General features: G+C 47.9%; 1 protein-coding gene across 2 annotated transcripts; it reads left to right on the top strand.

Moving 5' to 3' along the window:
- Positions 1-47,227: 47,227 nt before the first annotated feature.
- Positions 47,228-141,302, top strand: pgm1 (phosphoglucomutase 1). Of its 2 annotated transcripts, none has more exons than XM_038794494.1 (11): positions 47,228-47,649; positions 84,497-84,659; positions 89,444-89,590; positions 92,197-92,322; positions 109,899-110,089; positions 110,294-110,448; positions 114,335-114,450; positions 121,852-121,987; positions 132,295-132,481; positions 135,371-135,505; positions 140,186-141,302. In XM_038794494.1, exons 1-11 carry the CDS (start codon positions 47,401-47,403, stop codon positions 140,273-140,275), a joined length of 1,695 nt encoding a protein of 564 aa, XP_038650422.1. In that variant the 5' UTR covers positions 47,228-47,400; the 3' UTR covers positions 140,276-141,302. The 2 variants fall into 2 exon arrangements, with proteins under 2 accessions (XP_038650422.1, XP_038650421.1); XM_038794493.1 differs by lacking the exon at positions 47,228-47,649 and adding an exon at positions 74,663-75,356.
- Positions 141,303-144,179: the final 2,877 nt, after the last annotated feature.

The raw sequence follows: 144,179 nt of genomic DNA, 5'->3' as shown, positions 1-144,179 counted from the left end.
CGACCACACAGAACTTTTGATCCGGGACGCATTTGTTGCAGGTATGCTGTCCTCCCAAATCCGCCAACGATTGCTAGATAAAGAGACACTAGGCCTCAAGGAGGCACGGGCCCTTGCTAGCTCCCTAGATGTGGCCTCCCAAAACGCCCGCGCTTACGGCCCCGATCGCGCGGCAGCCCGTTGGGCAGCGTGGAATCCCCCCGCAGCCGACTCCGAGGCATCCCCCATCCCCCCACAAGCTTGTGCTGCGAGACTGCCAGGCAACCCCGGGGGGCCCCGCTGCTACTTTTGCGGGCAAGCAAAGCACCCCCGACAGCGCTGCCCGGCCCACTCATCCATCTGCAAAGGGTGCGGCAAAAAGGGCCATTTTGTGGCAGTATGCCAGGCCCGGGCGGTCGCTGCGGTCTCCAGGGTCGAATCGGGACCGCCATCACAACCCTCTCCACGAGCCACGTGCGGCCAGCGGGCGCCGCCATCTTCTTTTCCCTGAGCCACGTGCGGCCTCTGGGCGCCGCCATCTTGCCCCTCGGACACCACGTGCGATGGATGGGCGCCGCCCTCTTGGCAGGAGTCTCAGGACCCCGACTCGGATGACAGCACACACCCGAGGAAAATCTCCAACTTCTGCCACGACTCGCCTCGGTGACCCTGGACCAGTCTCGGCCCCGAACGCTCTCGACTGCAACGATGACCGTGCTCATCAACGGGCATGAAACATCCTGTCTGATCGTCTCCAGCAGCACAGAGAGCTTCATACACCCCAACACGGGAAGGCGGTGTTCTTTTCCCATCCACCCAGTTAACCAAAAAATCTCCCTGGCCTCCGGGTCTCATTCAGTGGAGATCAAAGGGTTCTGCATAGCGGACCTCATGGTCCAGGGAAGGGAGTTTAAAAATTACCGACTCTATGTCCTTCCCCACCTCTGCGAGGCATCTGGATAGAAATTGTCCCATTGGGCAGACGCAGCACGGGTTCATAAAGGGCAGGTCGTGCCTAACTAATTTAGTGGAATTTTTTGAGGACATTACCAGTGCAGTAGATAACGGGGAGCCAATTGATGTGGTATATCTGGATTTCCAGAAAGCCTTTGACAAGGTGCCACATAAAAGGTTGCTGCATACGATAAAGATGCATGACATTAAGGGTAAATTAGTAGCATGGATAGAGGATTGGTTAATTAATAGAAAGCAAAGAGTGGGGATTAATGGGTGTTTCTCTGGTTGGCAATCAGTAGCTAGTGGTATCCCTCAGGGATCAGTGTTGCGCCCACAATTGTTCACAATTTACACAGATGATTTTGAGTTGGGGACCAAGGGCAATGTGTCCAAGTTTGCAGATGACACTAAGATGAGTGGTAAAGCAAAAAATGCAGAGGATACTGGAAGTTTGCAGATGGATTTGGATAGGTTAAGTGAATGGGCTAGGGTCTGGCAGATGGAATACAATGTTGACAAATGTGAGGTTATCCATTTTGGTAGGAATAACAGCAAACGGGATTATTATTTAAATGACAAAATATTAAAACATGCTGCTGTGCAGAGAGCCCTGGGTGTGCTAGTGCATGAGTCGCAAAACGTTGGTTTACAGGTGCAACAGGTGATTAAGAAGGCAAATGGAATTTTGTCCTTCATTGCTAGAGGGATGGAGTTTAAGGCTAGGGAGGTTATGCTGCAATTGTATAAGGTGTTAGTGAGGCCACACCTGGAGTATTGTGTTCAGTTTTGGTCTCCTAACTTGAGAAAGGACGTACTGGCACTGGAGGGTGTGCAGAGGAGATTCACTAGGTTAATCCCAGAGCTGAAGGGTTTGGATTACGAGGAGAGGTTGAGTAGACTGGGACTGTACTCCTTGGAATTTAGAAGGATGAGAGAGGATCTTATAGAAACATATAAAATTATGAAGGGAATAGATAGGATAGATGTGGGCAGGTTGTTTCCACTGGCGGGTGAAAGCAGAACTAGGGGGCATAGCCTCAAAATAAGGGGCAGTAGATTTAGGACTGAGTTTAGGAGGAACTTCTTCACCCAAAGGGTTGTTAACCTATGGAATTCCTTGCCCAGTGAAGCAGTTGAGGCTCCTTCATTAAACGTTTTTAAGATAAAGATAGATAGTTTTTTGAAGAATAAAGGGATTAAGGGTTATGGTGTTCAGGCCGCAAAGTGGAGCTGAGTCCACAAAAGATCAGCCATGATCTCATTGAATGACGGAGCAGGCTCGAGGGGCCAGATGGCCTACTCCTGCTCCTAGTTCTTATGTTCTGCGCTGCCACGCTCCTCGGGTTAGATTTTCAATATAACCTCCAAAGCTTAACTTTTAAATTCGGTGGCCCTATACCCCCCCTCACTGTCTGCAGCCTCGCGACCCTCAAAGTCGATCCGCCCTTCCCGGTTTGCGAACCTCACCCCAGATTGCAAACCCGTCGCCACCAGGAGCAGACGGTACAGTGTCCAGGACCGGATCTTTATTAGGTGGGAGGTCCAGCGATTACTGAGGGAAGGAGTTATCGAAGCTAGCAACAGCCCCTGGAGAGCTCAAGTAGTGGTTGTAAAGACCGGGGAGAAGCATAGGATGGTCATTGGTTATAGTCAGACCATCAACAGGTATACGCAGCTCGACGTGCACCCTCTCCCCGCATATCTGATTTGGTCAACACGATCGCACAATACAAGGTCTTTTCCACGGTGGATCTCAAGTCCGCCTACCATCAGCGCCCCATCTGCCCTAGCGACCGCAAAAACACTGCATTCGAAGCAGATGGGCAGCTCTACCACTTCCTAAGGGTTCCCTTTGGTGTCACGAATGGAGTCTCGGTCTTCAAACGAGAGATGGACCGAATGGTTGACCGGTACGGTTTGCGGGCCACGTTTCCGTACCTCGATAACGTCACCATCTGCGGCCACGACCAGCAGGACCACAACACCAACCTCAGAAAATTCCTCCATACCGCACAAATCCTTAACCTCACATATAACAAGGGTAAAAGCGTGTTCAGCACCGACCGTCTAGCCATCCTCGGCTACGTAGTGCATGATGGAATCATAGGCCCAGACCCTGAACGCATGCGCCCCATCATGGTGTTTCCCCTCCCTCACTGCTCCAAGGCCCTGAAACGCTGCCTGGGATTTTTTTTCGTATTATACCCAGTGGGTCCCCAAATATGCGGACAAGGCCTGCCCACTAATCCAATCCACGGATTTTCCCCTGTCGATAGAGGCCCGCCAGGCCTTCAGCCACATCAAAGCGGACATCGCAAAGGCCACGATCCACGCCATCGACGAATGCCTCCCTTTCCAAGTCGAGAGCGACGCGTCCGACGTAGCTCTGGCAGCGACCCTTTGAACGCCTCAGTATAGACTTCAAAGGGCCCCTCCCCTCCATCGACTGCAATACGTATTTCCTGAATGTGATTGACGAGTACTCCCGGTTCCCATTTGCCATCCCCTGCCCCGACATGACCGTGGCCACCGTCATAATAGTCCCGCAGGGGAGGTGCCTCCCCTGGTGACTCCCGCAGGGGAGGTGCCGGTACATCGCAGCACCTCTGAATCTCTTCTACCTGCCCCGGCGCATCCGATGGGCAGCAGGTGTGGCTCCCTGGCATCCAGAGACTGCAGGACACAGTCGCTCCAGCGGACGGCCGCCAAAGGGGACCCAGGTAGCAGGGCGGGATACACTGCAGGCCGCCTCCACTTCTGATATACCGCCTGGTGGACCTTCTAAAAGGAGCTTTAGGGCACATAAGGTTAGAAAGTTAGAACCAGTTAAGTTGTCATCGGTCATGCACATAGGGTAGCGTTAGGGGCTAGGGCACAATACTTGTATATATCACAATAACCACTGTTCACCGACGTTCTCAACTGCCTCGGTCCTCTGTCTGTAGGGTGTGAGTGATTAGCTGGGCTGGGTGCAGAGGGTGTGCCGGGTTGTGGGGGGGGGGGGGGGGGGGGGGAAGCAAGGGGATGGGATGGAAGGCTGGTGGTGTGGGGAGCGATTGTTGGAGGTGGATATGGGCCAGGAGCCCCTGAGCAGTCGAAAGATACCCCTCTGGTGCCCTCGGAGGCAGCATGGGATGGGGCCAGATATGTGGGGCGGCATGTGATAGGGCCTAGCTGATGAATGATCCACCACCGCACACCGCCCCGGAACCCAGGATGTTCAAGCTGCCGGTGGCCAGGCCTCCTACTCAGCAAACCTGGAGGCGATCAAATTGTCCCCTTTGCAGCGACCCTGGTGCATGCGTTGTGTGGCCTTCTGAGACTGCCTGGGCCCCATGTCCTGCCAATCCTGGCCACATCCTCTTCGTTGGACAAGGCCTGGCGTTCTCTTTTCTCCTCATGAGAGGCATTCTCCTTTCTCCCCTCTACTGCGCGATGTTGTGGAGGATGCAACAGGCTACCACTATGTGAGAGACCCTCCTCGGGATATACTGGAGGGCCCCTCCGGAGCAGTCCAGGTTCCTGAACCGTATCTTCAGAATGCCATTACACCCATCGATCACACTCTTGGTCGCGGCATGGGCATCGTTGTAGTGGGTCTCTGCGTTGGTCTGTTACCTCCAGATAGGCATCATCAGCCACGACCACAGCACATAACCCCTGTTGCCCAGGAGCTAACCCCTCGCCCGGGGTAGTGCCTCCAATATATCGGGCACCGTCGAGTGTGCTAGGATGAAGGCGCTGTGCATGCTGCCCGGGTATCAGGGGCAAATGTGTATCATGCTCAGCCACTGGTCACACAACAACTGCACGTTCAGTGAGTGGAATCCCTTTTGGTTCATGAAAATGGCATCCCCTCATGTGCCGGTGCTCATAGTGGGACATGAGCCTTGCAATCACTCCCTGGACCTGGGGCATCCCAGCGATGGCGGTGAATCCGCTGCCCGAGCTATCTGTTGGGCTCAACCCATATCCAGGTGGAAGTATTGCGCCGCCCAGGCATACTGGGCCTCCATAATGGCTAGGATGCCCCTGTGCACGGATGTCTGGAATATCCTAGACAAGTCCCCACTCGGCAGCTGGAAGGACTCCATTGCAAAGAAGTTCAGGGCGACCCTCACCTTGATGGCCACCAGGAGCGGGTGTCCTCCCCCATATTGCCACATTTCCAGGTGCACCATGATACTGCACAGCTAACTCATAGTCTCCCTACTCAGCCACAGTCGTCAGCAGCAAGCTCAGTCCGGCTAATCCCTCATATGACGGATGCTGTCAATATGCACGAGTCCTGATGCGACGCCTCTGTCCCACCTCCTCCTCGGCCTGTTGGGCGGCCAGCTCCCCATCCTCAGTGGCTGGCTCCTCTTTCTCTGGGGCAGGCTCCCGTTCTGCAAGGCCCTCTCCAAGCATCTCTTGTTCATGCAGCCTCATTGTATCTGCTGGAACTGGGCGGCTAGCCAGATGCCCATGTCGGCGCATGGCTGATGTCGTTATCGAGACATCAGAGTATGGCATTCCATTGGGCGCCTGGAGCTAATCTCAATGGTCAGCTGACACACGATTCTCCTTCCGATTGCAATTTGGGTGTCGCTGGACGGAGAATCCCGCTAAAATAGTTTTAACTCCTTGAGTGCCCTGACTCTCAAAAACGGACAGGTTTTCTTGCAAGTTTTAAAAAGAAATAAATGATTATTTCTCAACACCTGAATTTAATCACAAAAGCAGCCACTCAAGCACACACACACACACACACACATACACATATACACAGGAAAACGTGATTACGACAGTGGTATCAGGCACCAAGGTTTTAGATTCCCTTTCAGTTTACGGAATAATATGAAAGTTGCAAGTTTCTGCCGAAGAGTTCACAGTGGCTTCCTCCTGGCAATAGTTGGTCTCTGGTTTTACTCCAGTCAGAGTTGTAGTCGAGTTCCCTTGGTGAAGTTCTGGCTTGCATCTGCAAATCTGTAGATAAAAGGCGAGCCCCATTTCTTTGCCTAGTGGATTCCAAGCACGATTCTTCCTTTGTCTTTGTCTCTCAGACTGGCTGACATCAAGCTTCTTCCAAGAATATGTTTCTGTCACACCATTTGGATAATAGTAGCTGTTAAATCAATAGGAGGGATCGGTTGCATTTTTGATCTCTGGGAGGAATGTTCCAAAGTGTTATTTGCGTTTTAATGTCCTGCCCAGACAGGTAGGCTCCTTCGGCAGTTTCCTGTATGCTGGCAGACAAAGAGGGAAGTCACCTGACCCCCTTGTCTCCTCTTTGTTCCAACTTGTTCATTTTCCATGTTTTTAGAAAACTAAGAGCTCATTTTGCATACATCTGCAGGTACCACTCTGGTGTGACAAAATGCATTGGGTGGAATTCTCCATTCCTGAGACTAAGGGCTGGATTCTCCGATTTCCAGGCTATGTCCAGGCTATGGCGTTCTACATGGGAAACATTGGTGCTGCCCCAGCATCGATCCTCCGACCGGTAAGGGGCTAGCAGCCGTGCCACATAAAACGCATGTCCTTCCTCATATAAACGCCTGGAGAATTGCCGGATCTGTGGTCGCCCATGCACACGGCAAAGTCCTGCAGCGGCCGCGCTGTACAACATGGCTCCGGCTGTGCGTGGACCCAACCTTCCAGATAGTGCCCTAATGGACACCCCCTCGCCACGCCCGGCCCACTCCCCACCAGTCCCTCCAGCCCTCGCCGAAATCCCCGCGGCCAGCACCATGCTCCCGCCCGACTATTGGCAATGCTGGACACAGTCCGCAGACACCACACCAGGTTCCCGACTGCTGAGACCACCCATCACCCCCCTCCCCCAAACCTCCCGGAGGCCCCTGCTTACCTGCCCTGAACTTCTCCACCCTTCAAACCCCCCGCTCCACTCTCATTTCGTGGGCATGCCTCCCCTCACCCTCTGACTCTTGGCAGTGCCACCCTGGCATTCGGGCATCCTTGCACTGCCATCCTGGCACTCAGGCAGTGCTGCTACTGGCTTGGCAGTGCCAAGCTGCCCACGTTCAAGGGGAAGGGCCAGGGAGCCATCCTGCACTTGCCCTGACCACCCAGGAGTCTTTGATAGCCCGGGAAATCCCCAGGTGATATTCCGCCTTGACGAGAACTGATCGGCGCCCGGCTGCACCCTTCCTGGGCAGGCGGATAATTGAGGGAGGCCGGTGGATCCCGCACAGGTAGGTCACAAGTAGGTTTGAGACCTACGTCCGCGACCATCATTTGATCCTGCCTATTTGGGGCGGGGTTCCGACATGTATCGCGGGACTCCAGAGAATCTCACAAGGCGCGGAGTCTGTCGGGAATATTGCCGGAGGGCTTTTCCAAGATTCTCTGGCCGCGTTCCACTCTCCCTTGAGAGCAACGGGGCTGGAGAATCCAGCCCTAAGTGTTGACGCTGGGGTAGGATTCGCAGACTTCCACGACAGCAAAACTGGCACCGCACCTGGACCGATTCAGTGACTGTTAAGGGGCTAGCACCAGCAACACGTGGAACACAATCGATTCCAATGAGAAATGGTGCGGGATTTGCCGGATTGGCGATTGACACTTGGCAGGCTTACAAGCTGCAGCTGCATATACACACTTCACTCCCCACACGCACTCACCCAGCCAACAAGATGGCACTGGTTGTGCTGGAACGTGTCCATCCTGCTGATAGGTCAGCTGGGGCCATAGGGCAGCTAGGGGGGGTGGACTGAGGGAACTCCCGTACATCCTGTGGCCCTCAGTTCACAGTAGGCAGTCAGCGGCATGTACAGCTGCATGGCTGCATGTAGGCCGCTGCAATGGTGTTCCATGTCCATCCACCCCGGCCCCACAGCCCTGGGATCTCTGCTACTCATCCCACCCCTGGCAGAAACCCCCCCAGCCAGCGGCACAACTGTCAGGAAACTATGGCGATGTTGGACACTTCCCGTGCCCCCTCTGTCTCCCTCAGCAGCCACGCCAGTTTCACGATTTTTCAAAACACAAGTGAACCTTGCTGTCGGGAATTCGCCCCGGTGGAGGCGGAGAATAGCGGAGGCCCCGGAGAATATCGGGAAAGGCCCGCTAATGATATTTCCCTCCGGTGTTTACTGTACGTGCAGAGCGAAATGCATTGACGCCACTGTCGAGGCACTGGAGAATTGCAATTTGGCATGAAACTGCCGCCCACCACGATTTTGGCGTCAAAAACGATTCTCCGCCCAATTCTGGCGTCAGCTGACTGAGAATTCCACCCACTGGGCAGGATTCTCCGCCCCGCTGCGCCATATTTCTGTTACACCCCACGCCAGCATGATAACGATAAAAGGAAAAGTGGGGTAAAACGGTGACCAATTCCCCGTTTTGCCGGGGGTCTAGAAGGGAGACAGAGTAGAGCTCGCAGCTCTAGCTGCCGATACGGCTCTGAGCACTTCCTGTTCCGATACCGCGCATGCGCACAGCGGTGGCCTGCAGCGGCCGCCCCGTGCTCCATGGCGGACTCAGCCCCCCTTCGGCCATTCACGCGCCACGGACCACTCGCCCACAGTATCCCCAGCCCCGAATGAAGCCCCCCCTGCCCGCGGATCAGCCCTCCCACAACTGTGGTGGCCCCGGACTGAATCCGCAGCTGCCATTACAAGGTTCCCTTGTACACATGAGCACACATAACCCACGCCGTCGGGAACTCGGCCGGTCGGGGACGGAGCATCGCGGTGCGGGCCTCAGGCAATGGCCTCAGGCCGCGGAGAATACAAAAACCACGTCGCTCCCGATATTGGCGACAAATTTCGCCGTTGGGGAGCCGAGAATCCAGCTCCAGTGAAGTCTGGTTCAGAGACACAGAGCGGGATTCTCCGTTTGAGAAACTAAGGACTGGATTCTCCGATTTTGAGGCTATGCCTGGAGTACGTGTCTAGTTTTACAACCATAAAGTCGGCGGCGCCCCCGTACTGATGTTCTGTCCGGGGGGGGGGGGGGGGGGGGGGGGGGTGGCTAGCAGCCGCGTCATGTAAAACCCCTGGCTTTCCCTGTGAATATGGATGAGAATTGACGGTTCCGTGGCCGTGCATGTGCATGGCAGCAACATGCAGTGGTCGCGCCGTACAACATGGCGCCGGTCGTGCGCTGATCCGGCCTGCCAGATAGTGCCTCCCTGTAACCCCCCTTACCACCCCCCACCAATCCCCTTAGCCCACGCCGAAGCATCCCCAACCAGCGGAATAGCTCCTCCACCGACTATGGTGGTGCTGGACACAGAATGATGTGGCACAGCTCCAGAGGGGGGTGGCCAGTCCCTGTGATCAATAGCCGCAAGCATGAAGACCAGGGTCAAAACAAGAACAGGTCTCCAGGACTGGCAGCGCCAGGAGGAGGGGGAGCCCCAGGAGTTTGTTTCAGTCGCGGCCCTGTGTCCCACGGAGTATCCCGGGAACCATCGGGCACCTTAGGGACGAGGAGCTGCTGGAACACCAGAGCGCCTCGGACCCTTCCCCTCCCCACCTGTTCCTGGCGTATCTGATGGGCAGCAGGCAGAACAGGGTGCCGATGTACCGCACAGGCACTCCCCAGTCGCTGCATGGAGGTCGTTGCAGCGGGTCTGCCAATCAGTCTGTGGCCTCATCAGCCACGACCGCAGTGGATAACCCCTGTCGCTCAGGAGGCAAATGCCGGGCACAGATGTTCGTGACATGCAGCTCATAGTCACACACCAGCTGCACGTTCATCGTGTGGAACCCATTTTGGTTTGTGAAGACTGGACTGTCATGGGCCAGATGCATTCATCACCCCCTGGACCTGGGGCAACAACCCCACTGCCTGGACATCCTGGTGGGCTTGGTCCACATTGCATTTGATATATTGTGCTGACCAGGCCTACAGGGCCTCCGTGATGGCATGGATGCACCTGACACCGAGATCTGTGAGATCCCAGACAGATTCCCACTTGGCGCCTGGATGGACCCCGTGGAGTAAAGATTCAGGGCGACCTTCATCTTGATGGCTACTGGGAGTGGGTGTCCCCCTCCATAGCCCCATGGTTCCAGCCACGCCATGATCCAGTAGATGTGTTGCACTGTCACCCCTGCTCAGCCGGAGTCTTCGGCGGCCCGTCCGGTCCGGCAGGTCTTCGAATGACAGGTGCTGCCGGTACACAGAGAGCCGGATGCGGCGCCTCCTTCTCACCTCTTCCTAGGCCTGTTGGCTGCCAGTCCTCTAACTTAACCGGCTGCCTCCAGTTCTTCTGGGGCAGGCTCCACCACTATAGGTTCCTCCCCGAGCAGCTCCTGTTTGTACAGCATCAGTGCACCCACAGGACTGCAGCGGCTAGGATGAAGGCCACCATTCCCTGATTGGATTCCGAAGTCCATTGTCTGCAACGCCAACATGTACGCACATTGCTGGCGTACCTCCAGGTCCAACGTGCTACACGGTGGCCCCGGCCTGCACTGCAACCCCTGCCCCCGCACCATGCAACATTTTTTTTGTTTTATAAATTTAGAGTGCCCAATTAATTTTTTCCAATTAAGGGGCAATTTAGCGTGGCCAATCCACCTACCCTGCACATCTTTGGGTTTTGGGGGCGAAACCCACACAAACACGGGGAGAATATGCAAACTCCACATGGACAGTGACCCAGTGCTGGGATCGAACCTGGGACCTCGGCGTCGTGAGGCAGCAGGGCTAACCCACTGAGCCACTGTGCTGCCCAATGCATCGTGCAACATGGTGCCTGCCGCGTGCGGACCCAGCCTGCCAGAAACTGCCCCGCTGTAATCAGCCTCGCCACTCCCCCCCCCACCAGTGCACCCAGCCCCCGCCAAAGCCCCCCTGCCCGTGGAATGGCTCCACCGCTTCCCACCCCCCCCCCCACGACTGTGGTGGCGCTGGACTCAGTCTGCAGCCTTCACGCCGGGTTCACGAAAATAAAAAGAGCAAGTGTTCCACACCGTTGGGAACTCTGTACGCTGTTTTCGAGGGGGTGGAGCTGTGGTGAATGTAATATATAGATGTATATATGTTAATTCACACTGTCTTTGTAAGCGCAGTAGCGCTATCCTACCACTAGGGGGAGTAGCTCTGGGAGTACTCAGGAACTTGTACTGGGCTCCACCCTTGGCTCCGCCCATGACTCCTCCCCCTAGTGCTGCTGTATAAATACCCTTGTCCAGAGTCAGCCTGAGTTCACTACGAGTTCATCAACGGGTAACAGGCTGGCTCTGAAGTAAGTCGATTAAAGCCTAGATTCATATCGGAAACACGTGTCTGGTGTATTGATGGTTATCAATTTAATCGGCTTAAGAACAGTAAATGATCGATCATGGAATCGGCCCTCAAGCCTGGACGCCTGGAACTCGACCCGCAGGATGCAGAGGCTAAAGAAATCTTCTCCCACTGGCTGCGGTGCTTCAAGGCCTACCTGGCAGAAGCGTGCACAGCCGAAACGACAGAGGATCAGAAGTTAAGTCTACTGCACGCGAGGGTGAGACACAGAATCTCTACGCAACTAAACTCGGCCGGTTCATATACTGCAGCGCTAGCAGTTCTCGATAAAATTTATGTAAGGCCTATTAATGAAGTTTACGCTCGCCATGTGTTCACAACTCGCCGCCAGCGGCCTACAGAATCACTCACCGAATTCCTAAGGGAACTCAATAATTTGTCCAATGACTGTAATTACCAAGCGGTTACCGCGGCTGAACACAGGGAATTGGCAGGACGCGATGTTTTTGTAGCGGGCCTAAGGTCTAACTATGTGCGCCAACGACTGCTGGAAAAGGGGGCCCAGGACTTAGAAACAACTGTGGAAGCTGCTACCACGATGGAGGTCTCCTTCCGCAGCCTTAACTCGTTCCCCGCAGACCCCGCGACCCAATCATGGGCCCCCGTCCAGCGACTCCCCCAGGCCTGTGCTACGCGGCCGCCCAGCCACCATGCTGCCCCAGCCAGCCACTATGCTGCTCCAGCCAGCCACTATGCTGCTCCAGCCTGCCATTTCTGCGGCCAGAACCAGCACCCGCGGCAGCACTGCCCGGCCCGCAACGCGACCTGCAGCACCTGCGGGCAAAAAGGCCATTACGCAAGAGTGTGCCTCGCTAAAAGGGCCCCAGCTTCCAACTCCCCAGCGACTCGAAGTAATCGCTCCCCTCACTCGCAGGCCCACGGGGCCCGAAACGCTGCGGCCTATGCCCCAACTGTGCCCCCTCCAGCCACGAGCGATCCATGGGGGCCGCCATCTTGGAAAACCTCCACCAGGCGGCCGGCCACGTGCGACTCATGGGGGCCGCCATTTTGGACGCCATCTTCCTCGCCGCCCACCACGTGCGATCCAAGGGCCCAATCGGCATCTCCGGCCTCGGACAACTCTGCGGAAGAATTCGAATTCGACTATGAACTCAGAGGGCAGTCATCACGGGGCCTCTCCAGCACAGCTGATCGAGCCGCCGACTACCCGCAACTCAGCGCAGAACTCAGAGGGCAGTGATCACGGGGCCTCTCCAGCACAGCTGATCGAGCCGCCGACTACCCGCAACTCAGCGCAGAACTCAGAGGGCAGTCATCACGGGGCCATTCCAGCACAGCTGATCGAGCCGCCGACTACCCGCAACTCAGCGCGGTCACCCTGGACCGATCACGACCAAAGAATCTATGAAACTCGATGGCAGAGGTCCATATCAACGGGTACAAAACGCCATGCCACTTCGACTCCGGGAGCACAGAGAGCTTCATACATCCAGTCCTGGTAAGACGCTGTTCGCTCCCCGTTTTCCCCGTGCAGCAAACTATCTCGCTCGCTTCAGGCTCCCATTCGGTCCAGATCCAGAGGCGCACCGCCGCGACACTCACAGTCCGAGGCGCTAGCTACTCGAAATTCAAACTCTACGTTTTGCCCGAACTCTGCGCGCCACTCTTATTAGGCCTAGACTTCCAATGCAACCTCAAGAGCCTCACCCTCAGCTTCGGAGTGCCCCTGCCCCCACTCACGATCTGCAGCCTCGCTACGCTGCGAATTCCCCCCCTCCTCTCTTCGCCAATCTCACAAAGGACTGTAAACCCATAGCCACTCGTAGCAGGCGGTATAGCCTGCAGGATATGGTATTTGTCAGAGCAGAGGTCCGAAGGCTATTCAGTGAGGGGGTTATAGAGGCCAGCAATAGTCCCTGGAGAGCTCAGGTGGTGGTCGTTATGACCAGGGGAAAATTCCGTATGGTGGTCGACTACAGTCAGACCATAAATAGATTTACGCTCCTCGACGCGTATCCCCTCCCCAGGATTGCAGACATGGTAGACCAGATCGCCCAGTACCGGCACTTTTCCACAGTGGATCTGAAGTCTGCATACCACCAGCTCCCAATCCGCCCAGAGGACTGCCACTACACGGCATTCGAGGCCGATGGCCGCCTCTTCCATTTCCTTCGGGTCCCTTTCGGCGTCACTAATGGGGTCTCGGTGTTCCAACGAGCAATAGACCGAATGGTGGACCAGTACGGGCTGCGGGCCACGTTTCCGTACTTGGACAATGTCACCATCTGCGGCTATGACCAGCAGGACCACGACGCCAACCTCCACCGTTTTCTCCAGACGGCACAGAAACTGAATCTCACGTACAACAAGGAGAAATGCATTTTCCGCACAACCAGACTAGCCATCCTCGGCTATGTCGTGGAAAACGGAGTCCTGGGCCCAGACCCGGACCGTATGCACCCCCTCTTAGAACTCCCCCTCCCCTATTGCCCCAAGGCCCTCAAATGGTGCTTGGGCTTCTTTTCCTACTACGCCCAGTGGGTCCCTCAATATGCGGACAAAGCCCGCCCACTCTTTAGGGCCACACGATTTCCCCTGTCAACCGAGGCACGCCAGGCCTTCGACGGCATCAAGGAGGACATCGCCAAAGCGGCCATGCGGGCGGTGGATGAATTCACCCCATTTCAGGTAGAGAGCGACGCCTCAGAGGTAGCTCTTGCAGCCACGTTAAATTAGGCAGGGAAACCAGTTGCATTTTTCTCCCGTACCCTCTCCGCTTCAGAACTCCGACACTTTTCAGTTGAGAAAGAAGCACAAGCCATTGTGGAGGCTATCCGTCACTGGAGGCAGTACCTCGCAGGTAGGAGGTTCACTCTCATCACCGACCAAAGATCGGTTGCCTTCATGTTCGACAACTCGCAAAGGGGCAAAATTAAAAACGAAAGAATTCTGAGGTGGAGGATCGAACTCTCCACCTCCAATTACGATATCAAATATCGACCCGGGAAGCTCAACGAGCCTCTGGATGCCCTATCCCGCGGGACATGCGCCAGCACGCAGATCGACCGATTAAAAGTCATCCACAATGACCTCTGCCACCCGGGGGTCACCCGGCTCGCCCACTACATCAGGACCTGAAACCTGCCTTTCTCCAACGAGGAGGTAAAAGCGGTCACCAAGGACTGCCCGATCTGTGCGGAATGCAAACCGCACTTCTACAGACCAGACAGGGCCACATGGTCAAGGCTTCTAGGCCCTTTGAACACCTCGCGATTGACTTCAAAGGGCCACTCCCCTCAACTAACAAGAACGTTTACTTTTTAAACGTCGTAGACGAGTTCTCCCGTTTCCCATTCGCTATCCCGTGCCCCGACATGACCTCCCACACAGTCATTAGGGCCCTGCATAGCATCTTCACCCTGTTTGGTTTCCCCAGCTATGTACACAGCGACCGGGGTCCGTCCTTCATTTTTTTTTTTTTTTTTTTAAATTTAGAGTACCCAATAATTTTTTCCAATTAAGGGACAATTTAGCGTGGCCAATCTACCTACCCTGCACATCTTTGGGTTGTGGGGGTGAAACCCACGCAGACACGGGGAGAATGTGCAAACTCCACACAGACAGTGACCCAGGGCCGGGATTCGAACCCGGGTCCTCAGCGCTGTAGGCAGCAATGCTAACCACTGTGCCACCGTGCTGCCCCGGGTTCGTCCTTCATGAGCGAAGAGCTGCGTCAGTACCTGCTCGACAAGGGCATTGCCTCGAGCAGGACTACCAGCTACAACCCCAGAGGGAACGGGCAGGTGAAAGGGAGAACGCGATGGTCTGGAAGACCGTCCTACTGACCATCCGGTCTAGAAAACTCCAAGCCTCCCAATGGCAAGAAGTCCTCCCAGACCTGTTCCACGCTATTAGGTCCCTTTTGTGCACGGCGACCAACCAGACCCCTCACGAGAGCATTTCATTTTTTCCAGGGAAACTACCACGGGGGTCTCACTTCCGGCATGGCTGAGGACACCAGGCCCCGTACTCCTGAGGAAACACGTCAGGGCACACAAAACCGACCCCCTTGTTGAAAAGGTGCACCTGCTCCACTCCAACCCCCAGTACGCATTCGTCGAGTTCCCTGACGGTCGTCAGGACACAGTATCTCTCCGGGATCTGGCACCCGCCGGATCCAGCGCCCCCTCTACCCCCACAGAAGGACCTCTCACCCTACACCCCATGCTGCCGCCCCCTTGTGCTCCCGAGCCCACGAGCTCGCTCCACCAGTTCCACGCCTCCGCCCCGGCCAGCCCCCAACGCCCCCGGTCCCTGGTCGAACCAGGAGAGTATGAAGCTCGGATACAACCCTCCCTGGAGTCCGCCATCGTACCCCAGCACACAACACCCATCCAGCCACCGCAAGAGGCTGCAACCCCGGTGCTCCGCAGGTCACAACGGACAATTCGACCACCGGACAGACTGACGTTGTAGGCCACCACCCCCGCCGGACTTGATTGTTTTTTGCAGGGGGTGAAGGTGGTGAATGTAATATATATATGTATATATGATAATTCACACTGTCTTTGTAAGCGCAGTAGCGCTACCCTACCACTAGGGGGAGTAACTCTGGGAGTACTCAGGAACTTGTACTGGGCTTAACGCTTGGCTCCGCCCATGACTCCTCCCCCTAGTGCAGCTGTATAAATACCCTTGTCCAGAGTCAGCCTGAGTTCACTAAGAGTTCATCAACGGGTAACAGGCTGGCTCTGAAGTAAGTCGATTAAAGCCTAGATTCATATCGGAAATATGTGTCTGGTGAATTGATGGTTCCATCAGGAGCATTGCAAAAGCGGCACCACCCCCGATTTCAGCGCAAATGGGGATTCTCCAGCCGATCGCCGAACGTGATTTCGGCGTCGGAGACTGGAGATTCCCACCCCAGATCTCACTGTTGCATCTTATAACAACAACATAATGTTTGCATATGAAACTCCATTGTTGTTGTTTGTACTTATGTCGACCTGCACACGGGAGTTAGTTTGGTTTTATGATTTCACGCAAATAGTGGGGATGAGGGTTCAAGCCTAGGCTCCATCGTGACTTTGGCCATACCAATACATGTCAGTGAGTTGCATTTTTGACAGCCCATGGACTCTCGATTTAGATGGAAGAAGGAAATTCTAACTCTTTCATAAAATGATCGCAAATATCTTTACAAAGCTTTTACTGACATGCCAGGTATACTTCAAAATATATTCTCTCTGGACTCTCTTACTCTTAAGTCCCACTTTCAGTGAATAAAATGTTGCTTCACTGTTTCAAAGTTTCTGAGAGTGTTAGCAGTCTCAGAGTACTTTAATAATGCTAAATCAAAGTGGTGGAAAGCATCGGCAAAGCTGGAATCAATTAATTCTGAGGGAAGTTCTCCTGGTTTTACTTCAGCGACGTACTGCCAGTCACCAACATGAGTATCAACAAGAAGCAGTCCTATGTTTCCATGTGTTTCATCGTCACTCTATCCATTAGAAAGATCTGGGTCAGGCACTGAAGGTGGTGGTAAGGGGCAAGATCATCTCGTATAAGGAGCAGGTGGATAGGGAGGCAAGAGAGGATGATCAGTGGCTGGTAGATGACATCTTGGAGGTTGATGGGAAGCATGCAGAGGATCCCGCTCTGATGCTTTTGGCCAGTAGAAAGGAACTGCAGATGCAGTTTAATTTTTTCTCTACAGGGAAAGCGGTACGTCAGTTGAGGCAGGCGAAGGGTGTGGTATACGGGTACGGGCAGAAGGCCAGTCGCTTGCTGTGGCCTCCCGGGAGATTGTTCAGGTTTGGGATGGGGCAAGGAGAATGGTGGCGGTGCTGGAACAAGTGAACAGGACATTGAGGAGTTTTATAAAAGCTTGTACAGGTCAGACCCCCCCGTGGATGAATCAGAGATTAGAGACTTCTTAGGGGGTTGGAGTGTCCTAAAGTAGTAGAGGAGGAGAAGGCAGGGTTAGAGGAGCCAGTGGGGATCGAGGAAGTTCAGATGGCGATAGGGAAGATGCAAATGGTGATAGTACCGGGGCTGGATGGGTTCCTGGTGGAATTCTATAAGAGGTTTTTCGATAGGTTGGCGCCAGTGTTGGAGATGTTTGAGGACCCGATGGCTAAGGATGCGCTTCCAGAGACAATGGGACAAGCATCTATTTTGCTGTTGTTAAAAAAGGATAAGGACCCAGTGGAGTGTGGGTCATATCAGCCAATATCCCTGTTAAATGTTGATGCCAAGATTCTTGCAAAGTGTTGGCGAAGTGCCTTCTGCAGGTGATTATGGAGAATCAGTGAGGGTTTGTAAAGTGTATGGCACTTGTTAAACGTGATGCTCTTCCCATCAGAAGTGGGGGAGTTAGAGGTGGTGGTGATTGTTATATTACCTTGTGTAATATAGTATATTACTCTGTTGAACTAGCCGAGTTGATGAAATGAACAATAGTCTTCTATTAAATAGTAAAGATGATTTACTATTTATTGAATAATATAAATAATATTTGTGAGTCCTTTTTATTTAATACTCAACTAGTAAAAGAAATAAAATACAGTAAAGATAACTAACTATACAATGTAGTAATGAAATAACTTATGACCTCTCTCTCTCTCTAGCTACTCTATGTCTTGTCTGTTCACTCTCCTGAAGCACACTCTCTCAGAAAGAGTGGTAAAGTCCTTTTTATATCACCTGATAGTGAGACATCTAGGGCAGGATTCTCCCGAATCCCCACGATAGCCCGACGCTGGCGTAAAAAACAGCGCAAACCACTCCGGCGTCAGGCCGACCGGAAGTTGCGGAATCCTCCGCACTCTGGGGGCTAGGTTGGCACCAGAGGGGTTGGCGTGCCAGCCGGTGCCGAAGGGCCGCTCAAGTTAATGCATACGCAGACCGGCCGGCGTAATTAGCGCATGCGCAGGGGGGTGTCTTCTCCGTGCCGGCCATGGCGGAGCCCTACAGCGGCTGGCGCGGAAGGAAGAAGTGCCCCCCAGCACAGGCCCGCCCGCAGATCGGTGGGCCCCGATCGTGGGCCAGGCCACTGTGCCCCCCCACCCCCCGGCTGGACCCCCCCCCCACCCCCCCGCGCCTGCTCAGGGACCGCACCAGCCGGACTACCAGCCAGGTCCCGCCATGTGGGACCATGTCCAATTCACGGCGGCAGGACTGGCCAGAAACCGACGGCCGCTCGGCCCATCGGGGCCTGGAGAATTGCTGGGGGGGCCGCTGCCAATGGCCCCCCACCAACGTGATCTCCGCCCTCGCACGAAAACCGGGGCCAGAGAATACAGCAGCTGGCGTCAGAGCGGCGGGGCAGGATTCACGCCGCCCCCCCCCGGGATTCTCCGACCCCGCGGGAGGGTCGGAGAATCCCGCTCCTAGTGTTGGATTGACTGAACTAGTTTTACATACATTGATCATGTATATTGATATAGGGGCAGCATGGTGGCCTAGTGGTTAGCACAACCGCCTCACGGCGCTGAGGTCCCAGGTTCGATCCCGGCTCTGGGTCACTGTCCGTGTGGAGTTTGCACATTCTCCCCGTGTCTGCGTGGGTTTCGCCCCCACAACCCAAAAATGTGCAGAGTAGGTGGATTGGCCACGCTAAATTGCCCCTTAATTGGAAAAAATAATTGGGTAATCTAAATTTATATTTAAAAATTTTTTTTAAATGTATATTGATATATAGAGATCACTACAGTGATGCCAGATCAAGTAGAGTGGAGTTATTTGTTTGCGGTGCTGTAGCGGTTTGGTATTGAACCTAAGTTTGTGGCATGAATCAAATTGCTAAATAAGGAACCGAAGACAAGTGTTGTACAAACTCGGGATATTTTCAACTGCATAGGGGAATGAGACAGAGGAGTCCCAAATCCCCCCTTTTGTTCATGCTGGCAACACAGCCCATGGCCATTGCTCTGAGGAGCTTGGATAAGTGAATAGGGATAGTGAGGTGGGGGGGGGGGGGGGGGGGGGAGCATAAGGTGTCTCTGTATGCTAACAGCCTTTTATTGAATATTTCTAACCTGGGTCCCACTGTGGGGGATATAATGGGGCTGCTTAGGCGATTTGGGGGTTTTCGAGATATAAACTGAATGTGGAGAAGAGTGAGTGCTTTTTGGTTTCCTCTCCGGGGCAGGAGCCGGCTTGGCGGTGTGGTGATTTCTTTATGTGCAAGTACATAAAGGGTTAATGTGTAATCAGTAGCACCAGATGATCACTAGAGGGCCAGACCAACAGGAGTATAAAAACAACCACATTGTGTGTGTGTCTCTCTCTCTCTTTTGGATGTACTGTGACCAGGACAGGACTATAAGATTAGCTCAGATGATTAGTGTAGTTACACATAGTTACTGTAGTTAGATCTTGTTAACCTTATCACTGGTATCAATGTTAAAGTAAAGAACTTACGCAATTATTGTTACAGTTACTCAATAAACCTTTTGTTATTACTGGGCAAGTTTGAGTCTTCTTCATTCAGATTCAGAAGACCTCATCAGTAACCAAGGTTTAAATAACACATCTTACATTCCGTAATATATCAAAACACACAAGAAGTGTCACAAAAGATGATACAGAAATGTAATAAAAGAGGCGGGATTACCGTTTCGTGTGGCGATGACTCACTTCAGATACCTGGGGGTGCAGGTGGCTCTGGACTGGGCCCAGCTCCATATATTGGATTTTACGAGCCTGGTGGGTTTGTTGAGATGGAACAGCCTTCCCCCATCATTGATAGGCCGGGTGCAGGCGGTAAACATGAATATCTTGCCGCGGTTTTGATTCTTACTCCAGTGTTTTAAATAGCGTTGGAACGATTGATTTTGTCGTTTGTATGGATGGGTAAGGTGGCACGGATTCATAAGATGGTCAGGGGGTTTGGTTCTTCCAAATCTCATGTATTACTATTGGGTGGCGAAAACCGAGAAGGTGCTGGGTTAGGTTAGGGAGCCAGTCAGAGTGTGGGTGAGGGTAGAGGCAGGCTCTTATAGGGGGTTGGGGTTGTGGGTGCTGGCAATGGCGGTGACACTCCCATTTGCCACAGGGAAATACTCAGGTAGTTGGGTGGTGGTAGCCACGCTGAAGATATGGAGTCAATTTTGGCAGCATTGTAAGTTAGGGACGGGGCAAAGTTGATGCCGGTTCGGGAGAATCATGTTTTTGAACTGGATGCTCGGTTTTGTGGGTGGGAGGAGCAGAGAGTGATGGAAATGAAGGACATATTTTTGGAAGGGCAATATCTGTCAGAGAGGTAGTTCACATTGCAGGAGACTTGCATATATCAACTATGGCATTAAACTTTTTTAATGTGGAGATGCCGGCGTTGGACTAGGGTAAGCACAGTAAGAAGTCTTACAACACCAGCTTAAAGTCCAATTCACCTGAGGAAGGAGCAGTGCTCCGAAAGCTCGTGTTTGAAACAAACCTGTTGGACTTTAACCTGGTGTTGTAAGACTTCTTACTAGACTTTTTTAAAGCATTTGAAGTAATCACTGAGGCATGTAAGGATGAACATTACATCAGGAAGACTCTTAAACAACACAGTTTACAATACATTGCAAAATCCAAGTGTACTTTAGCTCTGAATCAGCGGGGATGTCAGGTGTGCTCGCATCAGTGACCTTGAAGGAGTCAATAGCACCAATATTGAGGCCTTGATTATCTGAAACCAGCTCCGCAGAGCCGCCCATATTCTTAGGATGTCAACGTCCTGATTGCCAAAGCAAATCTCCTTCACCCAGCTCAAGGAAGGATCCTGAGGAGAACAAAGCAAGCTATTCAACGATACCTTGAAGGCTTACCTCAAGAAATGCGACATAGTCGTCAATGCCTGGGAAGAACCTCTTGACTGAAAGGTCACAATTCTTCAAGTACATCCGATGGCTAGAGGAGCCTAGAAAATAAGCCTGAGAAAGGAATACCCATGACCTAACATCCAAGGCCCGACCCAACCTTTCAGGAAACTCCTGCCAAATGAATGATTGAAGTTGTGGCTCTAGGATCAGCCATGCAAGGACCCACACAACCCATGACCAGTAACACAAGAGTATCTTTAGTGGACAATCATACTCGTTAGCGAGTGATCACCTCAGTCTATCCGTTATAGTTCATTTAATAGAACTAACAGTCTCATGACAAACCAAAGTTTTTAAAAAATAAAAAAAATCTTTCTTTCACTTTGTTTGCATTTTAAACATATTTATAAACGCTAAACGCCAATAATATATAACACTAACTTACCAAAACAAAGTCTCCTGATGTCTCCTGCCTCTGCTAGACTGAAAAATAAAAGTGCAAATAAAGAAGTATAAAAACTAACCTAACATCGGGATAAGTGGTCCAAGTTAGTGCTGTATCTGCCTTTTTCATTCAGCAGCTCCAGCGCAGCTCAGGGCTTCAAGTAGGAAACAAATATGGCTGGGAGTGAATGTCCATAAGCCTGCACTTCTGGATCATCACGCTGCGCATGTGCAGCGTACCAGCGACTTAAGTCGCTAACCGGAGAGAAAGTTATGGGCTATTATTGGAAGGAAAGATCAACAGAAAATGTAGTAGAGGGTGATGTGTTAGGCAGGTTGATTCGATGTGGACTGCACTTGATGCAGGGAAGCTAGAAACAGACCTCTAACACTGGAGAAGATCCAACACGGTTTTATTCAACTATAGAACTGCTATACATATTCAGCTGTGGGTCGACACTATACTGAACTGACTGGAGACCTTGTACTAGCCTGACCAGACTTACTAGCTACCGCATGGTGTTTGCACTGGCTAGCTCGTGGACTCTGACTGTCTCAGTGGCTGGGTCCAGAGAGAGCGGGAAACCTGGTGCCCTCTGGCTTTATAGTGGTAGTGTCCTGTCTGGTGTCGATCACTACCTGTCTGCACAATTCACAAGAATATTGTTAAAGTATCCAGGTCACTTTATTGTTTAATGAGATATTGGGATGTAAATCTACTCACCAAATCAAAAAAAAACTTGTAGTCCAATTACAACGAACAAAGAACAAAGAAAAGTCCAGCACAGAAACAGCCCTTCGGTCCTCCAAGCCTGCGCCGACCATGTTGCCCGTCTAATCTAAAATCTTCTACACTTCCGGGGTCCGTATCCCTCTATTCCCATCCTATTCATGTATTTGGCTAGATGTCCCTTAAACATAACTATCGTCCTTGCTTCCACCACCTCCTCCGGCAGCGAGTTCCAGGCACTCACTACCCTCTGTGTAAAAAAACTTACCTCGTACATCTCCTCTAAACCTTGCCCCTCACACCTTAAACCTATGCCTCCTAGTAATTAACCCTTCTACCCTGGGAAAAAGTCTCTGACTATCCACTTTGTCCATGCTCCTCATAATTTTGTGGACCTCTACCAGGTCACCCCTCAACCTCCTTCGTTCCAGTGAGAATAAACCAAGTTTATTCAACCTCTCGGATTGGATTGGATTGGATTTGTTTATTGTCACGTGTACCGAGGTAAAGTGAAAAGTATTTTTCTGCGAGCAGCTCAACAGATCATTAAGTACATGGGAAGAAAAGGGAATTAAAGAAAATACATAATAGGGCAACACAAGGTATACAATGTAACTACATAAGCACTGGCATCGGGTGAAGCAAACAGGGTGTAGTGTTAATGAGGTCAGTCCGTAAGAGGGTCATTTAGGAGGCTGGTAACAGCGGGGAAGAAGCTGTTTTTGAGTCTGTTCGTGCGTGTTCTCAGACTTCTGTATCTCCTGCCCAATGGAAGAAGTCCCCTCATAGCTAATGCCCTCCATACCAGGCAACATCCTGGTAAATCTCTTCTGCACCCTCTCTAAATCCTCCATATCCTTCTGGTAGTGTGGCGACCAGAATTGAACACTATACTCCATGTGTGGCCTAACTAAGGTTTTATACTGCTGCAACATGACTTGCCAATTTTTATACTCAATGCCTCAGCCAATGAAGGCAAACATGCCGTATGCCTTCTTGACTACCTTCTCCTCTTGTGTTGCCCCTTTCAGTGACCTGGGTCCTGTACACCAAGATCTCTCTGACTGTCAACACACTTGAGGGTTCTACCATTCACTGTATATTCCCTACCTGTATTAGACCTTCCAAAAATGCATTACCTCACATTTGTCCGGATTAAGCTCCATCTGCCATCTCTCCGCCCAAGTCTCCAAATGATCTAAATCCTGCTGTATTCTCTGACAGTCCTCATCGCTATCCACCAATTCCACCAACCTTTGTGTCATCTGCAAACTTACTAATCAGACCAGTTACATTTTCCTCCAAATCATTTATATATACTACAAACAGCAAAGGTCCCAGCACTGATCCCTGCGGAACTAGTCACAGCCCTCCAATCAGAAAAGCACCCTTCCATTGCTACTCTCTGCCTTCTATGACCTAGCCAGTTCTGTATCCATCTTGCCAGCTCATCTCTGATCCCGTGTGACTTCACCTTTTGTACCAGTCTGCCATGAGGGACCTTGTCAAAGGCCTTACTGAAGTCCATATAGACAACATCCACTGCCCTACCTGCATCAATCATCTTTATGACTTCCTCGAAAACTCTATCAAGTTAGTGAGTCACGACCTCCCCTTCACAAAACCAAGCTGCCTCTCGCTAATGTGACCACTTGCTTCCAAATGGGAATAGATCCGATCCTGTCTTGAAAAATTCTCTCCAGTAATTTCCCTACCACTGATGTAAGGCTCACCTGCCTGTAGTTCCCTGGATTATCCTTGCTACCCTTCTTAAACAAAGGAACTACATTGGCTATTCTCCAGTCCTCCGGGACGTCACCTGCAGACAGTGAGGATCCAAAGATTTCTGTCAAGGCCTCAGCAATTTCCTCTCCTGCCCCCTTCAGTATTCTTGGGTAGATCCCATCAGGCCCTGGGGGCTTATCTACCTTAATATTTTTCAAGACGCCCAATACCTCGTCTTTTTGGATTTCAATGTGACCCAGGCTATCTCCACACCCTTCTCCAGACTCAACAGCTACCAATTCCTTCTCTTTGGTGAATACTGATGCAAAGTATTCATTTAGTACCTCACCCATTTCCTCTGGCTACACACATAGATTCCCTCCCCTGTCCTTCAGTGGGCCAACCCTTTCCCTGGCTACCTTCTTGCTTTTTATGTACGTATAAAAAGCCTTGGGATTTTCCTTAACCCTATTTGGCAATGACTTTTCGTGACCCCTTTTAGCTCTCCTGACTCCTTGCTTAAGTTCCTTCCTACAATTATGGAAGTAACCAGTGAGGCTGACCAAGGTTTGTAACAATGATGTTTTCCTTAGTTTTATCATACAGTGTTTATTTCTGAAGTTTTGTTTGGTGTAAAATTAAAGGATATTACAATGTAGATAAAGTATTGGAGTAATTATGGAGTAATTTGCCTTGCAGTCAACACTCAGTTAAGTAGGTACGGTTATGGGATCTTGGCTAGGGTTTAGGTTAGGTCATAGCCAGTGATCAGATCTGGTATCATGACTGGAGTGGGAAAGATTGGGGGTTAAGGTCGCAGTGCAAGATCAGACGCAGCCACAGAAAATGAAGCTGGCTGGAATTGGAAGCAAAGGCATAGAAAAAAGGTTAGTTGTGCATTAAATGAGGGAACAATGGTGAGAGAAGAGGCTGAGAAAGTTTGTGGGAAGAATAAGCTGAAAGAAAATTAAGCAATAAGTCTGTACAAATAGCAATGGGCACACGAGAAGAGACAGGCACCAGCAGGTGAAGAAGAAAATGTGAGGCATAAAGACAAGAGCGTAATAGCTGTACGAGGCAAAATGCAAGACATAAATAGACGTAATAAGATCCATTCACAGAAACGTAGAAGAAAACAAAGTGATGGGGCGAGAAGAAATGTGCCAAACCAGTGTGCAACACAACAGAGAAAAGAGAAGGACGAGAGGGAGCAGAGATGAAGAAAGGGACCTGCAGCAATATTCCAAAGAAGTAAAGGCTGGAGACATGTGTAAAATATTGCAACTCTGATTATCGTATCCATTCTCCTCTTGTGTACGGCTGATTGCTAGAAGCCATTAAGCATGGATTCGCCCCTATTGTTAATCAGTATTCATACCACGGTTCTTGACAAGTCGTTATTTAATAATAACAGAAAATGTTGGAAACACTTAGCAGGTCAGACAGCATCTACAGAAAAGAGCGTTTTGGATTTGGGACTGTTGACAACTTGCCAAGATTCTTGCCAAGAATTCCAAGGTAGGAATGCTGTCTAACAATCGCGGCAAATCCATGTTCCAGAAAATTTTAGAAGCACTCAACAATCCTATATCCAAAATGTGGGAGGCAATTGTCCTAATTTAAATAATTCCAGCAGCAAACCTTTTTTTGAATTTAAAAATAATGACGTTATTTGTTATCACACATTTGTCCCAGAGGTTTAGAAAGCTGCTGCCTCACTCACTTGACTCTCCCACATTATCAACTACGGTGGCACAGATTGGGGGGAAAAAACAACGTAATTCCCGTTTATGATTGTCCCAGTCTTTTATGTGGCAGGCTTGTTGAAATGAAGTTCTTGTAAAGCAGAGGATTTTTCAATAAACTCTGAAATCTCTTGTAGTTGAATATCCAGGAGGTTGGTTCTCAGGTGAACTGGAAGTTGAAACAGGTTAGGGAGAGTCCTTCTCCCATTTTCAAGGTATTGCTGTTTATTATCTTGGCTGCTGGATTGTCTTACAGCTAGTCGAAGGCTTCAGGTGGAATCTGTGTTTCTGTTTTAAAAGCAGGTAACAAACATGGCTGTCTCACCATGTGACCTGTTACAAGCCCAACATTCTTTTCCAAATGAGATAGGTGGCCAGTTCCATTATAGATCATGTGTGTTGACTGATGCGACCATCAATTCATTCAGAGACACGAGTTGAAGTAAACTGTAGCTTTAATCGGCTTACAACAGAGCCTGCCTGTGACTAAACTGAACTGAGGGCGGATTAGTAGGACCACAGCATTTATACTTCCTGCAGGGGGCGGAGCCAAGGGTGGAGCCCTGTACATGCTCCTCATCTCCCCCTGTGGGCAGAGCCGCGCAACGGCACACAGACGAAGCCCACAGCGACACAGTAATGTACAGTGTGAATTTATAGTGGTTACACATTCACCACATTCACCCCCTATTAAAAAATCAAGTCCGGAGGGGGTGACGGGTCTATAAGTTCAGTCGGTCCTGCGCTTGAATCGTGCGTTGAGACCGACGGAGCACTGGAGTTGCAGCTGCTTTGGATGGCTGTGGACAGATGTTCGATGCAAATCCGAGGGTGGACTCCGGGGTTGGTTCTTCCAGAGCTTCGCTCCTGCGGACCGGTGTGACGGGTGGAAGAGGGTGCGGGAAGCAAGTAGGTACAGGGGCGCAGGGTGTGGGAGGTCGGGTGGGGTGTAGTATGGGGGGTACCTCGGCGGTACTGGTAGTGGTAGTAGTAGATCCTGCAGGTGCCAGGTCCCGGAGGGAAACGGTGTCCTGTCGGCCATCGGGGTGTTCGACAAACACGTAGTGGGGGTTTGAGTGCAGGAGCAGGACCCTCTCTACCAGGGGGTCTGTTTTATGTGTCCGGACGTGCTTCCAAAGGAGGACAGGGCCCGGTGTCCTCAACCAGGATGGAAGCGAGGCCCCCGTGGTTGTGCCCCGAGAGAAGACGAATAATCGATCGTGAGGAGTCTGATTTGTGGCCGTAGAAAGGAGGGACCTAATTGCATGGAGCGCGTCGGGGAGGACCTCCTGCCAGTGGGAGGTCAGGAGATTCCTGGACCGTAGGGTCAGTAGGACGGTCTTCCAGACCATCGCGTTCTCCCTCTCCACCTGCCCGATCCCCCTGGGGTTATAGCTGGTAGTCCTGCTCGAGGCGATGCCCTTGCCGAGCAGGCACTGATGCAGCTCGTCGCTCATGAAGGACGAACCCTGTCGCTGTGGACGTAGCTGGGGAAGCTGGACAGGGTGAAGACACTGTGCAGGGCTCTGATGACTGTATGGGAGGTCATATCGGGGCATAGGATGGCAAACGGGAAACGGGAGAATTCATCTATAGTATTGAGAAAGTAGATGTTACGGTTGGCCGAGAGGGTTTGAAATCAATACTCAGGTGTTCAAAGGGCCGTGATGCCTTTACCAGGTGGGCCTTGTCTGGTCTATAGAAGTGCGGTTTACACTCCGCGCAGATCGGGCAATTCCTGGTGACAGCTTTAACCTCCTCGGTGGAGAAAGGCAGATTGCGGGCCTTGATGTAGTGGGCGAGCTGGGTGACCCCGGGTGGCAGAGGTCATTGTGGATAGCCTGTAGTCGGTCGTCTTGTGTGCTAGCACATGTGCCGAGGGACAGGACATCTGGGGGCTCATTGAGCTTCCCAGGATGGTATACGATATCATAATTATAGGTGGAGTTCGATCCTCCACCGCAAGATTTTGTCATTCTTGATTTTGCCCGCTGCGAGTTATCAAACATAAAGGCAACCGATCTCTGGTCGGTGATGAGGGTAAACCTCCTACCTGCGAGGTAGTGCCTCCAGTGCCGTACAGCTTCCACAATGGCTTGAGCTTCCTTTTCGACTGAGGAGTGTCGAAGTTCCGAAGCGGAGAGGGTTCGGGAAAAGGAGGCTACTGGCCTACCTGCCTGGTTCAGAGTGGCAGTGAGAGCGACCTCTGAGGCGTTGCTCTCCACCTGGAATGGGACGGATTCATCTACCCCCCGCATGGCGGCTTTGGCGATGTCCACCTTGATGCAGTTGAAGGCCTGGCGAGCCTCGGCCGACAGTGGGAAGAGTGTAGCCTTAAATAGTGGGCGGGCTTTGTCCGCATACTGGGGGACCCACTGGGCGTAGTATGAGAAAAATCCGAGGCACCTCTTGAGGGCTCTGGAACAGTGAGGGAGAGGGAGTTGTAAGAGCATACTGTCAGGGTCGGGTCCTAGGAACCGTTTTCCACGATGTAGCCGAGGATGGCGAGTCTGGTTGTGCGGAAAACGCATTTCTCCTTATTATAGGTGAGGTTGAGTTTTTGGGTGGTCTGGAGAAATCTGTGGAGGCTGGCGTCGTGGTCCTGCTGGTCATGGCTACAGATGGTGACGTTATCCAAGTACGGAAACGTGGCCCGCAGCCCGCACTGGTCCACCATTCAGTCCATTGCTCGATGGAACACTGAAACCCTGTTCGTGACGCCAAATGGAAGAGGCAGCCGTCTGCCTCGAACGCCGTGTAGTGGCGGTCCTCCGGGCGGATTGGGAGCTGGTGGTATACAGACTTCAGATCCACTGTGGAGAATATGCGGTACTGTGCGATCTGATTTACCATGTCTGTAATCCGGGGGAGGGGGTACGCATCAAGGTGCGTGAACCAGTTAATGGTTTGGCTGTAATCAACCACCATCCGGAACTTTACCCCGGTCTTGACGACCAGCACCTGAGCTCTACAGGGGCTATTACTGGCCTCTATGACTCCTTCACGCAAAAGACGCTGGACTTCGGATCTGATAAACATCCTGTCCTGCAGACTATACCTCCTGCTGCAAGTGGCCCCTGGTTTGCAGTTGGCGGTGAGATTAGCGAAGAGTGGAGGGGGGGCGATTTTCAGAGTTGCTAGACTGCATATAGTGAGTGGGGGAAGGGGTCCGCCGAAGCTGAGTGTTAGGCTCCTGAGGTTGCACTGGAAATCCAGTCCTAGGAGGAGGGGGGCGCAGAGGTCTGGGAGTACATACAGTTGGAAGTTGCTGTAGTTGGCGCCCTGTATTGTTAACGTAACAATAGTGTGCCCTTGTATCTGAACGGAGTGCGACCCCGAGGCGAGGGAGATTGTTTGCTGTGTCGGAAATATCGGGAGCGAGCAGCGCCTTACCAGATCTGGGTGAACTAAGCTCTCGGTGCTCCCGGAGTCGAAGAGGCACGGTGTCTCGTATCCGTTGATTTGGATGGACATCGTGGAGCTCTTGAGGTGCTTTGGCCGCAACTGGTCCAAAGTGACTGCACTGAGCTGCGGGTAGTCGGTGGCGTGGTCGGCGGTGCTGGAGCGGCCCCCGTGATGACTGTCCACGGAGGTCGTAGTCATCGAGTGGCATATCGGTGTGATGGCTAAGATGGCGGCCCCCGTTGATCGCATGTGGCGGGCGGCAAGGAAGATGGCACCCTAGATGGCGGCCCCCATGAATCGCACTTGGCCGGCCGCGTGGGGGAGGTTGCCAAGATTGCGGCCCCCATGACTCGCACATGTTGTGTGGAGGCGGAGTCGGTATACACGCTGCCACATTGCGGGGTCTGCGGGTCTGTGAGTTGGAGGAGCGAGTGTTCGGGTTAGGGTTCGAGTTAGTGTTTTTAGCTTTGGCCACGCAGACCTTAGCAAAGTGCCCTTTCCGCTCGCAGCTGTTGCAGGTCGCGTTGCGGACCGGACAGTGCTGCCGGGAGTGTTGGGGCTAGCTGCAAAAGTGGCACGATAGCCCTCCGTGGTGGGCGGGTGGCCGCTCAGCGCAGGCCTGGGGCAGTCTCTGATCGGGGGGGGGGGTCACGTGATCGGCCGGGAATGCATTTAAACTTTGGAAAGTGACCTCTAACGAGGTCGCTAGTTTTACTGTGTCCTCCAGGTCCTGGGCCCCTTTCTCGAGAAGACGCTGCCGCACATAATTGGATCGGACCCCTGCAACATACACGTCTCGGACGGCGTGTTCCGTGTGCTGGGAGGCTGTCACGACCTGGAAGTTACATTCTCGTGCTACAGCTTTAAGGTCGCGCAGGTAGTCTTCTAGCGACTCTGCAGGGTGCTGGCGGCTAGTTGTAAAGATGTGCCGCGCGTAGACTTCATTTACGGGCCGCACGTACAGGCGGTCAAGTATCGCGAGGGCCTCAGTATAAGAGTCAGTTACATCAAGTTGAGTTGAAATATGATGGCTCACCCGTGCATGGAGAAGACTGACTTCCTGTTCTTCTGTAACAGAGGAGGTAGTTGACGCAGCCAGATAGGCCTTGATGCACCAAAGCAAATGCAAAAAAATGTATTTTGCTTCTTCGGCCTGTGGATCGAGTTCCAGTCGGTCAGGTTTGAGGGCTGATTCCATAGTAGTTTTTAAGCTGATTAAATTGATGCCACCATCAATTCATTCAGAGACACGAGTTGAAGTAAACTGTGGCTTTAATCGGCTTACAACAAAGCCTGCCTGCGACTAAACTGAACTGAGGGCGGACTCGTAGGACCGCAGCACTTATACTTCCTGCTGGGGGCGGAGCCAAGGGCGGAGCCCTGTACATGCTCCTCATCTCCCTCTGTGGGCAGAGCCGCACAACGGCTCACAGACGGAGCCCACAGGGACAGAGTAATGTACAGTGTGAATTATAGTGGTTACACATTCACCACAATGACTTTCACACCTGGAGAGGGTGAGACAGCTAATATCTTTAAATGTGAATGCTCCATGTTATGGATGCCTGGTCAGCCCTTAAACTGGCTAAGAGATTGAACCAGGTGCATAACTTTTTAATGTTTTGAGACCGTACAAAAAGATCGATTTGTTCCGGGAGTGATAATATAAGAAATAGGTCTTGGTTATTTTTTACACAAACTTTATTGAAACAAAATAAAAGAAAACAATATTTAAACTTTTAAACTTCAAATTAACACAAACAGATTACATGCAGTTTCTTACCTTAACATTAGTCTCCATCAAACAACATTTTTCATGAAAATACTGTGCGTGTTCCACCTACAAAAACAGTGTCGCATGGCTGGTCACTTCCTTCGCTCTTTCCCTGCTCCAAATCGATTCATTCATTCATTGGATCATAGCTGAATCACTTTATGCATTCCCTAACAAGTTGAAGTCTGAATGGGACTATGTGACTCAGCCAGGTGTAGGCATATCCTTTTGAGCCCGGGCAAATGGTATTTTCCTTCAGTCTGTTTAACTCTTGAATTGCCTGTTACATCCTGGACTCCATTTCTGGACCCAAGTTCTCAATATCTTCTGATCATGCCATCCATTTAATTTGAAATAACTCTTTTGAATTTGTTTTCGGGAAATGCATTGAGTCTGGGAAAGTTAATTTTGTTTGCTCTTTCAATCCACAAGAAAATCCAAGTAATCCCAAGGCGACCACACATTTCGTAGCCTTTTGTGTTTTTGTTTAAACAGAAAGTATTGACTGACATTTCATTATATGCTGGAATATGACACTTGACTGTAATCTACCCAGTGAAATAAAACATGCTCACTTGGCAAAGGCTGCAGTGGCTCTGGGTGTATTATCCGTCCCACAGCAGAGAAAGGGAGGTGAGTAGAAAAGAAAATTAAATGTTCTGCTTGTGTTTCAGATTTCCATCATCTGTTTTTTAAAAATGTTGCTTCTCATAGACACTTAAGAGCATTTAATAGCTGAAGACAACCTGTGCAATAGGTGGTATGACTGTGATAGGCACTTTTAAAGGAGTTCAACAATTTTACCCCATATCCGCTCCCCATTTTGTTTCCTTTTTCTTCGCTGGGTTGTTTCCTCTTTCGTTTCTCTTTTTCCTGTTTGTTTTACTTTTTGACAGCAGCTAGTCATGATTCTGCCATTCACACCTCCTCCAGAAATGTTTTGGGTGGGATCCTCCGGTTGCTGACGCATCGGCCAGAGAATCCCTGTTCACAATTGAATCGGGGGTGGCGCTGCTTTTGTGATGCTCCGCCCCCTCCAAAGCAGTTGTCTAGGAGAATACAGAGTTACAGGCTTCTAGACTAGAAGGGCTTGAGATTCGTAAGGAGGAGGTGTTAGCAATTCTGGAAAGAGTGAAAATAGATAAGTCCCCTGGGCCGGATGGGATTTATCCTCTGATTCTCTGGGAAGCGAGGGAGGAGATTGCTGAGCCTTTGGCTTTGATCTTTAAGTCATCTTTGTCTACAGGACTAGTGCCAGAAGACTGGAGGATAGCAAATGTTGTCCCCTTGTTCAGGAAGGGGAGTAGAGACAACCCCGGTAACTATAGACCAGTGAGCCTTACTTCTGTTGTGGGCAAAGTATTGGAAAGGTTTATAAGAGATAGGATGTATAATCATCTGGAAAGGAATAATTTGATTAGAGTTTTGTGAAGGGTAGGTCGTGCCTCACAAACCTTATTGTGTTCGTTGAGAAGGTGACCAAACAGGTGGATGAGGGTAAAGCAATTGATGTGGTGTATATGGATTTCAGTAAAGCGTTTGATAAGATTCTCCATGGTAGGCTATTGCAGAAAATACGGATGTATGGGATTCAGGGTGATTTAGCAGTTTGGATCAGAAATTGGCTAGCTGGAAGAAGACAAAGGGTGGTGGTTGATGGGAAATGTTCAGACTGGAGTCCAGTTACTAGTGATGTACCACAAGGATCTGTATTGGGGCGACTGCTGTTTGCCATTTTTATAAATGACCTGGAGGAGGGCGTAGAAGGATGGGTGAGTAAATTTGCAGATGACACTAAAGTCGGTGGAGTTGTGGACAGTGCGGAAGGATGTTACAAGTTACAGAGGGACATAGTGTGGAGATATGATTTGCATAGCTGTCTGCCATTGGTGCAGAACACCGGCTTACCATTGGCCCTGGTCGGTCATGTGCCTCTCGACTGATTGGTTGAGACCAGTCATGTGACAGCTCTCCGATTGGTCGAGAGGCTGAGTTAACCACCCCTCCTTACCGAGGTATAAATAGTCGAAGCGCCCGGCGGTCGTCCATTTTATTGTAGACAACCGCAGGGCTAAGTTCTAGCTTATTAAAGCCTAACTTTTGTATAGCAACTCGTCTCTCTTGCAATTGATGGCTCATTAATTTAATAAGCTAGATTTTTGAAGATGGAGTTCCGGATCAAGCCCGAATGCCTCCCCATCAGCCCGCAAACTCCGAACTCTGCAGAACTTTTTCAACATTGGCTGGCATGTCTCGAAGGATACCTGGAATCTGCAACCAGCCCCCCCACCATGGCACAGAAGCTTCACATCCTCCACTCCAGCGTAGGTATGGCAGCCTACGCGATAATCAAGGAGGAGAAAGACTACGATGCCGCCATACTAAAGCTGAATGGACAATTCCTTAAACCAGTCAACAGAGTATTCGCCCGACATCTGCTGGCCACCAGACAACAGCTCCCCGGTGAGTCATTAGACCAATTTTACCAGGCCCTCGCCATCCTGGGGAGGAATTGCTCCTGCCTCGCAGTTTCAGCTACGGAACGCATGGAACTGCTGATCAGAGACGCTTACGTGGCTGGGATGCAGTCCCCCGCTATCCGCCAGCGGATGCTGGAGAAAGACGACCTCAGCTTAACTGAGGCACGGACTCTCTCCACCTCCCTGGAGGTCGCCGATCTAAACACCCGCGCCTATGTCCCCAGCCGCGTGGCACCATCCTGGGCCTCCTGGCACGTTTCCCCACCGCCACCGCCGCTCCCGACCTCCCTCAGGCCTGCGCCGCGGGACACCCCGACAAGTCCACGGAGCCCTGCTGCTACTTTTGCGGGTTCGTGAAACACCCTCGCCCGCGCTGACCAGCCTGCTCCGCCCTCTGTAAGAGCTGTGGGAAGAAGGGCCACTTCTCCTCCGTCTGCCAGGCCAAAACGGTCGCTGCGGTTCTGCACAGCGACCAGGGATCCCCACCTCCGGGCCCTTGCTGGCCCCTTCTGGACGCCGAGCAACACTCCCCCCCCGCCCCGGGGCCCCTGCGCCCGACCTGCGCGCCTCTCTCTCTCCTCCGGGCCCTCCCGGTCCGCTCCGGGGCACGGCACAACTCTCTCCCCCCCCGCCCCCGGGCCCCTGCCCCCGGCCTGCGCGCCTCTCTCTCTCCTCCGGGTCCTCCCGGTCCCCTCCTAGATGCCGCGCAACTCTCTCCCCCCCCCGCCCCCGGGCCCCCGCGCCTGGCCTGCGCGCCACTCTCTCTCTCCTCCGGGGCCCCTCCAGCACACCGTGCTACTCTCAGCTCGCCGCCCCCGATCCCCGCGACTGGCCTGGGCGCCTCTCTGCCCCCGCTCCCAGCCGCTCCGATCGGCCCGCCGGCACCGCTAACCCCGCCCCCAGCAACCACGAGGGCCCCATGGGCGCCGCCATCTTTGGGCGCCGATCTCACGTGCGGGTCCTGGGCGCCGCCATATTGGGGCCCCAACTCCACGTGCGGGTCCTGGGCACCGCCATCTTGGGGCCCCGACTCCACGTGCGGGTCCTGGGCCCGCCATCTTGGGATCCCGACTCCACGTGCAGATTCTGGGCTCCACCTTCCGGGACTGGCATGCAAGGTTCTTCCAGCATCTACTCGGACGACGACGACGAATACGGATTTTCTCCACGGCTCGCGGCCATTCAGCTCGACCAGTCACGTCCACGCAGGCTCTCCAAAACGACAACGCTCATCTAACTTAACGGCCACGAGACGGGCTGCCTGCTGGACTCCGGGAGCACGGAAAGCTTTGTTCACCCTGCCACGGTAAGACGCTGCGCGCTCCCTGTCCATCCTGTAAAACAAGAAATCGGGTTAGCCTCAGGTTCGCACTCCGTCCACATCACCGGGTGCTGCATCGCGGACCTCACGGTCCAAGGGAAGGTTTTTTAAAATTATAAACTCCTTGTCCTCCCTGACCTTTGCGCACCGGCACTCCCAGGACTGGACTCCAATGCAACCTGCAGAGCTTGACCTTCCAATTCGGCAGCCCTATACCCCCCCTCACTGTCTGCAGCCTCGCGTCCATCAAAGTGAACCCCCCCTCCTTGTTTGCTAATCTCACCCTCGATTGCAAACCCGTCGCGACACGGAGCAGACGGTACAGCGCCCAGGACCGGTCCTTCATCAGGTCCGAGGTCCAGAGGTTGCTGACGGAAGGGGTCATCGAGGGCAGCAACAGTCCCTGGCGAGCCCATGTGCTGGTGGTCCGGACTGGGGAGAAAAACCGGATGGTCATCGACTATAGCCAGACCATCAACCGGTTTACGCAACTGGACGCGTATCCTCTCCCCCGTATTTCCGCCATGGTAAACGATATAGCGAAATACAAGGTCTTCTCCACTGTGGACCTTAAGTCCGCTTACCACCAGCTCCCCCTCCACACGAGTGACCACAAATACACCGCGTTCGAGGCTGATGGGCGTCTCTACCACTTCCTTAGGGTTCCATTTGGTGTCACAAATGGGGTCTCGGTCTTCCAACAGGAGATGGACCGAATGGTCGACAAGTACGGATTACGGGCTACCTTCCCGTATCTTGATAATGTCACCATCTGCGGCCACAATCAGCAGGACCATGACGCCAACCTCCAGAAATTCCTCCAAACCGCAAAACTCCTTAACCTCACGTACAATAAAGATAAGTCCGTGTTTAGCACCGACCGTCTAGCCATCCTCGGCTATGTAGTGCGTAAAGGAGTGATAGGCCCTGACCCCGAACGCATGCGCCCCCTGATGGAACTCCCTCTCCCCAATACCCTCAAACGCTGCCTGGGTTTCTTTGCGTACTACGCCCAATGGGTTCCCAACTACGCTGACAAGGTCCGTCCCCTCATTCAAACCACAACCTTCCCACCATCGACGGAGGCCTGCCAGGCCTTTAGCCGCTTCAAAGCGGACATCGCAAAGGCCACGATGCGCATCATCGACGAGTCCCTCCCCTTCCAGGTCGAGAGCGACGCATCAGAAGTAGCTCTGGCGGCCACCCTGAACCAAGCGGGCAGACCCGTGGCCTTCTTCTCCAGAACTCTCCAGGCTTCCGAACTCCGCCACCCCTCTGTGGAAAAGGAAGCCCAGGCCATAGTCGAAGCGGTGCGAGATTGGAGGCACTATTTGGCCGGCAGGAGGTTTACCCTCCTCACAGACCAATGGTCAGTAGCCTTCATGTTTGATAATGCACAAAGGGGCAAGATCAAGAATGACAAGATCTTACGGTGGCGGATCGAGTTGCCCACGTACAACTATGAGATCTTGTATCGTCCTGGGAAGCTCAATGAGCCTCCTGATGCCCTGTCCCGCGGTACCTGCGCCAGCGCGCAGATAGACCGCCTCCCCTCCCTCCACGCAGACCTCTGCCATCCAGGGGTGACCCATCTCTACCATTTCATTAAGGCCCGCAACCTGCCTTTCTCCATCGCGGAAGTCAGGACAGTAACCCGTGACTGCCACATCTGCGGCGAGTGCAAGCCGCACTTCTACCGCCCCGAGCGCGCACACCTGATCAAAGCATCCCGCCCCTTCGAACGTCTCAGCATTGACTTCAAGGGGCCCCTTCCCTCTAACAACCGCAACATTTACTTCCTGGCGGTAATTGACGAATTCTCCCGCTTCTCCTTCGCCATTCCCTGCCCCGACATAACCACATCGACCGTCATTAAGGCCCTCCTGTCCATCTTCTCCCTGTTTGGCTACCCCGCGTACATACACAGCGATCGGGGGTCCTCCTTTATGAGCGACGAGCTGCGTCAATTCCTGCTCAACAGGGGCATTGCGTCTAGCAGGACGACCAGCTATAACCCCCGGGGTAATGGACAGGTCGAGAGGGAGAATGGTACCATCTGGAAGACCATACTACTGGGCCTCCGGTCCAGAGATCTCCCTATCCCCCGATGGCAAGAGGTTATCCCCGATGCCCTACATTCTATCCGCTCACTTCTCTGTACCGCAACAAATCGGACACCCCATGAACATCTTCTTGTCTTCCCCAGGAAGTCGTCCTCTGGATCCCCTCTCCCGACGTGGCTAGTCACCCCCGGACCCATCTTGCTCCGGAAGCATGTGCGGGTGCACAAGTCCGACCCGTTGGTGGAACAAGTCCAGTTACTCCACACTAACCCGCAATATGCGTTTGTGGAGTACCCCGACGGTCGGCAGGACATGGTCTCCCTCCGGGACCTGGCACCCGCCGGCGTGCGGCCTTCCCCCCCTTCACCACAGACCCTCCCCCCTGTTTTTTTCCCCCCCAGCGCCCCACTCAGGTCACCCCTTCCCCATCCATGGCATTTCCACAGCCAGCTTGAGTGACGGAGACTATTCAAGGACCATCGCTCCCGGACTCCAGGACGTCAGCGGAACCACCACCATCGGCTGAACCGACGTCACCTACTCCACTGCGGCAGTCTGCCAGAACGTCATGGGCCACGAAAAGACTGATCGAATAGACTGATCGAATCGATCTAAATTCCAATAGCTCCATGGACTTTGTTGGGACTTTGTGTAATATTGCTAATTGTCTGGGCCAGTGGGAAGCCCAAAATGTAATAAAAGAAAGGAGAGAAAATTTTTGTCCTCCCGGCTGCTACTCATATCACCAGTTCTCTCCCCCCACCCCAACCCCCCCCCCCCCCCCCCCCCCCCGCCCCAGCTCTCGTTGATAATAACCCCCCCCCCGGCTTCTTTCTCCGCAAGGGGTGAATGTGGTGATATGATTTGCATAGCTGTCTGCCATTGGTGCAGAACACCGGCCCTGGTTGGTCATGTGCCTCTCGACCAATTGGTTGAGACCAGTCAGGTGACAGCTCTCCGATTGGTCGAGAGGCTGAGTTAACCACGCCTCCTTACCAAGGTATAAATAGTCGAAGCGCCCGGCGGTCGTCCATTTAATTGTAGACAACCACAGGGCTAAGTTCTAGCTTATTAAAGCCTAACTTTTGTATAGCAACTCGTCTCTCGTGCAATTGATGGCTCATCACATAGATAAGCTGCAGAGCTGGGCTGACATGTGGCAAATGGAGTTTAATGCAGAAAAGTGTGAGGTGATTCATTTTGGAAGGAATAACAGGAAGACTGAGTACTGGGCTAATGGTAAGATTCTTGGCAGTGTGGATGAGCAGAGAGATCTCAGTGTCCATGTACATAGATCCCTGAAAGTTGCCACCCAGGTTGAGAGGGTTGTTAAGAAGGCGTACGGTGTGTTAGCTTTTATTGGTAGAGGGATTGAGTTTCGGAGCCATGAGCTCATGTTGCAGTTGTACAAAACTCTGGTGCGGCCGCAGTGATGAATGGTATCGGTAACTGCTGTAACTGTACCTCGCCTTTAATATATCGGCTCTTTAAGACCGGGCTTGGAACCCTGGGGGACTCCGCCTCTGGCTCCGCCCCCAGGGAACGGTATATAAGGTGATGCTCACTGGGCAGCGTGCTGTGACCACACTTCTCGGCAGCTGTCCAGTTCTCTGGTAATTAAAGCCTTTGAATTACCAATCTTCTCTCCCGTGTCGTAATTGAGGGTATCTCAATTTAATTACCAGACACATCAAGATGGACAGCGCATTAAAGCCAGAGAAACTCAACCTAGACGCTCGGTCGCCGGAGGCCCCAGCAATTTTTTTATATTGGCTCCGGTGCTTTGAGGCCTATCTAAACTCCTCAGAGACTGAAGCCGACGGCGCTCACAAGCTGAGCTTACTACATGCCCGGGTGGGCCACCGACTCTCCTCCGTGATTGAGAACGCTACAACGTACGAAACTGCGGTCGATATACCAAAGAAATGCTTTGTAAAGCCGATTAACGAGGTACACGGCAGACATTTGCTCTCAACCTGCCGCCAGTGCTCCGGGGAAACTCTAGACGAATACGTGTAGAGACTCACTGCGCTCGCGAGGAACTGCAATCATAAAGAAGTGACGGCAGAAGTCCACATGAACTTGCATATTCGTGATGCCTTTGTGTCCGGTATCAGGTCCTCGTACATCCGGCAGCGGCTCCTAGAAGACGGGGCAAAGGACCTCCAAGGCACAGTAACGCTCGCCTCTTCTCTAGAAACGGCCCACCGTAACCTCTGTACATACTCCGCGGACCTTGCGAACCCCTCTCGATCCCCTCCAGACTCGGCCACGCTACAAGCCTGCGCCGTGCGGCGATCCGCTCACTCCGGGGGTTCCCCATGCTATTCCTGTGGGCAAGGCCAACACTCACGTCAGCGTTGCCCGGCCCGCTCCGCGATCTGCTTGACTGCGGGAAGAAGGGGCACTTCGCTAAAGTCTGCCTGGCTGGGCCCAAAGGCCGCAAACAAAAGCCTCGCCAGGCCCAGAAATCAAGCTCCTGGCCTCACAGGCCCCGCAACGCGGCTGCATGGCAGACGTACACGCCTACTTCCGACGCGTCATCAAACTCGTACGAGTCATGGGGTGGCCATCTTGGCGGCGACCATCTTCGAATCCCAACACGTGCAACCGACGGCGGCGGCCATTTTGTAACTCCAGGCAGCCATTTTGTGAGTCCGACTTAACCGAGGACTCTGACTACCCGCAATTAGGAGCGATCATGCTCGATCAATCGCGGCCAAAGCACCTGCGGAACTCAATGATGCGGGTACAAATCAACGGCCACGACACTCCCTGCCTATTCGACTCCAGGAGCACGGAGAGCTTTATTCATCCAGACACGGTATGGCGCTGCTCCCTGTGCACCCACCCCGCCTCCCAAACTATCGACCTCGCTTCAGGGTCCCATTCGGTACAAATCACGGGGTATTGTGTCGCGGACCTCGTGATTCAAGGCGCTGAATACACCCATTTTAAACTCTACATCCTTCCTCACCTCTGCGCCCCCCTGCTGCTCGGTCTGGACTTTCAGTACAGCCACCGGAGCCTGACACTGAAGTTCGGCGGACCCCTGCCCCCACTCACGGTATGTAGCCTGGCGACACTCAAAGTTGCGCCACCTCCCCCTTCGCGAACCTCACTCCCAACTGTAAGCCCGTCGCCACTAGGAGTCGGCGGTACAGTGCCCAAGACATGACTTTTATCAAGTCAGAGGTTCAGCGGCTACTAAAACAGGGGGTCATAGAGGCCAGCAACAGCCCTTTGAGGGCTCAAGTATTGATAGTCTGCTCCAGGGAAAAGCAACGAATGGTAGTGGATTATAGCCAGACCATAAACCGCTTTACGCAACTCGATGCGTACCCAGTTCCCCGCATAGCAGAAATGGTAACTCAAATCGCCCAGTATCGGGTATTCTCCACGGTCGACCTTAAATCGGCCTATCATCAACTCCCTATCCGCCCAGAGGACCGCCCCTACACAGCTTTCGAAGCAGCCGGTCGGCTGTTTCACTTTCTCAGGGTCCCTTTTGGTGTCACAAACGGAGTCTCCGTTTTCCAAAGGGCGATGGATCAAATGGTGGACCAGTACGGCTTATGGGCGACCTTCCCGTACTTGGACAACGTCACCATCTGTGGCCATGATCAGCAGGACCACGATGCAAACCTGAGGAAGTTCCTCCAGACTGCCCTGGCCCTCAACCTCACATATAACAAAGAGAAAAGCGTGTTCCACACAACCCGGCTCGCCATCCTCGGCTACGTCGTGGAGAACGGGGTCCTAGGCCCAGACCCCGACTGCATGCGTCCACTTAAGGAACTCCCCCTCCCCCGTAGCCTCAAGGCACTCAAACGGTGCTTGGGGCTTTTCTCCTATTACGCCCAGTGGATCCCCAGATATGCGGACAAAGCCCGACCACTCATTAAGACTACGGTTTTTCCCCTAACGGCTGAGGCCCAGTCGGCTTTCAGCTGTATCAAGGCCGACATCATCAAGGCAGCCATGCACGTGGTGGACGAAGCCATTCCCTTCCAGGTAGAAAGCGACAAATCAGACGTCGCCCTGGCTGCTGCCCTCAATCAGGCGGGCAGACCAGTAGCGTTCTTCTCCCGAACCTTCACCGCCTCAGAAATTCGGCACTCTGCAGTCGAGAAGGAGGCACAGGCCATAGTGGAGGCCGTGCGGCACTGGAGGCACTACCTGGCCGGTAGGAGGTTCACCCTCTTCACCGACCAACGGTCGGTTGCCTTTATGTTCGATAACGCACAACGGGGCAAAATAAAGAATGACAAAATTCTGAGGTGGAGGATAGAGCTCTCCACCTATACGTACGATATTAAATATCACCCGGGGAAGCTCAACGAGCCCCCGGATGCCCTATCCCATGGCACGTGCACCAACGCGCAAAAAGACCGCCTGAGAGCCATCCACGATGACCTCTGCCACCCGGGGGTCACCCGGCTTGCCCATTTCATCAAGTCCCGCAACCTACCTTACTCCACAGAGGAGGTCAAGGCCATGACTAAGGCATGCCAGATCTGTGCGGAGTGCAAACCGCAATTCTATCGACCAGACAGGGCTCACCTGATAAAGGCCTCTGGGCCCTTTGAGCGACTAAGTGTGGACTTCAAAGGGCCCCTCCCGTCCACCAACCACAATATCTATTTCCTCACCGTTATCGATGAGTTCTCCAGCTTCCCTTTTGCGGTCCCCTGCCCTGATATGACCTCGGCCTCCGTGATCAAGGCACTACACAGCATCTTCACACTGTTTGGTTTCCCCGCTTATATCCACAGCGACAGGGGTACATCGTTCATGAGCGATGAGCTGCGTCGGTACCTGCTCAGCAAGGGCATCGCCTCGAGCAGAACGACGAGCTATAACCCGCGGGGAAACGGGCAAGTGGAGAGGGAGAACACGACAGTTTGGAAGGCTGTCCTTCTAGCCCTACGGTCAAGGAGTCGCCCAATCGCCCGCTGGCAGGAGGTCCTACCCGATGCCCTACATTCCATTAGGTCGCTCCTCTGTACGGCCACGAACGTGACCCCTCACAATCGTTTGTTTGTCTTCCCCAGGAAGGCCACCTCTGGGATCTTGCTTCCAGGCTGGCTGACGACTCCGGGATCAGTCCTACTCCGGAGACACGTGAGGAGCCATAAAACAGATCCAATAGTCGAGAGGGTCCAATTGCTACACGCAAACCCTCAATATGCCTACGTCGAGCATCCCGACGGCAGGCAGGACACCGTCTCCCTGCGAGACCTGGCACCCGCTGGCTCTCCCACTGACCCCGCCGGTGTCCCCACCGACCCCCCCTCCTACTGACACTCCCCTCCCCGCACCAACTGCCGACCCCGACAGCGCCCCCACCATAGCGCCCCCTGCCTCCCAGCCGGCGCTGGCACCAATCAGCCTAGTCACCCCGGATATCCCCCCACCACTCCAAAGCGGGCAAAGGCAGAGTCAACCGTGCTCCCGGATATACCACCACCGAAACCAACCGTATCCATGGCACCACCATCGAAGTGGAGAAGGTCAGCACGGACGGTCAGACCACCTAAAAGACTGAACTTATAACTCCACTTCACCCCCGACGGACTATGTGTTTTTTTAAAACAGGGGGTGAATGTGATGAATGGTATTGGTAACTGCTGTAACTGTACCTTGCCTTTAATACATTGGCCCTTTAAGACCGGGCTTGGAACCCTGGGGGACTTTGCCTCTGGCTCCGCCCCCAGGAAACGGTATATAAGGTGATGCTCACTGGGCAGCATGCTTTGACCACACTTCTCGGCAGCTGTCCGGTTCTCTGGTAATTAAAGCCTTTGAATTACCAATCTTCTCTCCTGTGTCGTAATTGAGGGTCCCTCTGCCGCATTTGGAGTATTGCGTGCAGTTCTGGTCGCCGCATTATAGGAAGGATGTGGAAGCATTGGAAAGGGTGCAGAGGAGATTTATCAGGATGTTGCCTGGTATGGAGGGAAGATCTTATGAGGAAAAGCTGAGGGACTTAAGGCTGTTTTCGTTAGAGAGAAGGCTAAGAGGTGACTTAATAGAGGCATACAAGATGATCCGAGGATTAGATAGGGTGGACAGTGAGAGCCTTTTTCCTCGGATGGTGATGGCTAGCATGAGGAGACATAGCTTTAAATTGAGGGGAGATAGATATAGGACAGATGTCAGAGGTAGGTTCTTTACTCAGAGAGTAGTAAGGGCGTGGAATGCCCTGCCTGCAACAGTAGTGGACTCGCCAATTCTAAATGCATTCAAATGGTCATTGGATGGACATATGGAAGATAAGGGAATAGTGTAGATGGGCTTTAGAGGGGTTTCACAGGACAGCGCAACATCGAGGGCCGAAGGGCCTGTACTGCGCTGTAATGTCCTATGTTCTACTCTGTGAGTACGCCGCCCGCCGTATCGACGGCCTCAGCAGATTGCCTGAGGCCCGTCCCTGATCCTCCGCTTCTGACCGGCCAAATTCCTGATTGCGTCGGTCGCATATGGTCTCATCCGTCGGGAACTCAGCGTAGTGGCTGCGAACTCAGTCCAGCGCAATCACAGTCGGGGAGGGCCGATCAGCAGGCTTTGCCAGGGGCTAGAGGCACTGTTGGGGGGTAATCAGGGGATGACGAGCCTGGCCATAGGGAGGCACTATTTTGCAGGCCGGGTCCTGGGATCTGGGATCCTGGTGCTGTGAAGCAACTGTGCTAACCACTATGCTACTGTGCTGCCCACGCTGTAGTAATGTAATCTCTTTTGCATGCACTCCATCACAAACCTCTCCTTTTGTTCTTTGTTCCTCCAACTATGTTTCAGTTAAATGCGGTGAACGTATGCTACTACAATTCACCACTGTATTGTGTTGTATCATGTTGATGCTCTTGTGGGCTCTGCCTGTGGCTCCGCCCCCTCGGGGTGGTATATAAACCTGTAAGCCTGTAGGCGGCACTCAGTACAGAGCAGTCGCAGGCAGGCACAGATCTAGCATATTAAAACCACCGTTCACTTCTACTAATCGTCTCGTGTGAATTGATGGTTGCATCAATTTAACAAGCTAAGATATTGCAATGGAAGCCGCCCTCAAACCTGATCGACTGGAACTCGACCCACAGGCAGCTGAAGCCAAGGGAATCTTTTCACACTGGCTCCACTGCTTTGAGGCCTACCTCGCTGCCTCCTCCTCACCTGCTGTCACTGAGGCACAGAAGCTGAGTGTTCTCCATGCCCGGGTGAGTCACAGAATCTCCGTACTAATCGAAGATGCCACCATGTACGCAGACGCGGTCGCGATCCTGAAGAGACATTACATGAGGCCAGTGAATGAAGTGTTTGTGCGGCATCTCCTCACCACACGTCGTCAATGCCCCGGGGAATCGCTGGAGGAATACCTACATGACCTGAGTGTACTCGCTCGAAACTGCAACTAGAAGGACGTCATGGCCTCGCAGCACATGGAACTCGCCATCCAGGACACCTATGTGGCTGGAGTCTGGTCCAATTATGTCAGACAGCGCCTGCTCGAAAAGGGCGCCCTCGACATAGAAGAGACGGTAAAACTATCCACCTCGTTAGGGTAGCCTTCCAGAGCGTAAATGCTTTCCCCTCCGACCACGCGATTCCCTCAAGGGCGCCGGAGACGCAACCATCACCTAACTCGAGGGTGTCCCAGGCCTGTGCTGCGCAGCTGCCTGCCCAACCCGGGGGGTTTCCCTGCTATTTCTGCGGTCAGAACCAGCACCTCAGGCAGCGTTGCCCAGTTCGGAATGCGACCTGCAGCGACTGCGGCAAGAAAGGACATTTCGCCAAAGTCTGCTTGGCCCGACCCAAAGTTCCTAAATCGCAGGCCCGACTCACAGGCCCACAGACCCCGCAGCATGGCTGCGTGCCTGCCGGTACCGCCCCCTTCTGATGCGTCATCAGCCTTGTGCTATTCGTGGGGCCGCCATCTTCAATGCTGCCCGATACGTGCGACCGATGGGGGCCACCCCGCTACCACCGACCACACCGGCTACCCGCAGCTAAGCACTGTCACTCTCGACCAGTCACGGCCCAAGCACCTCAAGAACTCCACGATGACCGTCCGGGCCAATGGGCACAAAACGTCCTGTCTGTTTGACTCTGGGAGCATGGAGAGCTTCATACACCCGGACACGATAAGGCGCTGTTCCCTCCAGATTTCCCTCGCATCTCAAACAATCTCCCTTGCTTCCGGATCACATTCAGTGCAGATCCGGGGGTACTGTGTCACGAACCTCGCAATACAGGGTGCCGAATACGCCAATTTTAAACTATATGTCCTTCCCCATCTCTGCGCTCCTCTCCTGTTGGGACTGGACTTCCAGCGCAACCTCAGGAGACTGACCCTGAAGTTCGGCGGACCCCTACCCCCTCTTACCGTATGTAGTCTCGCGACCCTTAAGGTCACCCCTCCCTCGCTCTTCGCGAACCTCACTGCCGACTGTAAACCCGTCGCCACCAGGAGCAGGCGGTACAGTGCCCAGGACAGGACTTTTATCAAGTCAGAGGTCCAGTGGCTCTTGAGAGAGGGGGTCATCGAGGCCAGTAATAGCCCCTGGAGAGCTCAAGTGGTGGTTTCAGGACCGGGAAAGGAACCGGATGGTTGTAGATTACAGCCAAACCATAAATCGGTACACGCAACTCGATGCGTATCCCCTTCCCCGTATAGCGGACATGGTGAATCAGATTGCACACTACCGGGTTTTCTCCATGGTAGTCCGCATACCACCAGCTTCCAATCCGCCAGAAAGACCGCCACTACATGGCCTTTGAGGCAGACGGCCGCCTCTTGCACTTCCTCAGGGTCCCCTTCGGCGTCACCAACGGGGTCTCGGTCTTCCAAAGAACGATGGACCGAATGGTTCACTAATACGGGCTGCGGGCCACGTTTCCGTACTTGGATAATGTCACCATCTGTGGCCATGATCAGCAGGACCACGACGCTAACCTTCAGACATTCCTCCAAACCGCCCAAGCCCTCAATCTCACCTACAACAAGGAGAATTGTGTTTTCGTACAACCCGACTAGCCATCCACGGCTATGTCGTGGAAAACGGAGTCCTAGGGCCCGACCACCACTGCATGGGCACCCTCCTGCAACTCCCCCCCCCTGCAACACCCCTCCCCCACTGCCCCAAGGCCCTGAAAAGATGCCTCGGGTTCTTTTCATATTATGCCCAGTGGGTCCCCAACTATGCGGACAAAGCCCGCCCGCTTATCAAAGCCACCATCTTCCCCCTGATGACTGCGGCCCGTCTGGCCTTCAGCCGCATCAAGGCAGACATTACCAAGGCCGCAATGCATGCGTTGGACGGGTCTATCCCCTTCCAGGTAGAGAGCGACACGCAGAGGTCGCCCTGGCCGCTACCCTTAATCAGGCAGGTATGCCCGTGACCTTTCTTTCCCGTACCCTCAGCGCCTCTGAGATGTGACACTCCTCTGTCGAAAAGGAAGCTCAAGCCATTGTGGAAGCTGTCTGGTACCTGGCTGGTAGGTGGTTCACCTTCGGCTGATGCATTTTCTGTTTTTTTCTTGTTTCAGATTTTCAGCACCTACATACTTCTGCTTTTTTTTTTAACTCTAAGAGGGTTGGCTGTGGCATCTTCCATTGTTGGAAGGCCTGACAGCAGGCTCTTGCCCAGTTAAAATTCCCATTTAATTTGGAAAGGCTGCAGATGATTTCTGTGTTAACCCTACACAGTGAACATGCCCACTTGGGAGAGGCTGCGATAGTCCCTCGCAGTGAATATGCCTACTTGGAAGAGATGTGGAGGGTACCTACGTGAGTCCCTCACAGGGAACATGCCCTCTTGGGAGAGGCTGCGGAGGGTATCTGTGTGACCCCTCACAGTGAAGATGCCCACTTTGGAGAGACTTTGGAGGGTATCTACGATAGTCCCTCACAGTGAAGATGCCCTGTTGGGAGAGGCTGTGAAGGGTATCTGTGTAAACCCCTCACAGTGAAGATGCCCTGTTGGGAGATACTGTGGAGGGTATCTATGATAGTCCCTCACAGCGAACATGCCCTTTTGGGAGAGGCTGCGGAGGGTATGTGTGTGACCCCTCACAGTGAAGATGCCCACTTTGGGAGAGACTTTGGAGGGTATCTACGATAGTCCCTCACAGTGAAGATGCCCTGTTGGGAGAGGCTGTGGAGGGTATCTGTGTAAACCCCTCACAGTGAAGATGCCCTGTTGGGAGATACTGTGGAGGGTATCTACGATAGTCCCTCACAGTGAAGATGCCCTGTTGGGAGATACTGTGGAGGGTATCTACGATAGTCCCTCACAGTGAAGATGCCCACTTTGGAGAGACTGTGGAGGGTATCTACGATAGTCCCTCACAGTGAAGATGCCCTGTTGGGAGAGACTGTGGAGGGTATCTGTGTGAACCCCTCACAATGAACAAGCCAACTTGGGAGGGTATATGTGTGAAACCTTGCTGAGTAGCCTGCCGGAGTGAGAAGCCCAGCACAGCAGCTGCAGTCTGACCTTGTGGAGGAGGTCGGTGTACGTGTTGCCGGGGGTGGGGTTAGGAAGGGGTAAGGCGGGACAGGCAGGAGAGGGGAGGGGAGGGGAGCTGTCAAAAGGCGCTGAGCAGGAAGGGAGAAGAAGCTGTGAGAGAGCCTGTGGGTCGCGCCGACAGTCTTGGGGAGGGGCAGAGCGATATTCATATCAATAGGCAATCATTGTGTTTGAAAATAATCTCTGCAACACTCAAAAAAAAAACCTAACCCTGAAGCATGAGCAGGATCCTGGCGGTAAAGACCACCCCGTTCGGCGACCAGAAGCCGGGCACCAGCGGCCTGAGGAAGCGGGTCAGCGTCTTCCAGTCGCAGCCCCACTACGCCGAGAATTTCATCCAGAGCATCTTGTCGGCGGCGGTCGAGCCGACCGAGCGACAATGCGCCGTCTTGGTGGTCGGGGGAGACGGCCGATTCTACAATAAACATGTCATCCAGCTCATCATCCAGATGGCGGCGGCCAACGGGGTAAATAAACACTGCACCCACTCCACTGTTAACATCGTAACCCCCATCCTCAGTAACACACTGCAATTATTTACTGTGCAGGGGAGACATCACCACAGAAAATAAAGCCACGGCACAGAAATAGGCCCTTCAGCCCCTTTAATCTGTACTGTGCAGCTTTGAAACAGAGCCGCCTCTTAGAAATGTCCTGTGGTTTAATTTTGTCCTTCCACCCAGAATAGAGGCTGTATTGAAATTGTCATTTTTTGCTTTTTAGCAATCGGTTATGCGCCTCATTTTTAAATGCTTCGGTTCATTTATTTAATCATATTGCAAGGATTATGTGCCGATCCAATGTGTTAGTCAATTGCTTTGCAAAACGTTGAATGTAAATTAATCTGGTGGGTTAATTTCAACACTGAAAATGGTTTTCTATGCATGCGTGGAAGGGGTATGGCGAATTACTTTCCAGGGGTTCGCCTTTTTGATTGGTTAGATGTATTTTAAAATAATTTTTCTTTGTTGCACTTCTGCAGCTCTCTTGACTTGCTGTCCCTCTTGGCAGTTTGGCCTCTGACATTTCTTCGTAATAAGATACTGGCGTATCTGCCAGCCATATAGATTTACTACCAAGGATTTTAAACTACTTTTGTTGGTTTTCTGCATCGTGTTTGTATATTTTCAAACCTCTCGCAGTTCCTGCTCAGGCTGTCTGGAATGCTGCAGGCCCAGTTGCCATGGTAAAGGGGCAGGACAGTTGCTCAATAGGTGAATGCTCGTGTTGCAATGAGCAAAAGTCACTGCAGCATTTGGAGGAGGTGGCACGTGTTATTTCTTGCAAAAATGAAAACATCGCAGAGCAGGTTTAAAGCAGGGGTGCAAAGTAGAGCCCAGAAATGAAAATCTGCCTGAAATTCTACCGTAGCCTTGGATCCAGTGGAAAGGTCTGAAATGTAATACACAGCCAGGTTTAGAGCAGCTGTGCCCGCAACATACTTTTATGTTGCAAGAAAAAACCCTCAAATCGACCCTGATTTTCTGAGTGTCATAATATACACACAAATATATGATGGTGCGTTGACACACACTGACTGACACTGAAAGACCAATCAACACCAAAACACAGCAGCCAATCACAAGACAGGACACGGCCACTATAAAGCCAGAGGGCACTAGTCTTCCCGCTCATTCGGGATGCAGCCTCTGAGACAGCCAGAGCCCGTAATCAGTAGCACGAACATGTACCATGTGCTAGCAGTATAGTCTGGTCAGGTTAGCCATAGGTCTTCAGTCAACCGAATATAGTGTCGACCCACAATGCAAGTATGTTTAACAGCTCATAGTTAAATAAAATAGAGTTGTACTTCTACAAGTGTTGGTAGCCTGTCTCTCTCACTGCTCTAGTAAACGCAGTCGTCGGAGACCCAGCATACCCAACACATCACTGAGAGGTTCAATGAGTAGTTGAACACAGCAATTCAGGTTGGTAGGTGTCCAGCCTAATATTTTTGTCCCTCAATCAATATCACAAAAACATGTTATCACATATTGTGTTCATGAGAGCTTGCTGTTTGCAAGTTGGCTACTATGTTTCCTACATTGCAACAGTGCAAAAATACATCATTGATTGTAAAGTAGCTGGGACATCCTGTGATTGTGACAGGCACTGCATTAATGAATGGAGTATGCACTAAATACTTGTGTGCTTCCTCTGTGGTTTAGCGAAGAGGGAGATGCGGACCCAAGTATGTCTTCGGTAGTAGCACTATTGTCATTTAATTGTTGGATTGATAAGATCAAGGACTCCACTTTACCCTATCACCATTTCTTTCAATCTCTGCTACCTTTCAGTGCATAATAGGCCTCCCTGTCCACTATAGATAGAGGAGAAAATGGAGAGACTTCAAGCATCCGACCCTCTCTCACCTGGTCACTGCGGTGTAGAGCTCACACAGATCTCAGCCACTGAGTGGTCTGCTGGATCTGGTTCTCCATGACAGCCACCAGCCTCTTGGCAGAGGAAGCCTGAGACATGGTAGAATGCATGTCCTGTATGGACTTCTCCATGCTTCACAGATGGCTGCACAATAGACCTTTGCAGCTCCCATAGATGTTCTATTGTTCTATCCTGCAACTCCAGGAAATTTAGTGTGGCCAACACCAGAAGCTCATCATAATCTAGGGCTCAGGATGGACTTGGCTTCTAACAATCCTCCGCCTGTCAGGGCTCAGAGCTGTCACAGCCTCTGTCAGCTGTTCCTGTCTGTCATTGAGGTACTCACCAGTTTGTGACTCTAAACCGATTCTCAAATGCAAACTCATCAAGTTGAATGTATCTGTGGCTGTGATGGCTGCTGAGGAAAGATGTACCACTATATCCTCTGAAACTTGAGGTCCTCCACCTCAGAGGTGAACTGTAGAGTCTCTGTCAAGGCAGTAACCTGACAGTCTGGAGTGTGAAGGCATGCATGGAGAAACAATTAGCTCTTTGGCCTTCCCAATCCCTCCTCCCATCTATGTGTGCAACATCTGTTCAGGGGTGGGATCACATTCTAGTCCTCCTAAAACATATTTCCATTAACAATGGCCTGGCCAGGAAGGTCAGGCCAAGAGCCTCCACTACAGCAACTGCCAGGGGTCTCAGGTGTGACCTATTTTCCTTAGTGTTGTGGGTTATTTCTCCTGCAGGCAGAAGGGAAGAGTAAGTCTCCAGATTATGATCAACTAGCCCTCTCCTTGCATGGCAGCTCTCAGGTGCATGATGGGTGCTCTTTCTTGCATGTCCACTCTCATAGACATGGAAGACCTTGGAATTGGAAGATAGGCAGATGCCTATCACTCAAATCCAGTATTCATCCTGAAGTAACTGCTCCTGGGACATAGTATTTATTTGTTTATCTTGCCAATCACTCCATGCATTGAAACCCATTTCATAATAATAATAATCTTTTTATTGTCACAAGTAGCTTACATTAACACTGCAATGAAGTTACTGTGAAAAGTCCCTAGTCGCCACATTCCGGCGCCTGTTCAAGTACACAGAGGGAGAATTCAGAATTCTCAGCTGGTACAGGAATTGAACCCGCGCTGCTAGCCTTGTTCTGCATCACAAACCAGCTGTCTAGCCCACTGAGCTAAACCAACCCCCCTGACTTCTTGTCCACTGACAGTCGCAGCATGCTCATCATTCACTCAGACTTAACCTGATACTGGAGGGGAGGTCATTGACCCACTTTCGAGCCAGTTGCACTGCAGATCTCAATTCCAAAAAAGGTCATTTTGGGGGGGGAATTTGAAACATTAATTCTGTGTCTCGCTTCACAGATGCGACCAGACCTGAGTTTTTCCAGCACACTCTGTTTATATTTCAGATCTCCAGTATTCGAGGTGTTTTGCTTTTATCCCAGTTGCTTAAATCTATTTATATTGCTGAAGGCCTATGTTCATGGAACCAATCTGGCAAATCTTTTTTCCCACCTCCTCTAAAGCTTTCACATACTTCCTAAATTGTGGTGCCCAGAATTGGACACAGTTCTCCAATTGAATTGGTTAGCACTGCTGCCTACGGCGCTGATGACCCGGGTTCAATCCTGGTTCCGGGTCACTGTCTGTGTGGAGTTTGCACATTTTCCCCATGTCTGCGTGGGTCTCATCCCCACATCCCAAAAATGTGCAGGGTAGGTGGATTGGCCACGCTAAATTGCCCCTGAATTGGAAAAAAATAATTGGGCACTCTAAACAAAAAAATCCTTTCTCCGATCGTTTCCCATCAAAATCTTCCATTGTAACCATCTTCTCTTCTCCCGCCGATGCTTTCCTAACTTCCACTTAAATGCATCTAAAATATTTGCTACCACAGGGAGTGGTTGAAGTGAGTTCCACATTCTGGATGAAAAAAAGTTTATTTTCGATTCCCTAATTCATTTTTTTGGTGTAAGTCTTGTATTGATGGCCTCTTGTTATGCCCTTCTCAACATGAAGAAACATTCACATTCTATCAAAACCTTTCATAATTTTAGAGATTTTGTATTTGGTCACCTCAGCTTTCTAGTTTCAAGAGAGAAGAGTCCCAACTTGTCAGTCGGACACGCATACATTTCTGGTGTCATCCTTGTAATTCTTCTCTGTACCCCCCTTCAATGCCTCTATTATTTTCATAATCTAACGATCAGAATTGCAGGCAGAACTCCTCAAGCTCAGTGCAGGTTTAGCATTTATTCCCTACTTATCAATTCTATCCTTCCAGAAATATCTGCAAGAGCTTGGTTTGCATTTTTCTGGCCTTGCTAATCTGTAATGCAACCTTTTGTGATTGAAGCTTTTGTACTCCAAGATTTCTTTGTTCCTCTACCCCATCAAGACTTGCACCTTCTAAGTGACAAGTGACCTTCCTATTCTTTTTACGAGAATGTACTACCTCACAGTTATCTGTGTTGAACTGTATTTTGATTGACAAGGGTGTTAAGGTTTATGGGGATGAACAAAATAGTGGGGTTGGGGCCACGATTAATCCAGCCATGATCTTGTTGAATTGCTGAGCAGGCTTGAGGGGCCGAATGGACTCCTCCCCATAATTCTCGTGTTCTTGCGATGTCTTAGAGGATTGGAGATGAACGAGATGGAGGCGAGTAATGTTATGAGGGATTCGAAAACGAGGATTAGAATTTTAAAATCAAGCTATACCTTGACCAGGATCTAGTGCAGGCTAGCAAGCACAGGAGGATAGGAATTGCTGTGCCTTAAGATGCAAGCAGCAGAGATTGGATGGCCTCATGTTTATAAAGGGTAGAATGTGGGAGGCTAGCCAGGAATGCCTTGGAATAGCCAAGTCTGGAGGTAATGAAGGCATAATGATGGTTTCAGCAATAGATGAGCTGAAACAGGGTTGAGGTTGGGTGATATTATGGAGAAGGAAATAGGCACTCTTAGTGATGGTGCAAACGTGAGGGCCGGAACACATCTCTGGGTAAAGTATGACACCCATGTTACGAACAAACTGGCTTAATCTCAGACTGTTGTCAGGGAGAGGAATGCAGTCAAAATAATAAAAACAAATTACTGCGGATGCTGGAATCTGAAACACAAACAGAAAATATTGGACAGTCTCAGCAGGTTTGACAGCATCTGTGGTGAGAGAGAAGGGAGTTAACCTTTCGAGTCTGAGTGACTCTTTGAACTGGAACTGGGGTCAGATTTACTACCGTGGTGGGGGTTGGAGTGGTGGGGCTTTTTCTTTCCACAGAGGAATGGAGTCAATAGCTAGGGAATGGAGATGGAGCAGATTCCAAAAACAGTGGCTTCAGTCTTCCCATTATTTAATCAGAGGAAATTTCTGATAACCTTTTGGTTGTGACTCATTAAACTTATCGCTTGAATGTTGTTCATCTTTTTAAAATGTGTGGACCAGAACAGGTGCCGGAGTGTGGCAACTAGGGGCCTCTCACAGTAACTTCATTGCAGTCTTGATGAAAGCCTACTTGTGACAATAATAAAAGATTATTATTATATGATGGGTTATGAAAGGTCATTGGGGGGGGGGGTGTGCAGCACGGTGGCACAGTGGTTAGCATTGCTGCCTACTGGGTTCGAATCCCGGCGCTGGGTCACTGTCCGCGTGGAGTTTGAATGTTCTCCTCGTGTCTGCGTGGGTTTCACCCCCTCAAACCAAAAAGAAGATGTGCAGGATAGGTGGATTGGCCATGCTAAATTGCCCCTTAATTGGAAAAAATACTTGGGTACTCTAAAATTAAAAAAAAGATAGGTCATGGGGTGTACCTTATATGTAACTTACGTTGTAGAGTTCTGTTAGGTTCCAGTGCAATACATTGCAAATCACAGTATACATATCATGTTTTGTTGGCTTTTCCATTGTTAATATTATTTATGGCAAAATATACTTTTCACAATACGAGGCTACTCCTACTGTTTACTGGTTTATTACTAGTCCAGACCAGATTTAAGCGTTCATATCCATCACATTTCAAGATACTTAAACTATTTTTTCACATAAATTAATTTGGAAGAGTTGTTACTTTTATTTTAGAAAAACAACGAATGTTTGCAGAATATTTTTTAAAAATGGTCACCTAGGCAGCACGGTGGCACAGTGGTTAGCATTGCTGCCTACGGCACTGAGGACCCGGGTTCGAATCCCGGCCCTGGGTCACTGTCCGTGTGGAGTTTGCACATTCTCCCCGTGTCTGTGTGGGTTTCACCCCCACAACCCAAAGATGTGCAGGATAGGTAGATTGGCCATTCTAAATTGCCCCTTAATTGGAAAAAATAATTGGGTAATCTAAATTTATATTAAAAAAAATGAAAAAAAAAAAATGGTCACCTTGATGAACAGTGATTAACAAGCTAAAAGGCAAATATTTTCCCCAGAAACAAAACAATAGGTAATTCATGTGTGTTTCATTGTAAACTATTCCTTTATGTTGGTAATCTAAAAGAAATCTGAATAGCGATACCTGAAAACAGATAGGTCACAGGTCTGTGGGTTTTGTTGAGGTAGGAAGGTCGCAATGATGGTTGGTTTGTTAAAGGTAACATGGTGAAGGATTTATAGAGGGAAGAGTTTATGATTGCTAGAGGATAAAGTTCCTTGATCAAGTCAAGTAAGTAAATCCGCTGATGTGAAAACGTGTAATTTATTATTTTGTATCGTGTAGAGATAAGAGTTACAGTGCCTTGGCTGAATATGTTGTGCCGTGCAAAGTGCCCAGATTGAAAGAATACTGATTGATCTGAGGCCATGATTGATCTTTGGCCCGCAATACCATTTGTGTGACCAGCGCCTTTCATGTCATTAAGCTTGAAACTTTACGAACAAGAAGAATTAGTTAATTTTTATACCAAGTTTAGAAAATCCCTCATGCAGTCAATCCAATTTCAGAACTGGTTGGCACAATTGTGCCCCCAGAGCAATCCAGGCAACTCAGAAGTTCAACTAAATTCAACTCTGTAAAATGTAGGATGGCGATATAGCCCTATTCCTTACACGGTTTGGGTCCTCAATTAAGTACTTAAATTATGAAATCTATATGAACTTAAGTGCCTGTAGCATGGACATAGTGTATTCTACTGTCCATGTTTGTTACTACATGGTTGTCATATGTTTCTAGCTTAGTTACATCGTCCGCTTGTGAATTTTTTGATGTTTTCCTTTGGGCTGCAGGCTTATTTCTTGAATAAAATACCTTAAAAAAATATATATATATGTTGAACTGATTGGACTAGGGTGCATCTGATCTTAACTGTTCTTTATATTCACCTTCCTGGGAAATCATAAGCGACTAGGCCATTCATATCAATCGATGCCTGACTTAGTCAGAACCTTCATAGAGACTTGAAGAAGGTGGAGACTGGTATGACCAATCATTCAAGAATCTAAACGTAAAATTTGACATATTAGTTTGGCTTTTTTCTCTGAACCATGTCAGGCTGGTTTTGAATCTGAATGAACTAAATTGTGTTAACACAGTTATTAAATCTGAAAGCTAAATGCTGCAAGTACCAAGGTTTAAAACAGTCATCATACAACAGTCTGCTGCGCCCACGACCGAAATGATTGACCCTGACCCTCTGTTTGATTATTCAAGTATTACCGTTTAACTTTCCTAGCTATTGTATTTTACAAAGCTTTAAGTTAAAGGTGTAAAGATCTGTGTTACTGCAATTTATTTATGGTGTGCTTATAGAAGTAAGCAATTAGTGTATCACACAGAAAAGAGAAAGTGAGTCATAAAATAGACCTTAGACTGCCAACAGATCAAGGAAATTCATGATTCTTTGGGGTTCTATAAGCTTACACACTGATGTGAAAAACTAATATATCAATAATAAAGCAACTCAAATGTAGCAGTATTTTTTTCTCTTGTGTATTAATCCTAAACTCGTAAAACAAGCACTCCATGCAGTTTTAATTGAAATTTTAAACACTTTGATTCTGCTTGTCCTGATTTTTATTCTCTCCATTTTTAACGTGCAGTTTTCTTTCCGATGTAAAGCTGGCACACCACAGTATAATTGCAGGAGTGTTAAATTGTCAGAGATGTTGGGTGAGATTCTCTGTTGGCTGATGACGAAATCGGGAAACACGATTTGCAGAGAATAGGTTCCGACGCCAAAATCGCGGCAGGTGCTGATTTGACGCCAAATCGCAATTCTCCGTCACCTCAAAAACGGCATCAGTGTGGTCCAGGACACACGTACAGAAAACACCGTTTGCATATTATTTCCGGGCCCTCCTCGATTCTCCACCTTCGATGGGCCGAGTTGCCGATGGCGCGGTTCACTTGTGCTTTTTAAAATTGTGAAACCAGCATCATGGATGCTGAGGGAGAGAGAGGAGGTCGAAAAGTGTCCAACTTTGCTATAGTTTGCCAACAGCTGTGTTGCTGGCTGGGGGTTTCTGCCAGGGCCGGAGGGAGTAGCAAGGGGTGGCCAGGAGGTGGGCTGTGGGGTTGGGTTAGACAGACACGGAACACCATTGCTACAGCTGGAAAGAACACCATGCAGCTGCCCACGCTGCTGACAGCCCACTGTGAACTTAGGGCCACGGGTTGTATCCCCCCCCCCCCCCCCCCCCCCCCCCCAGGATACTACCCGAGGTAACCTCTGGCCCCAGCCGACCATCCACGGGATGGGAGCATCCAGCGCAAGCAGTGCCACCTTGTTGGATGGGTTGAGTGTGTGTGGGATTGTAATGTGTATAAGGGGCTGCAGCTTGTCAGCCTCCCAAGTGTCAATCATGGACCCGGCTAATCCCACACCGTTTCTCTTTGGCATCGATTGTGTTCCATGTCGAGCTGGTGCTAGCCCCTCCACAATCGATGAATCGGCGTCATTTTTGATGTCGTGAAAGTCCAGACTCCTGCCCTGGCGTCAACACTGAGGGCTGGATTCTCAGATCCTGCGGCTATGTCCGCAGGATCCGTCTGGTCTTACAACCAAAAGTTCGGCGGCATCCCCGCACCGATGCTCTGCCCGGTGGGGGTTAGCAGCCACGAGGCGTAAAGCCCCCGGCTTTACCTGCGGATATGGCCGCAGAATGGCACTGGCCACGCGTGGACCCGGCCTGACAAAAACTGCCTCCCTGTAACTCCGCTCGCCACCCCCCACCAGTCCCTCCAGCCGCCGCCGAAGGCCCCCTGCCAGCGGAACACCCCCCCCCAACCCCACTGGCCGCCTGTGGCCCTGAAAGTTGCGATCCATACCCTCGGGTACTTGGCCCATCAGCGGCGGAGCATCGGGGGAGGGCCTGAGGCAGTCCCAACAGTGTGCTGCGTACTCCTCGAGTACACTGTTTTTGAAGGGACGGAGCATCGGAAAACCGGTGCCGCCCACGATTCCAGTGTAATAATGAATTCTCCATCCGATCGCCGAACGCGATTTCGGCGTTGGTGATCGGAGAATCCAGCCCTTAGTCTCCGGGATGGAGAATGCATCCCTTTATTTTCCGATGAGATGTTAAAGTTACAGGCAGTAGATCCCACAGCACATTTTGAAGAGAAGCAGCAAGTCGATCTGATAACCTGACCAATGTACCTCCCTCTGATAACAGGACCAAAAACCTTAATTGGTCATTCATCTCATTTGGTGTGGGGTCGTTCAGTGTGCAAAATTGCTGTCATATTTCTCTTCATATTTGGATATTAAATGCTTGGTGTTTCTTTGAGAGCATTATGAAGTTCTGTATAGATGTAACAGCAACAATTCATTAGCTGTAAACTAATTTTGAACTTGAAATACACCATATAAATGTGGTAAGAAGTCTTACAACACCAGGTTAAAGTCCAACAGGTTTGTTTCAAACACTAGCTTTCGGAGCACTGCTCCTTCCAGGTGAGGAAGGAGCAGTGCTCCGAAAGCTAGTGTTTGAAACAAACCTGTTGGACTTTAACCTGGTGTTGTAAGACTTCTTACTGTGCTCATCCCAGTCCAATGCCGCAATCTCCACATCATATAAATGTGCATTCTTCCTTTAAAGTGAAGGCCACAGTGATGCTACATGAGAAGGTGATGACTGACAATTGCTGTCCAGAGTACATCTCAATTACCTGGACATTTTAAAACATTAATTTAAATCCATATTCATGATAAAATAGCATTGCAGTGTACTTAGTGTTTTTTTATTCTTCCATATGCGCCCTCACAATTACGTTGGTCATATGTGTGTGTACATACTTCCACACTTCATACATACCAATAAAACTTGTGCAATGAAGGACTATCCCTCAGTGTTGGGTGGGGTGACTGGGTTATGGGGATAGGGTGGAGATGTTGACCTTGGGTGTAGAGTGCTCTTTCTAAGAGCCGGTGCAGACTCGATGGGCCGAATGGCCTCCTTCTGCACTGTAAATTCTATGAAACTATGAAACTATATGTAATTGCCATACAATGTGTATTGGGGCTAATATATTCGTGATGAAAGTTAATGAGCAGAAAAACATTCTAGTAAGGAAACAATGATTTTGATTGTTCCGAAGTAAACCAAAAGTGGCATGAGAAGCTGAGAAAACTGTTTCAAAGTGCAGGGAATCCTTGTCTTAATTAATAAAGAAATACAGTACAAAAGCAAGGAAGTTGTTGTAAAGCAAGGGGAGACAAATGAGTTCCTTAAAAGTCCTTTATTTCAGCAACACCATTATACATGCACAGGGCCCAGTTATCTTTCACCAGGTCCTCTCTCCTTTTTGGCTGGCTCTACAACAGCCTGCCATTTATACTAATGCAGGATTTAAAAAATATTTTGAGTGCCCAATTCACTTTTTCCAATTAAGGGGCAATTTAGCGTGGCCAATCCTCCTTACCTACATATCTTTTTGGGTTGTGGGGGCAAAACCCACGCAAACACGGGGGGAATGTGCAAACTCCACACGGACTGTGACCCAGAGCCGGGATCCAACCTGGGACCTCGGCGCCGTGAGGCAGCAATGCTGTCCTATACGAGTGCAGGATTAACTCAGTCCAGTGAGTATGGGGAAGAGTTATCTCCAGCTGGATGAGTCCTGTGCAAGTCATTACAGAAGTTATGCTTAACATTTAAAAAGCACCAGGTTAGGCCTCATTTGGAGTTGTTGCGTTCTGTTCTCAGCACCATACTTTATGGAAGATATCAGGACCTTGTTGAGGGTGCAAAAGAGATTTTTGATTTTTAAAAAAGGTACTAGGGATTAAGAACTTTTGTCTGAGATCTGAGAAGCTGGGACATTCCTCCTTAGATTAGAGACAGATAAGAGGAGATTTGATAGAGGTGTTCAAAATTAAAATGGTTTTGAAGGATTAATTAAGGAGAAGCTATTCCACTGGCAGAACCAGAGGACACAGATTTTAGGTAAATAATTGGTGAGAGAGCGAGAGGCATCATGAGGTAATTGTTTTCCCACGCAGCAAGTTGTGATCTGGAATGCACTGTCCCAAAGGGTGGTGGTAACAGATTCAGCAGTAACTTTCAAAAGGGAATTGGACAAATATTTGATGGGGGGGGGGGGAAATTATAGGGTTATTGCGAAGGAGCAAAGGAATGGGTTGAATTGGATAGTTCTACCAAAGAGCTCGTACAGGCACAATAGACTGAATGACCTCGCTCTCTCTGAACTCGCTCTTTGCCTTCCATCTGTGCTCAATCATGTTGTGATTCTATGATTTAATTTTAAAATCTGAGAAATGCCGGAGAATCGCCGCAACCGCGCCACGCCGCCCCAGCGCTGTCGCCCGATTCTCTGAGGTTCAGAGAATCGGTGCCATTTGCGCGTTTAGCGTGGCACCGGTCGCGGGCCGCTGCACGGGACCAGGCTACCGATTCTCCGGCCCGGATGGGCTGAGCGGCCATGCGGAAACAGCAGAGTCCCACCGGCGCCATTCACACCTGGTCGCTGCCAGCGGGAACTCTGCGCGAAGGGCCGGGGGCGGCCTGTGGGGCGGGTAAAACGCTCCTTCACCCGGTTGGGGGGGGGCCTCTGATGGGGTCTGGCCCACGATCAGGGCTCACCGGGGCCTACTTACTTCCGCTTCCGGCCCCAGAACCCCCACGCCATGTTGCGTCGGGGCCGGAGCATTGAAGAAGTCCCCCGCTCATGCGCGGGTTGGCATGGCCCAACTGCGCATGCGTGGGTTGGCGCGGCACCCATTTGGCGCCGGGAAGGGAGGCTGGTGCGGCATGAACTGCTCCAGTGCCGTGCTGGCCCCCTATGGGGGACAGAATCGGTCATCCCTGTGCCCGTTTCGCGCTGTCATGAAAAGCGATGGCGTTCACGACGACACAAACACTTAGTCTCCATTTTGGAGAATCGCCCCCAGATATTGAATATTTTGGAAAAACGTGTTGTTGCCAAAAACTGAATATTTTGAAGGCAGCCATAGTGTGAATTGCAGCCGCCAAGAAACACCCCGCTAAATGGGCCATTCAGCGGACTTTAACTGAATTGCACCCAAGAGCTTAGAGGTACAATCATGTGGAGTACAAACTCCCACAGTATCGAAATTTGTAGTTTTAAAAAACTGATTTCGGGCAAGCATTTTTGAATAGCTTGTAGGTTGCGGCATACAGTGAGTTTCAGTTCAAATGCAAACAAAATTTTAGTTTGAAGAAATGTTCACATGCACCAGAAAGGGCTGCCCCAAAATAGGTGCGAACACAGAAATCAAATATAAAGTATTTTCTGACTATATTTATGCATAGATTACCAATAAAATGTTATTTTATTTGACAAAGAACTGAAGGCTGACCTTCCTGTTATCTTCAGTGTGAGAAGTGATGCTGCCACCTTTGCTCACACATCCGCTTGATCAGGGGTGATGTTGGACAGCTGGATTCTCATTTTAATTGTGCGACTCAGTCGGCTTTTGTTTTTTGCTTTAGTACCTGAGTAGCGGAGGAAACCACTTTCATTGAGGCAAAAGGAAGGAGCTCATGAACAGGTTTCTTTGCTCGTGCATTGAGCTGCTCCAAACATGAAACAACAGTAGTGCACTGAAGGGTTGTTTTAGTGGGAATCAACGGTCATGTCAATCAGGCTGTCATTGTGCACTGATCAATCACCTGGCCTGGCTGTAATGCAACTGGGTTGCAAACCCACATATTGTACTCATCTGGTGGAGGGAAGTGCTCCAACAAAGAAGAGTGCAAGCCATGCAGGTGCTGTGTAATTCCACTGAAAATATTCTCATTGGGGTAGAATTAACTTCAGTGAGAAAGTCATTCAACGTGGGAAAGCAGTCGAAGATCTTATTTTCTACGCACGAAGGCGAAAAGCAAAATTTCTTTAACAGCAATGAAATCCTATGTCTTGCAGTGAAGATTGCAATATCCTTGCCTAGTAGTGACAGGTTCACTTCAGTTGGCCTTGTGTAAAAGTATCTACAGGATATGCAAGTCTCAGAAACTATTAAGTGCTGGTTAACAACTCAGAAAATTGACATTTCTGATACACACAGAACACCAAGAGTGCGTTGCACCTGGTGCCAATCCTGTTACGCCAAGCGCATAGCGGGAGAGGCCAAAAATGGGTTTGGAGCCCGGCACGATCTGGATCAGACCCTCACTGGGCATGAGTAGCCCTCCTATAGCCACACATGCATTACTGAGTAGCATGTCTGGATTAATACTAGCAAATGTTAAGATACTATCACGCACAGTTAGTCATTCAGAGCCTGTGACCTCTGGAATTAGGAAGAGGCACACAGTCACAGTTACATTGGCCAGCTACATGGCATCCACACATGAAGGCTCCCTCACTGTCATGACACCGTGGGCTAGTGTGCAGTCAATTCCAGTCCCACTTGACCCGGAATCGCAACAGGTAAAATTAGATTTTATTTAAAATACCCGAGATCCTTGGATGATCCCCATAAACTAGTCACCAGGGGCGGGATTCTCCCCTACCCGGCGTGACGGAGGGTGCCGGTGTAGGGGAGTAGCGCCAACCACTCAGGGGTCGGGCCTTCCCAAAGGTGGGGAATTCTCCCCACCTTTGTGGGCCAGCCCCGCGCCGGAGCGGTTTGCCCCAGAAGACTGGCACAAAGAACCGGCGCTCCCGGCAGCGGGGCTGGCCGAAAGGCTTTCGCTGGTCGGCACATGCGCCGGCAGTGACGTCAGCGGCAGCTGGCCGCTGACGTCACTGCCGGTGCATGCGCGATGTGGGGTTCTCTTCCGCTTCCGCCATGGCGAAGGCCGTGGTGGCCGCGGAGGAAAAATAGTGCACCTAGGGCACTGGCCCGGAGTCTGAGCGGGGGGGCCCCGATCGCGGGCATGGCCACCATGGGCGCACCCCCCAGGGTTCGATCGCCCTCTGCCCCCCCAGGACCCCGGGGCCTGCTCGCGCCGCTGATCCCGCCGTTCCAGAGGTGGTTCAAACCTCGGTGGCGGGAGAGGCCTCCCAGCGGCGGGACTTCGGCCCATCCGGGCCAGAGAATCACCGCAGGCGCCTCTCCGATTGGAGTGGCGAGATTCATGCCACCGCCACATCCCGGGTGGCGGAGAATCTCTGCCATGGCGGGGGCGGGATTTTCGGCGGCCCCAAGCGATTCTCCGACCCTGCTGGGGGTCGGAGAATCTCGTCCCTGGTCCCTAACTTTAACATAAATAACCTTTTATTATGTACACTATTATAATTAAATGGTCAGAAAATGTATCTGACTATCAAAAACCTCTTGCCTAACTAACCCAACTCTCTGTGCAAACACAGTGGTTAGTACTGCTGTCTCAGCGCCAGTCACCGGGATACAATTCTGGCCTTGGGTGACCGTGTGGAGTTTGCACATTCTCACTGTATCTGCATCAGCTTACAGTTTCCCCCCACAATCCAAAACTGTGCAGGGTAGGTGGATTGGTCATGCTAAAATTGCCCCTCAGTGTTCAAAGATGTGCAGTTAGGTGGGGTTATGTGGATAGGGCGGAGGAGTGGGCTACGGTGGGGTGTTCTTTCAGAGGGTTTGTGCAGACATGATGGGCCAAATGGCCTCCTGCACTGTAGGAATTCTGTTAATTCTATGGACACACAGATAAAGAATAAGGAAAAAAAAATAATCAAAACAGAAGGACAAAGATCTTTGCACTGGGGTGAGTTTGGTTAATGTCTTTCTGAAGTTCAGCTTGCATTTTGACACTTCTTCGTTCTAGGCTTGAAATGGTTGTCTCTATCAAGGTTGTCTGCCTTCTCTGCAGATTCAGCATCATTCTAGGTTCACAGCAAAGGATGCGTCGTGCCCTTGTCTGCTTTCAGAACAATAAAGTAGTTCTTTCACTTTAGCAAGCAGGAGAGTGAGAGAGTTCCTTTCACTTCCAAGGTCTATGCGCTTCTGCCTAATTCTCTCTGAAAGCATTATGCAGGAACCAGTCTCGGACCATTGTTGAGCAGAACACTGTTCCTGGCCAACCCAGGTTGGTTGCCAGCCAACCAATCAATCTGACTTCCCATTTCCAAAAACAAAACCAAGGATCACAATGCCCTAACAAGCAGGCTGCTTCAACTTTGAGTCTTTTGCTTAAAAGCACGTTCTGAATGCGGGTCCATGGTCCAAAATAACTTAGAAAAAATGGGAATAAAGAAATAAATGGGAAGGCCTCTTACATTACCTTAAATATCCTGGCCAAGTCCTTAATAGTAACCCTCTACTCAGAAATAGTGCTCACCTATGCCGCTGTGCTGGTTTGCAGCTGTGCCTCGCCACTGTTCCGTGCCTCACCTCACCACTGTGCCGTGCCTAACCTCACCACTGTGCCAGGCCTCACCTCACCACTGTGCCGTACCTCACCTCACCACTGTGCCGTACCTCACCTCACCACTGTGCCGTACCTCACCTCACCACTGTGCCGTGCCTAACCTCACCACTGTGCCAGGCCTCACCTCACCACTGTGCCGTACCTCACCTCACCACTGTGCCGTACCTCACCTCACCACTGTGCCGTACCTCACCTCACCACTGTGCCGTGCCTAACCTCACCACTGTGCCATGCCTAACCTCACCACTGTGCCGTGCCTAACCTCACCACTGTGCCATGCCTAACCTCACCACTGTGCCGTGCCTAAACTCACCACTGTGCCGTACCTCACCTCACCACTGTGCCGTGCCTAAGCTCGCCTCTGTGCCAGGCCTCACATCGCCACTGTGCCGTACCTAACCTCGCCACTGTGCCGTGCCTAAGCTCGCCTCTGTGCCATGCCTAACCTCACCACTGTGCCGTGCCTCATATTGCCACTGTGCCGTACCTCACCTCACCACTGTGCCGTACCTCACCTCACCACTATGCCGTACCTAACCTCGCCACTGTGCCGTGCCTAACCTCGCCACTGTGCCGTACCTAACCTCGCCTCTGTGCCATGCCTAACCTCGCCACTGTGCCGTGCCTAAGCTCGCCTCTGTGCCATGTCTAACCTCACCACTGTGCCATGCCTCACATCGCCACTGTGCCATGCCTCACATCGCCACTGTGCCATGCCTCACATCGCCACTGTGCCATGCCTCACATCGCCACTGTGCCGTGCCTCACATCGCCACTGTGCCGTACCTCACATCGCCACTGTGCCATGTCTAACCTCGCCACTGTGCCGTGCCTCACATCACCACTGTGCCATGTCTAACCTCGCCGCTGTGCCATGTCTAACCTCACCACTGTGCCATGTCTAACCTCACCAGTGTGCCATGCCTAACCTCGCCACTGTGCCATGTCTAACCTCACCACTGTGCCGTGCCTCACATCACCACTGTGCCATGTCTAACCTCACCACTGTGCCATGTCTAACCTCACCAGTGTGCCATGCCTAACCTCGCCACTGTGCCATGTCTAACCTCACCACTGTGCAATGTCTAACCTCGCCACTGTGCCGTGCCTCACATCGCCACTGTGCCATGCCTCACATCGCCACTGTGCCGTGCCTCACATCGCCACTGTGCCGTACCTCACATCGCCACTGTGCCATGTCTAACCTCGCCACTGTGCCGTGCCTCACATCACCACTGTGCCATGTCTAACCTCGCCACTGTGCCATGTCTAACCTCACCACTGTGCCATGTCTAACCTCACCACTGTGCCGTACCTCACATCGCCACTGTGCCATGTCTAACCTCGCCACTGTGCCGTGCCTCACATCACCACTGTGCCATGTCTAACCTCGCCACTGTGCCATGTCTAACCTCACCACTGTGCCATGTCTAACCTCACCAGTGTGCCATGCCTAACCTCGCCACTGTGCCATGTCTAACCTCACCACTGTGCCATGTCTAACCTCGCCACTGTGCCGTGCCTCACATCGCCACTGTGCCATGCCACACATCGCCACTGTGCCGTGCCTCACATCGCCACTGTGCCATGCCACACATCGCCACTGTGCCGTGCCTCACATTGCCACTGTGCCGTGCCTCACATCGCCACTGTGCCGCGCCTCACATTGCCACTGTGCCGTGCCTCACATTGCCCCTGTGCCGCGCCTCACATTGTCACTGTGCCGCGCCTCACATCGCCACTGTGCCGTGCTTCGCCGCCCCGCTGTGCCTCGCTGCTGCCTCAGTGCCAACTTGCTGCCTTGCCTCTAGGCCTCGGCGCCGTCCCAAGACCTCGTTGCCTCTCACTGCCCTCTGTTGGCATCGCTGCCGCTTGCCCCCCCACAACCTAGGCCTCACCACCGGCTCTCACCACCGCTTCTTGCCACGGCCGGCTCTCGCCTCAGTCATGATCCTTTGCTGTTGGCCACGGGTTTTTATACCCAGCAACAGCCAAATGGAAGAAATCACATAGGCCTATCAGAGCTAGACGTCTCAAAGAGGCAAAGCTCAGATTGGCTCATTTGATTTTTTTTTCACTCTGGAGGTCCGACGGTATCTGCCGGCCTCGACCTCTGCAGAACCCATGGTGGCTTTGCGTGGAACCCAGTTTAGAAACCCCTGCACAAGGGTTCACTGTTTTTGTAACTGTGAAATTTCATGGTGCAATGGGATAAAGGGAGAGAGAGCAAAATATCATATGACATCAAAAATATGTCAATCAATTAAATTTGAGAGAATTAGATTTGTGGCATGATGATGGAGTGGTAGATTATGGGTTGTTGTTGAATTCTCTTCACTTGCTATTTCACTTCCTATTTCACTGGAGAATTCCAATTCCACATTAAGTGCTTCTGTATAGTGAAATCCACAGTAGTACATCATCCTGGGATAATTCTTGTTCATTTTAAAGCAATGTTAAATGCTCCAGCAAGCCTCATTTGAAAAATGAAAATGAAAATCGCTTATTGTCACGAGTAGGCTTCAATGAAGTTACTGTGAAAAGCCCCTAGTCGCCACATTCCAGCGCCTGGTTCGGGAATCGAACCGTGCTGCTGGCCTGCTTGGTCTGCTTTAAAAGCCAGCGATTTAGCCTTGTGAGCTAAACCAGCCCCTAGGGCATTTCAAGGGCAATTGAGGTTGACCAGCAAATGCTGGTCTTACCAGCTACACGCACACATTCCATGAAAGAATAAAGAAAACAAATGGATTTCTCTGTTACCTTGTTGGTAAAATCAGCTTAACCTTACATACTGTGTGGTTGAAGGATAGTTATATTCAGGGAGAGTTTTGCCCTCAAAGAAATGAATTAATGATGTTGGGGAAATACTAAACAGTGTTAAACAGACAAGCTGACATACTGCATGCAGCCTTTGGAAGGATGCATTCTGTTTTGAATTTGCATGTCTCATCCACAGGAGGGACACATTGCAAAACTGATTGCACTAGCGAACAATGAATACAAACCCATTTCAGCAAGGCATTTTCATCCTTCTTTATTAAAAGCTATTTCCTTATTTATAAATCACCAATTTTTGGAACTATACAAGTCAGTAACAAAAGATAATGATGGATCAACATTTTTTTTTCATTCCTTGTTGGTCACTGTTTTGAATGCAGCAACTGATTAACCAACAATATCGCATTTCCTGTTTTTTGCTTTGAATATGTCCTTGGAAATTGCTCAAAGTATAAAGTATTTAGTTCAATATGATGTTTTATTGTGTTGGAATGCCATTCATTGTTGGAGAATATAAATTGGATTTGATTCCTGTTCCCAGTGTGTGTGAGCCACTATGCGCACCCTCTGACTCCTGTTAAAGAGCAGCATTGGTGGAATTGGACAAAAAAATACCTGGCAAAAGATGAGAGTCTTTACAAAACCCTGGTTGAAAACGATTCTTCACTGAACCCAGCTTTCACTTTGTACGGTTTTTATTTCTTTCCATAAGTCATCATGACTTTTATCATTCTGGCAGTTGGTCCTTGTGGTGAATCACAATCCTAGTAATTCACACTGTGTGACCATCAATTCACAAGACACGTGGTTGGAAGTGAACAGTGGTTTTAACCTCCGCCCATGGTTCTGCCCATGGCTCCTCCCACTAACTGGAAGTATAAAGATCTGTAGTTGTGAGCCTGCTGCCAGTTCATCTCGTCGCAGGCAGGCTCAGTTGTAAAACTATTAAAACCACTGTTCACTTCCAACCACGTGTCTTGTGAATTGATGGTCACATCAGTCCTCTTTGATGTTGGGGGGGAAGATCAATGCAGACTGATGTGAAGATCACAATGCTGACATGTGCAAGCAAGTGAGAATTCTGTGGGATATCAGAGTCAGTGATGGACAAGACAGTAAGCTGGCCGTTTCTATTCCTTTATTGTTGATAACCATGAAGACAAGCACCATCATGATGGAAATGGGCTCCACATTGCAGGAATATGAATAGTGGATAACAAAATCTCTGGATTTTAAAGGAATCAAATGGATTTGATCAACTGTCTGTTCTCTCTTTACAGCCCACACAGCTGAGAAAGTAGCCTCCAGCCAGAATTTCACAGCACTGCTCTGAAAAGAGAAAACTAAGAACAACAACCGTATCCAGATAGGCAATGTAGAAACCTAAAAAGTGCTACTGAAGAAGGCCATTTGCTCATCATATTCCTGATGGCTGAGAAAGAGCTATCCAGCCTAATCCCACCAACATGAGTAAATCAAACCATGGCATTACCATCGCAAAATCCTGAGGGTGGGGGGGAGGGGGGGTCTACCATCATGTTATGTATATAATAGCCACTGTAACTGAACCAACTTTCTTTTAACTCTTCAGTGCGAACTCCGTTGTTGCCTTATTAAGTGGGGGGGGGGGGGGGGGGGGGGGGGGGGGGGGTTACCATTGACCAGAAACTGAACTGGACCAACCACATAATACTGTGGCTACAAAAGCCGGTTAGATGCTGGGAATTCTGCAGTGAGTAACTCTCCTGACTCCCCAAAGCCTATCCGCCGTCCACAAGGATCATTGACTTCCATGGGTTTTACCAGGTACTGACAGGTGACACGACATCTATGCTGATTTATGGCCATAAGCAAACCGAATTGAGAAGGCTCAGGCTTCAAGAATCCCAGTTTCACTACAGCTAAAACTGCCAGCAATTTCAGTTGGTCCCTCACCATCGGACCTGCAATCTGCGTCTTGAATCTCACTGTTGAGGGGTAATGTGGACTTTCCTTGCCGAAACAGGTGGGAAGAGACGACCATAAATATGAACTTCACCCATTCCAGCCAGAAATGCTGGCGGCTCCTGCGCCACATTGGAGCAACCCAGTACCCGCTAAGACCACTATCTGTAAAGGCCAGCAAGGGAGCAACCCATCTCCATATGGGAAAGGTGCTCTTGAAGAAAGAAGTGAAAAAACAAAAAAGACTGAATGGAGAGGCTTTTGAAGGCATTACAATTTTAGATCATAGCATGAACCTGCATTGCAGTGGAATTGGACAGCGTGGTACAAAAAAATCAAGCCTGGCACTGCTGCCAGCTATGACAGCATTCTTCCTGAGTTCCTTTGCCCACGTGCCCATTGCTGGTTGACTCAATTCTTCACGAGGGTTATCTGAGAAGAAAAACAGCCTAAACCCTGGAACGTGTCCAAAGTCATCATCCTCCCAAAACCAGGCTAAGACCTAAATTTCAAGCTATAACGACCAATGTCTCTGCTCTCTGTGTGTTGCAAGGTCTTGGAGCATCTCATCTAACAGTGGCTGGAGCCAGAGGTGGAGAAAATCTTGAAAGCTGCAAAAGCTGGCTTTCGGCAAGGGTGAAACACATGTGACCAGATCCTTCATTGAAAATAGTTCTGAAAATAACCCCAAAACAGGCGCCGTCTTTCTCGAGCTCACTGCAGTATTTTCTTTTATTAGTTCATGGGACATGGACATCGCAACCTGTGCCAGCATTTATTGCCTATCCCTAATTACCCTTAAGGGGGCAGTTAAAAGTCTACCACAGTGCTATGGGTCTGGAGTCACATGGAGGCCAGACCAGGTAAGGATGACAGATTTCCTTCCCAAAAGATCATTAGTGAACCAGATGGGTTTTTTTAATGACAATCAACAATAATTTCATGGTCATCATTAGACTTTTTAATTCCAGATTTTTATTGAATTCATATTTCACCATCTGCAGTGGCGGGATTTGAACTCGAGTCCCCAGAGCATTATTCTGGATTTCTGGTTTACTAGTGCAGTGACAATAGCACTATACCACCGCCTCCCCTATGCATATGGCATGGTCTGGCACACTGGAGGAGGCCTTGTCAAAATATTGAGTCCTCACTCCGTGGGTCACTGACACCATCTATTACTCTTGAGATGGACGGGTCAGGGTTACAAGAATGCGCACCATCTTGAGTACCCTCTGATCAATTCAACTCCCCTTGCTCCCAGTCCTGAGTAACATCCCATCCCCTCACATAAGGAGAGTGGTTGCAGCAAAAATGATCCTGGAGAAAGTTTACAACAACCCAAGCCTATCGCTACACATGGAGCTTACCTGCTGCTAGCCTCCCATCACGCCAGCCTGTCTGGCTAAGACCACCATGCCAGGACTAACAGCAGAGGCCCTATGAATGGAACCAACACGCCACCATTTAAATACCACTTCCTCATCACAGATCCCACAGCCAACCCACCGGCATTCAACCTGCAACACCAACATTGAGCATTCAACAGTTTCCGCACTGTCCAATGTTACGAACCAGGATGATGTTGAATGCGAGGGTATCCTAAAACCCAGAACACCGGTTCATAGTGGTATATATGTTTTGTTTGGTATAATGTGAGGAATGGCATACAACCCAGCGGAGGAACAGTCCAATCGTTGTGTGAACAATTAAAAAGAATATTTATTAACTTAAAAAGAAAGACAAAACACGCATGTTAAGTGGGCTAAAATACACCATGACACTTTGTGTAGTAATAACTGTGCACACATTTTACATGGAACTATCCCTTGGCCCCCAACTACCTACATTTACCTGAACTCTCTGAGACACCCTTTTCCACAAACAACATCCAAAGTTAAGTAACTTTATGAGCTAAATTCAGCTAAGTAATTACCACAGCCAGGTTAAGATGGCCATGTCCGGGAATTAGCTATGGGCCAAGTGGAATTAGGTGGGCAGGTCAGGGTCTTTCATGCATCGGTGCAGACTCAATGGGCCGAAGAGCCTCTTCTGCACTGTAGTATTCTGTGGTTCTATGGAATAGTCTTCAGGTTCAGCAAAGGTTGACAATGGCTGCTTCTTTTGGGAGACTAAGGCCAGGATTCTCTGTTACAAGTACGCCCCGCTACTGCTGATAGTGAGGACGAAGAGTTTGGCGCTTAGCCAAATCCCCCATTCACTACAGCGGGACAGGAGAATTCGGCCCTGAATCTTCAATTTGATGCAGTTCTGATGTTAGCTGTTTCTCTTAAGTTATACAATTTATTTCCCTTTAATGCTATTCACCCTGTGGAGTTGGCTTCTAACAGGAATGTGTCAATATCTCTCCACTTTGAAGTTCTCACCTCTATGGCCCATTGCTTTCTCTAATAACATACTTGGGGCAGGATTCTCCATTGCACGAAGCTGATATTGTAATCGGCGATCGGGCAGAGAATCCACTCCGACGCCCAAATTGGGGCCAGCGACGGTCAGCTGTGCTCCACCCCCTCGGAAGTGGCGTAATCACGCCGTTAGAATGGCGTGGGCGCGACACCAGTAGGCCCTCCCACGATGCTCCGCCCCGATGGGTCGAGTTCCTGACCGCGTGGGGGACGTGTGCTCACAGCGGTCAGGAACCCAGCATGGTGGCTGCGGACTGTGTCCAGCTTCGCCACACCCGGCCGGGATCCGTGCCGCTGGCCTGAGGTGGGGTGGGGGTAGGGCGGGGTGCATCTGGGAGGGCTGGGGCGACGGGTGGGGAGTGGCCAGGGGGTAGCCTGTGGAGTCGTGGATGGCAGTTTGAGTCCGCACATGGCCGGCGCCATGTTGTATGGCGTGACTGCTGCAGGTCGCGCCCTACGCATGCGCGACCAGGGACCCAGCCAGTCTCCGGCCGTTTTCGGAGCCGAGAGTTTCACCCGCTGCTAGCTCCTCATCGGTCCCAGAATCGGTGAGGGTTCGGTGCTGATTTTCGGGTTGGAAAATTCCCAGGAATTCTCCGTTTGAGCCGCCACTTAGCCGCTGAAATAGAGAATCCAGCCCTTGTTTTCCATTGATAGGTTAATTTGCATCTCATCATTTATCCAGGCCTCAGTCTCTAATCAACTCTCTGTTTCTTAACACCAAGGCCTTTGAGCAGCAAATAATTGATCAATTAAATTATTTGTTTTCATTGCATTAAGTATTAATGGGGCCTGGCAGGGAACCCGGACTGCAGCTGTGGCACTTCCCAATCAATGACTCACATCATTGAAGCCTTCCCCCTGATAAAATTCAGCAGAGGGCTCCGAGAGCTCCATTTAGCCACTGTGGAAGCTGCTGCTTGGCTTGGTGATTGCTGCACATGCTAAATAAAATCTACAGAGCACAAGTTGGGAGTGTGATGGAATACTCTCCACTTGCCTGGTTGAGTGCAGCTCAACCTGCTTGATTGGCACCCGACCTACCATCTTAAATATTCTCTCCTTCCTCCACTAATGTGCAGTGACAACAGTGTGAACCATCTACAAGGTGCACTGCAGCAACTCGCCAAGACTCCTTCACACCTTCCAACTCTGCATCTTTACCATCTAGAAGGACAGGGCAGCAGATGTATAGAAACACAGACCATCCTGACTTAGACTAAAAGTCATTCCTTTACTTGCTGGATCAAAATCTTGGAACTCCCTCCCTAACAGCACTGTGGGGGTACCTACACCATAGCCTCCCCGAACAGGCGCCGGAATGTGGCGACTAGGGGCTTTTCACAGTAACTTAATTTGAAGCCTACTCGTCACAATAAGCGATTTTCACTTCATTTCAAGAAGGCCGCTCACAGCCACCATAAGGCCAATTAGGGATGAGTGATAAATGCTGGCTTAGCTAGTGATGCCCACATCCTGTGAATGGATGAATAAATAAATATCCAAAATAAGCAGAACTCTGTGGATGCTAGAATCTGAAACAAACAGAGAATGTTGGGGAAACTCAGCAGGTGTGGCAGCATCTGTAGGGAGGCAGGATAGACTTAACTTGTTTGGCTGTTCATCAAAACAGAGAGAGAGGGAAAATCTGTTCTATATTATACTGTAGCTGGAAGAGATTGCACCTAAACTGTTGCAAACGTAAGAAAAATTATATAATCTCAGCACCCCGAGCCCCCCTCTTCAGAATTCCGCAAGAGAGCCTGCACTGTGACACCCTGCTCCACTCCTTCATCACACCCAACTCCCCATCCCCTTCCCACGGCAGCTTCCCTTTAAATCATAGAAAGTATATCCCTTTACCTCCTCCCTCCTCACCATTCAAAGTCCCAAACACTCCTTTCAGGTTAATCAACATTTCTCTTGTACCTTCTTCACTTTGGTCTCCTCCACATTGGGGAGACTAAACATAGACTGGGTGACTGCTTTGTGGAACATCTTCACTCAGTCCACAAGCATAATCCCAATCTTGTTGCTTGCCATCTAAACTGAGCACCTTGCTAGCATGCCCACATGTCTGTCCTTGACCTGTTGCAATGCTCCAGTGAAGTCTACGTGGGACTGGATGTTGAACAGAGCTTCTTAACGCTGCATGAAGCTTGTGTAGACTCACCAAGTACTTGTCGGTTTCAGTGGAGAGGTGATATTGAACTCTGGCAATTTTGCTGTCACCAACATTGCAAAGTCTGACCCACTAAATACATGCTTCACTCCCTGAATTGAGCAGGCATGCTGGTGGATCGCAGCATCTAGCTCTCTGAAAGTTGACATTCTTTACAAGGGCATGAAACTAAAATTTTGTCTTTGTCCAATTTGTTTTAAGCGATTTATTTCTGTCAACAAATAATAATAATGCCTAGATTTGCCAAAACGGGGTTTCAATTCTAAGCATTTTTAAAAAATTGTCAGGGTCAATGGATATTGAGGTGGAATAGAGAAGCCATGTTAGAAATTAGAAAGTGGACCACATAACAATAATAATAATAGTTAGAAAGTGGACCATATGTTACATCACAAATACCTGAGCTAACAATGGGAAAGGACTGTGGGCATTTTGGTAGTTTTTAATTCTCTTTAACTTTAATCTTTAAATAATGCATCAACAGTAATCTCTGGTTACAATTGTGTTCTAAGCAGTACGCATCTTGCAAACTTATTGACAATTTTACAAGAAGTTGGTGCTCCAGGGAGACAATGTAATAAAACCAGGTCTGCTTGGGCACTAGAAAGAAGCATTGGCTGGATTCGTTAGTGCCTAATATTAAAAATAACTGGGCTTATCAGGGCTAATGAAATCTCCCCGGCCTTTAGCTATCTGTATACACAAAACAAGCACCCCTTAACACAGGATGGGCTAGATTCTCCATTCCTGCTTCTAAGTGCTGACTCCAATGGAGGATCCGTGGTGTTTCACAGTGGAAAATTTGGCCCCATACCCGCGCTGATTGCACTACCAGTGAGGGGCTCCCGCTGGTGCCACGTGAAACACCCACGGAATGTGCGGAAAACGGTGGGTGAATCATCAGGTCTGTGCTGGACAGGCGCAGGGCTGACAAGCTGCAACCACTCGTAAGCCTATGCCCTCCCCCCACACAAACTGATTGCGCTGGAAACGATGGCGGGGATTGTGCTAGACCACGTACCCATCCACCTCGACCCCACCGCCAACCTCCTGGTCACCCTCTCTCACTAGTCTCCCCAGCCCTGGCAGAATTCCCCCGGCCAGTGGCATGGCTCTTGGCAGAGTATGACGCTGCCACACACTGTTCGCACTCCCACTCTCTCTCCACAGCTGCCATGCCAGACTCACGACTGTTGAGACCACATGTGGACCATGCCATTGGGTACTCAGCCCATCGGAGGGGGAGAATCAAGGGTGGGCCCGATAATGATATTCAAATGAGGTTGCGGCTGCGCGCGGCTTGATGATGCTGATTTGGAGGGGGCGGAGCATCGTGATGTGTCAAACCAGTGCCTGCCACGATTTTGGTGTCAGGAGCCATTCTCCGCCCGATTGCCGTTCCCGACTTTGGCGTGGGCAACGGAGAATCCCGCCCGATATGTGTGGGAAGTTTAAAGAATAGACAAAAGATTTCATCTCTTGATATTTTATGCAAATGGTTAGGTTTGAAAATTGGTCGTTCGGCGAAAATAACCCTGAAACCAAGGTTAGAGAGGAGTACATCATGAAATTCAATTATCATTTTAAAAACAGGGGCGTCAGCACTTATATAAAAAAAGGAACCTGATTTGTAGGTGGAGGGGGGGACCACTTTTGTTTTCTGACAATGGGCAATGGGTATTCAATCCAATAGAAGCGGTTTAGATGCTTTATAAATTATTCATGTTCTTAAACGTTGGCTTGTTTTGCGTGTGGTGTCCTGTTTAAACTGCAGCAAAGAGAAGCTGTCAGGGCTGTCGCCACCTCCCCTGTCTGTCGGATTGGGGAGACATTTCTTGCTCAATTCCGGGCTGTCTATTTTGCACGTTACTGGACCCACTTCTCGCCTCTGGAGCCGGTTCGGATTCCCTGTTGCTTTGGCTCCGACTCTCAGTTGAGAAGTCCAAACCTTTCCTGGTGGGATGGTGACGCCTTTTTCACAGCTCCCCATCCATCAGACCAATCTGTCAGCAGCAAGCTGGAGCTGTCTTGGGAAGCCTAATGGAAGGATTGGAAGAGAATTCCCTCCCAGCTGATCAGTGGAACGAGTGTTTTTTTCTTCTTCTCGGTTTGATTAATAGCGGCCTATTTCTTTTTTTTTCTCTGGAGCTGACTCCTTGACAGTGATCTTTCAGAACAAGTGTGGCAACGCTTCTTCGATTACAGAAAGTGCTGTATGTGTTGGAGGGAGCTATTTCTGGGCGCTGCTTTTCCCTTTCTGAACATCTGAACCTCTCGGCAGCGTTAATCCGCCCCTTCACTGACCCATTTCGCCGGAGAATTTTCAGAAGAAATCCTGGTACTTTTCCTGCCCGCCCTTCATTCATTCCTTTGCTCTGGCAGCGTTTTATGACTCGCAGACGTGTACCTGGGTATGGATGAAAGTCCTCTGCCTGTAGTGACTGTGCTTACAGCTCCGTATGATGCTCAAAGGCCGGGAACCAGCGGGCTCCGGAAGAAAACCAATGTTTTCCTGAGCAAGCCGCGATACCTTCAGAACTTCGTCCAGTGCATCTTTTTTTCCATTGACCTAAGGGATCGCCAGGGATCTACTGTGGTGGTCGGAGGCGATGGGCGGTACTACAATAAGGCTGCCATAGAAATCATAGTTCAGATGGCTGCTGCCAACGGGGTATGTTGCCACTGGTTCATTCGATAACATTTGCCTTCATGATGTAGTTTGATGAGTTACACAGATTCAGTGGGCATTTTCGCGGTGCATTACAGTGTAAAGTTTTGTTTTCTTTCATGGGATGTGAGCGTCTGACTGACTTATTGTCCATCCCCAATTGTCCTTGAGAAGGTGGTGAGCAGCCTCTTGAACCACTGCAGCCCAGGTATAGCCACAGGGCTGTTAGTGGGGGGGGGGGGGGGGAGTTCTAGCAATTTGACCCAGCCTCTGGTGCAAATGTTACTTGTCACTTATCATCCCAAGCCTGAATGTTGTCCAGGTCTTGCTGCATTCAGACAGCACTGCTCCAGTATCTAAGGAGTTGCGGATGGTACAATCACCACTGTACAATCGTCAGCCAACATCCCTGCTTCCGACCTTTTTGATTGAGGAGGTTTTTTTTTCCTTTTGTGTGGCATGTGGTAAAGGCAGTTCTACTGCGGGGGGCGTGATAGCTCTTTCAGACAACAGGGATGCGATAACTGACCTTCTGTTGTGCTGTAAAATTCAATGACTGTTCAACTTAAAGCTTAAAAGAGGCTAGTAGGTTGTCGAAAACCGCAAATAATATTTGACCAGAAGAGAATTTCCTTCAATTATATTTGGTACCCAGATCAAAATTGTGTGTGTCTGTTTGTGCAACTGTATGAGAGAGATAAACATTCAAATGAACACATCCGAATTTGCATAGCTAATGCTTGATTAGTGTCCGCCTTGGGTCAGTGCTGAATTGAAATTTTTGGAAACCTTTTGGATTGATGCTGAAAGCTGCAGTGCAACTTTAGCAGCTCTTGTTCTGGGTTAAATTCTTGCAATGCTGATGGGGGAATAACAATCCAGTTAATCTAGGAGACAGTGGCCATGTGTTCAGTAGCTCATCATCACCAACTACACTGGTCTGCATGATTTTCCTGAGTTCAGGAGCAAGAAATGGTTTTTCAAAGGCATTTACATCCCAGTGATGGATTGTAGGAACACAACTCAAGTAGAATTAGAACCATAGAATTCCTACAATGCAGAAGGAGGCTGTTCGGCCCATCAAGCATGCACCGACCCTCTGAAAGAGCAACCTATCTAGGACCCCCTTGCCCTGTCCACGCAACTCCATAACCCCACCCAACCTGCAAATCATTGGACGCTAAGGGGCAATTTAGTATGGCTACTCCATCTAACCTGCACATCTTTGGACTGTGGGAGGAAACCGGAGCATCTGGAGGAAATCCACGCAGGCACGGGGAGAAAGTGCAACCTCCACACAGACAGTCACCCAAGGCCAGAACTGAATGCGGGCCTGGCGCTGTGAGGCAGTAGTACTAACCACTGTGCCACGTAAAGCAGTTCTGGTTTTATTTCAAGTACGATTGATTCTTCTTTAATTTATGAAAGATGTTTCCCTATATTGAACATTTTTTATGTTCAATAAAGATGCTATTGCTGGGAAACTGAACATATTCCTAATTTGTGTACCAATTTCCACCATCAAGATGTCCAGGTCAGGCACAGAAAGAAAGATGGGAAAAAAGCTTCTACTTTACCAGATTTAATGTCCTTTATTCTCACTTACAACATTCCTTAAGTACAATTTATGTTTCATGCAATCGTCCTTGTGATGTCTAACATTTCCGGTTATTTCCAGCTCCGTGCTGTGAGCTAGGAACTAAGTTAAAACTGAATCAACTTGTTTCATTTGAGACTATTACAGCTATCAGAGGAAACCATCAGTTTGGGTTTGATGCAATCTCAGGATACAGAAGAGAATGGATAGTTGAAAGAATGAATAAAATTAGTTTTGCATTAATGATTGCAAGTTCAAATGATTTTCCCAAGGTAAGAGAAATAGTGTGCGTGTCTCCTCCTCCTCCTCCTCCTCCTCCTCCCCCCTCCCCCCCCCCCCCCCCCCCCACCAACCTTTTAATTTAGTTAACCCTCTGTACTTAGTATCCCAACTGGAAATTCACTAAATTTTTCATCAAATTTACTCAAAGACATTTTGCCCAATTTAAGTTAAACCATAGGAAGACTGTAATGCTATCAGGCCCAATTATAATGTTTTTTCTGCAAATATGATAGTGAACAATTGTTATGCTAAATGGTAAGATTTTTCTTCAACCCTGTGAAAGCACAAATGTGTCGGAAAGAAAAAATAACTTTAACCAAACAAATGCCTTGAGGACATTGTTTAGTCTAAAAGATAGTAAATTGCATTTGGACAGTTAGAGGATTTTGTCCCTTTTTTAACATTAAAGGAAATTTATCAACGGGGCAAGAAATTAACTTATTGAAGTCGTGGTTTGCTGTATAATTTGATCAGCACAGTACGTTTTGCAAATTTACCTCATCCCCTTTAAAATCTAGTGCCAAACAAAAGACACAAAAACTAAGATAGCCTCAGATTTGAAGTGTGGTTAGTTGGGGTTATGGGGTTACTGGAATAGGGCGGGGAAGTGAGCCTTAGTGGGGTGCTCTTTCAGAGGGTCGTGCAGACTCGATGGACTGAATGGCTTCCTGCACTGTATGAATTTTATAGTTCTAAGTGCCCGGCATTATTTAGAGTTTTAAGCATGTATGGCTGTTATCTGCCTGGGATGAGTTCGATTATGTATGCATTTACGTGGAATTTGCACATTCTCCCAGTGTTTATGTGGGTCTCACCCACAAGGTAGGTGCAGGGTAGGTGGATTGGCCACTCTAAATTGCCCCTTAATTGGAAAAAATTTTAAAAATATGTATACATTTGTATGATGATGCTCATTCAATGTTTCTAGAACAGACAAAATGAGTTGGATTCCACTTTTGACTTTTAGAAAAATATAGAATATGATGACAAATAGTAGGGAGAGGATATAATTGTAATAAAATTCCAGGCACCAAATATATAAAGCTCACAGATTGACCAAATAACAATAGAATAAAAGAGATTACAGGTATTAGAGTTTGTAATACCCTGCAAACAAATTTGTTTTACCGGTCAAGACAAACATGTCATAATTCTCCTACTGCCGAAGCTATTAGGCTTACTTTGGCATTTCACTCCCTTTGTTTGCAAAACTAATATCTGATCTGCTGACTGGTTGACCAGAGTTTTGTTCTCTTTATGAACTTAATATTTCTGCTAATTTTCACTCTTCATCCAACTCTCTCATTCTTTTTTTTATATAATTCTACTTTATATTAATCAAATTGCTTTGAATTGCATGTGCATAAAATGATGCATAAAATATCCAGTGCTCGTGTTAGTACAGTGGCTGAATTAGTGCATCTTGATCGCTTTCATGCCATTCATTAGGACGGTTCCTTTCTATTCTTTGGACAAGTTTCTGCATGTCTCTTACAAATCTAATAAGCAGCTAAACCTCCCTCATCTTTTAGCTTCATTCTTATTTCCCTCAGGTGTTAACATTTGTGGAGGTCCAAGTACATTAAGGATTTTAATACTGCTCATGATTTAGGAGACTCAATAACATCTTTCACATACTGTTGGACAGGTACAAAATTGTGTAATAGACACTCATACACTGCTCTATTGCCTTTTGCAACCTTTCTTGTATCCCTATCCTTTGATTATACCTTGAACTGTGGTATTATATCCGCTCTTATTCTTAAAATGCAAGCATATGCTCCTTTTCTCCAATCCTTACTTTATTGGAATTAAGATGGCCTACTTTTAAGTCATTTTTTCAAGGACCGTAAAACTTCCTCCTTGAACCTTAGTTTTAAAAAAGCCTAGTTTGCTGTCAGCTATTTGTCATCCGCTGGCTTTTATACCTTCAATTTTTTTCCTACTTTTGTCTAACATAATAACACACATGGGAGCAGGAGTAGGTCATATGGCCCTTTTGAGCCTATCTTACCATTCAGTAAGAGCATGGCTGAATTTCTACATCATCTCCATTTTATTGCCCTGTCACCATATTCCTTGATTCACTCAGTTCCCCAAAATATCTATCAATCTTCAACTTGAATATACTAATCATCGGAGCTTTCACGGTCCTCTGTGCCAGAGAATTCCAAAGAATCACGATGCTCTTTTCTCCTCACCTCCATCCTTAATGGTTGACCCCTATCCTGAGAACTGCCCCCTAGTTTTAGATTGTCCAGCAAGGGAAACAGCCTCTCAAAATCTATCATGTCAAGGCCACTTTTTAAACAAAAATTATATCTTTCAATCAGGTCACTGTTTAATCTTCTAAACTCTAGGGAAAACTGGACCATTCTCCTTAATCTGTCCTGAAGAGACCACCCTCTCAGCCAAGAATCAATCTAGAAAGTATTTTCTTGTACCTCTTCCAAGGCAAATAGATCCTTCCTCGGATAAGGAGACCAAAACTGCACAGTACTCGCAGTTTGGGGATGGTGATGGTACCATATACTTTCCAAATTGCTTTCTGTACATGCATGTCAGGGGCTAGTTTAGCACACTGGGCTAAATAGCTGTTTTTTAAGGCAGGCCAGCAGCACGGTTCAATTCCCGTACCAGCCTCCCCGAACAGAAGCCAGAATGTGGCGACTAGGGGCTTTTCACAGTAACTTCATTTGGAGCCTACTTGTGACAATAAGCGATTTTCATTTTTTTCATTCATTTTATTTCATGTTAGCTTTGTAATTTGATTACAAGACTGCTCCCCCCCCCCCCCCAAAGTATCAAAATTTGCTTGCCCCTCATATTATAAAAAATATTTAGTTTTTTTTAATCCTGCCAAAGTGGTTAATTTCTCTCATGTCCGCATTCTATACTATGTGTCACCTTCTTTCCCAATAACCTAACTGGTCCTTTACCCTTGTAATCTCTTTACGTTCTCTTTGCAGCCTCATAACATTCTCTTTGCAGTTTACTGAGCTTTATATAGTCAGAAAACTTAAATATATCACACTCGGTCATTTGATGTAGGTTGCAATTAGCTGATGCTCGAGTACTAATTAAAGATCCACTATATATGCCCCGCCATGTTGAAAGTGATCTGTTTATTTCTAATGTCTGCTTTCTGATCATTAACTCATTCTCAATCCACACTAATATATTATCGTCCCTGTCCCCCAACTCAAATGAGTCCTAATCATGTCTAGCCATTAAATTATCGTGCCTCCTGAAAATCCAGACATACCATATCTGCTGATTTTTCCCTATTTATCTCACCAATTACACCCTTAAAAAAAGTATTTTTAAAAATGTTGATAAGATCCTAATATTTTCACTACATCTAATGCCAGGCCAGCTGCTCTGTGGTTTCCTGTTTACTCTCACCCTTCTCTCTTTTCAAGATGAATAACTATATTCCCATCTATCTGAATATCAACATGCTATTCTCTGAAAGTGAATCCAAATGACATGAAAGAAGCTGGTGTTTGATGGCTTCCTTAATGACTCCTTATGATCATTGATTTGAGGATAGAATTTGACTTATTCCATCACCATCAATTTCTGATCCTCAATATGTTGGGTTATGTGGCCTCATGTTCTTGTTGTTACAAAGCAAAGTGTCTTCCAACTCAACACGCCAATACACAGGAGCTCTGCTGAAAATGTATTTGTAATCATACACGAATCTGGCCTTCTGGCAAAAAAACTTTTGTTGCCTATTTCCATCACTGCTGCCTGACTGTCCTTCAGCTATGCCTCATTATACTGTACTTACCTCAATGCTGCCATTCAATTCTCCTCGCTGCATTTTCTAGGCCTGCACTGTTCTAGTACAGCAGAGTGCCACCACCTGAGGTCAACTGAAGTCTGGCCTCTCTCGTTTCCTAGCTCCCTGCCGCCTTGGTAGCGATCCCCTTCCCTTAGTCATTCCTAAAAATATATCTGAGCCTGATCCTTCCCTCCTTGCACAAACTGAACTCTGACCTGACAATTCCAACCTCTAGATTAGCAGTAAACATAGATTAATTTTTTGACCATGAGCTGGAACTATCTTTGGTTTATTAAGCATTCGCTTTCACCAATGTAGAAGTGTTTATTCTAATTATTTCTCAGTCACAGCCAGAATGCAATTTTATTCTGAGGAAAGGTTGCCTAAGCGACAAAGCTTTTGTTTAAAAAATGTACAGATCTGTTAATTTTTTGTAACATAGACCTTGCTATCTCAATACTGGAAATCCCTTTTCTAAGCCACTACTCTTCCCCATCTACAAAGCGTCTGTTCCTTTCTCCTGCTCACTGTTTGCTGCAACTGCTCTTACCGTTCACATACCACCCACCATTAGCACCTGTAGGGACACCATCCCCAGCTCACACTTGTCAATTTCCATCCTCATACCCAGAGTCTATAGGCGGGATCTCTCTCTCTCTCTCTCTCTCTCTCTCTCTCCCCCCCCCCCCCCCCCCCCCCCCAACACCAGTGCTGATGCAGGAACAAAGTCCATACCAGCAGGAACATGTGAATAAATGCAAATGGTCCTAATGACCCTTTTGCATCTATTTAACAAACCCGTCGCCCTATGCTCCGGCCTTCCATGATTCCGAGATCACTTTTGGTCTCTACTAGCGTGGCCCTGGCGTGGTAGGCCATCCAAGTTCCATACCCCACACCCCCAACAATGCACTGTCTGCCCATATGTCCTCTACCAGATATCTTCCAATATCTTCCTACCCCCCCAGACACCCACCTCACACAGACCCCCCACCCAGATAAAAGACCCCTGTCTGGAAGCTGGAAAGCAGGCCAGACAGGGATTCCAGCTGCAGCACTCACCTTGCAGCTCCACATGTCCATTCCTAGAAGGAGAGCAGGTGCATCTGGTACCCACAGCTCTATTAGCTGCAAGCCATTAATAGCTTTCTAGTAGTGGTCTGTGATTGACAGCTTCTACAAACCATCTGCAGCTTAGATTCATTCTAGAATCATTCATGGTTCAGTGGCCTAAGTGGTGAAACCTCAATCTGTGTAAACATTGACCACATCAAAGAGAGGTAGATGCAGTGAACTCTCACACTTGAGTGATTGGAATGCACTTACTACTTAGAATGCACTTGCCTCTCTTTATGTGGTCGATGCTTACAAACACTGGGATACCCAGGAGGGGGGAGTTGGTGAGGAGTGGTTTGGGGCCGATTTGGGTGCGGGGTGTGGAGGGCTTCGGGGTCGATGGGAGAGGGGTGCTGGCTGCTGGCCGTGGGACCTCGCTATTGGGCTGCCCACTCAAGATGGGAATCCCTCATATTCCACGCCATGCATACATTTGTACGGCAAGGAGTACAGAATTGGCTTCCGGTTTGCACTCCCTGGATCGTAAACCGGTTGCTATTCAGCTCCGGCAGGAGAACATAGGGCTGTATTCTCCGATTTTGCGGCTATGTCCGGAAGATCCGTGGTATTTTATGTGGGAAAAATTGGCACCACCCCAGCACTGATCCTCCGACCGGTGAGGGGCTAGCAGCCGCGGCACATAAAACGCTCAGCCGCCACAAAATAAACAGCCGGTAGATTGCTGGGTCCGTGGCCACGCATGCACATGGCGACGACCTGCAGCGGTCACACCATACAACATGACGGCGGCCGTGCGTGGACCAAACTGCCAGATAGTGTCCCCCATCCCCTCCCCCCCCCCCCCCCCCCCCACGGCCAGCAGCACGCCTCCCGCCCGACTGGTGGCGCTGGACACGGTCTGCAGCCGCCACGTCGGGTTCCCGACTGCTGAGACCACACGTCAACCGCGCAGTCGGGAACCCGGCCATTGGGGACTGAACATTCAGGTAATGTCCTGAGGCCGTCCCAACAGCGTGCAGCGCGTGCCGCAATGTGCCGTTTTGGAGGGGCAGGAGCACATGCAACCTACGTATAACGGGCGCCGCTCCCGATTCGGTTGTAAAAATGGATTCTCCACCCGGTCGCCAATTACGAAATTGGCATTGGGAAGCGGAGAATCCCGCCCATAGTCTCCCAAACGGAGAATCCCATCTTATAGGATGAATTCTTCCACCCCGCAAGAACACCACGGGCGAGATGCGGGCAATGAAGAAATCCATTGATCTCGGGTGGGATGCTCCGGATGCCGAGAGGACGTGGCCGGAGTATCCCGTTCTATGTCTTTTCCCTTTATTCGTGACTTATACCCAACAAAAGCTCTATGGCCACCTTTTTCACTGGAAGCTTGCAGAGGCCCTCTGCTCCAGTTCATAGTCCCCTGAATCTTCTAGGAAGGAGGAAGAAATTTGTCTCTACCATCTCAAAAGTTATTCGCAGACAATGGGTTACATTTGAAGTGTCCCAATAAAAATTGGACAAATTTAATCACTATAAATGAGTGGCCCAGATAAAGTATTTTATTACAGGGGATGAAAGTGGGATTCTCTGTCCTGCTGCACCCGTTTTCTGGTGCGGCGCGCTCCCGCCGGCAGCGGGATTCTGCATCCCGGCAGCCGGCCAATGGGGTTTCCCATTGTGGGCTCCCCCACCTTGTCGGAGAAATCCGCAGGCGTGTGCGCACGGCTGGCGAAACGGAGGATCCCACTAGCGGAGAATCCAGCCTAACTTTTGCCAAAAAGATCTACTAATGATGTATAAAACCTTTTAAAATCCTTTTATCAAAAAAGTAAGTTATTATTCTTTTTTGTTAAATCAGTCTTCAAGTGTATTTCTTTTTAACATAGACAAATTCCGTAAAATATTCTTTCATTTCACTAATTGCAGCACTCTTTATGAAGTTGCAGTTGAAGTATCAATGAGTACAAATGAATGAGGTACATACTGAAACTATATTGTCGACTTGCTGATGTTTTGAAGATTGTCATTTATTTTACTGATGCTGACTGAGTTTGGTATAATCTTCGTAGGCACAGATATATGAAATAAAGCAGCCCATAATTTTCAAAAACATTGCAATCCTAAGAAAGATCACTGAGGATGTGGGTTCTGGAAATGCCACCCTGGTGTAGTCAGGGTGTTCTGAGTTTGGAGCTGAGCCATGTTGTTGGTGCAGCATAGGAGGCAAATTCACTTGCGCTAACGCGATGATGGTGATGTTGGATAAGAAAAGTGTTTTATTCCTCAGTACTGGCTTTTTTCAACTTTTGAAAGGATAAATTTCACTTCAAACAAAGCAGGGTTGAAGAGTTTTTTAAATGAATAATGCCACTCTCAATATATTTAACATCCTTTTAACAGATTGGACGCTTAGTAATTGGACAAAATGGAATTCTCTCGACTCCAGCTGTATCCTGCATTATCAGAAAAATCAAAGCAATTGGAGGAATTATTCTGACAGCAAGTCACAATCCTGGTGGACCTGATGGAGATTTTGGGATCAAGTACAATATTTCCAGTGGAGGTGGGTAATTCAAAAACAGTTGTTGAAATGGTTGTCGATTAACTCAGATTTTCTAAGTCAATTCTGTGATGCTCAAGCATTTTCTTTTTTTGAAGGAATAATTTAAAAGTAGTGGCTGCATTTTAGACCAAAATGGAAATGTTCATTGATCCCAACTCACTTCCAGCTGTTTTCCTTATTTGCAGTGATGCAACATTCCAGGAAAATAGACTAAGATGCAATAGCATCTGCTGGGTAGAGTTTCAATGAGCCTTTGAATTTGTGAAAATTGAATGACATTTTAGAGGATGGTTTGTCGAAAATGGAATGAGAGTCAGAGAGGATGATGCAGGAGGAAAATACTAACTTAAAAAATGGTTGGAGAAATCATTAATTATGAATGACTCTCTTCCCGAAGAACAGTGGCCCTTTTATAAATCTTTTTGTAGTCTTGTGTTCCACTAGTTCCTCTTTCTGCCGAAGAAAGAATATTTGAATAGTTTACAGAAGTTGCTTCTATTGGGTTACTTTTCGATTGAGAGGCATTGGCCTCCTTCCCAAACCTGGATGATGATCCCAGCTTGATTACTGAGATTCTGAGGTATCAGTACAGGTAGGATGCTGCCCTCGCTCAGCTCCTTAACACCACCTTAATGTAATATCTAAGCACGTGAGAGATTAGATACACCAGGGCTGCATTAGGCAAAGCACAGAACTCTTTGTAAAGTAGATGTTCTTCATGATTTTCACTTCTTCCCCCCCCCCCCCCCCCCCCCCCCCCCCCCCCCAATCTCCTCCTTTTCTGTTTTATCAAAGAAACTGTACAGCACAGAAGGAGATAATTCAGCCATCAAGCTTGTGCTGTCATTGAAAGAACTATCTAATTTGTTCCACATCCTTGTTTTTTAATCCATAAAGGTCCAAACACTGGTCTTAGATGTATGGCTAAAAGTGGCAAAGTTGTATTCAGCATTTCTCATTTGCTCTGAAGTTTACAGTATAAACACATTTCTGCATCACATAAATGTAGTGTAGTCTCCATCCTGTCCCAGTTTAAACCATATGTGGGCAACTGGAATTATGATAGATTGGCATCAATTTGGAAATATTTCATATGACAGCTGCTGCAACCACCATAAGGCCTTACACTGTACTTCTGAGTAAATAATAAATTACATGTAGCTACAAAATAGCTTGATTTTTGTGCTCTTTGTTGATATTTGATTCATTTTTAAATACTGACAGTATTCCTTCTGATTGGTTTTATATTTTAATTGTGTGTTTTTATATTCTTATCTGAGATAATTGTGTCAGTGGTTTCTCTAACAATCCATAATGTAACATTTTATATTAATATTGATGGAATTAGCACACATCATAATTTAACTTTCAGTACAGGAGGAGACTCTTTGGTTAATTTGTGCCTGTTGCAGCTTCACGGCAGAACTATCTACTTTAATTGGATGCTAAATTCTACGTTTCTTGGCTCTGAATCCAAAGGTTGAAGTCCCACTATGGCCTTGAGAAATCACCCTAGGCCGTGGTCCAAAGCATGCACAAAGAGCTGAACTCAAGAGGTGAAATGACAGGAACTGCCCTTGATATCAAGGCTGCATATGACCATGTGTGGCATCAAGGAGACTTAGCAAAAGTGAAGTCAGTGGAATAGAGAGGAAACTTACCATTGATTGGAGTCATACCTGGCAAAAAGGAAAATCGTTGTGGCTGTTAGAGATCAGTCGTCTTGGTGTCGGAAGATCCGGGAGTCCAGGAGGAGAAAGAGGTGGATGTTCTGCCCTTTGCCACCCTGGTAGCCCCGAGACGGATATTATTAGCTTGGAGGGACTCAAAGCCCCCGAAGTCGGAGGCCTGGTTAACCGACATGGCAAGCTTTCTCGGCCTGGAGAAGATTAAGTTCGCCTTGAGAGGGTCAGTGTTAGGGTTCGCCCGGAGGTGGCAACTATTCATCAATTTATTTCCGGAGAATTAATCGTCAACCGGGGGGGGCTAGGGTGGCGAAGAATAGGGGGTTAAATAGGTGGGTCTTGGAGGGATGGGTGTCGGGGTTTGCACTATGTTTTTTGTTCTTTGTAGACTGTTTTTATACTGTTGTTGCTTGTAATGCCAAAAATACCTCATTAAAATAGTTTGGTTTAAAAAAAAGAGATCAGTCGTCTCGATCCCAGGACATTGCTGCAGGAGTTCCTCAGAATAGTCTCCCAGGACCAATCTTGTGTTGCATTGATGACTTTTCCTCCCTCATAAGGTCAGAAGTGGGGATATTCACTGATTGTGCACCGTGTTCAGTACCATTCGTATCCCTCAGATACTCGAGCAGTCCATTTCCATATGCAGCAGGACCCGGACCATATTCAGGTTTGGTCTGATAAATGGCAAGTAACATTTGCACTATACCAGTCAGGCAATGCCCATCTCCGAATGAGAGAATTTAACCATATTATCTTTTTTTTTAATAAATTTAGATTAGCCAATTATCTTTTCTAATTAAGGGGCAATTTAGCGTGGCCAATCCACCTACTCTGCACATTTTTGGGTTGTGGGGGCGAAACCCACGCAGACACGGGGAGAATGTGCAAACTCCACACGGACAGTGACCCAGAGCCGGGATCGAACCTGGGACCTCAGTGCCGTGAGGCGGTTGTGCTAACCACTAGGCCACCGTGCTGCCCTTAACAATATTATCTTGACGTTCATTCGCATTATCATTGTTGAATCCCCCAATATCAACATCCTGGGGGTTACCGTTGACCAGAAACTGAACTGGATCAGCCACATCAATACTGTGCCTGCAAGAACAAGTCACAGGCTGGGAATTCAGCAAGTAAATCACCTTCTGATTCCACCAAGCCTATCCGTCCTCTAAAAGGAATGCAATGGAAACCCTCCACTTACCTCGATGAGCAAAGTTCCAGAAACACTCAAGAAGCTACAGTTTAAACAAAAATGTAGAAAATATCCCTTGCTGGGGAGGGACCACCATAAGAACATTTTTTTTGCAGTGTTAGGATCTCTTTTAGGTAAAGGTACTCCAGGTCACTTATTAAACCAGTTAACAATGTTATGCAAAGAAGTTGTCTAATCCTTGCATCCTTTTAATGCCTGCTCTGCTGGCTGGTTTTAAAATCGTAGAACTGGAAATGGGTGAGAGGCTGCCAGAACATAGCGGGGAGCCTAGATCTCGAACGGAACTCAGTGGTGATATGTTTACGTTTATACAGGCTCACCCAAAATTTCAAGAGAAGGAAGTAGAAATGTTCTTTTGGGCTTTTTGAGAAAATAGAAACCGAATTGGAATGGCCAAGAGAGAAGTAGACATTACCCTTGCAGAGTAAGTTGCCAGGGTGAGCACAGGAAATGTATGTAGCCTTATCAAAGCAGGAATCAAGGGATTATGACAAGGTCAAAAAGGCTATTCTGGATGCATACAAACTCGTTCCCGAAACATATAGGCAGAAATTCTGGAATTTAAGGAGACAGCTGGGACAGATTTATGCAGGATTTGAAAGGGGTAAGCAGAACAATTTTAATTGATGGGTACGGGCATTTGGAGTTGAGACTACCTATGAGGTTCTGAGAGAGGTCATTGTCTTAGAGGAGTTTAAGAACTCCTTACCTTCGATAATAAGAAACCATGTTGAAGACGGGAAGGTCCAAACTGCGAAGCAAGCCGCAAATATGGCTGACGATTATGAGCTAATCCATAAATTTAAACCTTTGTTCCATCACCCCCATAATTCTGAAGTGGATAGGAAGTGGAGATTGAGAGGTAGGCAGGTAGCTCAGGTAATGAGTGGATAGCTGGAAATATTCCAAGATTTCCTCCTCAGACCAAAAAGGAAGGTACCAGAGGTGGAAATGAGACTTGGAAGCCCAGGTGTAATAAGGTGGGAAACTTTCAGTCAGCATGTTGGAATTTGCAGGGAAAACCCATGGGACTTGTGGGGGTTTGGAAGGAAGATTCTGCAAAGAGAGCAAAAGTGGAGAATGGTATGCTGCAGACGGTAGCATATTCTGGACTTGGGAGACCCAAGGTGAACACTGCTGTGGGAAAATAACGCAGACTTTTAGTTTTTAACTGAACCCCCACTGCCCCCCTGCTGAAAACTGCCATTTGAACTAGCCTAGGACATCCCCATGATACTCTGTGGCAGAGCTCATGATGTTAGTTTGATGGATTTGGGAAACAACCAATCATTGTGTCTGAAATTCTGGGGCATCTCCTGTTCTTGCTTGCGATTGGTGGAGCCATTCAGACCTTCGGAAGAAAAGCGGATCCTGGGTTCTGTGAAGAGATGCAAGTATGAGGCAGTTTTAAACTCTTTTTCTCTCTCTCTATCTCTCTCTGCCTGAAGGTACTGGCTCAAGACATCATTCGGAGATCGCTGGCTACAAAGACCGCTATGTCAACTGCCAAGAACCATCTCATACCTCTTAATCCCTGTTTTTTCTTTAACCTCCCACCCCCCCGCCCCCCTCTGTCTCCACTGTGTGTCTGTCCTGTGAATGTCTGGGTGGGGGTTGGGACGGGATTTGGGGAATAGTTAAATTAGCAGACCATTGTTCCATTTTTATCATTCCGTATTAGTCTTTTTTCTTGTTATAAATAAAGTATTTTAAATGTTTTACTTATAAATCTGGTGCCTGTAACTCATTGGAGCAGTCTAGAGCTAAAATCGCGACAAGTTTACAAGAATTATGTGTTCATTCACCTATGTTGCGACTCAGGGTTATGGGGGGCTGGAATTGCTTTGTACAGTATCATGGATATGCCTTGAATTTTGTAGGTCCGGCACCTGAGGCTGTCACAGAGAAGATCTTTCAGCTCAGCAAAACAATTGAAGAATATGCTATCTGCCCAGATCTGAAAGTTGATCTAACTACAATTGGAAAACAGCAGTTTGACTTAGAAAACAAATTCAAACCACTCACAGGTAACTAACTCCTTTCACCATTTCTAATCACTGACCTAAACTAAAATAATTTTTTGCATAATATCTTTTTGAGTGTTTTTTCATTAACTCTCCTCATTTCTTGTTCAGTTTTCCACTGTAAGCTCAGTGTCCTGCCTCTTGGGCATGTTAATACTACTCTTAGTTCGCCAGTAAAACACACGTAATAGTAGGCTCAGTGCTCATTCTCTTGGTGATTCTCTGCAGTGCAGTTCTGAACTGCAAAACATTGCATTGGATGTACACTGTTTGAATTTTCCTTCTATTTCTCTTGAAAGTGCAATTCATCTAGACTCTTAGAGTGCATGATTGATCAGTCTCTCAACCATTTCTCATACATTACCTCAGTGAGTGTGGACAGATAATTCGACCATAGAATTAAGCTGGTCGCATTCACACCTGATGATCACATACGCATTTCCCAGCAAGGATTCCTGGATAATAATTGGAACAATTATTATTTTCCCCACCCTTATCCAATGAAAACTGGCTGATTGTGGCATTATACCTGTGATCAGCTAACTCCATGCAAACTGGAAGTGAAACTTTGATCTTTCAAGCTTCAGTATTTATGGGATGGCGCATTTAGCTGTCAGCATAGATATAACCTGCTATTTTTTAGTTGAAAATAAAGATCCAGAAATGGAGGATTTGCCAGGCTACCATGATTAATATTCTTTAAAAGATGGAGCTCTAAAACCACTGTTAACAAAGTGTTGGAAAGGAAGAATTGAGGAATCTGATAGGAAGCTAGGTTGATGGAGTTGAAATCTGTCAAAAGCCAGAGGTTTAATGGAGTTAACAGCATTTTGTCTGTTCCTAAAAATTCTTGGTCTGGTTTAACCTGCTAGCCCAGAACACATTTGATTTTATTCCATAAAATGATTTTTTATTAAAGAATAAATAATATTTATTTTACTCTTTTGATTAGTAATACCGTTGATTTTTGTGTTTTAGTTCACATTTGGAGAACCAAGATGTATTCTATTTTATTAAAGCTCAGAGTACATTTGTAAATATTAAATCTATTAGTACTTCTCTATATTTTAAAACATATTCTCTTTAGATAACTTGGCACCACTCTCCTCACTTACTCTCCTTCCTCGCCATCATAAGGTTTTTAATTTTACGGTCACACCGTTTTAGATTTGAAAGATCCGCAGTAAATGATCTAGCCACCAAAAGCTTTGATATATTCATTTGGAATAACCAAATTACTGGATCAACTCCGGGTTAATGTCTACAACTTAAAATTAGTAATTGGCTGGAATTTTCCAGCCGTTTCTGTCCTACCGGCGAACAACGGGAAACCTAGTTGACAATGGTGGGATAATATGATCCAGCCACTGGACAATGGCAAGCCACCTTAAGATCCTGTTGCTGGCCAATGGCAGGTTGCCTCTGCCACCACGGAACACTCAGCAGCAGGCATGAAAAATCCCACCCATTGAGTTCAGTAGGTGCACCAATCCAGTGATGTATATAGGTTTCATTGATTATTTGTATAGAGATGTTTTTAAAAAATCAACAAAAGCAAGCATTGAAGAAAAATGAACTTGTTGATCGGAGTTGATCCAGTCTACAAAGTTTAGAATTATGTTGCATCTATGGAATTACAGAAGTACTTTTAATGGTGGTTCTATAATATAAATCGAATCTGATTTTCCACCAGTGAGGTAAATTTGTTCTCATCTTTGTTGGTACACGAAATAGAATATCTCAAGGTAGCCAACATGCTCTACCTTGGGTGAAGAAATCGATAAAAGCTCTAAAGCCACACTAAAAATTCACAATTCATCAGTTCAGCACAGTCAAAAGGCAACAAAGAATCCATGATGTACTCTTACACCCCCTCAAAGAAGTACTGAGTCTGACAGTAGGGTACACACTACCCTTCAATCTGCAGGAAATATGTTTGAATCCAGCCCTGTCTGAGGAAAGCCACTCCTCGTGCTGAAGGTAAAATGAGTTTCAGTAGATTTAATTCCATGCATGTGAGGCAGGTCATTCACCAAATTAACTTATCTTTCCATACGAACCTATGATTTATTTTGTCATTTTCCTCCTCCCCATGTGCAATAACTGCACCTAATTGCATACTGGATGATTCAAGAATTTTTGCCTCCATTACATTACATGGGAACATTTCAGGTATTAATCTCAATTATGTACAAAACTGCTATCTGCACATCAATCATGAACTTGAATTTCACTGTTATTGAATCATCTTTTATTCCGTTCTGAATCATCCAATTCACCTAATTTCAGAGATGAAGAGGGTCAATTTTTTTCGAAGTTTTTCTTCTAACTCAGTCCTCTGATGCATGTAATCAACTTGTCCATCTTTATAGTGTTTTATAACCATTGACTGGTTCGTTAAGTCTTCACCCCAATATTTTCCTTTGGACGTTCAGGGGAGATTGTTGTATTTTTCTGTTTAATGCAACTTTTGCAGAGCTTACTGATTTTTGGCTTAAAGTATTAGCTTCAATTTGGCTGATTTATGAGTTTCTGGTGTTTGAGCAGTTAACTCCATCCAAATTGAATGCCAACTCTGTATCTATAAACATTGTGTAATTATTTTCCAGTGGAGATTGTGGATTCAGTGGAGGCCTACACTTGCATGCTCCGGAGCATCTTCGATTTTAGTGCCTTGAAGGAGCTACTTTCTGGTCCAAATCAGCTGAAGGTCAGATTGGATGCCATGCACGGAGGTATGAACTGTAAATTGGCAACTAGTGGTGTTAACATATGTTTATATTCTGACAGAAGACTTTTAAAAAATAAAAACTAAATATTAAAGATGCATCTTCTTAGGGCAGCACGGTGGTGCAGTGGTTAGCATTGCTGCCTCATAGCGCCGAGGTCTCAGGTTTGATCTCGGCTCTGCATCACTGTCTGCGTGGAGTTTGTACATTCTCCCCGTGTTTACGTGGGTCCCGCCCACATAACCCAAAGATGTGCAGGCTAGGTGGATTGGCCTCACAAAAATTGCTCTTAATAGGAAAAAATGAATTGGGTACCCTAAATTTATTTTGACCAGAAAGAAAAAGATGCATCTTCTTCCTGGGAAGGTGTTTGGCAAACTTTTTTAAGCGGATGAGATAAGCTAGCAGAACCACAATTTATTTAAATTGAAGTCAAATGTGTGATAATGCGCTTTAGTTATTCAATTCTTTGCAAACCCATAAAAATGCCTTGCCAATCGCTTGTTGTGAAAATAGTGTCCTTTATTTGGCAGAAAGTTCAAACTAAAAAGAATGAATGTTGAAGGTAGTGGGTGGGGTTCCATTCCGGCAAGCTGCTTTGTCCTGGATGGTGCTGAGCTTGTGTGTTGTTGGAGCTGCATTCATCTGTGCAAGTGGAGAGTATTCCATCACACTCTGCATTGTATCTTGTAAATGGTGAACATGATTTTGGAGTCAGGAAGAATACAGATCAATTTCCTCAGGGATATTTCAATTTTTAAATTTCTGATCCCTCTACACTTTAGATTGCATTCTATATTGCAGCATTATATTACACAGAATGTTGCCTATGTGTAAAGGCAAAATGCTGAGGCTATTACATAAACCATTTGCATTTAGAATTGAAAAAGGATGTGACCCTTGTGGATCTCATGTGACTGATAGCACCATGTGATGCAGAATGCCCTTTGGGAATTAATTGTTCTTTTTAAAAAAATCTTTCTTTTTATTGGCATTTCCCATATTTATAAGCAGTTGTATGTATACACCACATTTTTCTCGGCCACGCTAATTTCCTACATTATACAGAGAGATTTAGTTTGTCATTCGTTTAACTGACCCTACATGCATTTTGTTGCACTCTGGATCGGTCTGTAGTTCCTCCCACTTCCCCGTTGTGTCCCCCCCCCCCCCACCCCCCAATGCTTTTTTGAAATTTTCCGGACAGAATGGGAGAAACAAAGGGAGGTAGCTCCCCGCCTCTCATCTCTCGTGGTGTTTTTAAAAAATTCTTATTAGGTTACTCCTCATTGCTGACCTTGAACAGGTTTTGGAACAGACCGACAAACTGCCCCCAAGTATCCAGGAAGCCTTCCTCTGACCCTCGGGTGGCATACTTAATCTTCTCCAGGTGGGGAAATTCAGAAAGGTCATGAGACAGTCTGCAGCCGATCGCCAGCCGAGCAGGATTCTCCGGCGTGCAATTAGAGAAGCGAAAGCAAGGGTGTTGGCCCCCTTCCCCATGTGTAACTCTGGCTGCTCCGATACCCCGAAGATTGCCACTATTGGACATGGCTTCACCCCCACCCCCACAACCTTGGACATTGCCTCGGAAAAGGCTGTCCAGAACCCAGCAAGCTTGGGGCAAGCCCAAAACATGTGGGTATGGTTGGCCGGGTCCCTCTGGCATCGCTCACATTTGTCCTCCACCTCCTGGAAGAACCTTCTCATTCGGTTTCTGGTCAGGTGCGCTCTGTGCACCACTTTGAGCTGCATTAGGCTTAGCCTTGCACAGGAGGGAATTAATTATTCTGATGTGTTTTTTGCCAATTATTGTCAATCAGGCAGGAATAATTTTCCAGATTTAAGTAGATGGATTGGTCTTCTTGGAGCAGAGATTTGATAGAGTTGATTGAAATTATTTCGACTTTGCTGAAACTCAAAACATTTCTCAAATGTGGCCACATAACCTGTGTGTGGTAATTATTTGCTGGTTTAGCTCATAAAGAGTTATATAATCTTGTATGTTGTTTGGGAACAAAGGGGAGTTTCAGAGTTCTGGGAACCTAGGTAGTTAGAACCAAGGGGTGATTTCCTGTAATACCGTGTGTATATAACTATCAATATACTTAAGTGTTGTTTAGTCCTTCTTGTCATGTGTTTTTTGTTCAGTTAATTTATTAATTGTTTACACAACGACTGGACCATTTCCTCCCTGGGTGACATATTTTTATCACAGTATACCAAACGGAAAATATACACCATTAACAACTGTGTTTCAAGTTACCCTTCTGGGTTTTGGGATAATCTCGCTTTTAACATCAGTGTAGTTCTTAACAGTATCATCTTCTGGGCAGAAAGGGGCCTTTTTGTTGTATGTTCCCTTCTCTTCCTTCTACTGATGAGTCTGCTTCATAGCTGCACACCATTTGGCTGATGGCAAGATATAGCCCCGAATGATGGTAAGGTTGCACACCACTGTGAATCTCGATTTGCTTTGTTTAGTGCTACAAGGCTCTTCCAGAAACATGCAGACAATCAGTTGTTTCAGTATGATAATACTCTTCTCCATTCACATTTTGTACAGCCGCATAACTAGCATCGTTTGCATGCTGCCCATATACTGTAGGAGGTGGGTGTCACGTATGCTGCAGAAGGACTACTGCACCAGATATACCTCCCATGTGCATGAGTTGTGAACGACAGTCATGAGCCATGTTATCAATCGATAGCATGTGTCAACCAGTAGCTACCCTTTGGTTTATCGTGGTGGTTCAAATGCAGCTATCTGCAAACTGCTATCTGATGCTGTCAAGGTTTTGAGCATTAACCTGAATGATTCACTGCATATATAACTGTAGAAACATTTGCAGGTCCTAGAACTGCCAGAAGAAATCAACTAGGAACTAACCCACAGATAGTTGATATCCTTTAAAATAACGCTGGCGGGTCAAAGAACAAAGAAACGTGCAGCACAGGAACAGGTCTTTCGATCCCTGCGGAGCACCACTAGTCACAGCTAGTCACTGCTACGAAGGGATTCCACCTTTTTTTTGAAATTGTGATCAACTATGTAAGGCTAACAGGGAGCATTAGTTAGAGAACTGTTCTCCAAAATGCCACCATAGGTGTCAAATCACTATTGCATGCTGTTTGACGTCATGATCTACCTGGCCTACATGATTGTAGGACCTTAATTACATGCACATTAATGCCTTTACCAATATAGGCATCCACACAACTCACCCCACTGGTCTGTGCATATGCCATGGATGACAGTTCGGAGCATTAACAGCACCTCTAGTGCCCAAAAAATGGGTACCAATGCATAACGTGAATGCATTATCTCTCCCCTCTCACTAAGGTGAGTATCCCACATGTGCTGCATCAGGGCCATTGCATGTTTGTTTGTTTTCAGCACTCCACAACTGGATTTTGTGCTGAATATTAGTAGTGGTCCTCATTGTCTAAACCAGGGGTGGGCAAATTTTTCCGTGCAAGGGCCACATTCAGAAATTCACAATTTTAAAGGGCCGCATAGTATATTAAGTAAAATAATTAATATTTTAAATAGCCAAAATAAAAGGTCTTTAAAGAAAAAAAAGCACATTTATTTGAAAAACAAAGGGCGAAATTCTCCGACCCCCACGACGGGTCGGAGAATAGCGGGAGGGCCTTCCCGACATTTTTCCCGCCCTCCCGCCATTCTCCCCCCCCCCCCCCCCCCCCCCCCGCCCAACTCCCGACACGAATCGCTGCCGCCGTTTTTTTACGGCCGGCAGCGATTCACAGCTGTTCGATGGGCCGAAGTCCCAGCCCTATACGCCGTTTTTACGAACGGCAAACACACCTGGTCTGGCCGTTCGTAAAAACGGCGTCACAAACTCGCTTTTCATAACCATGGCACCGATTGGCACGGCAGTACCACGGCCGTGCCAAGGGTGCCATGGGCCCACGATCGGTGGGCACCGATCGTGGGCAGCGGGCCCAATGCCCGCGCACTCTTTCTCCTTCCGCCGCCCCGCAGTATCCATTCGCGGGGCGGCTGAGGGGCAACCCGGCCCGCGCATGCGCGGGTTTCGCGCAAATACGCGATGACGTCATCCGCGCATGCGCGGGTTGGAGTGTTCCAATCCGCGCATGCGCGGCTGACGTCATATGACGCGTCAGCCGGCGCTAACTCCGGCAAGCGGGCTTAACGATATTCGTTAAGCCCGTCATGCCGGAGCCTACGGCGTCGGACTGCTAGCCCCGACCGGGGACCAGAATCGGTTCCCGGTCGGGAAGGGGCGCGGGCGGGTTTGACGCCAGCTTTACGATTTCTCCCGTTTTGGGAGAATCGCGCCCAAAGTAACTCAGTAAGTAACAGAACAATGTCAATGAAAATGATGCATCTGACTGCAGTCATTTACCAGTTTGTTGAAATCAGGTGTCAAGTTGCTTGTGCTGATCCTTAACACTGACAGAAGCACAGCCTAGCCGAGTCAACGATAAAAACGCACGTAGTGGGGTGGATGAGTGGGGCTGCCTTATTGGTCGGTTTAGTTGGGTGTGCGACCAATAGGAGTCCAGGTTACAAACAATAATAAGGCTTATTGTTTGTAACCTGGACTCCTATTGGTCGCACACCCAACTAAACCGACCAATGAGACAGCCCCACTCATCCACCCAACGACGCGCGTTTTTATGCGGCCCGCCAATGAGGTGCCCGGAATCATAACCGGCATTTTTGAAAAGCCGCCGGGGAAAAGCCGCTGAAGTAAATGCGCTTATTGAATAAGCGCATTTACTTCAGCGGCTTTTCCCCGGCGGCTTTTCAAAAATGCCAGTTATGATTCCGGGCACCTCATTGGCGGGCCGCATAAAAACCTTTGTCGGGCCGCATGCGGCCCGCGGGCCGTAGTTTGCCCACCCCTGGTCTAAACTGACTGTTAAATTGCAACAATTTATCAAACTGTTCCGTATTCAATAGGTCACCAGAAATTCAAGATACTCTAATTTCCATCCATAGTCTCTCAAAAATAACTATTGAAAGAGTTTAAAATAGAAAACACATTTTTAAATGAAAATCTTCATGCAAGATAAAATATATGCTGACAAGACATTCATGAGCGGTGTCCTAAATTGTCAGTAACATGAGGCAGTGGTTCATCATTTCTATGGTGCAGTCAGTTCTAGTATAAAAAAAAGCTCTATACCAATGGATCAGTGGATCCTTCATCAAGATGGAGTTGCTGACTGTGAACATGCCCTTCCCATTTCTGATTCCCAAACTGCCCATTCAGCTCTTTCAAGACCATCGCAATATTAACTGATGACAGCTGCTTCAAAGTGGGTGTCATGTTATTAAGTGCTGCTAAATGTGTGAAGAATGCTGAATGGGAATATTACTGCTGTAAAGGTGATGACAAATATCCCTGATCCACTGAAGAATGAACAGGATTGGTGAAACACTGCTAATTACATGTGTCTTCAGTTTAAGAACGCTGCGTTGTTCTAGTTTCGATGATAAAATCTTGGCTAATTCCTTTAAAAAAAACAAGCTGCATTGTATATTGAATATAAAATTTTATTTCTAAATCTAATTTATTTTTCCAACTTTCTCTCTTTCCTTGCTTCCACCACATTTGAAAATCATTGACTAAGAAATTGGCGAAGTTTTAACACTCGTAAAGTGATGGCTCTGCATGCTGAAGACTGAGCCGTATTTGGCTTCGGGCCCATTTTAAATGCAGTTGGCAAGTGCCAAATGGGGACCCTTCTGCAGCTCACTGCATAGGGAGGGTGGCAAATGGCACCATTGATGTTGAGCCGGTTGGCAAGTTGGGGTGCAGCGGGGAGGCAATATGACAGGCAGTGCGGCCAACAGGGGTAGCAAACAGGTGAGTTTTGTTGTTTCAGGAGAGAATTCTGCTTTTCTTAGGCCCGCAGGAATAAATATTAAAATTGTCTTTTTTTTTTTGAGTGGTCTTCAGCAGTCCTTTTTATAGGTTGCTGATTACACGGCTCAGTAACTGGCAGTAAATGCTAGGCGGAAAATGTTCAGTTCTGCCCATTTCCACCTGAATTTTATATTCATTATTCTCCAGCTGGCTGTATATTTATATATTTAGGGAGCATATTACCTGCTTCAGGCAGGTGCCCTGGATAATTAAACGCCACCTTAAAGTAACATGACTTCAGGCACATTCGAGGGCAGCTCAGGCGCAGCAGTTCAAGGGCAGAAACTGGAGGTTTTAAGCTCTATAAACTAACATGTGAGCTGCTTTTCTCTCCAACTGATTTAAGATTGCAGAATAATTACAATGAATAAGGCCACTCAGCCTATTGAGGACGACCCTAAACTTCCACAAGCATGTGGATGAAGGTAAAGGATGTAGTGTACATGGATTTTAGTAAGGCATTTGATAAGGTTCCCCATGGTAGGCTTATGCAGAAAGTAAGGAGGCATGGGATAGTGGGAAATTTGGCCAGTTGGATAACGAACTGGCTAACCAATAGAAGTCAGAGAGTGGTGGTGGATGGCAAATATTCAGCATGGAGCCCAGTTACCAGTAGCGTACCGCAGGGATCAATTCTGGGTCCTCTGCTGTTTGTGATTTTCACTAATGACTTGGATGAGGGAGTTGAAGGGTGGGTCAGTAAATTTGCAGACGATACGAAGATTGGTGGAGTTGTGGTAGTGAGGAGGGCTGTTGTCGGCTGCAAAGAGACATAGATAGAATGCAGAGCTAGGCTGAGAAGTGGCAGATGGAGTTTAACCCTCAAAAGTGTGAGGTTGTCCATTTTGGAAGGACAAATATGAATGCGGAATACAGGGTTAATGGTAGGATTCTTGGCAATGTGGAGGAGCCGAGAGATCTTGGGGTCTATGTTCATAGATCTTTGAAAGTTGCCACTCAAGTGGATAGAGCTGTGAAGAAGGCGTATGGTGTGCTAGCGTTCATTAGCAGAGGGATTGAATTTAAGAGCCATGAGGTGATGATGCAGCTGTACAAAACCTTGGTAAGGCCACATTTGGAGTACTGTGTGCAGTTCTGGTCGCCTCACTTTAGAAAGGATGTGGAAGCTTTGGAAAAGGTGCAAAGGAGATTTACCAGGATGTTGCCTGGAATGGAGAGTAGGTCTTATGAGGAAAGGTTGAGGGTGCGTTCTCATTAGAACGGAGAAGGATGAGGGGCGACTTGATAGAGGTTTATAAGATGATCTGGGGAATAGATAGAGTAGACAGTCAGAGACTTTTTCCCCGGGTGGAACAAACCATTTCTTTATAATTTAAGAGACATCTAGACAGGTATATGAACGGGCGGGAACAAAGGGAAGTAGACCTTGGAAAATAGGAGACAGGTTTAGATAAAGGATCTGGATCGGCGCAGGCTGGGAGGGCCGAAGGGCCTGTTCCTGTGCTGTAATTTTCTTTGTTCTTTGTTCATTACAAGGGGACATAAATTTAAGGTGAATGGTGGAAGATATAGGGGGGTGTCAGAGGTAGGTTCTTTACCCAGAGAGTAGTGGGGGCATGGAATGCACTGCCTGTGGAAGTAGTTGAGTCGGAAACATTAGAGACCTTGAAGCGGCTATTGAATAGGTACATGGATTACGGTAGAATAATGGAGTGTAGATTAATTTGTTCTTGAGGGCAGCACGGTAGCATTGTGGATAGCACAATTGCTTCACAGCTCCAGGGTCCCAGGTTCGATTCCGGCTTGGGTCACTGTCTGTGTGGAGTCTGCATATCCTCCCCGTGTGTGCGTGGGTTTCCTCCTGGTGCTCCGGTTTCCTCCCACAGTCCAAAGATGTGCAGGTTAGCTGGATTGACCATGTTAAATTGTCCATAGTGTCCAAAATTGCCCTTAGTGTTGGCTGGGGTTACTGGGTTATGGGGTTAGGGTGGAGGTGTTGACCTTGGGTAGGATGCTCTTTCCAAGAGTCGGTGCAGACTCGATGGGCCGAATGGCCTCCTGCACTGTAAATTCTATGATAATCTATGATTAATCTCGGACAAAGGTTTGGCACAACATCGTGGGCTGAAGGGCCTGTTCTGTGCTGTATTTTTCTATGTTCCTCATTGTAACACCCAATTCGATGCAGAGTGTTTAACTGCTCCCTATCTAAGAGTCCATTCTAGGGATCATGTGAAACATTGCCTGATATCAGTCCCAAATTCATCTTTGACTAGTATGAATTTGTGTCCCCTTGTTCTGTTGCAGCTTAATGTAAAGTGATAAAATAAATTTAAATGATTTACTTTCCCGATCCTCAAGTATTTTTGTAAGGTGACACCTCCAATATTGCATCTGGACTGAAAAATCAAAGTGGGTCTGACTCCGAGGTTACAGGTACAAAGTAACCAGTTCCCTTCTGCTCAATATTTATTTATGGAGCAAGGCAAAAAGATTGATTTGTGATGGTAGCACAGCTGGACCTATCTGTGTCTCTGGACTGAATTGTCCCTCCTGAGGGCTGAAAACAGAGGTTGGAACAGTACGTCACGAGCTTCCCCTCTCTGAGGAGGAAATTGGGAATGCATGGTAGCACAGTGGTTAGCACTGTTGCTTAACAGCGCCAGACCCGGGTTTGATTCCCGTCTTAGGTCACTGTCTGTGCGGAGTCTGTACATTCTTCCTGTGTCTGCATTGGGTTTCCTCCGGGTGCTCTGGTTTCCTCCCGAAAGACGTGCTTGTTGGGTGAATTGGACATTCTGAATTCTCCCTCCGTGTACCCAAACAGGTGCCGGAGTGTGGCGACTAGGGGATTTTCACAGTACCGTTATTTGTTAATGTAAGCCTACTTGTGACGCTAATAAAGATTATTATTATTACAGCCCCTCAACTGTGATTTTCCTCCGGGGGGCCAGTTAATGGGTGGTAGAAGTGGGGTGTGGTGCTGTGGAGCCAATCAGAGGTCGACAGGTTTGACAAGAGTAGCAGACACGAATGGAAGCTAAGTATTAGAGAGAGTATTTCAAAATGGAGGCACTCTTTCTTCAACCTTTATTAAATCTTTAATGACAAGAAAGCCGGGCAACCACTGTGAATGCATGCTGATCTGCCCCTCCGCAAATGGCCCAGAGTTTAAAATCTGTGCCTCTGTCACAGTCTCTCTCTTTCTCTGACTCGTATTCCAACAGGGATTACTGAATAATGATCAGAAATGTGAAACTAGGCTGAACTTTGTTCTTTTGGGCAAGGAGTGATAATTGAATTATAAGAATTGTAGTGCCACACAGCTAAGAACTGACTCGGCACAGACAGAGCAGTAAGGCTGAAAACTTCTTGATCTGTTTGGCCCAGTTTTATGTTCTGCGTTGTATTTACCAAATGAGCCATGGTCAGCATTTGACATCTTATTTATGAAACTGACATGGGATTAACTAACTTTTAAAAATTCTTTCATGTGGGCATCGCTGGCTAGTGCCAGCGTATATTGTCCACCCCAATTATCATAGAATTTACAGTGCAGAAGGAGGCCATTCGGCCCATCGAGTCTGCACCGGCTCTTGGAAAGAGCACCCTACCCAAGGTCAGCACCTCCACCCTATCCCCATAACCCAGTAACCCCACCCAACACTAAGGGCAATTTTGGACACTAAGGACAATTTATCATGGCCAATCCACCTAACCTGCACATCTTTGGACTGTGGGAGGAAACCGGAGCACCCGGAGGAAACCCACGCACACACGGGGAGGACGTGCAGACTCCGCACAGACAGTGACCCAAGCCGGAATCGAACCGGGGACCCTGGAGCTGTGAAGCAATTGTGCTGTCCACAATGCTACCGTGCTGCCCTTGGGAATTACTCTTGAGAAGGTGGTGCTGAGCTGCTTTCTTGAATTATTGCAGTCCATATGGTGCAGGTACATCCACTGTGCTGTTAGGAAGGGAGTCCCAGGCTTTTGACCTAGCGTCAGTGAAGGAACAGAAATATATTTCCAAGTCAGGGTCATGTGTGGCTTTGGGGGTGGGGTTGGGGGGTGGGGGGAAGGAGGAGTGAGAGAGAGAGACTTACCGGTAGTGCTGTTCCATGTGTCTGCTGCTCTTGATAGTGTGGATTTGGAAGATGTTGTTGAAGGAGCCTTGGTGAGTTGCTGCAATACATCTTGTGCACACTGTTGCCACTGTGTGTCAGTAACAGAGAGAGTGAATATTGAATGAATTGCAATCTAGCGGATGCTTTGACCTGAATGGTGTGAGTTTCTTGAGTGTTGTTGTAGCTGGACTCTCACTGCACTGCTCAAATCTCTTGGACGGAATTCTCCGCTCCCGCGCGGATTCGGGAAGGCCGTCGTGAACTCGGCCGTGTTTCACGACGGCCTCGGAGGCCGCTCCTCGCACCTTATTCACTCCCACCCGGGGGGGCTAGGAGCGGCTTCCGAGGCGCGCCGAGAATGACGCAACGGCGGCGCCTAACTGACGTCAGCCGCGCATGCGAATGTTGGCCGGCTCCAACCCGCGCATGCGCGGCTGACGTCACGACGGCTGACGGCTCCAACCTGCGCATGCGCGGTTGCCGTCTTCCCCTCCGCTGCCCCGCAAGACGTGGCGGCTTGATCTTGCAGGGCGGCGGAGAGGAAAGAGTGCGCCGCTTGGAGACACCGGCCCGACGATCGGTGGGCACCGATCGCGGGCCAGTCCCCTCCCGAGCACGGCCATGGTGCTCACTCCCCTCTCCGCCCCCCACAAGCCACAAACGAGCATTTGCCGCCCGTGTTCACGATGGCAGCGACCAGGTGTGGTTGCCGCCGTCGGGAACGTCAGGCCGCTCGGCCCATCCGGGCCGGAGAATTGCCGGTCGCCGTGAAAAACAGCGAGCGCCGATTAATCCAAGCGGGGGGTGGGAGAATCGCGGGAGGGGGGGCGAGGGGGTCGTGTCGTGAGTCGCCCGGCCCTCCTGCGATTCTCCCACCCGGCATGGGGAGCGGAGAATCACGCCCCTTGAGTGGGTCTAGAATTAACAACCTTTGGCTCAAATAAGAGTGCTACAACTGAGCGAAGGTTGACACTTTTGAATAGTTTATGAAGGGGCGGATCATGTGATGCAGGCACAGGAATAACGGCATTTCTGTGGACTTTGGTGTTATTCATTCTTTAATCCTTCATTTATTTTGTTTACGTGGCATATACTACTTAATCTGGGAGCAAATACCCCATAGTCATAAAAAGGAATACCTGTCCAGTATTTGCCATTTATTTTACAGAGAATAAGGGGGGGTGGATTTACAGACAAGAAACTCAAAGCGAAGTATGAAGGTCTGGAGGCTGAGAACAGATAAAGCCCTTGAAGAATATAAAGAAAGTAGGAAGGAATTTGAGCAAAGAGTTAGGAGGGCTAAAAGGGGTCATGAAATGTCCTTGGCAAACAGGATTAAAGAGAAGACATTTTGTACATCTATAAAGAGCACTAGGCTAGCCAAGGAGAAGGTTGGCCACTCAAGGACAGAGGAGGGAATCTATGCGCGGAGCCAGTGGAAATGGGTGAGGTTCTAAATGAGTACTTTGCATCAGTATTCACCAAAGAGAAGGACTTGGTGGATGACGAGTCCAGGAAAGGGTGTCTAGATAGTCTGGGTCATGTAGATATCAAAAAAGAGGTGTGGAGGAAGTGTTGCCTTAAAAAACACGTGGGTCATGTAGATATTAAAAAGGAGGTGTTAGGTGTTGTAAAAAGCATTAAGGTGGTTAAGTCCCCAGGGCCTGATGGGATCAACACCAGGGGTGAAATTCTCGGACCCCCCGCAGGGTCGGAGAACCGCCCGGGGCCGGCGAAAATCCCGCCCCCGCCGTTGCAGAAATTCTCCGCCACCCGGGAATTGGCGGGGGCGGAAACCACGCCCCGCCGATCGGCGTACCCTCCGTGCCGATCGGCGAGCCCCCCGCGGCGATTCTCCGGCCCGCGATGGGCCGAAGTCCCACCGCTGAGAGACCAATCCCGCCGCCGTGGTTTCAACCACCTCTGGTTGCGGCGGGATTAGCGGCACGAGCGGGCCCCCAGGGTCCTGGAGGGGGTGCGGGGCGATCGGACCCTGGGGGGTGCCCCCACAGTGGCCTGGCCCGCGATCGGGGCCCACCGATCGGCCGGCGGGCCAGTGCCGTGGGGGCACTCTTTTTCTTCCGCCGCCGCCACGGCGGAGGCGGAAGAGAACCCCCCACCGCGCATGCGCCGATGGTGACGTCAGCGGCAGCTGATGCACCGACGCATGCGCGAACCGTCAAAGGCCTTTCGGCCAGCCCCGACGCCGTCCGGCGGGCATCAAAGGCCATTGGCGCCGGTTTTGCCGCCAGTCGGCGTGGCGCCAATCACTCCGGCGCGGGCCTAGCCCCCAAAGGTGCGGAGAATTCTGCACCTTTGGGGAGGCCCGACGCCGGAGTGGTTGGCGCTACTCCGCTACACCGGGGCCTGGTAGGGGAGCATCCCGGCCCAGAATACTGAAGGAGGCAAGGGAGGAAATTTCTAGTGCCACGACAGAAATCTTTGTATCCCCACCTGGCTACAGGTGATGTCTCAGAAGACTGCAGAATAGCCAATGCTGTTCCTTTGTTTAAGAAGAGAAGAAGGGATAATATAGGAAATTATAGCCGTTGAGCCTTACGTCAGTGGTAGGTAAGTTATTGGAAAAGTTTCTTAGAGACAGGATTATCTCACAGGAAACAAATGGACTACTAGCAATAATCAGCATGGTTTTGTGAAGGGGAGGTTGTGTCTTATAGAAGGAGGCCATTCGGCCCATCATGTCTGCACCAGCACTTGGAAAGAGCACCTCACTTAAGCCCACGCCTCAACCCTATTCCTGTAACCCAGTAACCGCACCCAACCTTTTTGGACACTAAGGGCAATTTATCATGGCCAATGCAACTAACCTGCACATCTTTTGACTGTGGGAGGAAACCGGAGCACCCGGAGGAAACCCATGCAGACACGGGGAGAACGTGCAGACTCCACACAGTCAGTGACCTAATCCGGGAATCGAATCTTGGACCCTGGAGCTATGAGGCAACTGTGCTAACCACTGTGCTACCGTGCTGCCTAACTTGATCAAGTTTTATGAGGCAATGATGAAATGATTGATGAAGGAAGGCAGTGGATGTTGTCTGCATGGACTTCAGTAAAGCATTTGACAAGGTACCTCACGGCAGACTGGTAGAAAAGGTGAAGTTACACGGGATCAGAGGTGAGACGGCAAGGTGGATACAGAACTGGCTCAATCAAAGGAGACAGAGGCTAGTGGTGGAAGGATGCTTTTCTGAATGGAAGGCTATGACTAGTGGTGTTCTGCAGGGATCAGTGCTGCGATTGTTGTTGTTCATAGTATATATAAACGATTTGGAGGAAAATGTAGCTGGTAGGTTTGCGGACGAGACAAAGATTGGAGGATTGTCAGAGGATACAGCAGGAGATAGATCGGTTGGAGACTGAGGTAGAGAATTGGCAGATGGAGTTTAATCCAGCAAAATGTGAGGTAAAGCATTTGGAAAGTCTAATTCAGGTAGGAATTATACAGTAAATCGCAGAACCCATTGGAGTATTGACAGGCAGATCTGGGCATACAGGTCCACAGATCACAGTGACAACACAGGTGGATAAGGCAGTCAAGATAAGGCATGCTTGCAGTCATTGGTCAGGGCTTTTGAGTATAAAAATTGGCAAGTCATGCGGCAGCTGTACAGAACCTTGGTTAGGCCACAGTTGGAATATTATGTACAATTCTGGTCGCCACACTAACAGAAGGATGTGGATGCTTTGGAGAGAATACAGAAGAGGTTTACCATGATGTTGCCTGATCGGGAAGGTATTAGCTATGAGGAGAGGTTGGATAAGCATGGATTGTTTTCACTGGAATGATGGAGGTTGAGGGTGTCCTGATAGAGGTTTACAAAATTGAGTGGCATGGGCAGAGTGGATAGTCAGATGCTTTTTCCCAGGGCGGCACAGTAGCACAGTGGTTAGCACTGTGGTTTCACAGCTCCAGGGTCCATGGTTCGATTCCTGGCTTGGGTCACTGTCTGTGCGGAGTCTGCACGTTCTCCCTGTGTCTGCGTGGGTTTCCTCTGGATGCTCCGGTTTCCTCTCACAGTCCAAAGATGTGCAGGTTAGGTGGATTGGACATGCTAAATAGCACTTTGTGTCCAAAAGAAGTTTAGCTGGGGTTACTGGGTTACGAGGATAGGGTGGAGCTGTGGGCTTAAGTAGGGAGCTCTTCCCAAGGGCCGGTGCTGAATCGATGGGCCGAATTGCCTCCTGCACTGTAAGTTCTATGATCTAATAAAAGTCAATTACTCGGGGACAGAGGTTTATGGTGCAAGGGGGAAAGGGATGTGCAAGACAAGTTTTTTTACACCGAGGGTGGGAGTGCCTGGAACGCACTGCCAGAGGAGTTGGTGAAAGCAGATATGATAGCAGTGTATAAGAGGCATCTTGATGTATACATGAATAGGATAGGAATAGAGGGATCCGGACCCCGGAAGTGCAGAAGGTTTTAGTTTAGACTGGCATCATGTCTAGGGACCTGTTCCTGTGCTGTGGTGTTCTTTGTCTCCAGAAGATCTTTGACGAGATGGTGTCAAAGAAAAGCCATGGAATCCTAAAAAAATTGTCAAGAAAAGGGGATTAGTCTTTGCTGACTCAGCGGCCTGCGGGAAGTATAAAGTTTGCAGTACAGAAGATATATGAATTTGGGAACAAACCGGGTAAATCCCTCGCCTTTCTGACTGGGAAAGAGGCTGACTCTAGGGCTATTTAGATTCAGAGGGCAATGGACTGGTCAAAAACTGAGGACATCAATAAAGCATTTAAGGGTTTTCATACCAATTTATAGAAGTCCAACCAGTCTGTAGATGCACCGACACTGATGGAGCATTTCTTCACTTCTCTTAAGCTTCCAGTGATTTCTGGGGACTAAACGTTGCTCCTGAATGCTACTATTTCTAAGGGGGAAGTGGCTCTTCCACTGAAGGAGCTTCAATCTGATAACCCAGGGCAAGATGGTTTTGGATGTAAGTTTTAAAAGTAATTTAAAGATTTGATATTCGATCCGCTGATTTGACATGTATAGCCACTCATTTGAAGCAGGTCTGTTGGTACAGACCCTTCAGGATGCTGATATTTCCCTAATTCTGAAGGCAGGCAAGAATCCTGAAGAGTGAGTTCCCTATCAGCCAATTTTGTTCCTGAATGTAGATTTGAAGGTGTTATCTAAAGTGTTAGCACAGCACCTGAAGGGAGTTCTCAGTCAGACTCATTGAGGTTGGGCGAATGTTTATGACTGTTATTGTTGCTGGTATTTTATTGCTGTTCGTTGTTGTTATATAAATACAAAATTTTTCAATAAAAATTATTTTTTTTTAAAAAAGATCGGAACTCGTGTAACAATGTTAGAAGATGATTGAATATTATTCAAGTCATTCAAAAAGAGCAAACCTTTGACTGGGTAGAGTGGAACTACTTGTTTTGTTGTATACGCTGCAGATATTTGGGCTGGGAGGGGAGTATGTTAAGTGGATACAGGTGCATTATAGATGTCCTATGGCAGCAGTTTGTATGAACAGTTATAGGTCTGAGAATCTTTGTCTCCACCAATGGACCTGACAGGGATTCCTGTTATCCCCGTCATTATCTTCAATAGCCTGTTAACCCCACCACCTGGAGGATCCCCTCCAAGTCACTCACCACCCTGACTTGGAAATATATCGCTGCTCCTTCACTTTCACTGGGGCAACATCCTGGAACTCCCTGCCTAATAGCACAGTGGCTGTACCTTCACTCAAAGGACTGCAGTGGTTCAAGAAAGCAACTCGCCACCACCTTCTGAAGGGCAACTAGGGATGGGAAATAAATGCTGGCCTAACCAGTGACACCCACATCCCGTAAATGATTTAAATAAAGATCCTGGGCGCGATTCTCCGCTCCCCAGGCCAGGTGGGAGAATCGCGGGAGGGCCGCTCTGGCACCCCCCACAATTCCCCCACCCTCCCAAAATTGCGTGTCGCGTTTTGCGACACGCGCTCGGAGTATCACGGGTCGCCGTTTTTCATGGCAACCCGCGATTCTCTGGCCCGGATGGGCCGAGCAGCCCGACGTTTCCGACCTGTTCACGCCGGCGGCAACTACACCTGGTCACTGCCGGCGTGAACATTGCGCGAAAGGTAAGTGTGGGGCCTGTGTGGGGCGGAGAGGGGATCGAGCACCACGCCGTGCTTAGGAGGGGACTGACACCGATCGTTGGTCCGGCGTCTCTAAGAGACGCACTCTTTCCCCTCCGCTGCCCCGCAAGACGCGCCGGCCAACCTGCACATGCGCAGCTGACGTCACGTAGGCGCCGCCGGCCGCGTCATTCTCGGCGTGCTGCCTTGACGCCAGCGTCAAGGCCCGGCGGCCGAGTTCCCCGCAACGCCGCTCCTAGCCACCGGGGGGGGCATAGGGGGCGAGGAGCGGCCTCCGACGCCGGCGTGAAGCACTCCGGGTTTTGCGTCGGCCGTTGCGGAGAATTTCGGCCCTTGTGTCACAATTCAGTCCTATTGGTCTGGTGTACTTAAAGAGCTTGAGAAGCTCTTGGAATTTGATCCGTTATTCTTAATTATAATCGAGAGTACCCCAATGGAGATCCTAACGTGCATACTCTGTGCTAAATTGGTTTCATTCTAGAAAGTATGGGATTCCTATCTTGGGTTTATAGGTTCCGCTATGTGTTACTTGATCCTACAAGATTCCATTAGTATGTGGCACAGTTTTGAATTTGCTGTATGTGAAGTTGTGCATCTATTTAAAAATAAATTTAGAGTCCCCAATTATTTTTTTCCAATTGAGGGGCAATTTAGCGGGGCCAATTCACCTACCCTGCACATCATTTTGGGTTGTAGGGGTGAGACTCACGCAGACACGGGAAGAATGCGCAAACTTCACATGGACAGTGACCCAGGATCGAAACCAGGTCCTTGGTGTCGTGTGGCAGCACTGCTAACCATTGCGCCACCATGCCGCCCTGACGTTGTGCATCATTTTGCCATGTTTGCATGGCCTTATCCTCAGCTCACCTATTTTCTAGTTTATCCGTGTTTTTTCTATGTTGTATGGTTGGAGGCACCAAATCTAAGAACCGTTGCCGTTCTCCTCCTGTCGTTTTCTGTACTCATGTATGCAGAAGCATTTATACTGTACTATACCAGTTTTTTGAGAGTTTGTTACATTCTTTGTAAAAATGGAAAAACTAATAAAATATATATTTTTAAAAAGGCTATCAATGCTCATTAATTAATTCTCATATCCGAGGAATGACCCTTTGAACAGAAGAGCATTCAGCGTTTAGTACAATACTCAGTACAAGTCTTCACCTAAAGAAGAGGTATCTGGGGTGGTTCAGAAACCTCACATATCATATAGACAGTTTTGTATGTTCAAAAACATACAGCATTAAATAAGCAACTGCTACTATGATCGTATTTTTTTGGATAGATTTTTTAAAATCTGGTATTTTCTGGACCGAATTCTTGACTACTTTCTGCTGATTAAATTTAACATTTGACATTTCAGTGTGTTATCATTTTGTTGCCTGTGAGCTGCACTTCTTTGTCATCAGAATGTTTGTTTCATTCATTTTAATCTCTGATAGTTATGGGCCCTTATGTTAAGAAGATTCTGTGTGAAGAGCTTGGGGCTCCTGCAAACTCAGCAGTGAATTGTATACCACTTGAAGACTTCGGTGGACACCACCCTGATCCGAACTTGACATATGCTGCGGACCTTGTGGCGGCAATGCAAACAGGGGACTATGACTTTGGAGCTGCATTTGACGGTGATGGTGTAAGGAAACCATTTGTCTTACTGTCAGTATGCTAACTCAGAGCTGTTGTATTATAACTTTATAGTTTCAGTCCTAGTCTGGTGACTGAGTCGTTTATTACATGTAAATGTATATGAGCCATTCGAATGACAGCATCCGTGTTCATACCACCCTGATGTGATGGTCTATTTTTGCTGTCAATTAAATTGAACATTTTTTTGTAGGATCGGAACATGATCCTTGGAAAACATGGATTCTTCGTGAACCCATCTGATTCAGTGGCTGTGATTGCTGCAAACATCTTCACAATTCCGTACTTTCAACAGACTGGTGTACGTGGATTTGCTCGCAGCATGCCCACTAGCGGAGCACTCGACCGGTAGGTCTGATTTACTTGTACTCTGAAGTTCATTAGTTGACTCCTGATTTTTTTTTTTCCTTTTTGTTTTATTAAACCTAAATTCTTGCATATGGGACTCATTTTGAAAAAAATACATTCATGCAGACATGGAATAGTCTGTTGTTCTTTACCCATTTGATTTTTTAAAAACAAATTTCCTTTGTTTTTGTTTTCGAGAGTGTGCTTTTGATCTTAAGAATAGAAGAATTCCATGATTAGATATAGATATAGAACACTACAGCACAGAACAGGCCCTTCGGCCCTCGATGTTGTGCCGAGCAATGATCACCCTACTCAAACCCACGTATCCACCCTATACCCTTAACCCAACCCTTAGTTCCACAGAATCTCCCGAACAGCTATGATACAAAATTCTCCAAAACATCGTCTGCCCTCGAGTTGGATCCATGTTAACAGGCTAATCATGAACTGATAGGAGTCTAAACATGCGCACTAGTGCAATGTCGAGCAAAGTTCCCTTCTTTAATGTTGCTGGTAATTTAGCTCCCAAACATTATTGAGCTCACTAATCATTCCAAGACAGTACCACCAGGGATGTTGGTGCTGTCGATACTTGTTTTTTAATTGAGACAAATTAAGAGAACAAAAGGCTCTTAAACAATTCTACAGTTTCATTTGTTTTGAAAGCTTCTGATGAACCATAAAATGCTTCCTTTCGCCACTCTAGTACTGTTTCCCATTCAACAAAAATAATGGGTCGGATTTTCCGTTTTACCGGCTGGTCAAAGGGGCAACATCGGGAAACCCCTGGTCTGCCGGAAAAACGGACAATCCCAATGGCAGAGAATTCAGCCCAACATGTTGCATGTTGTCAAAGTATTGCAAATCAAAAGCATTTGTAAATAAGATAGTCCTCGTTAATTTTAATTAAAGCTGCATTGCTCCTTTGTCTTATATTGTAACAATAATAGTTTAAGTTTCAGAATATTCCAAAGAATTGTGATCTACAGCACTCTACTAAATATTTTTCAAAGAATGATGTTTGAACAACCGGCACATTCCCAGTTCAGTGTAGGGTACCCCTTCCTCTGCCTGTATGTATTTTCACTTCCTCAATATTCTGCTTCTTTTCAATCAAAAGGGCTAAGGTAGGCTAAATTGTGCACTTTTAAGTAGCTACTACCAGTACTGCTATATTTTATTGGGAATTAATCCCATTCTATCTCTCCTACCCAATCCCAAAATGGAGATTATAAAAATGTCCAATGCTCAATGACATTTGTGATTCAGATTCAAACTCTCACCGTCGAATGAGTCTTCCAGTGTTCTAAAACTGGAGTCAGAGTTTCACATTTTAGCCTTGTCTACATACTGTGGGTTACCGTTCTCTTTGTTTCCTCTCCCTACCTGTTTTTCTCTGATTTGCGATGGTGCACCAAGATATCAAATGTCAGGGTAGGACCAGGTCTCCCACTTATAATTTTTACTTTTACTCCTATCCTTTTAAGGTATCTTCATCATCCACAGCTGAACTAATCTCAAAGTGAGCTGCTCCAAAGTTTCTGCTAATACAGTTGAAAAACCTATTTCGGTAGTATGTGAAAGATGTCCAGGGTTGCTGTTAATCTTTTTAAAAATCTGTTAATTTTCTTCATGTAACTGAGTGCCCAGAACCTCTCCACAGCAATGCAAACAAAGTCGATAACTCCTAGTCATGGGGGATAATGACACTTCCCATCATTGTACTGCCTGAGCTGGATAAGCATTGCTTTTCTCTCCCTAACACCTGCATGTGTCCCTCAGCAAGAAACTCCTTATCTACTGACTGTATCGCAATAATAATAAAACACCACCACCTGGAAGTTCCCTCCCAAGTCACTCACCATTCTGACTTGGTATATAATGCCGTTCCTTCAGTGTCGCTTGGTCAAAGTCTTGAAACTTCCTCCCTAAAAGCACTGTGGGTGTACATACACACATGGACTGCAGCAGTTCAAGAAAGTAGCTCACCACCACCTTTTCAAGAGCAATTGGGGATGGGGCAATAAATGCTGGCCTAGCCAGCAACGCACACATTCTGTTCATGAATTGGAAATTAAAAATTTAGATGACTTGAGCTACCAGCCCACTTTCTGTTCTTATTTTGAAACCTTTTTTAAAATAAATACTCTATGGATCTCTTATGACATTCTTACAAAGGTCATACAGGTAGCTGATGATGTTGACTTGACAGATTCACCAACTAAATAAAACATTTAGTTATTCAATAAAATTGACACAAAGATGTTTTCAAAGAGAAATGCTTTAATTTGAGTAATTTGAATACATGTATGCTTGCATGTGCACATGTGTTTTATGTGCACATCTATTTTATGGTGTGCTAATTGCGAGACAAACAATGATAAAATACGTAGTGTAGCAACCACTATCAGGCCTTCCTCCCTCTAGCATCATAACTCACCTCCAGCATCATAACTCACCTCCAGCATCATAACTCACCTCCTGAAGAGCATAAATAACTGTGTCCACATTACAAAGCAGTCCCTTAAACATTCCTCTCTGGCGCCCTCTGCCCTAACTCACCAATAACAAATGCAGACAGCTCATGGATTTTTGTACCACTGAGATACTGGTAATCTGTTTAGTAGTTCTGCTATATCCCCTTTCTCTCTCGCCTACTGAGACAAATGTACTCATAGACTCCCTACATTCTGTCCCTCAGGGCACACATTTGACTAGTTTGGTTTCTGTTTACCTCATGCCATCTGAACTCATCTTGTCCATGAAACCCTCCTCCAACTCACTTGATCCCATTCACACTAAACTTATAACCACTCAACCTTCCTGATACCTATACTTGTTTTTTTAAATTCAGGAGAAGCTTCTTTACTCAGAGTGGCAAGAATATCAAACGTGCTGCTACAGGGAATAGTTGAGAAGGATAGAGGGAAAGCTAATAAAAATGAGGGAAAAAGCAGTGGAAGGACATGGGTGGGAGCGGTGGGGCATAAACACCAGTATGGAACAGCTGGGCTGAATGGCCTGTTTCTGTGCTGTAAATTCTATTCTATTCTACTGTGTACCTTCCGCTTAAAATCACTGTCAGCACCCTGTCCTCAAAATATCCCCCCCTCAACCCACTGGCTTCACAGAGTCACAGTTTTACAGCACAAAAAGAGGCCCTTTGGCTCATCATAATTGCATAAAACATCATTCCATCTTCAACTTGCCTTTCTTTCTAAACTTATTGAACATACTGATTCCTTCCAAATCTGTGTCCACGTTTAGTCAGAGAGTCATAAAAGTCTGCAGCACAGAAAAGGCCCTTTGCGTCTGTGCCAGTCAAAAACAACCACCTAACTATTCTAATCCCATTTTCCAGCACTTGGCTGGAAAGACTTTTCCTCACATCCCCTCTATTCACTATAAGTCCATATTTGAATCTCTCCAATTTGGTTTCTGTTCCCACCACAGCACAGAAAAGGATCTTGTCAAAGTTGCAAATAACAATGTAATTGTGACCATAGTACACTATTTACCCCTGCCATAACCTTCTTGACATTTCTGCTGCCTTTGATATGATTATCAAGACCATCCTCCTCCAATGCTTCTATCCCATGGTCTAGCTCAGTGATCTGCCGTCACTCGGTTCCAGTCTTATCTGTCTAATTGTGATGAATACACTCCAGCATTGGCTTTTCTTCCTGATTCTGTGCCATTACCTCTGGAGTCTCCCAGGGATCTATCCTTGGCACCTTCCTCATTCTATTCTATGTACTCCTGGTTCATGACAGAATCTGTAGAGATTAATTTCCACAATGCATAATGGGTATGTTTTCTGGGCGGTTTTCTTAAAAAGTTGAACAACATTGAAAACTGGACTTCTTAACTCCTCTCTTTGAAGGGTTGCCAAGGCTACAAAAATAGCCTTGTACGAGACCCCAACTGGCTGGAAATTCTTTGGAAATCTGATGGATGCCAACAAACTTTCCCTTTGTGGAGAAGAAAGCTTTGGTACCGGTAAGGTGTTTTATTTAATGTTTGGGGGATGAAAGGGATATTTTTAGATTGGTGAATTTTTGTGTGGATCAACTTTTATCTGTTGCCAGTTCAAAGACTTTTTTTTATAAGTGCAAAGTTTGAAACTGTGTAATTGCTGTGTGTTACTAGAACCTGGAAACGTGCTCACATTTGAACTTGATTGTCACATACCTGAATTACTACCGTGTGCCTTCCAGCAACAGTGTTGGCAGTGAACACAGAATTGCATTGTCTTTTCCTTATGACCCCTCAAAAGTATAAATGGGCATTATTGTCAGATTTGCACTCACAAAAAGCAATGACAACTTGGAAAGCTGTAGGTAACTGAGGTACACTGCAGGCGGTATGGTGGTGCAGTGATTTCATCCAGGGTGGCTGTAACAGAATGGGGTTTTAATGGCTTCAGCACATGTTGGGGAGCGAGGGAAAAATTAATTGCGTCTCCCAGCTCCGATCACTGTCTACTGACTTCAGCTGGAATCTAAATACATGGAGATATCTGAGAGGGACAGGATCACTTGGTTTCAATTCACCCTACAGTTGCGTTATGTAAGATTTAAGTCTGGGAGACACAGACTACTCATAAAAGGGTTGAAGTCATAGGTGATTTTAAATCAGTTTATTAAGAAACAACAGTTTAGATATGATACATAAGCTAAACAGGCAGAAAAAAAACATACAACCCAGTAACAGGTGACAATGCTTTACCTAGATCATATGAAATGGTGGAGGATGCAGATCGCCATGCCTGACGGGGGCAGTCTCCTTACAACTGTTTATTGGTCACCATCAGATGAACAACATTGAACTCCTCTCTTTGAAGGGTTGTGGGCGGGATTCAAATCGCGACGCCTCACGAGATCTCGTTAGAACTTGCAAGGCATAACAACTGTCGGGAATCCCGGAAAAGGTCTCTCGTGGGATCACTGGCCACGTCCCGTCCCGATTCCAGCGGGATACGCTCAGTAAATTGCGTTCCTTATTTCTTGTCAATCATTTATTCGATTGCCATTGGCAAGGGACAGATATTCAAGGTAATTCCTCCTATTCCAGTGGTCTTGTGGCTAATTAAACGTCCTGTTTAATTGTCGGGCAGTTGGTTTACATATGGGTCATGTGGTCACTCTCCTCATTAATAGGATTAGCAATGTCTTGTTTCAATATCTTTGGCAGAGGTAACAGCCTTTGCTGTCTGGTGTTTATCAGCCCAGAAATCTCTGAGAGCTTTCTTAATAAAAGAGCAAGTTATTCTTATAATATTGGGCTTATAATAAATTTCTTCAGATTTTATGAAGTTATTTTAAGCTGTTACTTACAGTTGTTTGTTAGCACTCACTGGTTATGCAAGTTGGTCATTTTGATGAGGTTACTGAAGGTGCTTGCCACCTTTGGAACACCCATGCAACTCTGCATGATAAAAACAAAAGAATCATGTAGTGGTAAATATTTATATCCCTTTAACGTTTTAGATGTACATGCATAATAAGTCTTGCTGCGGTATGGTACATGAGAAATATTTCTGTACTTCATCATAGAGTATCTAATTTGATCATGAAGTTCATTTTGCTTTGATTTGTATGTTGCACTAATTTCAATCCCATGTAATATAGCAAGATACTGACCTATTTCTTCCCGTCTAGCAGTCTGTATTGTTCTCTACCATGAGCTACTCTAATAATCCCGCGGAGGCCAGGCTAGGCAGAACAACGGTTTATTCTTGAACAGAGAAGGATACAATGCTATAGTCCTAGTACAATGCTTTAGTCCCAGCCCGGGACCATTGGTCTGGGTCTGGGCTACAGTGTTTAAGGCCCTTCTACCCAGCTCAATACAGGAACTCGTACTTCACAAATCCCACGGGGAGATCAGTAGAAGATCCCCCATGGTCTTCATTTGGGGGGGGGGGGGGGGGGGGGGTGGTTACCGCAAGCGTATTCAGTCTTTGGCCTGCGATAATAACCTAACCTGAAAAATTTCCCAGCAGGTACTGGCAGATCAAAGAAGAGAGGCTCCATTCTGTCAGATGATACGGAGGTGATGTGATACTCAGACTGCCCATTTTCTTCTATTGAGAACAATTGGATAGTGGCTGACAAAGGGATTGTGTGGAAATTCAGTGCATCATCACAGCTAAGAATTAAAATAGTTATGTGGAGCTGGAGCAGATATGGTAAAGATTGAATTGGTTTTTAGAAAAGATCAGATGCATTGGAAACTCAGCCTATCTTTAATATGTATATAGTGTGGTAGTGAACAATTAAGAAATTGTGTAAGCTAATCAATTATTCTTATTGCTCAGTGGGTAATGCATGGTACTAGTCATAGAGAGTAGAAGGTTGTGGGTTTATAACCTGGCCTTTTCTCACCTTGGGTGGGATAACAGTCTGTAGCTCTATAACATCCTTCAGTTCCCTTGGGCAAGAAGAAGGGACATATTGACATATTAATTAGGGTTTCTACCCTTGATCAGCATTTAGAGATCACTGCTGGAAAATGGGTGTGTTTGGGCTTGTGGAACCATATCCACCATAAATCCTGTTTGAAATCCTCACTAATTATTTCACAGAACCATTTATTGATATATGTACAATGAAAGATTCTGTTTTACTACTGATTTTTAAAGCTAAGTCTTTTGGGACCAATTTTAAAACCTTAACATAATATCATTGTAAATTGAGTAATGCATCAAGATTAAATACATATCCTTAATTTTACTTGTGTGACCTAAACTTGGGAGTTCATCGATTCATATCTTTAAATACACGATCCAATTACACTCATTTCCTTTGTTTTAGTTAAAGCAATTCAATTCCTTGTATCAGCCAGCAACCTAATGAACAAATAATAGGTGTACTGATGTTTCATAGAATTTTCATAGAATTTACAGTGCAGAAGGAGGCCATTCGGCCCATCGAGTCTGCACCGGCTCTTGGAAAGAGCACCCTACCCAAGGTCAACACCTCCACCCTATCCCCATAACCCAGTAACCCCACCCAACACTAAGGGCAATTTTGGACACTAAGGGCAATTTATCATGGCCAATCCACCTAACCAGCATATCTTTGGACTGTGGGAGGAAACCGGAGCACCCAAAGGAAACCCACGCACACACGGGGACTCCACACAGACAGTGACCCAAGCCGGAATCGAACCTGGGACCCTGGAGCTGTGAAGCGATTGTGCTATCCACAATGCTACCGTGCTGCCCATAGAAGTGGGGAGAGATCTTGGGATGTACATTCCCTAACAAAACCTGACTGATGGGATGGTCTGCACCCTTCATGCCGATCTGCTGCTTCTACCCCATTAGACATCCAACCCACTCAAATCTGCTCTGCTTTGCTGTGTGTTTTTAATACTTTCCTTTCTCCTTGGGGGCTGACTTCCTGTGCATCACTGGCAGGTTCTGTTCACCAGTTCCCTGTTTTTAAAAACCTGTTGTAAGCCCTGAAATTGTGATGCCATGCCGCCGGGGTGGGGAGTGCTTCCAGCATGGGTTGATGTTATATCGGCGAGGCCCGCTAATCGCATTATAATGGGGTTCCTGTCATTGCATGGCGGGAATCCCGTTATGTCAGTGGCGAGGGAGAGGGTGGCACATGACACAGTGGTTAGTACTGGGACTGCAGCGCTAAGGACCCGTGTTCGAATCCCAGCCCTGGGTCACTGTCCGTGTGGAGTTTGCACATTCTCCCCGTGTCTGCGTGCGTTTCACCCCCACATCCCAAAGATGTGCAGGGTAGGAGAATTGGCCACGCTAAATTGCCCCTTAATTGGAAAAAAAAATAATTGGGTACTCTTTATAAAAAAAAAATGTCAGTGACGAGGAAAATGAGCAGGGGAATTCCCTGTTATAAATGCTATTTTGGGAGTTCAGCTCAATTCTCCACCATTTCCGCCCACCAAAAACCGGGGTGGAAAATCCTCCCCCATCATTCCCTGTTTCCCGCCCAAGCACTTCATGGCAATTCCGTTTATTTTCCTGTGTTTTGCATGTTTTTAGAAAATCCTTCCCATCTTTCCCAGAACTCCATGGTTGAATCCCTCCAATCACGTTTCCGTTCCTGCCACAGCACCAAACCAGCTCTTATCAAAGTGACAAATGACATCTTATGTGACTGTGACGCAAGTAACTTTCCTTTTCGACCTGCCTGGAGTCTTTGACACAGTTGGCCACGCCATCCTTCTTCAATGTCTCTCCACTGTCATTCAGCTGGGTGGGACAGCTCTCACATGTTTTAATTCTTATCTGTCTAATCGTAACTAGATAATTAATTTCAGTGGCTTTTCCTCCTGCTCCATTACCTTAAAGACCCCAAGAATCTGTGGATCTATCCTTGGCCCCTTTGTATTTTTCCCTTCTGGGACATCGTCCAAAAAATATGTACGCTGATGATGCCCAGCTCTACCTCACACCACTCCTCTTAACTCCTCCACTGTTGTTAAATTATCAGACTGCTTACCCGACATCCAGTACAGAATGATGATTAAATATTGGGAAGACTTAAGTTATTCATTTCTGCTTCCGTTCCAAACATCACTCCCTCGGTACCGACTCCATCCATGTTCCTGGCAGCAGACTGAGATTTCAGCCAGTCTGTTGGCAACCTTGCAGTCATATTTGATTCCGAGATGAGCTTCCACACTCTTATTCGTGCCATCATGGACACCTATTTTCACCACCATAACATTGCCCAGCTTCATCTATTGCTAAAGTCCTCAATTGTGCATTTGTTACCCCTAGACTGACTATTCCTGGATGGTCTCCTACATTCCACCCTCCAAACTTGATGTCACCCAAATCTTTGCTGCCTGTGTCTTAACTCCTGTGTCGTTAATCCTGTCATCTCGTGCTCTCTGATATACTTTGGCTCCCAGTCAAGCAATGCCTTGATGTTAAAAATCTCATCTTGTTGCAAATCCCCACATGACCTCACCCCTCCCTATCTCTCTAATCCCCTCCAACCACACAGCTCTCCGAGATATCTCCACTGCTCTAATTCTGGCCTCTTGAACATTCCCAATTTTAATCACACCATCATTGGTGGCTGTGCCTTAAGCTGTCGAACCCTAAACTCTGGAAAATCCTTCTTTACACCTCTCCTTTCTAGCTCCTTTTAAGACACTCGTTAAAACCTATTTCTTTGACGGAATTTTTGATTGTCTCATCTAATAGCGCCTGGTGTGCCTTGGTGGCGTATTTTGTTTTATAATGCTCTTGTGAAGCGCCTTGGATTTTTTAAAATTGTGTAAAACGTCCTATTTATAGATAAACGTTGTTGTTGTACCTGTTTTTTATTTTGTTATGTGCCTCTTTCAGTGCTGCTCATCTGTAATATCTCCATGTTCTGAGGATTTGAAATGTTGATTCACTCCTGTTTTATTGCCAGATAGCACCTAAGCGTCTGAGTTTTTCCACCCTTTTGTTGCGCTTATCCTAATTAGTTTATGCTGCACCCTTGAAATGTCTCAGAATTCTTTCTATAGTGCATTGCCCAAAAATACACATGCTACTCAAACTGTTCTTGCTGAGATTTTATATAGATTCCCATTACATCTTGACTTTCACATTCCAGTCTTGCCATGGAAACCACTATTACCGTATCCAGTTGAGGTGCTGCTTTAATAAGGGGCTGGATTCTCCGCTGTTGGGATTCCCCTTTGCGCCAGCAGAGCACCCACGCCCATGGATTCCCCGACAGCATGGGCTGCCCACAATGCCAAAAACGGACGGCTGCTCGGCCCATCAGGGCGTGGAGAATCACCAGGGGGGCCGCTGCCAACGCCCCCCGACCGGCGTGGCCGGAATCCCGCCCCCGCTCGAAAAACGCCGCCGGAGAATACTGCAGCGGCGGGGCGGGATTCGCACCCCCCCGGGGATTCTCTGACCCGGCGGGGGGGTCGGAGAATCCCACCCCTGGTGCGCGGCAGGATGAAGAATCCCGCCCAAGATCATTCCCGCACTGAATTCCATGACTTGCTACCTTTGTTCCATTCACATCAGCGGCATCAGTCCTGAATTGGCGTTGTACTGAAGCTTAGTCATCAAGACTCAGCAAAATTCTTCTCTCAGGTTAGGTAAATCATCATTTAACAACGTGGGCCTTTTTTCAGACGGGATAATGAAAGATGAAAATAATTTAATAGAGTAAGGAAAAATGGGACATGAAACAAGAAAATATGGGCACATAAAGTAATAGTATTGGTTAGATCTTGATTGTTAGACCATAGAATCATAAGTATACGGCATAGAAGGTAGCCATTCAACCCATCATGTCTCATCCTGAGATTCTGAGAAAGAATGGAAAGAAATATTAACTTACCTATTCGCAGATCCTGATTGAGCTTTTGGGTATTCTCAGGATTTTCTAGTTTCAATGTAGAGTTTCCAATTTTTTTTGGTTATAGAACATAGAACATAGAACAGTACAGCACAGAACAGGCCCTTCGGCCCTCGATGTTGTGCCGAGCAATGATCACCCTACTCAAACCCACGTATCCACCCTATACCCGTAACCCAACAACCCCCCCTTAACCTTACTTTTTAGGACACTACGGGCAATTTAGCATGGCCAATCCACCTAACCCGCACATCTTTGGGCTGCGGGAGGAAACCGGAGCACCCGTTCTTATTTATTTTTGGATTATATAATTATTTAATGTGGACTGACATGTCTTAAATATTCACAAGCTCTGTTATGATATTGCTTTCGAGCTGCATTTGCATGCTGATCCTTTTCAATTTGAAACATTTTTTTTTAAGTAGCCAATTCTCTTTTTTTCCAATTAAGGGCAATTTAGCATGGCCAATCCACCTTTTCCGCACATCTTTTTGAGACCCACCAGATACGGGGAGAATCTGCAAGATCCACATGGACCTTGGTCCTCGGCGCCATGATGCAGCAGTGCTAACCACTGAGCCACCGTGCTGACCCGTCTTTTAAAATTTTAATGTTCCTTTCCTTCTTGGTTTCCTCTCTGCTAGCTCTTGAAAGTATTGTTATGCACGTTAAAAAATTGCAAAATTTCATTAAAACGCCTGATTGCTACTTTCTCCAATAGCTACCAAGCTATACATAGCACATGATCAATTCCTGATCTCTGGGTTAGCTGATCTAATTCTTCAAAATCGTTGGTTTCCTTGCAAAATCCAGTCATTGTTGCCAATCTGGCTAGTTATCCAATGAAACAGTAAAAGGAATCTGCCTTGAGCATTCCCAGGGTTGTTAGATGCACAGCAGAGAAACTTTCCCTTAATCGAAGCTTGATGATGACATTGAAAGGTATTTATTGTGCCAGCATTTGGTCACCATAATATTCACAAAATTTTGTTTCATTAAAATCTTGCTAACATAATTTGTGTTTATTGTATTCCTTCAGGGTCTGACCACATTCGTGAAAAAGATGGTTTGTGGGCCGTGCTTGCCTGGCTGTCCATTATCGCCAAACGCAAACAAAGTGTGGAGACAATCATGCAGGAACACTGGCAGAAATTTGGTCGCAATTTTTTCACCAGGTTAGATCATCTCATTCAAGAAACTTCTTCTGCCTTCACACTAACATGTAGAATTTCAAAACAAAGTGCTTAGATACGCACCACATCTGTTTGGCATGTTCATCTGCAGACTGTGGTCAAATGATGCGCAGGTCCTGGGCGTGACTTAGCTGGAGCACTAGCTTCGGGCACAAATTCCATGATGGCCGCTAAATATCACGAGGCCAAAAATGGGATTTGTGGTGGTGAGAATCCAGAGCCTGATATTCTCCACCCCCGCCAATGATGCAATTTGGTTCACACCCATGAAGGGTGCAAACCTGATTAACATATTTTATAATAAATATGATTAGCGGTCTTAATGCTGCTATTTCTTTTTTTAAAATAATTTTTTAGAGTACCCAATTCATTTTTTCCAATTCTGGGGCAATTTAACGTGGCCAATCCACCTACCCTGCACATCTTTTGGGTTGTGGGGGCTAAAGCTATGCAAACACGGGGAGAATGTGCAAACTCCACACGGACAGTGACCCAGGGCCGGGATCACACCTGGGACCTCGGCAGCGTGAGGCAGCAGTGCTAATCACTGCGCCACCGTGCTGCCAAATGCTGCTATTTCTGCCCTCACCATATGTGCCCACCCAGCCGGTGTGACATCATGCCGGCACAGACCCCTGCTGGTTTTCAAAATACTAAAATCAGTTGAGATGACCATGTCGGGGGCATACAGTGAGGTACTGCCCGGACAGTGCTCGGGCGGTAGTGGGAAGCGGACAGTGCTAAGGCAGTAGTGGGAAGCCCCATTGCAGGCGGGGGGTGTCCCCTATGTATAGTAGGGAGACGGTGGCCAATGCTGCCTGCATTGGGGTTGGAAGGGGGGTCCCAGTATCTGTGAAGGGGGTCAGCGATGAGTCACATCCTAATCCTGTGGGAGAGGGTGGGCTAGCCCTAGACGCTTGTGATGGGCTGGAGACTATGGTGGTGGGCCTGGGGGAGGGAATTGCCCTGATCTTTGTATCGTGCGGGAAAGTGGGTGGGCCTGCCCCCGAAACTGGCTGTGTGAACCTTGACAGCACTTTGAAGTTGCACAGAGTGTTGTTAAATCAGGCAAGAAAAGATCTGTGAAGTGGGCAACTTTCACACACCTCTTCTTTCCTGATCCACACTGCAATTTTCCCATGATTCTCTTTTGTCAGGCCGTTTTCTGATATACTGTCAAGAACGATGTTAAAAGTCATAAATACATATGAACAGACAAATAAGTTGAAAGAAACGGACCAAATCTGTTCTGTTTACCTATGTTGTAGCTAAGTAACATGGCCCCAATACTTCCTATCCACCAACCTCCTGAGAGAAACAACAAACTGGCGATCAATGTGCCCTCACCCTGCAGCTACCTGACCAGTGGTGTTGGTGTCCACTTGGGACTTCCTTGGGATGGCAGCCACTCAGTTATCTTAATTGATTGCCAGCAGCAAAATGCAGCCCCGGGTCCAGCCTCTCGCCAAAGTGGTGTCGTCCCCAGCTTGCAGCTCCGGTGGCAGAACCTTTACTGCATTTGCAAAAATCAGCCCTCAGATTTTAATTTAGGTACCGGAATGGTTAACGTGAACTCCATCGAGATACATCGCATACATTTATCAGCATTAAATGTTATTTGCAGCACAACTCCACATTCTCCCAATGAATCTGGACGATATCATCCGGCCTTCTCAAAGGTTCACACGACACCATAGATCCTTTTTGTTATCCACAAACTTAGTCAGCACATGGAATGCCTTCATTGAGACCATCGGTGTATATAAACGATACTGGTCCTAAAAGCTACCCCTGGTGGGCTCCAGTGATCATCAGTCTCCTCTCAGGATCGCCATGACTAATCGCCTTGTCAACACAAACGCACTTGTTTCCTTTCCGTCACGGGATCTGCCCTCCATATTCACAGGACTCTTATCTTGTAAATCTACCCTTAAATCCTGATCTTCTAAGTTTTCTTCAAATCCCCTTGCCACCAGTCTGGCCTTTGCCTTATAAGTTCCATCCGGAAGAACATTTTCCGTGCAAATCCATCTGTGGGATAGAGCTCTTTGTCCCCTATCCGATACTTCCGTGTATACCCCAAATTCACTCCAACTATGCAGTTCTTGCTGTTTGGCATCTTTGATAACTTTTTCATCTAATTTATCGGAAGCCACCAAAATCTCACCTGCATGTGGGCTTTTACTCCATTAGTATTTGTAGTCGTACTCATGTTCCGAGATCTTGATAAACTATGTCCCCTCTCCAGCCTGGTATCTCGTTCTGTACTGCTACTACTTGATCTTTCCCTTCTGCTGTTGGGTGTCCTTTCAATAGTTCTCAACCTTTTCCTGCGGACCTGTTCACTATCCAATGTACTATCTGCCAAATTCCATTCTATAGTCTTCCATGGAGAATTCCTCTATTTTCCGGAACCTATCAAAATCCGACCCTACTTCATACGCACTTAACAAGTCATCCTTTTAAAAAATCTTATCCATATAACGTATACAGGGGCTGGTTTAGCTCACCAGGCTAAATCGCTGGCTTTTAAAACAGGCCAGCAGCACGGTTCGATTCCCGTACCAGCCTCCCCGGACAGGCGCCGGAATGTGGCGACTAGGGGCTTTTCACAGTAACTTCATTGAAGCCTACTCGTGACAATAAGTGATTTTCATTTCATAATAGAGTCTCCAGACCTCCTTCTGAGTCTAACTCTTCCAATTCCAGCTCAGAAAACACTTTGCTTCGGATTTTACTGTTATAAGGTAGAGAGGACATATTGTTGGAGAGGACAGTGTGAAACAAACTGATAAGCTCGAGGAGATACTTGTCAGGAAGGAAGATGTGTTGCGCGTTTTGAAAAACTTGAGGATAGACAAGTCCCCCGGGCCTGACGGGATATATCCAAGGATTCTATGGGAAGCAAGAAATGAAATTGCAGAGCCGTTGGCAATGATCTCTTCGTCCTCGCTGTCAACAGGGGTGGTACCAGAGGATTGGAGAGTGGCGAATGTCGTGCCCCTGTTTAAAAAAGGGAATAGGGATAACCCTGGGAATTACAGGCCAGTTACTCTTACTTCGGTGGTAGGCAAAGTAATGGAAAGGGTACTGAGGGATAGGATTTCTGAGCATCTGGAAAGGAACTGCTTGATTAGGGATAGTCAGCACGGATTTGTGAGGGGTAGGTCTTGCCTTACAAGTCTTATTGACTTCTTTGAGGAGGTGACCAAGCATGTGGATAAAGGTAAAGCAGTGGATGTAGTGTACATGGATTTTAGTAAGGCATTTGATAAGGTTCCTCATTGTAGGCTTGTGCAGAAAGTAAGGAGGCATGGGATAGTGGGAAATTTGGCCAGTTGGATAACAAACTGGCTAACCGATAGAAGACAGAGAGTGGTGGTGGATGCCAAATATTCAACCTGGAGCCCAGTTATCAGTGCTGTACCGCAGGGATCAGTTCTGGGTCCTCTGCTGTTTGTGATTTTCATTAACGACTTGGATGAGGGAGTTGAAGGGTGGGTCAGTAAATTTGCAGACGATACGAAGATTGGTGGAGTTGTGGATAATGAGGTGGGCTGTTGTCGGCTTCAAAGAGACATAGATAGAATGCAGAGCTGGGCTGAGAAGTGACAGATGGAGTTTAACCCTGACAAGTGTGAGGTTGTCCATTTTGGAAGGACAAATATGAATGCGGAATACAGGGTTAACGGTAGGGTTCTTGGCAATGTGGAGGAGCAAAGAGATCTTGGGGTCTATGTTCATAGATCTTTGAAAGTTGCCACTCAAGTGGATAGAGCTGTGAAGAAGGCCTATGGTGTGCTAGCGTTCATTAGCAGAGGGATTGAATTTAAGAGCCGTGAGGTGATGATACAGCTGTACAAAACCTTGGTCAGGCCACATTTGGAGTACTGTGTGCAGTTCTGGTCGCCTCATTTTAGGAAGGATGTGGAAGCTTTGGAAAAGGTGCAAAGGAGATTTACCAGGATGTTGCCTGGAATGGAGAGTAGGTCATATGAGGAAAGGTTGAGGGTGCTAGGCCTTTTCTCATTAGAACGGAGAAGGATGAGGGGCGACTTGATAGAGGTTTATAAGATGATCAGGGGAATAGATAGAGTAGACAGTCAGAGACTTTTTCCCCGGGTGGAACACACCATTACAAGAGGACATAAATTTAAGATAAATGGTGGAAGATATAGAGGGGATGTCAGAGGTACGTTCTTTACCCAGAGAGTAGTGGGGGCATGGAATGCACTGCCTGTGGAAGTAGTTGAGTCGGAAACGTTAGGGACCTTCAAGCGGCTATTGGATAGGTACATGGATTAGGGTAGAATAATGGAGTGTAGGTTAACTTCTTAAGGGCAGCACGGTAGCATTGTGGATAGCACAATTGCTTCACAGCTCCAGGGTCCCAAGTTCGATTTCAACTTGGGTCACTGTCTGTGTGGTGTCTGCACATCCTCCCCGTGACTGCGTGGGTTTCCTCCGGGTACTCCGGTTTCCTCCCACAGTCCAAAGATGTGCAGGTTGGGTGGATTGGCCATGAAAAATTGTCCAAAATTCTTTGATTAACCTAGGACAAAAGTTCTGCTCAACATCGTGGGCCGAAGGGCCTGTTCTGTGCTGTATTTCTCTATCTATCTATCTTTCTCTATCTATAATAAAGAGCCAATGCCATACCTTGTTTTCTCTTTTCCAAGGCCGTTACCTTAGTCCACATAACTACTGCACTTCTCCATTGATCGTACGATCCCCTTTCAGAAAATAAGGAGGGTAGTCATATCCGGCCATCTTTATCCTAGGTTCAGCCATATATCTTTTTTTGTTCTCACTCATTCTTTAGTTTGGTCTGGAAAAGTTGTATCTTTCAACCCTTCACATTTGCACAGCACCCACCCTCTACTTACATTTGTTAGACATTTAGCTGCTGTTGTATAAAGAGTCAAAGGTTCTGTTTCTTTTCACAAACCTCTTTATTTCACTGTAACAGACGCTGCACAAAACTCTATCTTCACATCACTTGACACAAAGGCCACTTTGTACAACTCTGCTGTTGCAGATGGTCCACAGTCATGGATGCCCAGTCTTGATGTGCAAGATCTGCTCGTATTCGATCTCATTTAGCAGAGTGGTAGTGCCACACAATACAATGGAGGGTATCCTCAATGTGAAGATGGGACTGACTCCAAAAGGACTCTACTGTGGTCACCTTCCACCAACAAAAAGGCCACCTGAAGCCTCTTTACATATCAGTGTCAATTATTGGATACTTAACATAAATGAGACAACTAATTAGAATGTCTCTTAACCCAGTACTTAACAACGTAGGCACCAGAAACTACAACGGCAAACCCAGTCCTGCTGACCCTCAAATTTCTCCTGCATCTGGGGGCTTGTGCCAAAGTTGGGAGAGTTGTCACACAGACTATTCAAGCAACACCCTCACATAGACATATTCATGGAATCATACCTTACAGACACCACTATCACCATTCCTGGATATGCTGTCTCACTGACAGGACAGACCCAGCAGAGGTGGCGGCACAGTGATATACAGTCGGTAGGGATGTGCCCTGGGAGTCCTCAACATCAACTCTGGACCCCATGAAGACTCGTGGTTTAAGCTAAACATGGGATTGGAAACTTCCCGCTGTTTACCATGTTCCGTCCACCATCAGCTGATAAACTAGTACTCCTCTATGTTGAACACCACTTGGAGGAAGCTCTGAGGGTGGCAAGGGCACAGAATATACTCTGGGTGGGGAACTTCAATGTCCATCACCAAGAGTTACTTGGTAGTACCACCACAGATCAAGCTGGCTGGTTCCTAAAGGATCATATCTGCTAGATTGGGACTACAGCAGGTGGTGAGGAAACCAACCAAAGGGGAAAACAAAATTGACCTCATCCTCACCAATCTGCCTGCTGCCGATGCATCTATCCATGACAGTATTGGTAGGTGACCACAGTAGAGTCCTTTTGGAGTCAGTCCCATCTTCACATTGAGGATACCCTCCATTGTATTGTGTGGCACTACCACTCTGCTAAATGAGATCGAATACGAGCAAATCTTGCACATCAAGACTGGGCATCCATGACTGTGGACCATCTGCAACAGCAGAGTTGTACTCAACCACAATCTGCAACCTCATGGCCCGGTATATCCCCCACTCTACCATTACCACCAAGCCAGGGGCTCAATGAAGAGTGTTGGAGAGCATGCCAGGAGCAAGATCAAGCAAACTGAAAAATGAGGTGTCAACCTGGTGAAGCGACAACACAGGACTATTTGCATGCCAAACAGCATTAGCAGCAAGTAATAGACAGAGCGAAGTGATTCTACTACAAACGCATCAGATCAAAGCTCTGCAGTCCTGCTAAGTCCAGCCCTGAATGGTGGTGGACAATGAAACCACTCACTGTAGGAGGAGGCTTCACCAATATTCCCATCTTCAATGATGGGGGAGAGCAGCACATCTGTGCAAAAGACAAGGCTGAAGTATTTGCAACAATCTTCAGCCAGAAGTGCTGAGTGGATGATACATCTCGGTCTCCTCTCGAGGGTCCTACCATCACACATGTCAGTCTTCACGATTCACTCCACGTGATATCAAGAAACAGCTGAAGGCACTGGATACTGCAAAAGCTATGGGCCCTGACAATATTCCGGCAATAGTACTTATTACTGGCCAGGGTTTAGAGAACCCCAAAGTGTATCATGGAGTTCACCTGACCCATAACTTTTAATAGACTTTGGTTATGGGAAGCACAAGGGCCCACTCTAGAGGTGTGATGCAACAGAGATCTAAAGTAATTTTAAAACAAAACAATGTTTATTCTATGAATCCAGTTAACATTTTATAAACACACAGTAAACATCTAAACAACTATCAACTCAAATACTTCCCCCAAAGAACACAGTACTCTATAAGTAACCCTTAATCTTTCCTGGCAACATCCGTAAGACAAATACCCTCTTTAACAAAGACGTCAGGTTTAAATTCTCTCCTGAGAGCAGCTATCACTTCTAAATTAGCAAGTGCTCAGAAGACATTCTTTTCATACAGAGAGAGGTCAAACTTACATCTTGTTTGGCTGGGTGCAGCTCCAACTCTGAAAATGAAGCTAAACACACACTGTAGCTGCCAGCTCAAAAACGAAAGTAAAACAGACAGACAGCGCAGCTCCACCCATACTCTGACATCAATGCAGCTATTTGATAAACACCCATTTCTTTAAAGGTGCATCCACTACAGCTATTTGATAAACACCCATTTCTTAAAGGTACTCTCTCATGACATACTGAATACTTGTGCTCTAGAACTTGCTATACTCCTAGCCAAGCTGTGCCAGTACAGCTACAACACTGGCAACTACCTGGCAAAGTGGAAAATTACCCAGGTGTATCCTGTACACAAGAAACAGGACCAATGCAACCCAACAAATTACTGCCCTATCAGTTTACTCTCAATTATCAGAAAAGTGATGGAAGGAGTCATCAACAGTGCTATCAAGCGGCACTTACTCAGCAATAACCTGCTCACGGAGGCTCAGTTTGGGTTCTGTCAGGGTCACTCAGCTCCTGGCCGCATTACAGCCTTGGTTCAAACATGGACAAAAGAACTGAATGCCAGACGTGAAGTGAGAATGACTGCCCTTGACATCAAGGCAAAATTGTATGGCATCAAGGAACCCTAGCTAAACTAGAGTCAATGGGAATCAGGGGAGAAACCCTCCATTGGTTGGAGTCATACCTGGCACAAAGGAAGATAATTGTGGTTGTTGGATATCGTCATCTCGGCTCCAGGACATCACTGCAGGAGTTCCTCAGGAAAGTGTCCTGGCCCAACCATCTTCAGCTGCTTCATCAATGACCTCCCTTCCATCATAAGGTCGGAAGTGGGGATGTTTGCGGATGACTGCACAATGTTCAGCACCATTTGTGACTCTTCAAATAGTGAAGCAGTTCATGTTCAAATGCAGCAACACCTGTACAATATCCAGGCTTGTGCTGCCAAGTGGCAAGTAACATTCGTGCTACACAAGTGCCAGGCAATGACCATCCCTTGACATTCAATGGCATTAGGTGTCACGGTAGCACAGTGGTTAGCACTATTGCTTCACAGCTTGGGTCACTGTCTGTGTGGAGTTGGCACGTTCTCTGCATGTCTGCGTGGGTTTCCTCTGGGTGCTATGGTTTCCTCCCACAAGACCCGAAAGACATGCTGTTAGCTAATTTGGACATTCTAAATTCTCCCTCCGTGTACCTGAACAGCTGCAGGACTGTGACGCCTAGGAGTTATTCACAGTAACTTCATTGTAATGCTAATGTAAGCCTACTTGTGACAATAAAAAGATTATTATTATTATTACTATCGCTGAATCCCCCATAACCAATATCCTGGGTAGTTACCATTGACCAGAAGCTGAACTGGACTAGCCATATTTAATACTGGGCTCCTAGAGCAGGGCAAATGTTAGGAATCCTACAGCGAGTAGCCGAACTGGACTAGCCATATTTAATACTGTAGCTACTAGAGCAGGGTAAATGTTAGGAATCCTACAGCGGGTAACTCCCCTCCTGATGCCCCCCCCCCCCCCCCCCCAAAAGCCTGTCCATATCTACAAGGCAAAAGTCAGGAGTGTAATGGAATACTCTCCATTTGCCTGGATGAATGTAGCTCCAACAACACTCAATAAGCTCAACACCATCCAGGACAAAGCAGTCCAGTTGATTGCTACCCCTTCCACAAACATTCAATCCCTCCACCACTGGCATACAGTGGCAACCGTGTGTACCATCTACAAGATGCGCTGCAGTAACTAGCCAAGGTTCCCTAGGCAGCACATTCCAGACTCACACCCATTATCATCTAGAAGGACACAAGCAGCAGATGCCTGGGAACCCCACTACCTGGTGGTTTCCCTCAGAGCCACTCACCACTTGGAAGTATATCGCCGCTCCTTCACTGTTGCTGGATCAAAATACTGAACTCACTCCCTACCAGCACTGTGGGTGTACCTACACATCAGAGACAGCAGCTGTTCAAGAAGGCAGCTCACCACCAGCTTCTAAAGGGCAACCATGGGTGGGCAATAAATGCTGGCCTAACCAGCGACACCCACATCCCATAAAAAGTATTCTTTAAAAAACTTAGATTATAATGACTTCCATCTCTGCTCATCTATGTTATGGTTAACTCTGATCAATGAGTTGAGAAATCCCCATAATCATTAAATTTTCACGAACTGTTGGAAGGAACTGGCTTGATTTGTAATTTATCCGTTATGTGAAAACTTTAGATATTCAGTGGGGAACGGTGGATAACAACTGAGTTACCAAGATCCTGTCTGATTCAATTGTGTTTGAACTTTACAGATGTTAGTGTGTAAATGCATGACATGGTTTAGTTCTAAGCCACACAGACAAGAAAGTACCAAATATAGGTCAGTTTAAATTTGTTTTCCTCTCCAGTTAACATCAGTTTGGACTCTAGAATAGGTCTTCGTGGCCTGGGTTAGGGATACTGGGGAAAAAAAGGGAAGGTTCTCGCTCCTTATTTCTATCCCGTCTACCCTGTGGAGAAAATATTCATGTACAAATTTTAAGTCGGACAGCATTGAGGTTAGCTGGGAAAACCTCCACTACAGTCTAAGTTAGCGTATGAATAATAGTGAGTGAGGCATCAGAAAGCTGCCAATTTTTGTAAAGTGTTCCTGAACACATTTCGGCATCTTCAGGAATGATGAGGGTTGGATTCTCCGGTCCCCCAGCTGCGTGCTTCTCTGCGGATTTCCCATTGAAGCCACCCCACTCCGCCGGGAAATGTGCGGGTCGGGTGCGCTGCCAGTGGGAAAAGGGAACCCCAACGGCTGGAGAGAGAAGGAAATGCAACTGTGCTTCAGAAACATCACATTTAACTGAAATATCTATACTTGGCCAGCAAGACTGTGCTGATGGTTTTGTTCACATGAACCAGCTGGTCAAGTCCCACACTCCTGTTCATATTCCATCCCTTTTAATGTGCTTTGTTTTCGATCAACTGTATTTACTCTCCTTTAAAAGAACTACAGACTCTCCTTCAGCAATGATTTGTGGCAGAGAATTATGCATTTTAGCAATCCTGACCATGGTGATGCTTTCCTAACCTCCCTTGAATTTTTTGTGAATATCTTAAAATTGCAGCTTGTAATTACTATCTTGGAAACAATCATATTTACTTTCCTAATCTTGAAGGCCTGTATCGAATCACCCTTAACCTCTTAGCTCCCTGCAGATTGTTCACACTGATTTATTTTTTTTGCTGCAGGTACGACTATGAAGAAGTAGATGCTGCGGCAGCGGCTAAAATAATAACGAATCTGGAGACTATAATGTCAGATCGCGCTTTTGCTGGCCACAAGTTCACCGTTTGTGAGGGAGAGGAGTACACTGTGGACAAGGCTGATAATTTTGAATACTGTGACCCGGTCGATGGCAGTATTTCAAGAAACCAGGTAAGCGATTGATTGGTGCTGCAAGTCCAGAATATCTAATTCACCAGTTATGGAAAAACATATTTCAGCAACTTAAACCTGCATAAATTTAGAAGATTACACCCCAAGATAAAACTTGAAGGGGGTTAAGAAATGTAGATGATGACCCATAACAATAAAGGGTGGAAAAAAAATTCTGGTTTTGGGCGCGTTGAGCGGGGTGTTTCTCGGCGCTAAAGACCTCTCTATTCAACGGTACTTTGACGTCTTGTTCCCCCGTCGAGGCTGCACTTACATAATTTCCAGCACTGGCAGGACTGATGACCTGCCGATCAGAGGGCTGTTTTTAAAGTCAGCCTCGATCTTTGGACCCCCCCCACTGCGGTGTCCGGACCTCCCTGCTGCACCAATCTTGCCTCTTTTGAGGTTCACGAGCCCCCCCTCCCACATTACCCAACCTCTTGTGGGCAAGGCCAAACCCCTGGCATGGGCAAGCTGGCACCTGGGCTCCTCCGCACTGCCATCCTGACCCCCTGACACTTCCCCTGGCAGTGCCAACCGGGCATCCTGGCAGTGCGAGGATGGTGGTGCTGGGTGACAGTGGGAGTACCTGGGTGCCAGCCTGCCCAAACCCAATCACTTGGGGGTCTCTAATGGCCTGAGAGTTCTCCCCCCCCCCCCTCTCCCCCCCCCCCCCCCCCCCCCCCCCCCCTCAAAGATGCCGTTACGCCTGGTCCACGTTTGTGGAAATCAGTGTGGGCGAGATCCAGATCGCGACGTCTCATGAGATTCAGTTAAATCTCGCGAGACGTGTCGAGCGTCACAAATCTCTCCTCTCGCAAGATTCAGCGGCCTCGTCGCGTTACCAAGCCAGACGCGACGAGGCCGATAAATCACGGCCATAGTTTCTTCTGTCCAGCTTGTCTTTAGAGTTTCCAGTCACGAATATCAGCATGGGAAAGACCACAAACTGCAAAACAAGCATAGATTCCTTCCCATGATTGACTGGAAATCTGGATGCCAATTTAACTTTGAACAATTTATATTAAAAAAATTATGTTGCGGAAAACATGCGCTTGAGTGGATTAAGACATGAGACATTTGTAGATCATTAATGGAAATCTCCTGTTTGCTGGCTGCTAGGCTACTTTGCCAACTACAGTTTGGCAGTCTCAGTTTCAAGTGGAAATGAATCCACAGCATAAATTGAGCTATCTTAGGTTAAAAATGATCTGCTTCATCAGAGGCCACTGAAATTTAGCAAAAACATAGGGCTGGATTCTCCGGTTCTGAGGCTATGTCCCCATGGTGGCGTTTGGCTGGGGCTAAGAGCCGAGCAGCGTAAGCACCTGGCTCTAGCTGCCGATACGGCCTGGAAAATTGCCAGGTCCGTGGCCCCGCTTGCGCACGGCAGTGGCCGTGCGTGCAACATGGCGGCAGCCGCTTGCGGACCCGGCCTGCAAAATAGTGCCCCACTTTGACCGGCTCGCACACGCCGACCACCTCCAAACAGTGCCCCAGCTCCTCGCAAAGTCCCCCCGCCCGCGGATCGGCCCTCATCTGACTGTGGCAGTGCTGGACTGAGTCTGCAGTCGCCATGCCGAGTTCCCAACGGATGATACCACACGCGACCAACCCCGTCGGGAACTCAGCAAGTCGGAGGTGGAGCTTCGGGGGAGTGGGCCTCAGGCAATGTCCGCCAAAGTATGCCACTTTGGAGGGGACAGAGCATCGCGAAAGCGGCGCCACCTTGAATTTGGATGGAATCGGTTATTCTCCGGCCGATCGCCGAACGTGATTTCTGAGTCGGCGACCGGAGAATCCTGCCCATAGAATTGGAATCATACAAAACTTTATTTTATATTTGATTGTGCTGAATCTCATTTAGGAACATGCGATAGAGAAAGTAGATGTCTGAAGTGGGAATGTGTTGCATTTCTAACATTACAATGTCTTGTTTGGGAATACAAAGTAACCAGAAAAACAATATTTTGCAATGCACCAGAAGCACCAAAGAAAATTGTTCTGCTTTTCCACACTAAATATTTTATATAACCCGTGGCTTCTACAGCCCATGTAATCCATTAACAAAATAATTAATTTGTTTACGTGACAATAATTCGGAATTGGTTGAAAGGGAGAGAACTGAAAAATTGGAGCCGTGTTTTAACTTTTCTTCAGTCAGGGTGATCCCCCCCCAGAAAATGTCTTTCTTTTGTCCAGTCTTCTCCCCTCACCTACATTTTCATTCCTCAATTGATGCTTAGTACAGTTGTATAGCTGCTTACAGCTATCTGATATCAGATCTGAACCTCAATGATGAGAACAAGCTATTCTGTGGAGGACATCAACTAACGCCTTGTATAAAAGCAAAATACTGCGGATGCTGGAAATTTGAAATAAAACCGAAAATGTTGACTAAATTCTGGTCTGGCAGCATCTTTGGAGACAGAAACAGAGTTAACGTTTTGAGTTGTTTCTCTCCCTACAGAATCTGCTAGACCTGCTGAGTTTATCCAGCATTTTTATAACTAAAGCCCTATTCCACACTCATCAGAAATTTATGCGCAGGCATCCCAGCAGGAGCCACTGAATTGTTGCTGGGAATGAAGTCCATGCTGTTTTTCCCCATCTTCTACTGTCCAAGCAGTTGAGGCACCCAATGGTGAGAATCAGTTAGCTCAGCAAAGACCCACAGAAATTAAACCCTCAGAAGTGTTCCAAGTACTTTTTCGATTTCCTGCTAAAAGATGCTATAATATGTTCTACTTTTACATTTTACATGGAAATATACACCAGTAACTCATAATAGCAGCACACTGCATATATTTAGAATGTTAGCCATATCATTGACCGGTCACAGCATCAATATCTTCTCATGAATAATTCTTATAAATCATATGTTGACAGGGATTGAGAATCATTTTCACAGATGGATCACGCCTTATCTTTAGATTAAGTGGAACTGGCAGCGCTGGAGCAACCATCAGAATTTACATTGATAGTTATTATAAAGATGCATGTAAAATCTTCAAAGATCCACAGGTAATTTTTTTAACAACTTTTTTATAAGTGGCATTTTGTCCCCATTCTGTTTTGTCATCTTGGACTTATCCACCAAACATTATGACCTAATAGTGCATGGTAGTGCTGCTGTGAAGTGGGTTCACATCAGTTGTATGACAATAGCTTGGATGTTAACACTGACTGAAAGCCTGACTCCGATTTGGAGTTAACAATTTACAAAGCTGTTAATTCACTTGGACATTATGGATAAACCGCAATATAATTGGTGAAACACGATATTTGGTTAGAATTATAACAAGTATCGAGATAATTCAGTGGAAAAGTGATGACTTCTCAGAAAGCTAGTTCAAATCAAACCTAGCAATTTCTGGAATAGGGCAAAGCCATTTGGTCAAACCAATGTGACTGCTTTTCAGTTGGAGTAAGATATGCGTTTAAACTGGTGAGTCCCAGTTTTGACTGTGCAGTCTCCATGACTTTCGAAGCAATAGTTAAGCATTTATTTATAAAGAACCAACTTGGCGGTTCTCCTGTGAACAATTATAGAAACTGCCTTCCGACAAAGTTTGGGAATGAGGGCTAGAAGAATATTGCCGTGGACAACACTAACATGGGGAGGGATGTTATTCTACTGATATTACAAATCAATAACCATGATCAGTCAGTCAGTGATAGACTCAATGAAGACTGTATGAGTGTGCATGTTTAAATGAAAGAACATTGTTTAGTTATGTAGTCATGAACTTGGTTCATTTTATGGCTGATTTTTCTTTACCAGTATGACCGTACAGGATTTTCTTTTTGCTACTTTCAAAAATTTGCCACGGAAGGAGATGTTGATCATGACTCCATCAGAGTGGTTAGCACTGTTACTTCACAGCACCGAGGACCTGGGTCATTGTCCTTGTGGAGTTTTCACATACGGGCAATTAAGGAAGGGCAATATATGCTGGCACAGCCTGCGGCGCCCACAACTCATGAACAAATTTTAAAAAACATGAAGTAGGCAGAAAATTGGAAGGAAAGGGTATTTTTATTGCGCGCACACCATGACCTGGATTTATTGGGCCAACAGGGGTGTCCACCCACCAGTTGGAGAGCCAGGGGTTATTCGGGGGGGGGGGAATTCCCCCATTATTTCTGGGGGAACAGCCCGTTAGAACCTGCCACCATCGGGTCTTTCCCATGATTGAGAACCCCAGTGGCGGATGTCCTGCCTGCGGAGAGCTGTTGGTCAATAAAAGGTCAGCAGCTCATCATTGCCACCTGCGAGAGCGGTACCTGCTGGTGGTACTGCACCTGAGGCCCAGGATTGCAGAGACTGCAGGCCACAAGTGAGTTAATTCTCAAATCACATGAGGGCTGAGGAGATCAGAAGCAGGGCCAGGGACGTGGGTTTCAGCAGTCATCTCATTGCCTGACGCTGGGTCCCTTGATCGGGCACAGGGTACTGGCTATGAGGAAAATCACTCTGTATCTAGGCCCACACGTGAAGAATGGTGCATTTGACTGGGGTACCAGTGGGTTCCCAGTGCTGGTGAAACTGTCCAGGGCGCGATCTAGCCGATGGGAGAGAGTCCTGTAATGAGCGCATTTTGCCTGGTTATCCCGATGCTTATAGCACCGAGAAACACCACGCTATTTGCAGGGAATTTGGTTCTATTCGGGAGCACCCCGCCAAGGCTGCACTTCGCCCCGTTTCCTGCACTGAGGAGCTCCACTTGCCCGGCAGGGACCCCCTGGGCACGATGCCAGCACTGCCAGTGTGCCACCCTGCCTGGAGGGCTTCCGATCCCCTGGGAGACATCCACGAGTGCCATTTTGATTCAAGTCACGACGTCCTGAAAGATTGCGTTTGATCTCGGGAAGTGTAGCAAGCCGGGTAGACCCTGGAAGAGGAATCTCCCGGCATCTATTGGCCACGCCGCCGTTCGGGCGCAATGCGCCGGTAGATCAGGTCCATAAGGTGTCGTGTTGCATGCAATTATTGGATGACCATAATGATTTGCTGTGAAATGGCTCATGAACCAGTGTTTGTAATTCCTCACACTACTGAGGTTTTGACCTTAATCAGGCCACTTTTACAGTAAGGATCAGTCTCCACCCACAGAGAGGGCAATCTGAAAGAGATTCTGATCTTGGCTACCTTTGCTGACCATGAGATGGTGCAAATTGGCCAAGACTTTACCTATTAGTACGGTACATACAAGCACATGGATTAGGAGCAGGAGTCGGCCATTTGGCCCCTCAAGTCTCCTCCACCATTCAATAAGATCATGGCTGATCTGATTGTAACCTCAACCCACATTTCTTCCTACCCCCGAAAACCTTTTCCCCCTTGTTAATCAAGAATTTATCTAGATCTGCCTTAAAAATATTCAAAGGTTCTGCTTACACTCCGTTTTGATGAAGAGAATGGCAGAGACACACGACCTTCTGAGAGAAAATGGGCGGAATTCTCTCATAACGTGCGTGAATCACACTGGTCTTTCCTGGAGAAAATCCAGAGTGATTCTCCGTTTTGAAGGGGGTCAGCAGGCCCCGGAGTAGTCCACGCAGCTCCGGCTGCTGATGCGGGGCCCTGCACCTCCGGCCGTGGGTCCGCACATGCACGCGGTGGCCGCCTGTGGCGGCGGCCCCACGCAACATGGCAGCCCCACACAGTGGGCCGGCCCCGACAATATAGGCCCTTCCTCCAGATTGCACGCGCAAGCTGATTGGTGGCCCCCGATCGCGAGACTGGCCGACCTGGAGGTTCCCCCCCCCCACCAGGGCGTTGGACCCGATCGCGGGTCTGACGCCCTAATCTCCACCCCGCGCCGAGCACGATTGCAGCACGGAGGCTAGGAGAATCCCGGCCAATATTTCTCCTCACCTCCATCTTAAATGAGCGACCCCTTATTTTTAAACAGTGACCCCTAGTTCTAGATTCTACGACAAGAGGAAACATCTTCTCCATATCCACCCTGTCAATACCCCTCAGGATCACGGTTTCGTTCAGGCCTCCTCTTGCTGTTCAAAACTACCAGGCTGGCAGTGCTAGGGTGCCAGGTGTCCCTCACCACCCAGCGGCAAAACTTACCTAGCCGCATCCGGAATGGTCATCACGACTGAAAAGCAGTGGTGATTCTCACCAGCGTGATGTAACACCAGCTGGGTGATATGATACAGTGAGGGTGGAAGTAGTGGAATGAAGCCTGATAATATTTTATAATAAATTTGATGCTCGCTTCCTGGGTGTGAACCTGATCACGCCATCGGAGGGGGGTGGGGAAGACCTCAACTCAAAATATCGCTGGCACACATTCCGTTTTGGGATTTAGCGGCCATTATAAGATTTGTCCCCTTGGCTAGGCCAGCCGCTAAATCATGGCCAACCTTTCCTCATAAGACAACCTGCTCATTCCTGGTCAACCTTCTCTGAATTGTTGTTAAAGCATATCTTTCCTTAAACTAGGAGACCACTGCTGTACAGAATATACACAATATAATTAGGGGCTGGTTTAGCACAGGGCTAAATAGCTGGCTTTTAAAGCAGATCATGGCAGGCCAGCAGCGCGGCTTCAATTCCCGTACCAGCCTCCCCAAACAGGCGCCGGAATGTGGCGATTAGTGGCTTTTCATAGTAACTTCATTGAAGCCTACTCGTGACAATAAGTGACTTTCATTTCATACCAGACGTGGTCACATCAATGCCCTGTACAACTGAAACATAACCTCCCTACTTTTGTGATCAGTCCCCCTCACAATAAACAGTGACATTCTATTAGCTTCCCTAATTACTTTCTCTACCTGTACACTAACCTTTTGTGATTCAATCCTGGGTAACTAGTCAACTGAGCCCCACACCCCACCAGCCCGCCCCGCTCCCCTCTCAAATCCCTGCCCTAACCTACTATGACCTCAACACCTGAGTCCCACACCCTGAACTGATTTCCCCACCCTATCAGGCTGCCACCCTATCCCACACTCTTCCCCCCCCCCCCCCCCATCCACTTACCTCACCCAACCCCTTAGTCACATAGCTTACCCAGTGTACCCCATCACCAACCTTACCCTCTTAACCATTTTGCTTACCCACCCAACCCTATCCGCTCATCAACCCTACCTCCTTGGCCACTTTACCACCATATTACCCAATACTGTCTCTCATATTTTTCAAAGAAGTTTTGGAACACTTAAACTCTTTACTTACCAGAACATGGTAACTAGTGCTGTAAAAAGGAGTGTGGCTTTTGTGGGGGATCCTCCACTGATGGCTGCAAGGTTTCTTATGCCGACTGAACTCTGCAGGACCCTCCATCTGCAGGATCCTCCATCAGACGATTGCACAGGAAACTCAGAGGATGGTAACTGGGTACTGTTTGTCTGATCAAGGTTAGAAATTGGAGTTGCGATCATGTTCAGAAGATTTGGGCCTTGATGTTCTGAAAAGAATGTCCATTTCTGACCATCAAGATGCAAGGGAGCAATTTAATTTCTGAAACTTATTCAATGCCGAGCCAGAAGACTAATTCCTAGCGCCTGTCAAAATCTTGAAAACAGCCTCTGCAAATAGTGCAACATTTGGGCAGGTCTGATTATGACAGAAAATACTATTCAAACAATTAGGCTTGTTCCCCTTCATATGTACGCACAGAAAATAAGCGAGCCGTATATTTTTTTTAATCGAAAGTGTAATTTCTGTTTTTTTTACAGGCAATGCTCGCCCCTCTAATAAAAATTGCTTTGAAGGTTTCTCAAATACATGAGCGAACAGGCCGCAGCAGACCTACAGTGATCACTTAAATGTCTAATGCTATCAAATCAGAAGATGAAACATGGGAGAAGGAATTACTAAAGGAAAAACCTGAAAAATGTGAAAAGTGCTACTGTAAACTAACATTTCCTCACTTATGTTCAAGTTTTCTGGATATTGTAGAGAAAAGCTATCAGAAAAAATGAACATAGGCTAGAAATGCTGAATTAAAATGTAATAAAATATAAATATATTATATATATATATATATAAATACTCCATTGGTGTTATGTTGTTATCCAGCCTCTTGAAAATGGTTTAAACGAAACTAAAATTAACTTTGGTTCGTAGCTAAATATGCTTTCTCATTATTAACACCAATATTGTATTACAACCAGAAACTTGCACAAATTAGCACTTGAAAGGACACCACACACAATTTATTTTAAGTTGACAAGCAAGCAAAAACAAAACCAGAGCAACTTATTTTGCATGAGGTAACTGTTTTTCTGTTCTGTTGATTTGCTCAGTCTGGTTGGTTAAGTCACAGAGCAGCCACTTGTTTGTTCAACTGAGTTATTTTCAGATAAATCTTGTTGACCATGATGGTGCTTTTTCAGCAACCAGGTTCCTGATCCCATATTCTGATAGCCAACAGTGATAAATTCAAAGTACTTCAGTTTGTAGCAAACTTGTAAATTGCCCGGTTCATCAAGAAATGGATAAAGACACAGGACACTGTTGAAATGAAACTGCAATTAAGATTCAGTCAATACCCAAACCAAACGGCATCATTTATCATCGAAAATGTTTCAATTGATTTGCGGTGAATTCCAGCCATTAATCAATTTAGTAATAGAAAGCAAATTTCATTTTCACTACAGTAAGGATTGTTTAATCTTTAATCTGAGTTCAGAATGTAAAAGGGTTTGCTCCCTTACAGTTATATTGTTGGTACGTTTCCGAAAGTAAAGCGTTACATTATGCCCATGGAGTGATACAGATCATTTATTTGGTTGAGTACATTGCAAGTAATAGCTTTCATATTGTTCATAAAATTTTCCTTTGATTTCATTACATTTTGTATGGTCTGGCTCCGTTGAGAGGGATTTCTTGGGAATAAACAGAAACGGGTCCTATGAATGTAATTATTGAACTGTCAGCAAGCTGCAGCACCTGTGTGGACACCCTGCTTCATAGGGTTGCCAGATACCTGGCAGCGGGGCATATTGTGTAAGTTTAAGAATTACTTTTATAGGCTCCGCTGGGTTCCACAAGGATGGTTGGGCTGCTACTTCCCGAGGATTCAATATTCCCCATAGCCCCAATCCTCCCCAAAACCCAGCTGTCTCCAAACTTCCATCAGTTCTTACCCAGGATGAAAATGAAGTATAGTAACACACATGAACTCTGCTGCTGCAACGGTTTACTTCTATCAATTTATGATGTAAAAAGAAAGCCAGTCAGCCTCTTATGCCTGTGGTTCCTTCTTGGTAGAACTATCCTATCTGATCACAAACTGTAGAACCCCCATCACTGTTGCTTTCCCATTCTTTGTCCTGAATCTCACCTGTACAGCTGAGCCAGGCCATGGTGCTGTGGACTGGCTCTGGCTGCACTCCCCTTAGAATTATCACTTTTTAATCAGTGCAGAGCGCAATGCATTCAGGGGATCCTGCCTTGTCCTCCCTGACTATCTGACAGTCTCCCATTCCCTTTCTTCCTGCAATCTCCTTAGGTTGTAGGATGGCCAGAAACACACTCTCCAAAAAAGCTCAACAGATGCACCACAGTGACTCTGGTCAATGTGCAAATCGAAAAATCGAAGCTTGCCTGCTCCAGCTGATGATATTTCTTGCACATGTAGTTATCCAGGGTACAAGAAGCGTCCTGGAGTTCTCACATGGAACACGGTGTGCACTCTATGGGATTCAAGATGCCCTGTTGTATCTCGATTAGATTATCATCTAATTTAATGAAAATAAATTTCAGACTGAAATGAAGATTGACCAGCATTCTCAAATTAGTTACATTCCTCTGTGTAACCACTCTTTGATGCTTTTCATTGAATCCTATTCAACTTTTACCTGTATACCGTGGATCTCAATTTACCAGATAATTCATACCTTTAGTGTCACTACTGCTTCTTATTTCATTAACATTTTCTCTGCAGACTTGGTTAATTAACTGACCTCTAATTGTACAAATACAATACATCAGCTACACTTTTAAACAAATTAATTGACCAAGTTTTAATTTATACATGAATAAGTTAAAAATGTATACCACAATCACCGCTGCTGGTTTTACCCTCGCTGTGTTCTCAGTCACCGCTGCTGCCTTTACCCTCGCTATGTTCTCAGTCACCGCTGCTGCTTTTACCCTCGCTGTGTTCTCAGTCACCGCTGCTGCCTTTACCCTCGCTGTGTTCTCAGTCACCGCTGCTGCCTTTACCCTCGCTGTGTTCTCAGTCACCGCTGCTGCCTTTACCCTCGCTGTGTTTTCAGTCACCACTGCTGCTTTTACCCTCGCTGTGTTCTCAGTCACCGCTGCTGCTTTTACCCTCGCTGTGTTCTCAGTCACCGCTGCTGCTTTTACCCTCGCTGTGTTCTCAGTCACCGCTGCTGCCTTTACCCTTGCTGTGTTCTCAGTCACCGCTGCTCCTTTTACCCTCACTGTGTTCTCAGTCACCGCTGCTGCTTTTACCCTCGCTGTGTCCTCAGTCACCGGTGCTGCCTTTACCCTCGCTGTGTTCTCAGTCACCGCTGCTGCTTTTACCCTCACTGTGTTCTCAGTCACCGCTGCTGCCTTTTACCCTCGCTGTGTTCTCAGTCACCGCTGCTGCCTTTTACCCTCGCTGTGTTCTCAGTCACCGCTGCTGCCTTTACCCTCGCTGTGTTCTCAGAGGCACCGTTGCTGCTTTTCCCCTCGCTGTGTTCTCAGTCACCGCTGCTGCTTTTACCCTCGCTGTCTTCTCAGTCACCGCTGCTGCCTTTACCCTCGCTGTGTTCTCAGTCACCGCTGCTGCCTTTTACCCTCGCTGTGTTCTCAGTCACCGCTGCTGCTTTTACCCTCGCTGTGTTCTCAGTCACCGCTGCTGCTTTTACCCTCGCTGTGTTCTCAGTCACCGCTGCTGCTTTTACCCTCGCTGTGTTCTCAGTCACCGCTGCTGCTTTTACCCTCGCTTTGTTCTCAGTCACCGCTGCTGCTTTTACCCTCGCTGTGTTCTCAGTCACCGCTGCTGCCTTTACCCTCGCTGTGTTCTCAGTCACCGCTGCTGCCTTTTACCCTCGCTGTGTTCTCAGTCACCGCTGCTGCTTTTACACTCGCTGTGTTCTCAGTCACCACTGCTGCCTTTACCCTCGCTGTGTTCTCAGTCACCGCTGCTGCTTTTACCCTCGCTGTGTTCTCAGTCACCGCTGCTGCCTTTACCCTTGCTGTGTTCTCAGTCACCGCTGCTCCTTTTACCCTCACTGTGTTCTCAGTCACCGTTGCTGCTTTTACCCTCACTGTGTTCTCAGTCACCGCTGCTGCCTTTTACCCTCGCTGTGTTCTCAGTCACCGCTGCTGCCTTTTTCCTTCGCTGTGTTCTCAGTCACCGCTGCTGCCTTTACCCTCGCTGTGTTCTCAGAGGCACCGTTGCTGCTTTTCCCCTCACTGTGTTCTCAGTCACCGCTGCTGCTTTTACCCTCGCTGTCTTCTCAGTCACCGCTGCTGCCTTTACCCTCGCTGTGTTCTCAGTCACCGCTGCTGCCTTTTACCCTCGCTGTGTTCTCAGTCACCGCTGCTGCTTTTACCCTCGCTGTGTTCTCAGTCACCGCTGCTGCTTTTACCCTCGCTGTGTTCTCAGTCACCGCTGCTGCTTTTACCCTCGCTGTGTTCTCAGTCACCGCTGCTGCTTTTACCCTCGCTGTCTTCTCAGTCACCGCTGCTGCCTTTACCCTCGCTGTGTTC

Source organism: Scyliorhinus canicula, chromosome 4, assembly GCF_902713615.1.
Source record: "Scyliorhinus canicula chromosome 4, sScyCan1.1, whole genome shotgun sequence".
Classification (NCBI taxonomy): Eukaryota; Metazoa; Chordata; class Chondrichthyes; order Carcharhiniformes; family Scyliorhinidae; genus Scyliorhinus; species Scyliorhinus canicula.
The sequence above is the reverse complement of the archived record's forward strand: the minus strand, read 5'-3'. Positions and strand labels throughout refer to the sequence as shown.

What these genes read in the sequence shown, in the direction of transcription:
- pgm1 (XM_038794493.1), top strand. Translation starts at nt 75,099, where the DNA reads ATGGATGAAAGTCCTCTGCCTGTAGTGACTGTGCTTACAGCTCCGTAT. An exon ending in AGATGGCTGCTGCCAACGGG is followed by an intron (nt 75,357 to 84,496) that starts GTATGTTGCCAC and finishes TCCTTTTAACAG; the next exon opens with ATTGGACGCTTAGTAATTGG. An exon ending in CAAATTCAAACCACTCACAG is followed by an intron (nt 89,591 to 92,196) that starts GTAACTAACTCC and finishes ATTATTTTCCAG; the next exon opens with TGGAGATTGTGGATTCAGTG.